This window comes from Xylaria bambusicola, assembly GCF_022495145.1.
Source record: "Xylaria bambusicola strain CBS 139988 unplaced genomic scaffold F5B22scaffold_10, whole genome shotgun sequence".
NCBI classification, from domain to species: domain Eukaryota; kingdom Fungi; phylum Ascomycota; class Sordariomycetes; order Xylariales; family Xylariaceae; genus Xylaria; species Xylaria bambusicola.
In genome coordinates this window covers 383,712-510,850 of record NW_025953563.1, presented here as the reverse complement: position 1 = coordinate 510,850, position 127,139 = coordinate 383,712, and the positions used below count along the sequence as shown (strand labels likewise).

At 46.5% G+C, this 127,139-nt stretch overlaps 32 protein-coding genes across 32 annotated transcripts; 16 read left to right on the top strand and 16 right to left on the bottom strand.

Moving 5' to 3' along the window:
• Positions 1 to 60: 60 nt before the first annotated feature.
• On the top strand, positions 61 to 724 carry F5B22DRAFT_38323 (uncharacterized protein). The gene has a single exon (XM_047971298.1). It carries the CDS (start codon positions 297 to 299, stop codon positions 633 to 635), a length of 339 nt encoding a protein of 112 aa, XP_047833104.1. The 5' UTR covers positions 61 to 296; the 3' UTR covers positions 636 to 724.
• Positions 725 to 2,793: 2,069 nt separating this feature from the next.
• F5B22DRAFT_644331 (Lipase, GDSL-like protein) lies at positions 2,794 to 4,375 on the top strand (the record flags this gene model as incomplete). The annotated part of the gene is made up of 4 exons (XM_047978409.1): positions 2,794 to 2,999; positions 3,070 to 3,602; positions 3,713 to 3,897; positions 4,028 to 4,375. The coding sequence occupies 4 exons, from the start codon at positions 2,794 to 2,796 to the stop codon at positions 4,373 to 4,375; spliced, it is 1,272 nt and encodes a 423-aa protein (XP_047833103.1).
• A 7,210-nt stretch (positions 4,376 to 11,585) lies between these two features.
• Positions 11,586 to 12,920, bottom strand: F5B22DRAFT_38193 (uncharacterized protein). The gene is made up of 3 exons (XM_047971288.1): positions 12,473 to 12,920; positions 12,027 to 12,418; positions 11,586 to 11,970 (listed from the first exon to the last, which is right to left on the bottom strand). The coding sequence occupies exons 1-3, from the start codon at positions 12,645 to 12,647 to the stop codon at positions 11,656 to 11,658; spliced, it is 882 nt and encodes a 293-aa protein (XP_047833102.1). The 5' UTR covers positions 12,648 to 12,920; the 3' UTR covers positions 11,586 to 11,655.
• Positions 12,921 to 26,686: 13,766 nt separating this feature from the next.
• F5B22DRAFT_597562 (fumarate hydratase) lies at positions 26,687 to 29,375 on the bottom strand. Its single transcript, XM_047974304.1, has 3 exons — positions 28,298 to 29,375; positions 27,179 to 28,202; positions 26,687 to 27,116 (listed from the first exon to the last, which is right to left on the bottom strand). Exons 1-3 carry the CDS (start codon positions 28,728 to 28,730, stop codon positions 26,927 to 26,929), a joined length of 1,647 nt encoding a protein of 548 aa, XP_047833101.1. The 5' UTR covers positions 28,731 to 29,375; the 3' UTR covers positions 26,687 to 26,926.
• A 135-nt stretch (positions 29,376 to 29,510) lies between these two features.
• On the top strand, positions 29,511 to 31,297 carry F5B22DRAFT_37919 (WD40-repeat-containing domain protein). The gene has a single exon (XM_047971260.1). The coding sequence runs from the start codon at positions 29,619 to 29,621 to the stop codon at positions 31,104 to 31,106; it is 1,488 nt and encodes a 495-aa protein (XP_047833100.1). The 5' UTR covers positions 29,511 to 29,618; the 3' UTR covers positions 31,107 to 31,297.
• On the bottom strand, positions 31,298 to 34,803 carry F5B22DRAFT_37940 (glycosyl hydrolases family 31-domain-containing protein). Its single transcript, XM_047971264.1, has 3 exons — positions 34,188 to 34,803; positions 33,887 to 34,132; positions 31,298 to 33,836 (listed from the first exon to the last, which is right to left on the bottom strand). Exons 2-3 carry the CDS (start codon positions 34,089 to 34,091, stop codon positions 31,489 to 31,491), a joined length of 2,553 nt encoding a protein of 850 aa, XP_047833099.1. The 5' UTR covers positions 34,092 to 34,132; positions 34,188 to 34,803; the 3' UTR covers positions 31,298 to 31,488.
• A 657-nt stretch (positions 34,804 to 35,460) lies between these two features.
• On the bottom strand, positions 35,461 to 36,261 carry F5B22DRAFT_634895 (uncharacterized protein; the record flags this gene model as incomplete). Its single annotated transcript, XM_047977058.1, has 2 exons — positions 35,461 to 36,044; positions 36,108 to 36,261. 2 exons carry the CDS (start codon positions 36,259 to 36,261, stop codon positions 35,461 to 35,463), a joined length of 738 nt encoding a protein of 245 aa, XP_047833098.1.
• Positions 36,262 to 37,681: 1,420 nt separating this feature from the next.
• On the bottom strand, positions 37,682 to 39,305 carry F5B22DRAFT_597558 (uncharacterized protein). The gene is made up of 3 exons (XM_047974303.1): positions 38,392 to 39,305; positions 38,168 to 38,259; positions 37,682 to 38,114 (listed from the first exon to the last, which is right to left on the bottom strand). The coding sequence occupies exons 1-3, from the start codon at positions 38,866 to 38,868 to the stop codon at positions 37,811 to 37,813; spliced, it is 873 nt and encodes a 290-aa protein (XP_047833097.1). The 5' UTR covers positions 38,869 to 39,305; the 3' UTR covers positions 37,682 to 37,810.
• Positions 39,306 to 40,790: 1,485 nt separating this feature from the next.
• F5B22DRAFT_37885 (cytochrome P450) lies at positions 40,791 to 42,766 on the bottom strand. Its single transcript, XM_047971253.1, has 3 exons — positions 42,401 to 42,766; positions 41,530 to 42,332; positions 40,791 to 41,449 (listed from the first exon to the last, which is right to left on the bottom strand). Exons 1-3 carry the CDS (start codon positions 42,632 to 42,634, stop codon positions 40,840 to 40,842), a joined length of 1,647 nt encoding a protein of 548 aa, XP_047833096.1. The 5' UTR covers positions 42,635 to 42,766; the 3' UTR covers positions 40,791 to 40,839.
• A 618-nt stretch (positions 42,767 to 43,384) lies between these two features.
• On the bottom strand, positions 43,385 to 46,309 carry F5B22DRAFT_653490 (uncharacterized protein). The gene is made up of 5 exons (XM_047979719.1): positions 45,860 to 46,309; positions 45,164 to 45,733; positions 44,971 to 45,105; positions 44,154 to 44,886; positions 43,385 to 44,013 (listed from the first exon to the last, which is right to left on the bottom strand). The coding sequence occupies exons 1-5, from the start codon at positions 45,917 to 45,919 to the stop codon at positions 43,856 to 43,858; spliced, it is 1,656 nt and encodes a 551-aa protein (XP_047833095.1). The 5' UTR covers positions 45,920 to 46,309; the 3' UTR covers positions 43,385 to 43,855.
• A 100-nt stretch (positions 46,310 to 46,409) lies between these two features.
• On the top strand, positions 46,410 to 47,936 carry F5B22DRAFT_37873 (NAD(P)-binding protein). Its single transcript, XM_047971249.1, has one exon. It carries the CDS (start codon positions 46,568 to 46,570, stop codon positions 47,654 to 47,656), a length of 1,089 nt encoding a protein of 362 aa, XP_047833094.1. The 5' UTR covers positions 46,410 to 46,567; the 3' UTR covers positions 47,657 to 47,936.
• Positions 47,937 to 48,444: 508 nt separating this feature from the next.
• On the top strand, positions 48,445 to 52,067 carry F5B22DRAFT_634890 (FAD/NAD(P)-binding domain-containing protein; the record flags this gene model as incomplete). Its single annotated transcript, XM_047977057.1, has 3 exons — positions 48,445 to 49,523; positions 50,424 to 50,613; positions 50,763 to 52,067. 3 exons carry the CDS (start codon positions 48,445 to 48,447, stop codon positions 52,065 to 52,067), a joined length of 2,574 nt encoding a protein of 857 aa, XP_047833093.1.
• A 681-nt stretch (positions 52,068 to 52,748) lies between these two features.
• On the top strand, positions 52,749 to 54,714 carry F5B22DRAFT_37800 (CRAL/TRIO domain-containing protein). Its single transcript, XM_047971237.1, has 4 exons — positions 52,749 to 52,790; positions 52,958 to 53,653; positions 53,812 to 53,913; positions 53,963 to 54,714. Exons 2-4 carry the CDS (start codon positions 53,020 to 53,022, stop codon positions 54,370 to 54,372), a joined length of 1,146 nt encoding a protein of 381 aa, XP_047833092.1. The 5' UTR covers positions 52,749 to 52,790; positions 52,958 to 53,019; the 3' UTR covers positions 54,373 to 54,714.
• Positions 54,715 to 54,792: 78 nt separating this feature from the next.
• Positions 54,793 to 57,254, bottom strand: F5B22DRAFT_634888 (cellobiose dehydrogenase; the record flags this gene model as incomplete). The annotated part of the gene is made up of 10 exons (XM_047977056.1): positions 54,793 to 55,047; positions 55,141 to 55,373; positions 55,430 to 55,508; positions 55,564 to 55,613; positions 55,671 to 55,764; positions 55,820 to 55,941; positions 55,997 to 56,272; positions 56,370 to 56,756; positions 56,896 to 57,105; positions 57,200 to 57,254. The coding sequence occupies 10 exons, from the start codon at positions 57,252 to 57,254 to the stop codon at positions 54,793 to 54,795; spliced, it is 1,761 nt and encodes a 586-aa protein (XP_047833091.1).
• Positions 57,255 to 57,518: 264 nt separating this feature from the next.
• Positions 57,519 to 59,312, bottom strand: F5B22DRAFT_653468 (sarcosine oxidase; the record flags this gene model as incomplete). The annotated part of the gene is made up of 4 exons (XM_047979718.1): positions 57,519 to 58,042; positions 58,134 to 58,362; positions 58,418 to 59,020; positions 59,105 to 59,312. The coding sequence occupies 4 exons, from the start codon at positions 59,310 to 59,312 to the stop codon at positions 57,784 to 57,786; spliced, it is 1,299 nt and encodes a 432-aa protein (XP_047833090.1). The 3' UTR covers positions 57,519 to 57,783.
• Positions 59,313 to 59,468: 156 nt separating this feature from the next.
• Positions 59,469 to 60,732, bottom strand: F5B22DRAFT_37743 (Rpp20 subunit of nuclear RNase MRP and P-domain-containing protein). The gene is made up of 3 exons (XM_047971232.1): positions 60,291 to 60,732; positions 59,643 to 60,231; positions 59,469 to 59,535 (listed from the first exon to the last, which is right to left on the bottom strand). Exons 1-2 carry the CDS (start codon positions 60,361 to 60,363, stop codon positions 59,732 to 59,734), a joined length of 573 nt encoding a protein of 190 aa, XP_047833089.1. The 5' UTR covers positions 60,364 to 60,732; the 3' UTR covers positions 59,469 to 59,535; positions 59,643 to 59,731.
• On the top strand, positions 60,590 to 62,412 carry F5B22DRAFT_37589 (RAVE subunit 2/Rogdi). Its single transcript, XM_047971212.1, has 2 exons — positions 60,590 to 61,003; positions 61,247 to 62,412. Exons 1-2 carry the CDS (start codon positions 60,938 to 60,940, stop codon positions 62,294 to 62,296), a joined length of 1,116 nt encoding a protein of 371 aa, XP_047833088.1. The 5' UTR covers positions 60,590 to 60,937; the 3' UTR covers positions 62,297 to 62,412.
• Positions 62,413 to 63,217: 805 nt separating this feature from the next.
• Positions 63,218 to 64,323, bottom strand: F5B22DRAFT_644313 (NIPSNAP family protein; the record flags this gene model as incomplete). The annotated part of the gene is made up of 3 exons (XM_047978408.1): positions 63,218 to 63,702; positions 63,760 to 64,062; positions 64,134 to 64,323. The coding sequence occupies 3 exons, from the start codon at positions 64,321 to 64,323 to the stop codon at positions 63,218 to 63,220; spliced, it is 978 nt and encodes a 325-aa protein (XP_047833087.1).
• Positions 64,324 to 65,165: 842 nt separating this feature from the next.
• Positions 65,166 to 66,277, top strand: F5B22DRAFT_37246 (putative mitochondrial F1F0 ATP synthase subunit Atp18). Its single transcript, XM_047971171.1, has 4 exons — positions 65,166 to 65,405; positions 65,467 to 65,496; positions 65,566 to 65,616; positions 65,683 to 66,277. Exons 1-4 carry the CDS (start codon positions 65,360 to 65,362, stop codon positions 65,736 to 65,738), a joined length of 183 nt encoding a protein of 60 aa, XP_047833086.1. The 5' UTR covers positions 65,166 to 65,359; the 3' UTR covers positions 65,739 to 66,277.
• Positions 66,278 to 66,684: 407 nt separating this feature from the next.
• F5B22DRAFT_634883 (serine hydrolase FSH) lies at positions 66,685 to 67,723 on the top strand (the record flags this gene model as incomplete). The annotated part of the gene is made up of 3 exons (XM_047977055.1): positions 66,685 to 66,796; positions 66,925 to 67,136; positions 67,202 to 67,723. 3 exons carry the CDS (start codon positions 66,685 to 66,687, stop codon positions 67,721 to 67,723), a joined length of 846 nt encoding a protein of 281 aa, XP_047833085.1.
• Positions 67,724 to 68,112: 389 nt separating this feature from the next.
• On the bottom strand, positions 68,113 to 69,780 carry F5B22DRAFT_634882 (PCI domain-containing protein; the record flags this gene model as incomplete). Its single annotated transcript, XM_047977054.1, has 4 exons — positions 68,113 to 68,742; positions 68,795 to 69,514; positions 69,578 to 69,634; positions 69,697 to 69,780. 4 exons carry the CDS (start codon positions 69,778 to 69,780, stop codon positions 68,113 to 68,115), a joined length of 1,491 nt encoding a protein of 496 aa, XP_047833084.1.
• A 1,209-nt stretch (positions 69,781 to 70,989) lies between these two features.
• F5B22DRAFT_644309 (uncharacterized protein) lies at positions 70,990 to 72,178 on the bottom strand (the record flags this gene model as incomplete). The annotated part of the gene is made up of 2 exons (XM_047978407.1): positions 70,990 to 71,003; positions 71,077 to 72,178. 2 exons carry the CDS (start codon positions 72,176 to 72,178, stop codon positions 70,990 to 70,992), a joined length of 1,116 nt encoding a protein of 371 aa, XP_047833083.1.
• A 12,596-nt stretch (positions 72,179 to 84,774) lies between these two features.
• On the top strand, positions 84,775 to 87,620 carry F5B22DRAFT_597516 (uncharacterized protein). The gene is made up of 2 exons (XM_047974302.1): positions 84,775 to 85,535; positions 85,606 to 87,620. Exons 1-2 carry the CDS (start codon positions 85,163 to 85,165, stop codon positions 87,417 to 87,419), a joined length of 2,187 nt encoding a protein of 728 aa, XP_047833082.1. The 5' UTR covers positions 84,775 to 85,162; the 3' UTR covers positions 87,420 to 87,620.
• Positions 87,621 to 88,636: 1,016 nt separating this feature from the next.
• On the top strand, positions 88,637 to 89,650 carry F5B22DRAFT_644305 (uncharacterized protein; the record flags this gene model as incomplete). Its single annotated transcript, XM_047978406.1, has 1 exon — positions 88,637 to 89,650. The coding sequence occupies one exon, from the start codon at positions 88,637 to 88,639 to the stop codon at positions 89,648 to 89,650; it is 1,014 nt and encodes a 337-aa protein (XP_047833081.1).
• A 5,955-nt stretch (positions 89,651 to 95,605) lies between these two features.
• Positions 95,606 to 97,027, bottom strand: F5B22DRAFT_634881 (YjeF N-terminal domain-containing protein; the record flags this gene model as incomplete). The annotated part of the gene is made up of 8 exons (XM_047977053.1): positions 95,606 to 95,711; positions 95,770 to 95,998; positions 96,053 to 96,149; positions 96,393 to 96,447; positions 96,601 to 96,640; positions 96,707 to 96,772; positions 96,844 to 96,952; positions 97,016 to 97,027. The coding sequence occupies 8 exons, from the start codon at positions 97,025 to 97,027 to the stop codon at positions 95,606 to 95,608; spliced, it is 714 nt and encodes a 237-aa protein (XP_047833080.1).
• Positions 97,028 to 97,373: 346 nt separating this feature from the next.
• F5B22DRAFT_36866 (ribosomal protein S16) lies at positions 97,374 to 98,069 on the top strand. The gene is made up of 3 exons (XM_047971140.1): positions 97,374 to 97,621; positions 97,686 to 97,866; positions 97,925 to 98,069. Exons 1-3 carry the CDS (start codon positions 97,545 to 97,547, stop codon positions 98,003 to 98,005), a joined length of 339 nt encoding a protein of 112 aa, XP_047833079.1. The 5' UTR covers positions 97,374 to 97,544; the 3' UTR covers positions 98,006 to 98,069.
• Positions 98,070 to 98,451: 382 nt separating this feature from the next.
• Positions 98,452 to 101,192, bottom strand: F5B22DRAFT_597466 (carbamoyl-phosphate synthase subunit L). Its single transcript, XM_047974301.1, has 3 exons — positions 98,941 to 101,192; positions 98,814 to 98,892; positions 98,452 to 98,765 (listed from the first exon to the last, which is right to left on the bottom strand). The coding sequence occupies exons 1-3, from the start codon at positions 100,938 to 100,940 to the stop codon at positions 98,706 to 98,708; spliced, it is 2,139 nt and encodes a 712-aa protein (XP_047833078.1). The 5' UTR covers positions 100,941 to 101,192; the 3' UTR covers positions 98,452 to 98,705.
• Positions 101,193 to 101,286: 94 nt separating this feature from the next.
• F5B22DRAFT_36532 (pyridoxamine 5'-phosphate oxidase) lies at positions 101,287 to 102,438 on the top strand. The gene is made up of 3 exons (XM_047971102.1): positions 101,287 to 101,582; positions 101,667 to 101,841; positions 101,908 to 102,438. The coding sequence occupies exons 1-3, from the start codon at positions 101,475 to 101,477 to the stop codon at positions 102,324 to 102,326; spliced, it is 702 nt and encodes a 233-aa protein (XP_047833077.1). The 5' UTR covers positions 101,287 to 101,474; the 3' UTR covers positions 102,327 to 102,438.
• A 678-nt stretch (positions 102,439 to 103,116) lies between these two features.
• Positions 103,117 to 106,600, top strand: F5B22DRAFT_644300 (uncharacterized protein; the record flags this gene model as incomplete). The annotated part of the gene is made up of 13 exons (XM_047978405.1): positions 103,117 to 103,137; positions 103,273 to 103,342; positions 103,489 to 103,688; positions 103,810 to 104,105; positions 104,173 to 104,365; positions 104,515 to 104,524; positions 104,613 to 104,806; positions 104,865 to 104,942; positions 105,024 to 105,102; positions 105,166 to 105,366; positions 105,499 to 105,668; positions 105,732 to 105,915; positions 105,999 to 106,600. The coding sequence occupies 13 exons, from the start codon at positions 103,117 to 103,119 to the stop codon at positions 106,598 to 106,600; spliced, it is 2,298 nt and encodes a 765-aa protein (XP_047833076.1).
• Positions 106,601 to 108,573: 1,973 nt separating this feature from the next.
• Positions 108,574 to 111,811, bottom strand: F5B22DRAFT_36630 (ankyrin repeat-containing domain protein). The gene is made up of 2 exons (XM_047971111.1): positions 109,596 to 111,811; positions 108,574 to 109,530 (listed from the first exon to the last, which is right to left on the bottom strand). Exons 1-2 carry the CDS (start codon positions 111,643 to 111,645, stop codon positions 108,809 to 108,811), a joined length of 2,772 nt encoding a protein of 923 aa, XP_047833075.1. The 5' UTR covers positions 111,646 to 111,811; the 3' UTR covers positions 108,574 to 108,808.
• Positions 111,812 to 118,158: 6,347 nt separating this feature from the next.
• On the top strand, positions 118,159 to 121,615 carry F5B22DRAFT_36429 (uncharacterized protein). Its single transcript, XM_047971100.1, has 7 exons — positions 118,159 to 118,528; positions 118,584 to 119,042; positions 119,122 to 119,682; positions 119,747 to 119,819; positions 119,888 to 120,348; positions 120,418 to 121,038; positions 121,107 to 121,615. Exons 1-7 carry the CDS (start codon positions 118,449 to 118,451, stop codon positions 121,348 to 121,350), a joined length of 2,499 nt encoding a protein of 832 aa, XP_047833074.1. The 5' UTR covers positions 118,159 to 118,448; the 3' UTR covers positions 121,351 to 121,615.
• Positions 121,616 to 124,005: 2,390 nt separating this feature from the next.
• On the top strand, positions 124,006 to 125,344 carry F5B22DRAFT_36460 (uncharacterized protein). The gene has a single exon (XM_047971101.1). It carries the CDS (start codon positions 124,291 to 124,293, stop codon positions 125,281 to 125,283), a length of 993 nt encoding a protein of 330 aa, XP_047833073.1. The 5' UTR covers positions 124,006 to 124,290; the 3' UTR covers positions 125,284 to 125,344.
• Positions 125,345 to 127,139: the final 1,795 nt, after the last annotated feature.

Genomic DNA, 127,139 nt, shown 5'->3' with positions numbered 1-127,139 from the left:
CCGCCCCGCCCCCGCCCCCGCCCCCCCCGCCCCCCCCCCCCCCCCCCCCCCCCCCCCCCCCCCCCCCCCCCCCCCCCCCCCAAGAGCGACAAGGACGGCAAGGGCTCGAAGAGGCAGCGAGACGAGAGCGTGGGTTTTGGAAAGGCAAGGCTAGCTTCGTTGGTGTAGTCGACGACGAGATTGGGCGAGAGAGGTTTGCGGGATATGATGGAATTGGTTGGTGATACAGAATAAGCCACCAGAGTGAGAATCAGGACACCACAAGTTTTTGGGGCGGTGGGCGGGTATTTCTGTGTATGGTATTTCTATTCCTCCAATCTCCAGACCAGGGGACGACGGCGGCGGCTCTCTTGGTGTTTCTGTCGTGCTTCTGTGTCTTCTCACATGCTCTGTTGGGCAATGGTCCCCTACCACGTCTGTCACATCTGCCACGCGGCACGGCTACAGTATATAGGCGGTATGTGTATATCCTATTCCTCGGTATGTTGGCTGGAGAGCGTGGTGTAGTCGGGGGTTGGTTGGCTGGCCGTGTCTGCCCGTGCTCGACGCCTCGACGCTCAGCAGTTCCAGGACAGGCCGGGTATCGAACAGATCAGGAAGCTGGATTTGCTGTGACTGGAGGTGACTGGATGTGAGGTGAGAGTGGTGTGATGAGTATGGCCACGGCCTGAAGAGCGGCCTGGAGAGCCCTGTGATAATATTACCGGTGTGTATCTAATTTACCTAGGTAGGTAGGTTTTGACTCTCTGCTGGTCCTCCTTGACGTCGACGGGGTGCAACACTCCACCCAACATCCCCGTCTACTATGGATGTACATAAATACCTACATAGTACCTGTAGTACATACTTACTTACTATGTAGTAGGTGGTATTGCCATGTACTTCCACCTAGGTAGCAGTGTAGCGTGTGCGCTAAACCAGCCTTTTGGGGCGTCCTGGGGCACTTTAGGGTGGGGGGATGCGCTTGACTACCTAACGTCGAATATACCTAGTTATGTCCATCTATCCTATACTTACTACCTATCTACTATTAATGGATTAACTATGTATGAATGCTCTCGTCTATATCAAGTCATCTATCTGGTGCATACTTGGACAATTAAGTACCGTTTGGCTCCACCAGCAGAAGCGAAGAAACTGCAGCAGAAGGCCGGAGTGGTGTTCGACGCATATTCCATACTATACCACCATGTATTCGCGCATGTGCGCAAAGAACAGACGCTGGGGAACCCTGCCGGGACGAGACAGGGGACATCCCATACTTACACTACCTATTATTACTTGGTAGTAAATACCTACTACTACACAGAGGCCGTCTCGGGCTTTCTCCAGGTCTTCGTCAAACTCTCCCAGCTTGCCAAGCACACGAGCTGAAGACATCAAGAACACGATCTCGGATCCATCCCGTCACGCACATAGAGCCTACTGTACTGTACATACTACGGCTATTTATTTTCCTCGACTATCTACTACCTACGCAAAGCTTATTCAAGTCGGGATGCCGATTGTCGAATGACGTTGTATGCAAGTGGGTAATTACTACATACATCCTATGTAAGTATGTACATAGGTAGGGCATTTTCATCCTCCTCGGACCAGATGTCAACCTACCTACAGGAGGTTAGCATATCTACAAGTATATCGCCGGCAATATTCCTAGCGCTGACAGGCTAACTCGCTGACCCGGGATCGGATCGGATCACATCGTATGTAGAGCCTCTGATATGACGGAGAGAGGGAGAGAGAGAGAGAGAGAGAACAAGACGCGCTCCCCTCACCTTGCAAGAGAATGTCTCATCATGCCTCCCCTCCCCCTTCGCACGTTCACAGCGTCAAAGCACAGACAGCTATGACCTCTGCTGCAAGCACGTTCATCGGATCGGCTGGCTGATCTGAACATGCCACGTGCGCTTTCCCGTCAGAAACCAAGCCGGCGAAGTGAAGCGTCGTATGTTTATCCTGTGGTTCCTCGGCGATCCAATGTCTCGCACTTACACGCATCATACGATTCATCATATCAACCCACTGTCGTGATCGACATCTTCTCGAAAACAGACACGGCCATGGACAGAGAAAACGAGCAAACGCGCCACTCCAGATACAACCGCGCCGGCTTTTGCATGATTTGCATCCATGCATTCCCTGGCTCAGCTCGACTGCCGTCGCGTGCTAAGTGCATGAGCGCCTACCTCCACATGCATCATCTTGCATTACAGTAGGTGCACACATACGGTACTGTACCTACCCTACCTACATGCATACCCAGTACATAACATACGGTACTATGTAAACATATATCCCTCCATGATCCCTCCGTCGTTTATCTTGTTTTGCTGCACCCAGCCTCCTCCATCCGGAACGGCTCCTCAGCCATCACCCTTCTCGCGTCTGCCAGGCGGCGGCGGCTGGCTGGCTGGCAATTCACAGTGATGATTGCAATGCGCAAGCATCATAATCGATATCTTGCAGGATGGTAGTCCATTACTTCCGCCGATTCGGCCACTCAACTCTCTAAAATCCAATTCGCATATGCATTCATTCTACTTCGTAGATCATCCCCTGCAAGCATGCATCCCAGATCCCTCTTTTCGGCCATTTCGGAAATACGCGCCGCCTACCCATTCTCGAAGAGGCGAATGCCCCTTCATTATGTCAGAATGCGGAGAAGTTCATTCGTTCTGATTACTTTTTGCTGATTCATAATGGAGCCGTTTTCGCGATATTGATTGAGTGCTATGCTATGCTTGAGTATCGTGCTTCCTCTCGCCTTAAAGCTCTGCTGGGTCTGTCATGATGCAACTAAAGACGTGGGCACTAGCCCTCACTCTGTGCGGCGTTGTTGAGGCCACGATCCTTCAGAACGGCCAAGTAAGGGAGTCTCACTTCCCCGACACCAGGATCAGTGACCTTTCTGTATATCATTTCAATACATACGATGCAGACGCTGCGGAAATATCGTATAAGGGCCGGTGGGATTCGAATAAGGTGTCATACTGGTCGTAAGTGAACATAGACATATTCTAATAACAAGCGTTAGTGGTTATGTGAGGCTATTCTGATTCTCGAAAGAGCTCCTGGACTCGTCTTTGGTTTCTCGGGAGACAAAGTCGCCATCACCTTTGGCGAAAATACCGTGAATGGGACCCTCGTCGGCTATCGGATCAGTGGAAGGGACTGGATTTTCACAAATGTCACTGGGGGAGGGACGCATTTGCTTGTCACCCCTGAGACGCCCGGAATTGACGAAGCATACCCTGTGAACCCCCAGCGATTTGAGATGCGCGTCTCAAACTGGGGCTACGGGATCCAGATTGACAAAGTTCACGTTGGAACTGGGGAGTCCTTGATCAAGATTCCACCCTACAACCGAACCATCGAGTTCATCGGAGACAGCCTATCAGCGGGAGACTTCCAGAGCTACGAAGGGTTGTCAAGCTTTGCGTATGGCGTTGGCGAGGGCCTGGGCGGAACCGAGTACTACGTGACTGCATTTCCTGGTATTTGCGTTACGGATCAGGAATGTTGGGGTAATCCACGGGGACAAGTGCACCAATGGTTCTACTCTTCGGATACTAGCTGGCGAGCTGCGGAAATCTGGGGTGGTATGTTATCTGTATTCATATGAAAGAGTGACATCTAGAGTGGGGGGGGGGGGGTTATACTCTCAACTCTCCTCAGGGGGTTTATTGCTCCGTCACTAATCATCGTCAAGATAACCCTGAACCCTGGGACTTCGAGAAGATGGAGACAATACCGGATATCGTTGTCATCAATCTCGGTACGAATGATAACAACGTAGCGAACAATGTCTCAGCTGAGGCATATGTGGACGCCTACAAGAAACTCATCCAAGGTGTCCACGGCAAATACCCAAACGCTCAAGTCGTTATCATGGTTGTACCCCTTTCTCTGGTCTAGCCCCCAAAGCCCATCTAATATCTATAATCTCCAAAAGTTTTGCATATTCGACAGCTGGTCTCTGCAAGATCGTTATCACAAGAGCTAACCCTGTGTCGTCGTTTGACAGGAACTCTGGCTCGGGTTCTACCAATACGGCAACAGCTACGCACAATACCAGGGATTCCAACATGAGCTTGAAGAAATAGTAGCGTACTTTAACTCGGACAGATACTTATCGGCGCCGAAGATATGGGATGGTGTGACAGAGACCATCGAGACACTCAACATGCCAAGTGAACCCTTTGTCCACTATTTCCGAACCAAGGGCATCCTCCAGCACAACGATATCGGCCCGCAGTATCACCCTACCGACGTCGGCGCGATCAAAGTCGCTAGTCATCTACTTCAGTACATCAAGTTGACTTTTGGCTGGGATTTAGCTGCCACAGGCCCCGAGTATGTCTTTCACACTTAGATCTAGATTCTTATTTCTTTAGGCGTGCTGAAGACGTGCCTCCATTTGCCTTATACCGAAATAAATGGAGGTGGCATAACTGACAGTGATAGGGTATTCCATGAGACACTGTACTGGAACGATCAGGGCAGCTACTGATTTTACTCAGCTTTGCTTATTGCGAGGAAATCGAAGGCGCGAGTTCAGATAACATAGTTTGATGGGTATATCGATCATATGTCAGATGATCCGCACATGCCCGGAAACACTTCTTGTATATCCAGTTGGACACTCTCAGTAGTGCGAAGATCTAGGGAGTTTCATATAGCTACTGTCGATTCAATCGTAGCTAGCTATGTAGTCTTACTAACACCATCGCACTGAGATTAGTGATTTGATTCTAATATGTTGCAACTGTTAACAAAGCCATTATCATGGCGTGATTGAAACCTCTCGTAAACCGTCACCTAGCATCTGATGGTGCCTTAGGCTACAAGGCTCACGTCGCTTTCTGTTTGTTGGTCACAATCTACTGTGTGTATTCATGAATACCTAAATTGAACCCTTCTGCCAGCAATTCCCTTCCAAGTCATATCTCTTCAACATTCACATAGCTATACAGTCAGCCGATGTTCTAGTGATACCCCTGAATTCCATTGATTACTAGAGAGACTCAATCATCGGGTGTGGTGGGAGGGGTGCATATTGGGTATACCCATGTGACACTCAATTCATGGTATTTACAGTGAATATATGATTAGTTCATTTGTGTCTTGAATTCGGGCGGTTTGTTCGAATACGCGCGCGGCATGCTATCCCTCACTCTATACCAGCAGTAGTATCAACTATAAGAGCTAAGAGGGTGAGAGAAACGCGAAGTTTGATGAGGATATCGGAACCGTTTAACCATCAGTCGGTCATGATAAAAGTATTCTTGAAGTATCTTATGAGAAATTACAACTATGGGGGGATTACTGTATGACATTTGTTGTTGCACGAATGTTTTGAAGCTTTCGTGGTTAGACTAGGGCTCAATGCAGCGAGTCTGTTGCTGTGTAGCCCTAGATCGTGACATATATTGAGCTTACAAAATCATCATGTACTTACATTGGACGTGATGTTGTTATTCATCTATTATCCTGGCGAAAGCTATATACAACGTACTCGCACCCTGAACAGATGCGACTGCTTCTATATGGGCAATCGAGGCCCAGCTATGTGTTATTAGTCGGCGATGCTCATATCAAGGTGCTCTTTTGTTCTACAGGGAGAAGGATCATAACACAAGGAAGCGATAGTCACACAGAGAGCCTTACCAAAGTCCGGCTTGTGACTACTTTACTACTTGTCTTTTTTGGATGCGAGATCCAACTGTAAAAGTGCGTTTCGACTCTTAGTCATTACTGCTGGAGTTGCTGTTTATTTCTGCTGGAGTTAGGCTGACAGCTTGTCTCGGAATACGCCGCGAGGCAGAGTGCGTGTATAACGCCAAACTACTCAGCAATGTCTCTGATGCCTATTGCCGATACATACTATGATACATACTATGACACAACGATGTGGTTCCAGAGCCCTGTGACACAAGATACTCACTTTAGTAGCCAAGAGCCGACTGCACCGTTGTTTGAAGTAGAGAGTTCATACTAGTCTCATAATCAACTTGAGGCTGTAAGCACCTGTAGTAGACACTAGAATACATGGAATCACACCACAAAGCAGGTGACTTCTCACTCTGTTGAAAACTATATATTGCCAGCCGAAGACTGCGTTATGTATGTCTAACTCTAATCCATGACACAAGCGGCGACACCACATGCACTTTGCTTATGAGAGCTAAGATGCCTGAACGCTGTACACTCTAGTGTACACCGGCAGTTGCTGTCTTGGCCACAAGACGCTGTTACTCCCGCCACTTCTATTATCGTCTCTCCAGTTGTACGAGTAGAACACGAACGAAACAGATACGCGGCAGGCTGGCCGAAGAAAGCCACCTGACTATGCAATTTTCGCCCTCCGGTGTTTTACCCCTTCGCGCCACGAGCCCAGAGGGTATTGAGACCTGGTTGGCGCTCGGCTCGTTCGGTGGGCGTTCCTGGTGTAGCGTTTGCGAAGTAAACTACGTGTTATAGAATCCCGCCTCTTCTCATCCCGTGTGGCCGTGCTATTAGACTACTCTTCCCCTTGTCACGTACTTTGCTTACAGTACATAACTGTGGCGTTCATAGCCTCAGCCTGGGAGACGTAGCTCGAGCTCGCTTAGATTTAGCGGTGTCAGTTGAAACAACGGCATTCACTCTCGCGCATCAGAGCGGCTGGATCACAAACTTTTTCTTTTTCCGCTCCTTCGGTTCAGTCCGGGAACTACCTACGATAGTCTAAGGATCTGTAAGTACACGAGGACGAATGATACGGAGCTCGTTTTAGATTAGCCATATGTGTTTGCTTCACTAAATCGGTCGGCCTGATCTCCGTTAGCCTTCAACAGGGCTCTCTATAGAGAGTCATTTATAACGCTAGAAAATCTGTTCATAAAGCCGAGATGGCCATTTTAGCAGCTCGCTTACGTATTTCAGATCATTAAAGAAGTGACGATGTTCTAGGTTCACAGGAGTCAAACAACGAATATCGTTGCTTCAAGGCTGAAGGCTGTCTAGTACCGGTATAGAGGATACACTAGTGACATCCACACACGTGCTAAATCCTTACGCACGGGGATGCCCCCTGGATGAACATGGGAAAATCGTAAGATAAACGGGGCGCTAAGGTCGCCGGTGTAAAAATACTCCCATTACCACTGGCTGACAAACGGGACCGAGGCTCTTAATTAAAACAAATTATGCTGATTTGGGCGGGGTCCGAAGGCTTAACGATAACAGGAGAGCAAGTGATCTACGTTTAGGACGAGGATGTGTCACAGGGATGTCATCCCTCCGAGGCCAGGCTAGTAGGGATAGCACACACCACTTTCTCACAGGGTACGGGGAACGTACAGTACCGCTCTCTTCCACTGAGGTGCTCGGGTAGCTTTCTGTGGCGCGCTAGAAACCATCTAAGGATCAATCGAGAAGTTCTAGTGCGCGTGCTATGCATGGCTAACACATGAAATCATCCGATTTCTCAGATTGCAGCGTCATCACAATGGCGCGCCACCTATAGCGGGTTCTAGTATACCTGGCACTTGGGTATTGCTATCTGTAAACTTGAGCGGCAAACAAAGGAAACAAGAAACTTGGATAGCTAGAGGGTAGTAGCGTACCACTTGATAGGGGGGGTGGGAGGGCTGATCAGGATGAAACCTCGCCGTCTCCTGCTCCGTTCCCTACTTAAGATGCTAGGGAATATTTTTTTGGCTATTGGCGTTTATTTCACATATTGTAAGTAAGTATACGAGGACCACTAGAAGCAGAGAGAATACGCCCCTTATGCACGGCTCGAATGCCTCGTCGATCGTGAACGAGAGTAAGCTTAGCTTGCCTTGTATTATCTATCTAGTTTGCGTACTGTACGTCAGCTGCAAGTTCATCACGGGAAGATCCGTTTGGGCAAATTCCAGCAGTGCGGACTATGGGGCCCTTTCGATACGAGCAGTGTAATTGTAGCGTGTAGCAAAAGGGCAATATACTCCAAGAATTATCTACACGTGCTAGGTTCGTATACTGCTATAACCTCTTCAAAGGATTCTCCCGGGAAAGCTGCAGTTTACCTTCCGGCGCGTGCTGTCGTGTAGGTATTGCTTTTACTTGCAGAGCTGGGGTGGGTGAGTTAGACGTGTGGGCGCAGGAGATCCCATGGACCCGTTCTACGATCAAGTATGGGAGCCGGGATTCGCACCACAATTGGCTAAGTCTCCGATGCAGGGCACCCTAAGCAATGACACAAAGGATCATCCCACCTTACCACACACTGCAGAACTCCTTACTTCTTCGTACATACTTCGTAGCACATCGTAGTGCGCACCGCCGGTTATGTACTGCTAGGCAATGTCGAAGGTTCCGTTGCTTGCAGCCGGGTGTATTGGGCTACGATATCGCACGCACGCGTTGCGTATCAACGGGACAAAAAAGCCGGGTCTTTTCTTCCTATAAGTAAGTCTCGGGCGAATATGGCCGGCAGATCGGACTAGTGTTCGGACGAGAGGTCCGTGAACATCTCGATCTTGAAGAGAAGCAGGTGTGTAGAGTAGAGGCCCCAGGTACGATACCAAAAGAGATATAGGTAGATGCTAGGCAGAGAATCTGCTACCTTGTTTTATCTTAGGTCGCGTATATAAAACAGTGTGCCTCACAACGCAGATGTGTCGATCCTCAGACACGGAATACGCTCGAGCGGCATCCGGTGACAGCGGCGCCTTAGCCGAACCAATGGATCCATGGTTCAGGACATCGAAATGAGGAAATCGCTGGAGAGTCGATCCAGAAGGGCGGGAACTTGGGAGACCTTGACGCCACTCATGGTAAACTTGGCGATTTGTTACACTCGCTTGCGCAGAGCATTCAGTCAGACTACGGTACCTAACTACTTACATACCTACCTACTCTATACACTAGGTACTAAACAGTATGTGTACAAATGGAGCGGCGCTAGGGAACTTTTCCCGCGTGCGCCTCTTGTGACTGTTTCTTATACCTATGTGTTATGAGACAGCGGCTTGGGTTGTCCTATACTTACTTGAACTTTGCCAGACGCCCTACAATGCACTCGATTACTCACTGGGAAACGACAGGACGAATCCTGGACTCAAGAAATGAAGTACTATGTAGATCTAGCCTTTCGTCTAATCGAGATGTTGTCCGCGTCGCAACAAGGCGCTTCCCTGAAGAGCCGATATGTTGCGGGGTTTATCGCGATCGCAACATGGAAGATCCATTGAAGACATGCGATTGACCAGCACCGCTTAGCTTTAGTCGACGAGTTGATGCTCACAAATTCCCAGAAAATGGGGCCGGAAGGGGGTTGCGCTAGGCTGCCTGCCAGAAGAGCTTTGTGGAGACTAACGATACAGCAGCCAATGTAGATGAAAATGGGCAAATCCCAAAACGTGGCTAACGGTCTACCAGAGTGGAACAGTGGAAAGGTCGCTTGGATCTCGGCGTGCGCTCACGAAATGCCAGGGGTGCGCTTCAACAATACAGTAGGATTGGACTTTGGCGATGGAAACGACAGAGCGCGGCCCTCCCTCCACCCTCCACCCCGCCGGCCGGGGCGGCCTAAAGCCTCAAGTGTGTCTACTTAGCAGAGCGAAGGTGCAAGGGTCTGGCAAGTCGTGACGTGGTGATTGTCTGCATGGCAGGATGATCATTGACTCGGTCAGGACCGTTCGGTGATCATGAGCACATGGAGCCTTGGCTGGTAATTTCTAGCATAGCGTCATGAAGCTCAACCACCTGAAATTCGCTTCTGCATGTACGCAGTGTGCTTAACATGATAGCTGAAAGACATTTGTTCTGTGCTCCTACGCTGACCCGACTGAGCGAGCGCACTTGAATCCCACACTGCACACTAGATAATTTATCCTCCGAGCTAGGGAAAGACGGCATGCGCATGTACTTTTAAGAATACCGGCTCCAGAGGCTAATGCCAGGTAAATCAGACCACTGGGATTTTATTATAATAGTAAGGAAGTTAGTATGAGGCCGTAGCTTAGTTTAGTGCGATCATAGGTTTAATGCAATTTCTTCTTGTGTTGGCCCTGCTCGTGTACGAGAGATGAGAACGGTTGAATACATGCTAGGAGAAATCGTCATTCAGACATAACCCAGAAGGCTACATGCAGAAATAGACATTATCAGCTGTATTTAACCCGGGTTACCCTTGCCAAGGGACTCGGGATGAGGGGCGACTGAGGTTTAGGGCTAGAATTGCGGATCATCTGGGTTGAGTGAATAAGTACTGTAAGTAAGTAGGCAGAGACCGCCGGCCGCAGCAGCCAGATACTGCATGCATGGGAAGTGTCGACGATCGACATAAGCCCTACTGGATGTATCAGTAGGCAGTAGGCGGCAACAAAACCTAAAGGCCGATAGCTGGGAATAACCTCGATAGGGCCTAGCACTATGCAATAGTTATTTATGAACGACGAAGACCAGGAGCTTGGTAATTTCCGAGCGCTAGCTTAATCCAGAATCAAGTCCTAGTGTCGTTGTCCTGCTTTTCTATTCTGCTAATTAGCCGTGCCGCCGACAAGGTTTTCGGTAAGGAACAGTATCTGTAGGCTGATGAAGTTCCCCCCGTGACGTTGCTTTTTGTGTTACCGTGATGATCATTTCTGAATCATATTGGTGTACTGTCATTCAACTATCTAGGAGATGTCCAGTCGTGAGGCGGGATGTTAATGGCAATGATGACTGTGCTGATACTACTCATGCTCGGTGCTATACACTACATATAGGTAGACCTTTATAGCCATCGGTTTATCTGTTTGACAATCGACAATCTCGATAATGTACTAAGTAACTTCGTATGTGCAGTATACACAGCAGAGCTATCTCACTGCTACGGTATTCCTACGCCTTCTTGACGCAGATCCTCCCTGGCCAGGAGGGCGAATCCCGATACGGGAACCTGTCATAGGCCGCCACATCCACACCCACTTTCCGAGGCTTATTCTGCCAGTTTGGGGTGCATTACACTAATAAGCCTAGCCACTGATTTCCTTCAGAGTGTGTGTTGTACGTTCCGTGTTTTGAGAGTCAATAAGCCGCTCCTAACCACATAGTATCTGGTACAGCCTACAAACCTGATTTCGTACAACACCACCAATAGGTGGTCTATTGGGCAGTCTCAGTGTTGACAGGATAGTAATAATCGTAGTAATCGGCTTTGTGACAATCAGATACACATACTTCTTATATCCCATTCCGCTATACACTTGCGGGTTATTGATACAACCACCATCTGTGTACTGTTATATACATTAAAAAATAAAGAGCCGACAAGGCTTAAATCAGTAGGCCTCTAATGCCCATTTCTTTTTGTCATCGCCGTCGACATAACGCCGTGCATAATGCTCCCGTAGATATCCATAAAAGATCCATCACGCCGTTATCATGCAAGGAAACACAGCTGTTCCGCCCACCCAGTTATCCCATATTTGCTCCTATCCGCCCGTGGTCGCAACAAAGTAGATTTGTGATAGTATTGGCAGCCGTAAACGTCGTTTGAATTTAAAGTTGGTATCATGGGAACCTTTCCTTTCCAGTCCATATCCTTCGCCAAAACGAGGCCGTAGCAATAAAGTAAAATAAGAAACATTCAGCCGGTATCGTGACAGAGATCGCTCGCCGGACCCGTTCGGGTTCTAATTAGCGCAAAGATGAGTTGCTGCTTTCGAAGCTGTGGCATCCGCGCTCATGGCGCTTCATATTACTCCGCACACTGAAAGCCTTGCCGCAACTAGCATGAGGGCATTTGAAAGGCTTCTCTCCCGTGTGAGAGTGGCTGTGGATGCGCAAGGAGCTTGGCCGTGAAAACGCCTTGTTACAGGTCTGACATATGTATCGATCCTGAGACTGCGGGAAGGATGCTGCAGATGATGGTGAGATGTAATGGTGATGTTGCCACGGATTTGCTCCCGACGAGGGTGTCAATGAGACAGTGACAGGCAAAGGAGGGAACGTCTGTAGCACAGTTAGCGCTCAAGCTCAAGAGCATTCAAGAGATCAGGTGGGCCAACCTGAGGCAATGGTCTCTGATAGAACAGTCCAGATATTTGAGACTGTGCTGTAGGTAGTTGTGGCGCATAATAAGTAGGCATAGCTGGTTGGTTTAGGTACGATGATGCGAAAGCCTGGGGCGAGTATGTCTGAGATTGCATTGGTAATCGTGAGACAATAGGATTCATTTGTTGGCGATGGACATCCTCAACTGGAGGAGTCGTCTCATAGTAGTAGTTGGCCGTTCCCGATATTACTGGCACTTGTGTGAGTGACTTCGTTGAAGGTGAATTGTATCCCTCAAACGAAGCATCCGTGCTCATGGGTGGAGTGGGAGGCAGAGCGGCACGGGAATGCCCACTGTTCGAATAATGAGAAGAGTTTGGTCGAGTCTCTGCCTTTGTTGATGATGCTATTCATATCTTTAGCACGTTGCTGTAGGTCAAGATTCAAGATAAAACCATACCTGACTGTGACTGAGGAGAGCTTTCAGATGTTGGCGACCCGGCATCGGCCATCACTAGCAGATTCGAGATGGAAGGGAGAGAGCATTTGGAAGCCTCATCCATTGGGGGCGAAGGTGGTGGTTGGGGATATCCGTAGTGAGCACCAGGCTGATTCGTATACATGGCCGTCGCCATTTCGTCTTCCAAAGTCAACAAATATCTAGCTCCCAGACTATCCACGGCGTGAGAATTGTAAGGCGGTTGCTGTTGCGGTTGGAGTTACTATGGGCGTGTGAGGTTGTCCTAGGAAGATTTGGTGTTATCATTAATAAATAATTTATATGTATTGTCGATATATCTGGATTCAAGAGAGGTTCATATGTGGACTCGGGTGAGGGAGTGTGGGTAGTTAAATATGGAGGGATGCAGTGGAAGCGAGGTGACGCTAGATGATGTATCCATCAGATCTCCCGGATGTGTGTATAAGATGAAGACGATCATGTGCCAATCTAATGTGAATCCCTGGAGAAAAGCTGTTACAAATTAGACGTGGGCCACGGCAGACCTGGGTGACCTGGGTGACCTGGGATGAAAGCGACAGTCGATCGTCAGTATCGAAAGTACTCCTGCATCAGCGGCAGGGGCGTTTTGTTTTTATAGCGCCTCCTTTTAATGGAGGAGGTGGACATGGGCTCTGACTCCTGGAGCAGACTGGAGCAATGACGGGGACGTTAAGCAGGGATGGAGGGTAGGTCAACTCGCCCGCATCGACGGCAGCCGAGATCTGATGGAATCAGAGTGTCCAGCATTCTCACCAAGGATGACCCGAGGTTAGACGGCCGCTTAGTGTGCCGTTGGTGTCTGTTGTGTAAGTACAGATGGGCTCTACACTATCTATTCTGTATGTGCGTACTTCCTGTCTATACTGTATATACGTATGTAAGTACGTACGTACACTACTACGACTACGCATCCTCATCAACAGCAAAGGCCAACGAAAGCCGCCTCTGTCTCTCGTCTCTCCTCTCCGTGTGGCCACGCCCACTCAATGGGTACTGCTTATTGAGTTAGTATCGCTGGTAGTTGGGAACCAAGTCCTTGTCATCTACCGCTACGAGTGTACCAGTACGCAGTAGATCAGAGCTAAGGCATGCGGGTGGCAGGCGTTCTCGGGCCACCATTACCTCTTAGGGAATATTATACCGTCCGGCTAGCCGGTCGCTGACCCCCTGGCTCGAGGCGTTTGAAGCCAGGGTCCTTGCCCAAACGACCTTAAGGCAGGGGACCGGCGGGGGGGATGGCTTGAGACGATATTCGACTCGCCTTTCTTGGGACTGATGACGGTTGACGCCGCAAAAGCCTCATCCCTGCTCTGCCCAGGCGTGGCCCGTCTCCTGCTGTGACCGGATTGTTAACGTATTCTTATGCCGTTCGTCCCCACGGGTCGAGACGTCACACACACCATGCACTCGTCAAACTTCGGATGATTGCTGCCTCTGTTGCAGCATGTTTCGATCTGTTCGTGCTCATGCTGGAGACGTTCTCTTGAGGGTTACAGTAGGATGAAGTCTCTATCTAGGTCCTAGAGCCCCGGGTTGGAATCGTCAGCTGCCAGAAATGCACAGCTGCGTCAGGGAGCCGTCGGTTCGGAAAGCTGCCGTGATCTACTACAGTACTGTATGCGCCTACATAGTACATTACCTAGTATGTATTCCCTACTTCTAAGAACCCGTCAACTCATTTGATGACGCTTCTCAAACACAATCATGCGTGGGTAAATTAGGCATATCTATATACATAGACTATGTACACTAGCTAGGACGATGTTCTCTAGCGCTCACCAGAATGAGATTGGTAAGATTGAACAATGAGAATATAGGAACCGGGGCTGACCGGGGGTTCAATACTATGTAAGCATACTCAGTGCCTAGCTCTACTTACACACGATATTTCCTCAGTATGCATATCACACAGTCTTTTGGACAATATTGCCCGTTACCCCTACTGTGAGCTTATCAAGGCGTATGTGTTGACTAAAATGATGTAGACGACCCAACACTAAGTCTGCGCTAGGAACAACAGCACATGGTTGATACTAGCATCATTCACGTTCCGTAACATACAGTAACCTGGTAATACAATAACCCAGTAGCAAAGTAAAGATATGTGTCGTACATACAATTCCAATACGGTCGGTATGGTGCAGCGTAACTAGTTATTTATAGGGCGGGCATACTAGGTACACATTGCGTGTACCTTCTTACAGGCCGGCTGTCGTCTGTGTGTACACCATAACACCTCATTCCTACTCGATACACGTAGATACTATGTCTACCGGATTGGTGCCTAAGGTTCGTGAAATATATACATATATATATATACATATAGATGTGCTGGATAGCGAGGGTAGTGAGGTGACGTAGAACTCGAGTAGATTTGCACCTAAGCAGTACTTATTTATTAATGATCATGAACTAGGTAGGCCAATCAACCATCAACTGTGGGCACAACCTGACTCAAGAAGCGTATGGAACTGAAGAGTCATATACGTGCCTTACTTGGCTATTAATTGCAATCAAATACTCGGTAGCCGCCGGTTATCAACATTCATGATATGCATGGAAGCGGAATCATTGCGCAAGGGGAAAACCTGGACTAGCATGCCTAACACGGCGTACATCTTGCATCCGCACCAGCTCTACTACCAATCCAGAGGTCAACCAAACAATCAAATAGAACGGAAATGACAAGAGGGCTTACACTAGCGGTATACGTAGGAAGATAGTAATTCTACCGGAGGATTTTCAGATTCCATGGACTTTGTTTCAAAACAGTTGAGTTCAAACGGCTAGTGGCATGCGTGCCCCGTGTTGTGTTGGTCCCGCCTCGGACGAGATTAATACTTACACAATACCCTTTGCGAGGTTTGCGGGCTGTTCAGGTTGTTATCCGGGGAATGCCGTTGCGGATTAAGCTTGAACCCCCGTAGATCGCGCTCATGGAGACAGTGATCGTCATTAGTGGAAGTCGCTTATACTCTGGCCAAGTCCATACAGTACATGACAATCCAGATACTTGGCTTCTTCAAGGCTAGTCTCTTTGATAGCCATAAAGCTCTTTCGTTGTCCGATATCCATCGGACAGGCAGATTCACCACAAAATCCAAAGCCGTTCAACTTTCAAGGTACCGTAGCACGCTCCCTCACACAGTCTGGAAGTTTCCAAGCTAGTAACTTCCGGTACGGATGACTGATGTCTAGCTCCCTAAAAGATAAGTATACTTGAGGAAGCCGGAAGGTACTTTGAATGTTATAGTCACTGGTTGGTGCCAAGGAAAAGCAATGCTTGCGAAAGGTCGATCCAACATTGTAGTGTAAGTACACTCTGGGGTATTCAGTGTATTATTTTCCGTAACCAACTACATAACTGCCGCACTCACAAGGGGACACTTTGCAGGGTTGAGCATTCTTCCTTGGTAACGACGGCGTATAGACGGCGTGTGCTCCCCCGAGGAGGAGACTGACAATCGCATCGTAATGTCGCTATTGTCTCTTCCATCAGTCTTTGTTCTAACTTGTAGTAAGTACAGCGTGACATAACCTAAGCCTCGAGCACTGTTTCGTAGATGGCGTCTGATGGGAGCCACGCCTAGCATCGGAAATATGGACATGCAAATTGTATGTGAGACGTGAGCTGCAGGACTTCGTTTGTCCGTCGGACGCCTGACCATAGCTCGGAAACCGAGATCTCATGAGCTTGCTATGGTGTAAATTGTGCTACTCTACCCTACTACGATCACCGCTGGGCAATATCGGGTGTTAAGCGATCTTGGGGATGCTACACTGTAACGATACAATACCAAATCGAGCCAAATAATGACAAGTCGAAGCGAAGAATGCAGCTGTACCTACATATTGAGTCGCTCGAGCCACCACGCGAATGGTGTCGTGCCGTGATAAGCTCTCCCAGCGTACTGGCACCGAGAAGGTGACATTAGTTGCTGCGCTGTCGACTAGAGCACGAAAATTATGCCAGCTGGAGTTGCCTCTACGAAGTACTGGTACACTACATAGCCAGACCTCTGCTCTGCTCTGCTCTGCTTCCCGTAGAGAATGCGAAGGCAGCCACAGTAGCCTTGTCACCAAATCATGCGGATTCACAAACACCCGCTTCTAGAAATAATATGCGAACGGTCTAGCTAGCATACATCACGATTTACATTGCTTGTGATGGATGGGACGCTACATATTCCATTTCGGGAGTAGATGATATCAACGGCGACTCAGGAGGATGACAGGACTTCTTCTTGCCTGTTCTATTACGCTATATAGGCTGCGGACTATCACTCTAGGTTCTGGAAACATAAGTACAGGTCATCTCCGGCGACCAACTTGCCTACAGGTTGTTATAGTAAAGCGGTACGTATAAGTATAACCGCGTGGATTGTTGGGTAAACTTGCCGACTCGTACTTACAGTACAGCACTGGATCTGGGGTTCTAGCCAAATGTGGAAATCTCTTCGTGAGTTTGGCGAGGCTTGACAGAAGATGACCGTTGAAGATTGGGGGCAGGGATCTCATCCCAACCCGTCCTTGTCCTGACAGGGCTACACCAGCTATGTAACAGTAGGTAGGATCTTCACCCGCTGTGGCGTTTCTTTTCCTGTGCTTCTCAGACCACCTTTCTTCCCCGTGGAGAGTCCAGCCTCAAGGCAAAATGAAGGACGCGGGGCTACCTCGGCGGCTTTGGCTGCCATCCTGGTCGCTGATCGATACAGACATGCCGCCAATCTACCTAATTATCCCAGCCATATATTGCCAAGGCCCCTTGTGCTGTGGCGGACTCTATACTACGAACGATTATTTTGGTATTTTGGTGAGACATATGTGTCTATCATTTTATCGTTTTCTAGGCTGAAACATATAGGAACGCTGTAGATATTTTGTCATGTGACTTAATGATGCTATCATGACAGTTGATTCGAAGCCAATACCTCGTGAAGTATTCCTAGCGTGTCCACTCACGCAGAGTGAGGCCATGTCCACATAGTAAGTAGTTACTATTTGGTATAGATCCCCAGTCTTCAGTTGTTAGCTGCTTACATGTACACATTGACCTCTCTCACCTCTCTCTATCCTGCCCAATCACGCTGAGTTGTGGACGCAACTGGGTTAATTAGGCAGATATTTGCAAGCGAGCAACGCTAATGCGACGCCACGCTGATCTTGTCCCACTAGATGCCGCTTGTTTCGTTGCCGATTCGTCGATCACGACTTTGCACTCAATACTGTTGGCCAAGCTTATCTCTCCCGTGCTTTTTTCGAGAACCAGGTCTGCCAGGTGGGATATCTAGCTGAACTCTTCACTTCGATAGAACTAGGACCAGAACACACATCCCAGTTACGATCATGACAGATGCCAATTCGTAAGGATCAATGTCATTGACGTTCCGGACCCCTTTGGAACTTGACCCTTGCGTGTGACGAAAGCAGGAGAAAATGAAGGACAGATTGGTTCATAGATCTTAGCTAGGATGATGATCTGCACACACAAGGGTGTTTAAAGCAGGGCATGTACAGGGCCATGCAAATACGCACAATACCAATATGTTGTTTTGGTACTGGTACACTCTTGGAGCAATCTCAGCATGCAAACTTCGTACAGTAGGCTCAGGTGGGCGAAAAAGTCAGCTTCACTACACTGAGTCCAGCCGTTCTTCACAACGGCGAAGACCAGGATTGGCCCTACGACGTTCTATTCACGACTGGGGCAGACAACCAGCGCATTTCCCCAACCAAACCGTGCGACTGAGGCTCACGAAAATTTCGCATGTGTGTGACAATGCCAATGTGATAATACTTCCGACCTTCAATTTATGAGTGATAATAGCAACCGTTTCGCCGCAGAATTACTTTAGTCTACGATACATTTCGTTACCTGTATAGAGCGCGTAGAGAATCTATCATGCTACGCGCCGCTTTGTCCCCATTCCCCAGCTCTTTTCACAATGATGGTAGCCAATACGAAACACATCACTGCTAGCTTTTATAATTATCAATAGCCTGATCATACAGTAGAGCCCACACCCTGGGCTGCGTTTTGGGGAACTCAATTAAAGGCATGCCCAGACTCCCAACTCCAAAACATGCCTGCAAGCAATAAATAAAGGCTGATCGGTGCAGGTATGCATGTGAGATGGGACATACACTAAGTCACAATCTTCCTTCTAGGAAGTATGTAGCTCCCTCTACGGCGGAAACAGGGAGCCATGTTCATACCCACCACCCTCTTTGCCTTCATGTAATGCGTTCCCAGTGACCTGGCTCTCATGCTGTACTGGACTTTCACCTCAAGGAATGTTCGCAAGTACAGCGGGACTCTCTGTCCACTCGGTACACTACACCATTGTGGCCCATGTAACATGCATCTGACCACATTACATACTGTGGTGTAGTAGCAAGCAAATCGGATCCGAGTCTTCATCTCGGCCCCACATGATTATCTAGGTAGATTAGTTGACCTTTCTTTCATTGTGGTCTGATGTGGCGGAATGTATGATACTAATCATGTACACACACACACCGGCTCATCTATCATGCCTCCTTACTTACTACATAGGTAGCTGGTACCGCATACGCTCTATGGATTTATAACACTCAGCAGGTCATAGGATATCATACTCCTATATCATCATCACTATAGACAGCTATACGGGACTATACGAGACAACGTCGTCAATTTCCATGGGCTTTGTTTGATGTGACGTCTGCAGTGGCGTTCCTACAGGAACTTTTTACGACATCATTAACTCCCATGAGAGGCTTGCTACACTCATGAAGACTTATATCCGGCTCCGACATGACAATTTCTTCATGTTACTGAGTCCGTCGCCCAAAAGCGCCCGTGATAGACAGCCGTCTACTAAGTAGAACCGGACACTGCAGAGCTGCAGTGCAACACACCGATGTCGCAAGCTCTTGAGCTACAACAAGCAAGTAACTCAGAATGTATGCCTATCCCAGATCATTTAGGCCTGCCAGTAAGCGTCAAGTCATTCATGCCCAATGTGGGAGCTACGCGCAAGGTCATGAACATAAATAACGTATTTCGCTGCATATAATCACTAGAGCTGGCGTTCATTATATACAGAGCCGCATTATGTCTAATGTGAGCTGCATACGCGGATCTCATTGCAATTAGTTCCACTTTGGAGCGCTGTTGGCCGTAGAGCTTGGCGACATAGAGATGACATGCTCATGTATGATACTTTTAAACAACCAGTTTGACTATCAGTAAGGCTGATCCCATACAGCTGAGGGCACACAGATCTTTGGCCGAATGGAGAGAGAGGAAAAAGCATATGTTCGCATTATCACCCCAATTGTGACCCAAGCGAACCCAGCTTGGGTCACTACTCCCCGTCAAATAACTTAATAATGATCTGAGAATCTGTGGCAGCCCATCTCGCCTGGATATTGTTGATCGCTCGCTGACTATAAGTTTCTACAGCCGTCTCAGGTCAAACCAACAGTCACAAGGGCGAGTTTCTGGGATGTAGGCCACCAATATCAGGTAAGGAGTAATCTCAAACTTCAACTCCGAAATACACTTGGGAATCATATTTAGAACGCAGAATATTCACAAGCGCCAGAACTCAACAGGGTATCATATAGTACAATACAGCACTCTCTTTTCCGCTAATCAAGTACACTACAGTCCCGTAGCACTGACTGTAGGGTTCCCTCCAGCGGCTACACTTGCCAAGACGTTCAACCCAGGCCGTTGGGCTGGGACTTCGGGAGCAAGGGTGGCGGATAAATGGGGATCGGTCCAGTGTCATAGCATCCCAGAAGACGTCGTTGGCTGGTACACTCAGCACACAGAAATAAATCGCTCGACCAAGTGTGGCCAATAAATTCCCCTTATTCAGCTCAGACTAAGCAGCGTTCACCGACACCCGACAGCATCATTGCTAGATACGGTAGAACTTCCGAATGAGAAATTGCCTGGCCGCTGCCCGAGGTATCCTCCATGGACGAAGGTCCTCATGACCATAGCCGCTGGGAAAAAGCTACCTATGTGTGCCATGCCCTGGGGGGAGGAATAGGCAATACTAGTAGGACGACCACCGTTTCCTGTTTCGCCACGATGCCGGCGGAAGTGTACACTACCTCCTCTCGCTCACCACCAGCAGAGCCCACGTCACCTACCGGCTCACTCTTCCAAAGAATTCACATCGAATGCGGACTCCCGACCTTCTGCACAGCAGTTCGAGCCAAGAGTAAGCGCGAGGACAACCGGCGGATTGGCGGCCCCGACGAGAGGTCAACGACATAGCTTTTGTAACCACACCTGCATATCATAGAGCCGAGTGATGGCATTCAACGTTTCTGCTAGGCGCATTACACCCCACTAGCTACACTAGTAGCTTTCCGAGAAGGCAAGTGCGCAACGCCCTCTCACGGGAGATGAGATGTGAGCGATGGTTCGCGCCATCCCGCAGTGTCAGACGAATTTCTGATGCTATCATCCCGGCAACTCTTGCCTGTCAATTTCCACGCCAGCCCACAGCGATGATGGCCGGGAAGTTGGAAGCGGCCCTTCCAACGAGTGTGTTGTATCGACAAATACAAAGTGGGCCAATGGCCCATCGGCAAACGAGGACCAGAGTCGACGAGATGACCACCGTCTCTGGTTGGTTACGGGACTGTGCGTACGTACGCTGCATGAACGCGTGACAGAGCATGTCCCACGCGCTCGCATTCACTGTCATGATAAATCCGTGCTCCGGTTTACGTTCACGTGGCTGACAGGTCGCAGCGTGTAGGGGGTTTGACTCTCTCTATCTCTGTCATCGTTTCCCCAGCCTTTACCAAGTAAGTACCTAGATCGATCTCTTGAGGTGGTTCAGCAAAAAAGCAATGAGCTGTAGCCCTAACGACCATTGCCGAAACATGGAGACCCTTGGCACGACCATCCTTGCGATCCACCTACCTACTACTGTAAGTATGTATGCTTTTAGCTGCTCTGGGGAAACTTCATCTACCGAGATGTTTCTTTTTTGCGATCAGCCTCGTTGCGGAGCCAAGCTTCCCTCATTCCGCAAACTGATCTGATATCAAGCTGCCTCATCAAACATGCTTCCATACTACGCTGCGAGTTTAGGAAGCTATGGTGGTTGAGCTGTTGTGATACACAACTTAACCGATATCTGGGATACTCTCACTCATTCCCTCAGTCAGAGTCACATCTACAGTAGCCCCATGCAGCTCGACGCATCCCCCCTCTGTTTGGCGCCGGAACCTACATATGATTTGTTCTCTGGATCAGGCACCAGGATCCAGCTGCCGTGATTCAATAGAATTTCCAGCCCCGCGCAAGGCGCAGGCCGCAGGCTTTGCTTTTACTGCATACAACATACATACAGGGGATACTGCCCAGTCTAGTGTATTGATGTGCCCGATCTCCATCTCGAAGCTGTCAGGAGGTTACGATACCATCTACCAGGATGACGGCCACACTACAATTTAGATGGCACACCTGAACATCATGCATTGTCATCAATCGACGCTGCGGGACGTGGGTCGTCACCATTGGACGATAACATCTCACTAATTAGAATAGATACAGAAGAATAAGCAAAATAAGCCGAAAATAAATGCTCTACTGTTGATGCAATAGGCTCTCTCTCATAATTTTCATTTATTTATAATTTTTTAAAGTTCATCGATACCAAGACTGCTTTCGAGTAGACGCAAAGTCATCAACGTACATATGCAATTGTCTAAGTAGGCTGACTTTTCACCTGAGCCAGATATTTCCGATACGATGAATTGAATCAGGGCCTTCAGTCAACATGCATCTTATTAGATGGACAATACCTACCTCAGCGCTGAGAGTAGGTATCAATCTAGCGACTGCCGGTGGAACAGGATGCAATTCTTTGCGCCCTTGCATCACATATAGTTCTCTGCATCATTTGGCTACAGTAAGTTTTCCGGAAAGGTCGAGCCAATAGAAATACGTAGATTTTGCTTCTTTCAGACATTCTAAGCGAATGATGGCCCATTTCTGGCAAACTTTTCTGTTCACCTGCTGCAAGTCCCTAGCGTAGAGACGTCCACATACGTAAGTAAGTCCGGCACCCGAACAAGTCAGAAGTTTGGGTGACACAATCCGTACCGCCCTGCTGTTAAGCACCAATGGTAACAGTATCCTGGAGGCGATCTGCAGGTATTGATGTAACCTGGTTAGGCATGGAATGTGTTACCGCGTATGCCTCCTTTCACAGTTTGCTCCGGGCCTTAATCTCCCAATGTTCGTGCAGCTTGGTGTGGTAAAATGACGCCATCCCTCCTCTCATGCTTAATATATAGCCATGTTGGCGTAGTACGGACACCGTGGGTGATGGCTCTTGATTGGCGGTTCCAGCAAATAGGATATTTAGGTGTATCTTACTCAGATTGACTTCATTTTTTTTTACGATCTCCTAGAACCCACTGGGATTACAATACGCCCGGGACGAATGGCGTTGCACTGCCGAATCTTGCCTTGAATGTATAGGCGTGGATGCTGCTCGACTCGGTGCTGGCGCTACAGTAGTGTAATCGTAAGCCCGATGATTGACTGCCACGGCATTTTCCGCGTTACATCGGAGCCCATGATCTATAAGGGATCGTCCCAGTTGTGGGAAGCGAGGCCACTCAGAGCTTACGGGAAGCGCACCAAGAAGCAGGACGGAAAAGATGTCAGCTCCATATGATGTACATGACTTTGGAGGGTGGTATCAGGCTTGGAGATAGTGCCCCAGTGAAGAGAGGTCGATTTACACTAATGGACGAATGGATGCATGCATTCATGGTCACGAGAAAGGTACCGTAGGTCTAGTCGATGTTTGCATTGATCCAAGTGATGGGTCAGAAGGACGTTCTGAAATTCCTTTGCAGGAAGACGATGAGATTTGCATTCGTCTTACCACCATGATTAGATTAATGGTCAAGCTCCAGCAGTCCAGTTAGAAGTTTCAGTCTCCCGGGCCAAGAGAGAATCTCCTCAAACCACCACAACATCTATTTTCAATATGTCGTTGGGAATAACACACACCGCCTGGTCCTCTTACTCATCAGTGCATAGTATTCAATTAGGATGGCTCCTGCTGCAGGCATCGTACGCAAAGGAGCGAGAGCTGACAATATTGATAGCTCTAGACATTCACTCGGGCCCGAAGCAGTTCAGGCGGCGTGGATTAATCCCGTTGCCGGCAATAGTCCAAGGTGGTTGATACTCAAGGTTCTTGTCAATAAGAAATGATCTGGATGCCCAGTGCTGTCCTCTGGGTATGCTACGTCTGGTTAAGGCTTTTCGAAACGTCAAATAAATGCGATTTGTCTCACTTCAGCGGCGTCAATGTCTCGTCTGCGCTGGAACGACCTGCAGAAGCCTTCTACTGAGTAAGCATCCAAGACACACGTCGTCCCTTTAAACATCTCCCGAGACCAGCCACGCTACCGAGCTGAGCAATGCAATGGAGAATCTAGTTTTTCGCAGCTAGATCACAGTCTCCGGTCGTAAGCAGTACGCTACGGGTGGAGTAGGAGTACTCGTTTGAGCTCATCGAAAGTCGCCTACTTGCAGCCAATCATATTATCGCTTGGTATGAATTTTGTGACTGGCCCGCCTGTGTGTTCGTTGCTGACGGTGAGATCTCATTCCGACGTACTACGTAAGCTGGCGTCCGCCTTCCTAGCGTTCACACTTGGTCCGAACAGCTGGCTGAAACAGAAGGCGTTTGCATAGAGAAATATCTGATGACTGGATGTTGCTAGTGCGCGGCCACGGTATGCGGGTTGAGATCGGATATTGTTCGTGAAGAAAGTAAGCAAACGTCGTGTTTTGTATAATGCCTTGGCACAGCGCAACGATGAGTTAGTTACCTTCCCCTAAGAATGACGAGAGGCAGGTAAACACCCAAGCATTCAAGTTCAACGTGACCTAAAACGTGGGCGCACCGAACCAAGCATATTACTATACTATACAATAGACAACCTGTAACCGGATTGGTTCGCTGCCCTCCCTTGCTTGGTCATGGGAACCCCTCAAAGATTCATCCGAATCATATTATACATGGTATGCTACTACTATATGAGATGTCAGGCAGGATCCTTGCTGGGATAGATTCGTTAAAAAGATCCGTACTAGGTATGGAATCATGGAGTAGGCCCGGGAAAGACTCACAGCCTACTTCAGATCATTGTGTAGGCGATCTCAAATGAGCGTCTCTATCCGTTTCTGAAAACTTGTATGGGTAGGATGTATTCAAATATCCGACATGAGCACATTAAATCCGATAACATAGGTAGCTCTTACGTTCAATTCAATTGGTATAACCACACCATTGAGTATGAGGTGTCTGGAAGCCGGTATCTGCGACGCACGCACCTTGACTGACAGGCCACCACATACTCTACCCCAGGAAATCCTGTTCGCAATTACTTGGTAATAACACAGAAAGTGACGACTAGAGAATTACAGAGATCTCTCCCTATCCCTGTCTCGTCCCAGGTTGTCAAGCCGACCTTGTGTTCTTCAAACTCCAAGCGTCTCAGCCCTGTAAAACATCCAACCCCCTTCAGATGAAGCCTGCGACCCACGCCATGGCATCTTCTCAAACCCAGGACCCTGCATCCCACATGGATTCATCCCAAGAGCAGTTCGCGTTTGGGACTTCCTCTCCTCTCCTACTCTTCTCCTCCGTCCTCCGCCATCCCGTACAGACGGTACGTAAAACCTTAAACAGAGGGTCCTGGACCCCTTTCCCTCCCTTCCTCCCCTGTGTCACATCAGTCTGCGCCGATTGTTTATCCTCACCTCGACCCTGGCGCTCCATGTTTCACGGTTTCACCTGGTGACCCTAACCCCCTGACACTGACGAGATCGTCCATGCCCCCAGGCTACTTAGTAGTCTACACTTCATGCTACTATAAGTAAGTACTTAAGTAAGTACATGGGCTGGTCTCCCTGTACGTGGGATCTGCAGCCATCTCGCGTCCGCGGCGATAGACGTCTCAGATGCGGCGGATCACAGCACATCCGGGAAACAAACCCAGGAATGGTAGCGGTGTGGTTTAAGACCTGACCTTGAGACTTGAAGAGCCTCACACTTTCAGTCCGACCTAACCTGCCTCTTGCATCGCGCGATTCTCGTTTTCTCTCTCTCCCCCTCTCTCGGAAACGATTCGCCGCGCAACATTTGGCGCACAGAGGCGTCGAGGTCGTGTGGTATTCGGGGTCCCTGTCGTCTCAAGTTATTATTATCCCGTTGTCATATTACCTCCGGACGGCGATCATTTTGATGATACGATGGACTCTGCCCCGCGAGATGACGTGGGGATATTCCCGAGTCGAGGGCCTGATAGCAGATGCTCATTGCGTATAGTCACCTGAGACACGCTTGGCGATATACCGAAGCTGATTGTATCGTAAATGGAGAGCCCAAGTTGTCGCATACCAGGCGGTGGTGTGGTTTATGGCTTCTGACTATCGCTACATGATTTTGGTGTTTTAGATTCTTTGCTTTTCGGCAATCTTCATACTTACATAACCCGTTGTATACTGGAGAAATATAAGCTAATTGTTACACTGTAGCCTTGAAGAAATAAAGCAAGTACTATGTACAGAGTATAGGCCTGTAAGATGTCCAGTTAGGGCCCCTGGCGCGACAAGAAAAGTCCATTACATCCCCATTGTCTCGAGGACTAGGCGTGAAGGGTTGACAATCTCCAGATCAACTCTGTATGAACCAAGCAGAATCCGTTCAGTTCTCAAGGCCACGCCTTGAACAAACCCCTAGTCTTTAAAATGGCATACATAGCGACTTCATAATAGCCGCGGTGCTGGAATATACACACGTGTTATATATATCGTGGCGTCGCCGGCCGTATGTAATATATCTCGATAAACATGGGATTTACTACTTAACAAACAAGTATTCGATGAGCTAGCTCACCTACATCTCTTAGTTAGAGGCAAAGTTATACATGTATATCTTCAAATAAGCTAAGCTTAAATTTCAGAAATGAACCGTGCCGCAACTGCATCTTTCATCGGCCATGATCCGCACACTGAAAATTTAGGCGATCAGTGCACATTACGCGTGTTGCCAATCAAATCTACTATGTGCTTTCAAGGTGACATGCAATGTCTTTAGTTTCGACCACGAATATCAACTAGATCAATTTTTTCGTGTATAGTCTGAGAGATTTTATTGTGTTTTTGTAGATTACATGACTATTTTTACACCTTATTTTCATGATGGAGGTTATGATGTGCAGATCTTAGCACCTTTTTCAACTATATCGTCCTGCCAGGTCACTACCAGCTTATAAAGCAGGAGATATGGTCACGGTATAGGTTAAGTGCTCCAGTGCTAACCAGCGTCGTCATGTCCCGGTCAGCGTAGGTGAACATGCTGTGACTTAGGACTTGTAAGGCTTGGGACCGATCATGAGCTCAGGCTTGACCAGAGTGTCAAATTCTTCCGATGTCAAGGCTTCGAGCTGCATAGCACTCTCCTTGAGGGTGAGGCCCTTCTTGTGCGCGTTCTTAGCAACCTTTGATGCCATATCATACCCAATCTTAGGGTTAAGGCAGGTAACAAGCATAAGCCTGCAGTACAGTTGTTAGCAAATTTGCATCACATATCGAACTGATGATAGAGTAGCACTTACGATTCCTTCATAATGCTAGCAATCTTCTCCTCGTTGGCTTGGAGACCCTCAACTAGGTTCTTTTCAAATGACCGCATACCGTCCGATAGTAGTCTGACGCTGTGAAGCAAGTTACGGATCATAAGGGGTTTGTAGACGTTAAGCTCGAATTGGCCGTTCATGCCACCAATCGTGGCAGCAACATGGTTGCCCATAACCTGGGCGCAGACCATTGTCAAAGCCTCGCACTGGGTTGGGTTGACCTTGCCAGGCATAATGCTAGATCCGGGCTCATTCTCTGGCAAAACAAGCTCGCCAAGGCCACAGCGAGGGCCACTGCCGAGGTAACGGATATCCTGGGCAATCTTGTTAAGCGATGCGGCCAAGGTGTTTAGAGAGCCCGAAGCTTGAACGATAGCATCGTGGGCAGCGAGAGACTCGAATTTGTTGGGCGCAGTCTTGAATTCTGTGCCAGTCATCTTGCTGACCTCCTCAGCAATCCCCTCAGCAAAGCCCTCGAACGTGTTGATACCCGTTCCCACAGCAGTGCCACCTTGTGCGAGGAGCCTCAAGTCAGGCAAGGAGCTCTCCACACGCTTAATGCCGAAGTCTAATTGAGCAACATAACCGGAGAATTCCTGACCAAGTGTCAAGGGTGTGGCGTCTTGAAGATGCGTCCGTCCAATCTTGATGATGTTTTTAGCATCAAACTCATCGACCTTCTTCTGAAGGGCGTCACGGAGGCTCTTAAGCGAAGGGAGCAGCGACTCCTCGATCTCGAGCACAGCAGCAATGTGCATGACAGTAGGGAAAGTGTCGTTGGATGAAGCAGACCGGTTCACGTGATCGTTGGGATGAACGGGCTTCTTGCTGCCCATGGTGCCACCAAGGATCTCAATAGCTCGGTTTGAAATGACCTCGTTGGCATTCATGTTGGACTGCGTGCCGGAGCCGGTCTGCCAAACCACAAGGGGGAAGTGGTCAATGAGTTTGAGATCGGCAACCTCAGCAGCGGCTTGCTGAATGGCTTTCCCGATTTTCTCGTCTGGGAGCGCAATTGTAAGCATGAGCGCCAATACTTTTGTGCCATGCCTATAATTGGAATCGCACTGGCGGGGAATCGAGCAGTCGCCTACATACCGAGTCCATATCGCATATTGACAGTAGCAGCAGCTCCCTTCAGAATACCAAAGGCCCTCACTATGGGAGGTGGCATCCGATCTTGGGGCTGGTTGATACGGAAGTTCTCGAGGGATCGCTCAGTCTGAGCGCCCCAGTACTTGTCGGCAGGGACTTGAATCTCGCCAAAGGCATCGCTCTCGGTTCTGGTGTTGGCGCTCATTCTGACGGACGTGGCGTGGAGACTCCTTTGAAAGCGGAGGGGATAGTTCGATTTGGAGGAAAAGCTGGCGGGCTTCACGGGAGAGGCCGCATATGATGACGAGGAGGGGGCAGCCGATGCGGCGGATGAGGAGACGTTGGAGTAACATGTGAAAAGGGCCCGTGGAGCGATCCTCGGCCCTACAAGGGACCGGCCAGCGGCGGCTGGAGCTCGTGGAAGTGATCGAAGCATGACGGCAGCAGAGTGCGACGTTGTGGGCGAGGTGCAGGGAGCGGCAGATTGAAACAAGAAAAAAAGAATGAAACAATTGGATATTTAGACGATCGGCCAACGAGTGTCGAGCCCGGATCTCAAGGTGCGCCGGTAGGGTCGGCTGGCGGTTGGATTTCGGATGATAAAAGGCGCAAAAAAATCAAGGCTCTTAACGGCTGTAATTTCGTCGACGAGCTTCACGTACCTACCCGTCCCGTCCAGCCGGCCGCTGCAGAATGATCCGGAAACCCCCGACCTTGGCGGCCCCTTGGTGAGCTGGGGAAGGTACCTAGGTACCGGTACTATATAATTGAGGCATAATCACTTTATAGCCGCTAAAGATGTAACCAGGCGATAAAAAGGGCATGATAAAATGATAGCTGATGTATGGTCATGGCCTAACTAGCAAATAACTAGTATATTACTAAGAATACAAGCGGTATTGGTTCAACAATGAAGACCCCGAAGGAGTCCTACATCCTCCCTAAGTAGGTACTTCGTAGGTACCTATACTGACCGATAGCTCTGGACAGAGCTCTGGATTTGAGAGAAGGTGCTGTTGCAGGCAGGCGAGACAGGCGAGGCAGGCACCGCGGGGTAGCACCAAGCAAACGCTCGGCAGCATGTTAACCCCACTACTAAGAACCGCCATGGCAACTAAAAAAAAAAAGCTGGTGATTATCAAGCAGCAGAGTCATCTTCGATAGAGATCCATGATCAACTTTACTCTGTTAAAAACCTGAATTTGTCTTATAAATAAGAGTTTCGAAGCGACTTCATCGACGGAGACCTATTCTACTCTGCCCTGTCTGTTTTCTATCTCTTCTCGCCATACGCACAAACGCCAAGCAACCGTCTTAGCCCGTCATGTCTGCCCCTCATCAAGACGACATGGACGATGCGCCCGAGATGCTCGACGTCGATGATGCGCTGGAAGAGGTCGAGGATGTAGAGGGCGATATTGCGATGGACTCTGACGACGACGAGCCCATAGAGATCAACATCCACAACGACAGCGTCGCATACTTCGACGCACACAAAGACTCTGTATTCGCCATTGCCCAGCACCCCACACAGCCGACCTTGATCGCAACCGGTGGAAGCGAGGGTGAAGGGGATGATGCCCCAGGGAAAGGCTATGTCTTCGACACGAGCCCCGTTGTTGGCCGACCCGTCCTGCCCCCGAGCTACAACGCCGACCCCAGTGCGCCACAGCAGAAGAGCATCGGGCTCCAGCCAACTTTCACCATCGAGGGCCACACCGATTCCATCAACGCACTAGCCTTTACGTTGCCTCGTGGCGAGTTCTTGGTATCGGGCGGGCTAGATGGTCGCTTGCGCGCTTATCAGCTGTCGATCGATGCGCGAAACAAAGCATCCTTCAAGTTCGTAGCCGAATCACAAGAGGTACCCGAGATCAACTGGCTCGCACCTTGTCCAGTGCCCCCCAACTCCGAGTTAGCCGTAGCAAACACGATTGCGCTAGGAGCTTCCGACGGCTCCGTATGGGTCTACACGATTGATCCCACCGATGCCTCAAACCCACTTCAGATTGTCCAGAGCTATTTTCTGCATACTGAGTCGTGTACTGCTGGTGCATGGTCGCCGGATGGCAAGTTTCTCGCCACAGTCTCCGAAGACAGCTCTCTTCAGGTTTGGGACGTCTGGGGCGAGGCCGCAGCCAAGGGTCTTACTAACGATAATGGGCAAACTGTTGTCTCGCTGAATAGCTCTGACCAGCGGTTTGCCGTTGAAGGTGGATTGTACTCCGTCGCCATCGACCCAAAAACATCTTTCGTCGCAGTTGGCGGCGCAGGAGGTGCCATTAAGATTATCGGTCTACCACGCTTAGGTGTCGATAGCAATCCAGCTTCTAGTAAGCAAAGCAAGCCGAAAGCGAAGGGTGCTGATGCGGGAGGCAGCCAAGGTGGTACAATTCTAGCAGACTTGCACACTCAAGGCGATGGTATTGAGACCCTCAGTTTCTCGCCTAGCAACCCACTACTTGCCGCCGGTAGCGTCGACGGTAGCATCGTCATCTATGATACATCACGCCGCTTTGCCGTGAGGAGACACATCAAAGATGCCCATGATGAATTCAGTGTTGTTAAAGTCGACTTTGTCACGGGTCTCGGTGACGGCTGGCTGCTAACAAGTTGTGGCATGGACGGTGTCGTCCGGCGATGGGATGTTCGCGGCGCAGCTGGTACCTCAACGGAGAGCATGGTGAAGGAATGGAAGGGTCATCGTGGCGATGGCGAAGGTGGCGGCGTATTAGGGTTTGTTCAGGGTAGCACAGGTGAACGGATAGTAACGGCAGGTGATGATGGTATCGTTCTGGTGTTTGAGGCCTAGGAAGTCTGAAATATCACTACGTTTTAATCATTCCCACACCTTTAATATTCAAAGCGCATTGGACAACAGGGGGATGCTGTGCGGTCCATCCTTATTGTGGATTGGCGTTATGTGATGGTATTATGCATGCCAATCATCCCGACATTTAACTCCTAGAATTGTTCTGGTGATCTCACGATATTACAGCTACACCCTGGCGATAAGATACTCTCAATTGTTTGATGGTTCTCCGCATCACAATTTATTCCTAATCACGACTCCATGAATACGAGTTGAATTACATTTCAGATTTTTGCCAAGCCAAGCGCATGGCAATTTGTACATGACGCCTACTTCACTACCTATGAAGGGTATTCATTCTGCTTAGAAATTGCGTGCTATATCAGCTCACAGTAACCTCAAAGGCCTCGTTAAGACTCCACGTTCCATTCTTCGTAACAGGCTGATCTCCACCAAGGATCTTCACACTCTCAACGACAACATCGGTGGCGTAACCGAAAGTCCCCTCCGCTTTCAACGTCTGCCCGTCCCAAGTGAAGCTAATCTCAGAGTACTCGCTCCCCACATCTACGCTGTCACCATCGTCTAGGTACAAGGAGCCGCTCGCCTTGCCATCGGCACCCGGCGCGACGACGAGGGTGAAGTCGTTCTGGCGCACGAGCGCAGTGGTATTCCCCGAGGCGCTGCGCAGCGGCAGGATCGTGCCTCCGCGGATATGCACCGGTATATCCGTGAGCGCCACATCGTCAACGGTGACTGTGGCACCTGTGCCCTTCACAGGCTGCAGCGTCCAAAAGTCGTAAAAGACGTCGTCGGGAAGATAAAACGTCACAGAGGTCGCGTCGTCATCCGTGACGGGGGAGACGAGCAGCGCGTCGCCGTAGAACCACTGTAAGTCAATGCCGAATGTCTCCGCGTCGTTCGGATAGATGAAGAACAGCGGGTTCACGATGGGCGCACCCGTGGAAGCGGCGCGGCGCATGGCCGTGTAGATGTAGTCGAGCAGTCTGTACCGCGCGTCGATGGCTTTCCGCGCGGCCTCGGTCACGGACTCCCAGAGATAGAACTCCTGGTTCGGCGCCGAGATGTCGGCGTGGTTGCGGTAGAACGGCTGGAACGCGCCGAGGAGCGCCCAGCGCGCGCACATCTTCTCCTGCGCATCGCCGTTGAAGCCGCATACGTCTGACCCGACCATAGGCATGGCGTGGACGGCGGCGAAGGAGAGCATCTGGCTGATGGTCGCCCTGTAGTCGTCCCAGCTGCTGTAGTTGTCGCCGAACCAGTGCGCTGCCTTTGTGCCCGAGCCGGCGAATGTTGAGCGCGTCAGGACGAACGGACGAGAGTTCGGGCGGCGCTTGAGGAGAGCATGACGCGTTGCAGTGACCATCATTAGCCCGTGGATGTTGTGCGTGTCGTATTGCACAGTCCCGTCTGCGTTCGAATTGTTGGTGTAAAGCGTCTTGTCGCTGAGATCACCCTGATGGTTGTTGATGCGATAAGCTGGGGTGAATAGTTCTCGATCCGGAAGCCCTTTCATGTCCCCCTCTGAATCCTGCCGAGAGCGCAGTGTCTTGTGTGATGCAGGAGGAGCCTGCCTCTTGTCGCTGGCAGCTGCTTGTGACGGGTCACAGTTGACATCGTCGCAGAAGTTGGACACTTCGTTCATGTCGTTCCATGCGCCATCGATATCGAGGCCGGTCTCCGGATCAAAGAACCGAAGAATCTCGTCTGTCCACCAGTCCTGTGTTTTGGGCGCGAACCAATCTGGCCAGACCACCTCCCCGGCCCATTGAGTTCCGCGATATAGAGACCCGTCGTCGGCTTTGATGAAAGCCTCGGCTTCAACACCCCTTGAGTATGTGGCGTAGTCATCCTTATAAGCAATGCCTGGATCCAGCATCATGATGTACTTCTGGCCCCGCCGGTGCATCTCGTCAACAAGTTCTCTCATCTTGTCGAGAGGATAATTCTCAGGGTCCGTGGTAAATACTCTGCGGCTTTTCATGTAGTCTATGTCAGCCCATAGTGCCTCTAGAGGGATGTTGGCGGCAGAATAGTTCGCAACGACACCTTCTTCGAACTCAATGTCGGGCCATCCATATTTACACTGTTGAAACCCGAAGGTCCAGTACGACATCATGGCTGGGGCACCTATGACCTCAGCGTACTGCTTGGAAACATCTGTGGGACTAGGGCCTGCAAGGAAGTAGAAGTCTAACACCCCACCGAGGATGTTGTACTCCAGATACTGGTCGCCCGAGTCGGTCTTGTTGATGTTAATGTCCATACCGTTGGCATTTAAGAGAGCGACACCGTGACTTCCCGCCTCGCCGCGGTGCTCCAAGTAGTTGGGATGGCTTCCATAAAGGTTACTGTTGCGAGGGATAAAAGGGGATTCGGCGTTCCAGAGCGTACGCTTGTAGTTGTCCGTCGACAGCCGGAAGGAATCCGAATGCTCTCCGAGCCCGTACAGGTTAGGATTCTGAGGCAGCGAAGTTCGCAGGTTGACATATTGAGACTCGAAAATTAGATTACTGCCATTGGTGCTGAACAAAACCTCGCCGGAACCAGTGCGCGAGATAGAAAATGAAACCGGATCCTCTGTCAGCTGGAATTGGATTGCAGCGTCTGACGCGAGAACTCCTTCGCCGGAGGGTCTTGGAAGCACAGATTCTTGAATTTGATATACTTGGAGTCCGGCATCGTAGATTTTGACGTGAAGCCGGGATTCTGCGGACGAGTGAGCGAGTATCCCATGTGCGCAGGGATTGAATTCGAACCTGTTTGGTATTCAACGAGCAATTTGAGATCAGTGAGATCGGTGCCGTAGATGTTGCATGCCGTGCCTGCAAGGCTCAGGTCTGCAGTGAGCTTCCCCTCACTCTCGACGACATTTGAGGCCGTATAACCGGGACAATCGTCAATTGAGGCGGCGAGAGCTAAGGAAGCCGAAGCCAACACCAAGGATGAAAGGAACTTCATCATAAATCAAGTTCTCATTGAGTAATGAGAAAAGTGCATTGTTCCTGAGGGTGTTGGTTACCCAAGTTGACCAGACATTAAGCTTGTATGTTTAAATACATCAATTTGTGTCACATGTTCCGCATGGTTGAAGGCCTTCCAGCAAGCTACCTGCTCAACCAGCCTCACTGGTCATCGTCATCGACGCAGAGGGATGTTGATGCACAGATCGTGTAATACATATACGTGCTGATGCAACCCATTACATTGCGGGGAAGGCGGGCAGAGCGCCGATCATCCCCCTCAGCGTGTACAAGACCGGGGAAACCAGATCCAGAAACAAGGATCTTGGGTTGATTCAACTCATCTAAACTATCGGTAGGGCTTATCGGTCCGTCTTTTGGTCTACCAGAGGACGATGGAGTAGTATCCTTACCTTATGTAGTTATATGTCAGATGCATGGTAATTATCGTCTGCCATGCCTACCCATCCAAGTAGGTAGTCAAATGGTATGTAAAGACACAAACGCTAGCCAAGTTTTGGAGAAATAGGAGATCTCCCGAGTGTTGCATCATAGGACTGGATGTATGTGTGCGTTATCCGTTGGAATGTTACATGTAGTCATGTCATGGGAACATCTTCAACGGTCATGGAAACGGGATATAGCATCAACTACCTATTGTCGCAACTCGCATAACGCGGTGTTGCACCCAATAGCTTGGTTTTGAATAGGAGTAGACTAAAGTATAGCTCGCCTTCAACCGTGTCGACTTGTTCATCTAGATAGTGTACCGCGATACGCCAGCTTAACCCCCGGTCTGGATTAACATACGATCCTGACTCTGGCACGATTGACTGTATGACCAGTACATCGGTTTCTCGCACTTTTCACCACCTTCCATATAGCTATTCAGGCTTAAGACACAGTTTACTATTCGTGTTCGATTCAGTATCTCGCAAGGTGATAGTAGGAAAGACAGAGCCTGTCGATCTCAGGGATTATCCGCGCTGTCCTGCGAGCACCACCCCTCTCTCTTTCTGAGAGCTTGCGAACTATCGAGTCCTATGGTCGCTAACCATAGCTCATAGTAGTCTCAAATACTCCAGTTCTGGAAATTATGTGTCTGAGAGCCGAGGTGAGGCGGATCGGCCGTATTGTTAGCTGTAGCTGTTAACTCGTGCCACGTTTCGCATGAGCCGACAGGGTCATAGTGACCTGTTTAATGCCACAAGAGACTCAAGCAAGCCATTCTCGTAACGTATAGCGACAAGGGGATCCGGTGTAGTTGGAGAGCAATACATTATAGTGTTGCATGAGTGAATCCAACCTCACCCAGATTTGCCGCCGGATCCTTCAGAATTTAGTCTGGCTTTTCACGTGCCTTATCCCTCTTACAGATCCCTTTGGTTAATCCAAGCTGCTGAGTCACAAATCACTTCGTCAGTGACAGCGAAACCCGCCGATATGTTGAGTGTCGTGTATCCGAAGCATTGTCCAGGAATCTGGTTGATGTTGTCCAGTTGCTCATTACTTCGCCAACATACGACATTGCAAGTTTGGTTATTCCCGGTAGAAATGGCCGTCTTATTCTTGTCGTTGTAATTGACGCATGCATTTATACAGTCATTCAAGCTCTGTGTTGGCTCGTTGACCACGTCGACGCCATTGAGAACATGGCGAAAGCCTGCAGTACAATACTTGCGAAACGTGAGCGGCTCTTCATCGCCGTATGATACACTGTATGTTGTGTCATTGGAAGAGGGACAGTCGCGGAGAAGGATAGTCGTAGGGAGGACTACAGTTGATATTGATATCGTCGGGGCCGAGGTGGTGGTAGGAGTAGGAGATGAGGAAGGCGACGAAGGCGGTGAGGCTGAAGACGTTGAAGATATGTCCATGTTGGCTTCTTTATTTGAAGAACTTGAAGAATAATTGGCTCTGCTGGCAAGGCCGCCCGCCACTCCTCCAGCAACGGCTCCTATTACGAGAAATGTAGAGATTCCACAAGCAATTCAAAAAGTCTTGCGCCGCAACCCACAAATGGTTCCCTGTTTCTCTGGAGCTGATACTTGTACGTTGTTGTCATTTTCCTTGTAGTAGTATGAGGGCACAACTTCAGGGCCATTATCGGGAACGAGTTCAGGAGCCCTGCCTGGAGCAACCTCTAGATCCGAATATGCGTTGTTTGACATTTCGACCTATAAACAATGACAACATGCCCCTACTACAGGCCACAAACAGCTCTATCAACTTAGTTTTCTGAATGGTTAGAAGAATACAAGGCGCGTCGCAAATGTCTCTGTACTCTTATCTTTGTCTAGAAAATGCGTAGTTAATTTATTTCCCGTCCCCACACTAATTAGCATACGCCGTTGGATGTAAGTGTGAGGCTCATGCATCTAGGAATATGAAATTTATCGAGCCAAAGTGGCTCCGTCTCCCCGTCTAGTTAGACTACCTACTTTAATAGGGAAGCTAGGCAGTCTCGTCTTTTAGCTGCGCCTCGCGGGATCAGTGCGGATAAGTAGTAAGTGTATCATGATATAAGCTGTGTCATGATAGTGTACTATGGAAATAGAGGGAAGCTTTTCTGTAAAAACGCGATTTGTTGTAGACTTGTCGGAGCCTGTCACACGAATAGGGCCACCAAGACCTCCCGGTCTCATGAAACTCATGCACCCCAGGTCAGACAGAATAAGGAAATCCTAGACTGTATGAAATCTAGAGAGCATAGACAGCTCATAGTTTCTCCCATTCAGGAGGCGTGAGACCCCTAGAGGATTACTAGTTGAACACACCTAATTTGAATTCTCTGGTCCACGCCATATAGCCCTTGCCATAGGACTCATTGAAAGTCCTCGGATGGAATACGAGTCGCGCAAAGACGTGTCTGTCCGACAATAATATTGTACATACTTGTAATTACAAATCAAATCTGAGATGAAAGGACTGCCTCATAGATGTAAGCCTTGGCTCAGATGTAGTCAGATCTTATGCACTCAAAACAGCTAATAACAGCTGTACGCCATTTGGGTACCACAACCTAGAAATTATCATAGGAAGGCGTGCAAAACCTCGACTTCTCAGTCGGGTTTCCACTGCACTTCTGAGGGCCATGAGCTTGCCATAGTAGTATAATAAACTTATTTTATGCAATTTCAATTAGTTATACCGTCATAGATTATTATTACTTCCGGGATCTTTTATATCGTAGCAATTTCGGTTAACTACAGGTCATTGAAAGCTCAAGTGAATGCTTAATAGCCACATTCGTCTCTGGCCTAGTTGAGATTGATAGAGTTGCTGCCAGTATCCTCGTTACTCCTATGTGAATGCAGAATATGACATATCGCTAGCATTGCAAATGAATTAGTATCAGTCAAAGTTCCGTTTACGTTAATTAATCTGCTGGTCAAACGGCACAGCCCATGCTTGCAACGAAAAACCATATGCCCATCAATATTCCACTTGCGTGGTCTCGAAGAGTTGCTACCAAGTAGTTACTATAGGGCCTTGACTCCAGTCAATGGGGTCACCGCTCACCATTTCTCCCTACCAAAACAGTCTTGTTAGCTTAACTCGGATGGCTAAGGTGAGATTCTAGTACTAGGTTATTCTGTTCTTATAGAACTCGCGTGAGCAATATGTATATGAAGGTGTAAACGTGTGACCCCTCTATTGAAGTTGGCTGTGGCTAAGCGCAAAATGGGCTACCATCTAGGTATCCGTATTTGAAGGTCATCATGCTTCAGGTTTCCTGCCCCAAGCTCTAATGAACACATAATTGACCTTACGATCTACAAAGTCCCTTTTAAAAGCTGCAACAAGCTCATCCATCTCCTCTTGCGTGGTCATGCCCTCGACACCACCTAGACTGATAATTCCCCGAAGCGATTGTTCAGCAAATGCTTTCACATGAAAATTAATTCGCGCGATCCAATCTTTCGCGTTGTGGGTGTACAATTGCGAATTTCCGGGGTATGCCTTGTCATCGCACTCAACACAGCCAGCTTCTTTGATATAGTATAGCATACCGATGGGCAGACTATTCTTCAGTCAGTAGGAAGCCTACCCAGTAAATCCGTGGTGATAACTGACTTTAGGTCTCTTCCTACTTTCTTAGCGAATTTCCAGTTTACTTCCTGAAATTGATGCCATGCCAAACTCGGCGGCTCAACAGACCCTACGAGCTGCGACCTGTAAGCATACTACCGGGCCTGAGATTCAACGGCCAAAGGATGCCACATTTCCATCATATTTGGAGAGCAACTCACTACATTAGAGTCAGCCTGAAATTCCAGATGAAGCACTTCATACGTACCTGGTCCAGTCTCAGCCCATACGATATAACCCCCGGGCTTAAGGAGGGTCATCAAGTTCCTCACTAGATCTGTCCCCTGTCCTTCCTTAAGGGCAAAGATGATCAATCGCACGTTTACGATGTCAAATTTCCCATGAAGGTCGCTAGGGAAGGGTTCGTACATATTGGCCTGTCTTAGCGTGATGTTGGAGGGCAGTGAGGCCGGGAATTTCGACGTGTCATAGTCCAAGCCAACAAGCTCTGCATCAGCAGGTAGCGTCTTAGCAATCTCTGTAAGCCAAATCGCCGTTCCGGTAGCGATTTCAACAATCTTTGGAGGCGTTGGCGAGTTCGAGAGTGCGGATGAGATGTGAGGGGGCAGGAGATCGTTTTGCATCATGTCGTCAAACAGACGATGCTGTCTATTCAACCTTTCGTGTTCGGACTCTGCGGCCCCAGCATTAAGAAAATAAACCGACTCGGATTCCACGTTAGGCATCTTGGATTTTCGTGCTGTTATTGCCTGTGTCTGATACTCGTGTACTACTAGAGGGAAGGGTGCGAATGTCCAGACTTTCAAATTGCAGTGAAAGTAGACTTATCAGCCGTTAGATAGTCAGCCAGCCGTAGTCAGAGTCTAAAATAATAATGAGTTAAGTCATAAGCATCCCGAATGTCTCGGGAAAGGCCCGTATGTATATATATGTCATCAAAGCCGAATAATCAAAGCCACCCTAAGGGGTTATGTGACTACAGACCCCAACAGAAACCTCGGGTCCTTGTATGCAGATGGCATTAACAAATCACAACGAGATACTCGTTACCGAATCTTCTTATACAAGGCCTTAGACCATGTCTGTGACGACTGCATCATACGTTTCCGGGCCATTTCTTCTGCGCGGGGTGATGGATCTGTATTGATGCAATCGCTAACCCTAGGACGGATGGATGTGGGATGGACATGCAACACTCAGCGCGGAGTAGTCTCATTACGGTGATTGCATAGTCTGTGCCCAGTAAAAGCAACGTGGGCCACATAGTATTGGTATGCTGCATACATATACATGCAGACTATGTATGTAAATCTAGTTACCATTTGCGTAACAGGCCCAATAGCTGGCTCAACAGAGTATCTGTGTCTATCAACTACTGAAACCAAAGACTGAAAATGTACCAACTAGGAAGCTACTATCCAAGGCCAGTGTTATCACCTTCGCCTCTATGCGTAGTTTAGTTTTCAGCTCCCCCACAATGCCGCTACTGCCGACTAGGCTATTCTTGGGCATGTAAACTTAATCTTGCCACGTATGTTGTGAGTATGTGGGGAGAGATTTTGGAGTTGTTAGTAGAATCTGGACGGCATGTTACTTCTCCCAGCTCGGTGCATTCGGCAGATGGATTAAGAGTCTGAAGGGGGACGATCTAGTAAACTGAACATGTAGGGACCTGATATTGTGAGCGAGCTAGTGCTCTACTTGGCCAGTTACTTAGTACTTATCTAATTTTAGGCCTATCTAAGGTGTCACGCTGCATATTATCGGCTTCTACGCGGTGGATCTTCTTAATCTGGAGAAGCTGAAAAGATGTAGAAGCCTGTGTGCCATTCGGGAGATCGGCTTGGTTCCGGCATCATGCAAACCGGTAATTAACAGACATATATTAACTTGTATGAGCAAATACTTTCTCGAGGATTGCAAGGATTCCAAAAGTGATATGTCAACTATAGGTAAATCAGTCCACATTCCAACGAATCAAAGGTTACCAGATCAGCAACCAAATACAGAGGAGTATTGAAACTTGAATATAATCGCTTTTTGCTTCTTTCTTCTTTTCCCTCTTTTCACTCTGCAACGAAAAGGTCAAGAACAGATCTCTTTGGCGATAGCGAGTTCTATCACCTAGTGTTTGAAATTTTCTTAACATGCTATCTAACTGTAAGTTAGATACGCAAGTCAATCTGGAGGCTTAGTTTACTAAATATTTTAAAGAGTAGATTCGCAATGCGAGGCCCAGGGAACTAGCAACTATTCTAATAATTAACATGTTCATTGGATCGGTGGCTAGGGCTAAACTCAGGTAGCCACAAGCGGTTGTTTGTATATGTGGCATAGGTACCTCAGCTGTTCATCAGTCCAAGCCACACTCTGCATTTCAGTCACAATACTTATATTCACGAGGATAGAGGAGCTAGGTAGTTGGAAGGAAGTTGTGTCTAAACGAAAAAGACATGTCTCATTTCGTGACCAAGATGGAGATTTCAAAGCTTCATCCCCTGCTCACCGACTTTACCTAAATGGGTATCTCAACGGTTGTCATTCAGCCCACCTGGCCGAAGCTGGCAGTCGTAGACATATAATTATACAGATCTCGTGAAAACGTAAACAAAATTATACCTTAGCATTCAAAGTCATTCAGACAACGCGATATTCCAAACCCCGAAAAAATACCGCCCCGATCATATACGGCAGTTTTATGCATATAACGGCTTAAGCTTGAGCAACAGGCCATTGTTCGGCTTGATAGTGATAGCGCCCTTTGGTAAGATTTTGCTCTCATCCATAGCAAGATCCCACGAGAAGGTACGGATCATGGAAGCAAGAAGACAGCGCATCTCTGCCTTTGCAAAATTCTGTCCAATGCAGCTTCGCGGGCCGTGGAGAAAAGTCGTAAACTCGTAGTTGCTGTCTGCGCCGCCGTTTGAGTTGGGTTTACCAGCGGTGATCCATCGCTCGGGTCTAAATTCGCCTGCATCTGGGCCCCAAAGTTCGGGGGAGCGGTTCATTTGCCACATTGAGAGAACGACTGTCACACCCTCAGGAATGGCCTGGGTTCCGAGATTCGTGTCACGGGCCGCTTGGCGCAGTGTCAGGGGTACAGTTGGGTATAAGCGGAGTGTCTCGTTCATGATGCCATTGAGTATTGGCAATGGCTCGAGGATTCCAGCCAAATCGGTAGTCTTGTCGATCTCCATGTGCTCTGGGAGAGCCTGCCGGATTTCTTCTCGAAGCTTCTCCTGCATGTCTTGATGCTTGGAGAGCAAGTAGCACGCCCAGCTCAGAGCGGACGATGTTGTCTCGTGCCTAATAAAAGAATTACAATTAGCATGATGCATATTATGGCCATTGAATAGCCAGCTCTGGCCCCTAAAAGGTTATCGTACCCTGCAGCCAGGAAGGTTAAAAGCTGATCTCTAAGCTGGGGGTCAGTAAAGTTCCCCGATTTAATAAGGAGCGACAAGATATCGAAGTGGTCATCCTTTGATTTGAGGATTGCATCCTTTTTCTCGTGTATCATGGGCATACAAAAGTCGCTGAGAGTAGTTGTCAAAGTTCTGAACAAGCTGTTCATCTTCCACGGAAGCAGCCTCACGAAGTTGAGACCGAATACAATAGAAGTCATAGCGAACAGAAGTTTCTCCGCCGCGGGCTCAAGAAGCTGTTCGTAGATGCCGAGAATTGGATCCTCGGCCTTCTTCAGCATATTGAACTCGCGACCCATACCCGCTACACCGATAATGTCGAGAGTGACCCGACTCGTCCAGTTAGCGAGATCGACAACGCCCGTATTTTTACCTTCTCCCGTCTCGAGAGCTTCGTCAAGCACTTCGCACATGAGAACAGACTTGTTCCACATCATAGGGTATAAGTCCTTGATGTGGCGACGGCCAAAAGCTGGCATGGAATTCTTTCGCAGAAACTTATGCTGGTCGCCCTCAACCATAATGAGTCCGTCGCCGAGGACGTGTCGTAGAAGCCCGCTGAGCTTTGGAGGCTTGATGAAATCATATGGCCTGTGGACAAGTAAATCAGGCAGAAGTCGTGGTGATGTGACTACTACTTGGTAATCAAAGGCGGTGAGATTGAGAATTTCTTCGTTTGGGTACTGCTTAACGAGTTCAAGAAACAGATCCCCGCCTGGCCTATCCTTCTCGATTAGAGTCCTGTGGGCAAGACTGATAAAGTTCTGTGCGGCTTGGTAAGTATTCATCACATCTGTCCTGGTAGCGAATATGCGGAATGTGGTGAGCTTACTCTTGGGCCCTTTAGACGTCTAAGGGGGCTAAGGAATCTAGGGTAAATGAAACCCCAAAATAACGCTGCAAACGCATAGTTCACGAGAAAGATCACAGCTACGATTTGTAGATGGGCGTTCAAATTGAAGAATCTGGAGAAGGATTCCACATAGAACTTGATTACAACCGAGGACTCGATTGTTGCGATGAGTGTGAGACTCGGGAGGCTCAAGATCTGAACTGCTGCACCCATGGCGAACGATGTGAATTCTGAGATAGATGGAGGGTTATCTATTATGTTGATAGCAACAAAGAAGCTATATCTGGAAGGAAGAGCGAAGCTAGGAAATATATGCCTTAGGTTGCGAAATTCAACAAAGCCCTTGTATAATTTCTTGTTCGACGTCTACGGGGCCCTCCCGCTAAAGCTATAAATGCTGTGGGATACCGCGCCACTAACGTATAATATGTGATGGAGAGGTGATGCTTAGGTGTCCAAATATCTCAGAGGCCGGGATATGAGGTTACTAAGTGATAAAAAGTCTCAAGCTATGGAAAATAGTGCGCTTGAAGACGCTCTAATGGGGTTCCAGGGACATCGGCCACGATGGCCGGGACGTCTTCTCGCCGCATTTCAGGGACATGTGGGCCAAGTTGAGATGCCAAAGACGACAAGATGCCCAGAATTGGGAATAGCAAGACCTGCCAAGAGCCGCGGCTTCGTACGATCGCCGCGTTCAAGCGCTAGGCAGAGGTACTTGTTCCTCATGTCCCTCTTATCCGTCCCAAGTATAGAGGCGTTGCATAGTGGCACTTGAACATGTCGAAGCTTTTGCGGAGATGTGGAGTGACCCCACGTGGAAGGCTTGGCCAAGATCTTGATCATCTTGGTCTGTCTTCCTAAATCTCTAACTTGACTTGAGCCATCATTGGGCCCTGCACATCGCAAGGTAAGCCGGTTCGGGTTTAGCCTGCGAGGCGTTTATATGTTGCCGCAACGCCAGTTTCTACGTAGGTTACTTAGATATGTCATATATACTCAATTCGCGAACATGGCTCGCGAGATAGGTCCCCTACCTAGTACATAACTTAGATGTATCGGTCCTTCATCTACCCTTGAATAATCTCTATTAATTATATTATATAATATTATCACATACTTTCCATTATCCTCTCGACGACACCCTGTTCGTGAACTGCCCGCACGACAAAGAGCTTCGCAAACTAGTACCAAAAGAACGTGATGTGGTATATGATTGTTCCTTAGGACATGAAGTGTCCTTCTGTAGCCCTTATCTCATGACAGTACACAAAATTCTCATGAGAGCTACTTAGTGTTGGGAGACTAGTTGACTCGGCGTCGTAGAAAATTTAAAATCTGGGCTGATTCCGCAAGGCTGATCACCGCGGATGAACAATTCAGGATTACGGCTTCCAGCAAAATATCCTAGTGCCTCGCCCGTGATGATCGCTACTAATGAGAGGACGGCGACACACTAGCTGATTCACGCATTGCTAACATTCCCATAGCACGGACCAAACTTTGAGTTCCGCGCCGTTGCGGTGCCGAAGAGCCCATGGCTGCTTGTTGCTCCCATGACATAGCGGCCCTAATTCCGATAGCGGATTTCACTAGAAAGCCTGACGTTAGTTATGACTATTCCTAGCATGACATGCGTGTATGGAAGACCGAGGCCTAGTAATTATTTTCAAGGGTACACATGCGTTCAGAAGGGTTGAGCTGAGGAGGCTATGACTCCAACGGTACTTACTGCGATTCAGAATATCTTGACTGGCCCGTCTCTGCTCAGTTGTTGCATAAGCGCAGTATGTGACCAGCCGTATCGGTTGGAGCACGACCAATGCAGCAGCCCCATCCTGGGGACCGGAGACGGGGCCTCCGTCAGGACCGCGGTCTCCCATGGCGAATGGCACGCAGTATAGCATATCGTCAATAGCTAAGCGAATGGTTGTCTCCAGCACAGGAATACAGTTCGCCCATGCCGTCTTATCACCAAGCCTCCAAGTCTCCGTCTCTCCACAAGACATGTTTATCACATCGTAATACTCCAGTATACTCAACAGAAGTATCAGACGAGCAGCACGAACCAATATTATGATGCATGCGGTTTTCGGGTCATAATAAGTCCCCCTTGTAGCAAGTTCGCCCAAGGCAGCCGGCATGATCCGGCCAGCAAAAATATTCTTCCAGTATGGCTCAGCCTCTATATCCCAGCTATCGAATTCTTCGAGAGCCTCAAAACAAGCACGTAGCGTGGACTGGTCCGCCTCTTCTGGGCCCTCTTGGCTTCCCGATGGCGATAACCCTCCCAACCCCTGATCTTTCTCAAATCTCGAAGCATATTCCAGTAGGTTGTGCCGCAAACATAGGGTCTTCGTCATCAAAGACATAGCGCGCATCATTGGGTCGAGGAGGCCGAGCAACGCCACTAAGCCTCCTGGGTCACTATACTTGTTGTCTTGATGTAGAAAAGTATATACTTGCTTTGGAATTCGTAAGCACCCATATTCCAATCGCGAGGCAAAAGAAGGCAGAGTGTTGGTAACGTAGTAGTGTAGTGGACTTACTAATCTCAAAAGTGCCAGGAGGAACAACTCAAATCCCCTGCTCGTGCAGAGTTGCTCTATACCTCTCTTTTCAAGAAGGTAGTATAAGCCGGAGACATGTTCGCTCGGGTCACCCCAGCTCTCTTCACCAATGTCCTGTTCAACAGTTAGAATCTACGGGGTTGGGGATTGGGGATTGGAATCGGTCTCTCACTTTGAACATGCACAACAGCAAGACCGCGGCAAGAACCCTATCATCAGTGACTTCTTCTTCGGTCTGTATAGTTTTCCGTAATGCTTGTAGGGCGCGTCCATAATTTTGGTACGACTGCAGCCGAAATTTGTCGCCGCGGAATTGATTATAGGCTGCCATCTGGGCAACGCTTAACGTGGCCAGTTCCAGAACTCCATGGCCGCTGTGGTTGAAGAGGCTTGGAAGGAAGCTCAAATGGCCCGGAAGGCTGTCATCATCATTCGGCGTCACGAAGCGACGAACGAAGTAGCACAATGATACGTCATCGTACGAGACCTCGGGTTGGGGTGTGATGCTAGGTGATCTTGGCCTACTGGCTACCCGTACCACAGCACGATTATTGTTGGTCTTATGATGTTGCGCCCGTGCCGTACCCGGCACAGAGGATTCTTCCGGGCTCTTCTCTGGCCGCGACGAACTCCCTTGCTTCGAGGAGGCCTTGTCGAAGCGGAAGTGAAACTGATCAGAGTAACCCGGGCACGGCTTCCCGTAGATGATGCAGCGCCGACATGATGGCCTACCCTCGTCGCACTAACCCAGAGAAAAGGTCGGGCGTTAGCCACATGTGAGCCTCTAACCTGTTGGAGCACCTGATAGGCGAGGTCGAGAGCAACCCCTCCTCACAAACCCCGACCGGTATGGGACTAACTAACTCACTTTGACCTTGCGCTGTCGACAGCGCTTACAGCCCGTGCTGAACCGACCAGGGAAAACCATATCGGCAGTGCTAAGACACAGGAAGCAATGGCCTGCAATGGCGAAGGAGCCGCGGATGTGGGAGCGGAAATATGGGGATGTGCGGGACAAGATACCCCTAATGATAAGGGAACTGAGATATAACCAGCGATGAGAATGCCGAGTGTTGAGTCGACGTGAGCCTGGGCGACACCTGAGGAGAACTAGAGCGCCCCTTGACTTGAACGCGCCCCTCCTTGCCCCATCTTGGTCCTCGACCCTCCACTGATCCCCGTGTTTTCATTCCTCCAAGTGGCTTAGATTCCGAATATCGCCGCCACGTCTTGGCAGGGTAGAGCAGGTCTCCGGAGCGGACCCTTCATCTACTAAGCTACCCGAGCTACCCTAGTATGCATGTAAGTACATGGACATATACGGAGATGCCTACGTAATATGCATCAAAATTGGCTGCTGAACTTGGCCGAGGTAGTCCGTCTGCTGGACACCCAGGTTGGGAAGTCGAATGGACGTTGAGCTGGATCATCGTAATTAAATAGTGGTTGCGTCAAGAGCGATGGTTTTGCCTACTCTCGCCGTCATGATGGAATGCCATCAATGCTGTGTGGATTCATCTCATCTCGAATATAGCTGAGTACTCGGAACCAGCTGTGAGAGCATCGCCAATTCACCATGCCGTCTTCCCTACTGTACTCACCTGTCCTTGACCTAGGACCAGCACTACGAGAGGTCTTCCTGTCACCGCTCTTGTCTGGGCCGCTTCTCCTGGCCGTCACATATGCGCCTGATGCTGTACGAGAATTGCTTTCGAATATAGCGATCAGACTGCCTGCTCTACAAGGGCTGCTATCCAATTTGGACCCATCTACCGCTGTCACAACTTTGCGCCTTCTCTTTGCTGTCAGCGGTGTACATTGGCTCAACCGGGCTCTTAACGAGATGGCTGCGAATTCGTGGCGTTTGACGGCGAGCAAAGGATGGGATTGGCCAAACGAAATCGCAGTTGTCACTGGGGGTTCGAGTGGCATCGGAAAGCTCACGGTTGAGAAACTCGCGGCCCATGGCCTGCGTGTTGCTGTTCTCGATATTCAAGACTTACCCAAATCTATGGAAACCAACACTCGTATTCGCTTCTTCAGATGTGATGTGACATCCTCTGAATCAGTGGCGGAGACCGCGGGCGCCGTCCGCCGGGAAATCGGACACCCATCCATCCTCATCAATAACGCCGGCATTACCAGCCCATGTACAATCCTAAAGATGTCGGAAGCCTATCTACGGAAGATATTCGGCGTTAATTCCATGTCGCATTGGTTTACAGTCCAGCAATTTCTCCCGCACATGATTCAGATGAACAAGGGCCACGTCATCACAATCGCCAGTCTTGCCTCTTTCGTGGCCTTGCCTACAGCTGCTGACTACTCGGCTTCGAAAGCAGCAGCTCTTTCTTTTCACGAGGCTTTAACATGCGAACTCAAGCACTGCTACGAGGCCCCTAATGTGATGACTACTGTTGTTCATCCCAACTACGTCCGAACCCCTCTCCTCGACAACGTTGCTGACCATCTCGAAAATTCTGGCGTCCGTATGCTTACGAGTGAGCAAGTAGCTGAGCCGATAGTCAGACAGATTTTGAGCCGCCGGGCTGCCCAGATAATCATTCCAACATCAATGACAATGGCCTCTGCTATTAGGGGTTGGCCGACCTGGTTACAGGAGTTGATCCGGGACACTTTAGGTCGTTCGTCTTTGAAGTCGTAAAATGTCGATGTACATATACAGCTGTGCAGTCAACAAGATGGGAAGGAACATGTTGAATATGTTTGAAATATGATTTAAATGATACTTGTATGATAGTAATTGTTTCTGCTTGTCACATAGCCCTACCACACGAGAAATGCGCACAGCTTTTCTGTATCGATTTGAAAGTTGATACGTTGACAATTACATATTCTCTATGAAGATTCACATGTGCATTTCTCTTGTATTCTGCTATGCCTGCTGTAGCTTCCCTGGCTCTGGTAATTTAACGGTAATAAGATAGGTCACGTAGTTACACTACCGACCTAATCTAGTATACCGGTAGTAACGAAATGTCTCACTCACCTTACCTACTTGCATCATCTACTTAAGTAGTTTGCATTTACTACTTATGTACACTACTGCAGTCTATAATGGCGGGTCGATATGCATACGCCATGAGGATACATCACAGTCTAAACCCCCACTTACTATAATGAGTCAAGTGATGACCAGGGTCTGAGACTCACAAGTAGAAGATCTAACAGATCCCTTATTAGGTAGGTACTGTAGACATGGAAAGAATGCCGAGGTAAGTGATGCCACGAGGTTAAGCACCTAGATGTGTGTACACGTCCTCTGTTTTGGAAAGGGAGCCTTGAAGTAAGCCCATTGACCGTTGGTCGAGTTCGGGATCCCACGAGCTCAGCGGTTTTCGTCCGTATTAATTTTCTCAAAAGTCTTCCTTGTCGTATACTAGGCTCCATTACCGTTCAGCCGTAATCTCTAATATTCCCTGCAAATTCGTCATGGCGGGTGTTATTTACATTCTTACCGCTACTCCTTTTTTGCTTGTTCATTACCTCCTTGACATTGTCCGCTTCGTCTCACCAAGGGGACGTCCCCTTAAAGAATGGACTTTCAACCAGGCTGTGCGTGTGCGCACAGTCCGATTACTTCTGGTTTATTGGGCTTTTGCCCTCGCCGGAGATCGGCTGACACTAAAGCCTGGCCGGGAGCGGAACAGGTTTGATGTTTTTCATCCGAAATCACAAATGTATAAAGGTCCTTTGAGCGCCACCAAAATACAACCCAAAGCAATCGGTGCTACATGGACACCAGCTCAACCCTCTTTAGCTGAAGTCAAGAGCCGGAAAGCCACGGTAGTCCTTCACTTCCACGGTGGTGCCTATGTCATCGGTGACGGGCGTGATCATGATACCGGGTATTTAGCCAAAACCCTCGTTCGGCACATGGGTTGCAAATATGTATGCACGCCACAGTACAGACTGTCTACGCACAGAGGCGGACACTTCCCGGCGGCGCTACAGGACGCTGTAACGTCTTATATCCACCTCGTTGAGGAGATGGATATTCCTGCCTCTCAAATTATATTATCAGGCGATTCAGCTGGGGGGAACATGGTGCTTGGTTTGTTGCGCTACATTGACGAGTACGGCCAGGACCTCGGGATTCCATCACCTGCTGCAGTTGCGCTTTGGTCTCCATGGACAGATGTGAGCGCGGCTTTAGATGTAACTCAGGATATCACAAAGTCGCCCTATTACATGTCCGACTACCTGAGTGCCGAGTTCGCACGCTGGGGAGGACGCGCGATCACAGCCTACGGATCAATTGACGCTTCAGGTCCCTATCTCTCGCCACTACACCATCCTTTTCAGATGACTACTAGGATCCCAATGTTTGTAAACGGAGGGGGCGGCGAGGTGCTGTGCGATGATATCAAGGCATTCTCCAAAACGTTTGAGAAACACGGCTGGCCTGTACATCTGGTTGTTTCAAAACACTGTCCACATGACATTCTTTTACTTGGACCAAGGTTAGGTTTTCACAGAGATGCTGAAGCAGCTGTCCGAGATGCGAAAGCGTTTTTCTCTAGCGCAACAACGCTATATCTAGATAGCTCCGATTAAGTACCGCTATTATCAAACTTAACCTAACTAGAATTACGGCATCACTCGGAATTGGCGGGAAAAATAGAAATAACATGAAATTCTTACTGTTGCCTACAACTCGTTTAGCTCCCAGAGAGGCAGCCGGCATCATTGCAGGGACCTTCAAGATTTGCCTGTAGCCTAGGTATTGGTGTGATTGTACGTCACAGATGTGTTGACCTTGGTGATCGACATCCAAGCGTAGAATCCACCATCCCATCGCAACAAGGGGCATCTCGGAAGCAGCCGGTGGTGGATTCTAAATGTCGCAGTGTAGTGCCAAGGGTACATCGGCGCGAAAACAGTTACTTGTTGTCAACGCTGTACATAATGTACCCTTTGATCGGACTCGGTTTCGTTTACACAGGTGGAAAAATAAGCGACTCATTAGTAAGCTAAAATTAGCTGCCCATGTGCACCATGCACGGAGATCATTCCTCCTTTGGGTGGAACTTTGCGAAAGAGCCTTCACAACATGTATCAAACACGCGGACGTATTCCTGCCCTTCATCTAGGCAGACGCAATTGCACCTTCTAGCATCCTATACCTCGACACGAATATCGCTCTTCTGTGAAATTCTGAATGTTGAGAGAGTCGTCATGGCAATCTTTCGAGACGTTCCGGGGTCCTGCGGATGCGTGTGGATATCTACTAGGGGTATCTTATGATTTTCAATCAGGTCTAACCTAGGTGGTCTAGTAGTTCCGTGACTAATTTCATCGTGAAGTTGTGATATTGATCGTCATCAAATACTTACTGTCTGCCTTATTCTTGAATGCAAAACCAAGTGTCTCTTCCGAACTTTTCGTTATACCGGCTTAGCGATTCCAAGCCATCAAATGGCTATCAAGCTTCAGTCTAATGAGCCGTCGCCGGCTACCACGCTCGTAACCATGGACTTTGACGTTATAATTGTCGGGGCAGGTATTTCTGGGATCAATACAGCCTATCGTCTTCAGGAACAAGGTCCACCTGGTATGAAATATGTTATCCTTGAGAGTCGCGATTCTATGGGAGGTACTGTAAGTCATTCCTTGAGCGATTGTCTCTTCTCTTTAGGCGATCAATTCGTGGAAGATTTTGAAGGCGGATTTGCGTTATGGAAATCTTAACTGCTCCTGAGACTATGGTATATCTAAAAAGATGTGATGACTAACCCCGAGAATTTCAGTGGGATCTGTTTCGGTATCCTGGCATCAGATCCGATTCTGATGTCTACACATTTGGCTTGCCTTGGAGTCCATGGAAGGGAACCAGTACCTTTGGCAGCGGAGACGAGATAAAGCATTATCTTATCCAGTCAGCCAAGTCTGTTGGTATCGATCAATATATCCGATATCAGCATAAAGTTGAGACCGCAGACTGGCACCCTGCGGAGCAAAGCTGGCACTTCCAGGTCAAGGTAGCAGGCAAGGAGAAGCCTGTCATCTTTCGATCACGCTTTTGCCTTCTCGGCACCGGCTACTATGATTACGAAACCCCCATGCAAACCATTATCCCGGGCATCGAGAACTTCAAGGGCAAAGTGATTCATCCCCAATTCTGGCCAAAAGACTACGACTATACAGGGAAGGACGTCGTGATCATAGGTAGTGGGGCTACTGCAATTACCATTCTTCCGTCTATTATCGACAAAGTCAAAAGTGCAACCATGTTACAGAGAAGCCCTGGATACATATTCTCTCGTCCCGCAAGCAATTTCTTGACAAGACTAATGTTTGCCATTCTACCGTTATCAATAGCACACAGACCGAACAGGATTATATGGGCTCTTAAGAGTTGGTTCACAACCTGGCTCTGCAAAAACTTCCCTGGGGCAGCGAAGAAGCGCATCAGGGATTTAACAATCCAACAACTGCCTTCTAGCATCAAGTGGGATCCCCATTTCAAACCACGTTACAACCCATGGGAACAGCGATTCTGTGCTTGTGTAGACGGGGATTTCTTTGCTGCTCTTCGCTCGGGCAAGGGAAACGTTGTGACCGACAAGATCAAAATGGTCACAGCAAACAGCATTGAACTAGAGTCTGGAGCGGCTTTACATCCCGACGTCATTCTAACGGCCACCGGTTTGAAGCTCAAGTTCGGTGGAGGTATTCAGTTCTCAATCGATGGCAAGGAATTCAAAATTGGCGATAAGTTTTCATGGAAGGCGGCCATGCTCGACGACGTGCCCAACCTCCTTTTCATGACAGGCTATGAGAACGCATCATGGACCCTTGGGGCGGATGTCAGCGCTCATCTTTTCATCCGTCTCCTTCATTTGATGGAACAGAAAAACGCCAAAGTCATCGTGCCTAGATCGTCCAAGCCCATGGAAGAGAAGCCTATGATGAACTTGTCCTCGACCTATATCAAGAAAGCAGGCAGGGAGTTTCCCATGGGAGGTTCCGAGCAATGGAGCCCCAAAACCAACTACTTCGCAGATATGGCAGGCGCTAAATACGGAAGCATTGAAGACCTGTATTTCTCGTAGCAGATGCATCAAAACATAGGACTACCAGGCAGAATACGATACTATCGATACCTAATTTATAGGAGCATAATAGACACATTTGCGCCATAGCTGCAACGATAGCTCTATACACATCAAGTGCATGATGCTATGTAAGCCGGACGATGATTAGAATCGAAGCTCATGCGTAGGTAGTCCTTGAATGACCTAATGATGTACGTACTGCATACATACACTATGTACATAGTCCAGCGCCGGGTGCCGCACATGACAGTACGAAAGAGGATGGCCACCAAAGATTACATCTGACGCTAAAGGGATTCGAAGCAGAACCCTACAAATCAGCAGCTCTCTCTCCCGTGATATCGATCCTGGGGAAAACTAGGCATGCCGAGTGTCTTACTCGGCATCATTCCTGGGGTAAACCGCAATCTGGGGCAGCCCGTGGGGGCGGCTCGCAAGCTCGTCCAGCGTTGGGTAAGGTGTGGGCCTCCAAGCCAGAGAGCCCAATGTAGCGTCAACGCCTCAGCTGTACGGTACCGACCTGCAGCCTCCCTCCAGCGTTGTGTTGCGACGAAAATTGCAGGTCTAGGCTGACTCGTGTTATATGGTATGCCTTGTCTCGGAGGCTTTCATCCCCAGGGTCGCAAAATATCCCCTCATCTTCCTCCCCCAGTCTGATATCCCATCTTGACTCAGTTCAAGATGGCAGCAAGCACTGTGGCTCTGCGCTAATGTAACTAAGTAAGTGAGTGCGCAGATGTCTTTGAACTGCGATGAATCAGACCCCGTGCTCCAGACTTGTATACATAAGAAACGGGACCCGGACCGTTCCTGGGTTTCTTTGAACAAATGTACGCAAAACTTGATCACGATCGATCTACTATCTACATCTAATCGGTCATTGCTAGTTCTTGTAATTAGCTGAGAAACGCGGCTGAGAAGCCTGTGTCGGCTCCTTCGGGCGTTCATCATGACTGTACGAGCCCCTCCTCCAGGTACACTGGGTAATCTCACCCCAGATGAACAAGAGAAGCTCCAACAGGCATGGATCCATCTCCTTCGCCTCTGCGGCAGCAAAAGTCTTGAAGGTGTCAGCTTTTCAGAACCAGTGCCAGATCTCACTCATGAGCTACGGCAACAAATGAGCGACAAGTCTCCAGACACTTTCCGCGAAGGTCTCTGGGGTTTCATATTATCCGAGCACCCAGACGCGCTTGTACTTCGATTCCTACGGGCGCGGAAATGGGACGTCGAGAAGGCCATGGTGATGCTTGTCTCGGCTGTCAACTGGCGTCTGGAGAGGGATCTAGCCGAGACCATCATCCACAAAGGTGAGAGCGTGGGTCTGAAAAAGGCGCCCTCGGCGGACGACCAGGGCTTCATCTCACAGTACCGCTCAGGAAAGAGTTTTGTTCACTCAGTAGATAAGGAGAGCCGCCTCGTCTACATAATCCGGGTTCGAGAACATGACCCTAACGCGCAATCTGGTGACTCCATGGAGACGTATATCCTGCACAATATCGAGAGTCTCAAAATGTTGATGAAGCCACCAGATGACAAATGCTGCCTCATATTTGACATGACTGGCTTTGGGCTGAAGAACAGTATGTTACCTCTAGAGTCACTTCCCCCTTATTTGAGACGCTCATGGAGGTAATAATCACCTGTTGTTGCCACAAGCATGTCGTGAAAGTATACTTGACTCCCGAGACCTAGTACCACGTAACCTTGAAGAGTTATTACTGACTCCAGCGAACTGTAGTGGACTTCCATGTCGTCAAATTCCTAGTTTCCGTCTTCGAGGCGCGATATCCCGAGACTCTCGGCGTGATACTTATTCACAATGCGCCATTCGTATTCTGGGGTTTGTAGCCTCAACTCTTAAACATACCAGCAAACTCACAGACATGCAGGACTATGGAATATGATCAAAGGATGGCTGGACCCGGTCATCGCCAGCAAGATTAACTTCACGCGTAAGAGCGCAGATCTACTACAGTTCGTCCCCGCAGAGAACCTGCAGACTAGCTACGGCGGCAAGGATTCGTTCGAGTACAAATACATCGAGCCTGTAGAGGGCGAGAATGCGAAGTTAGAAGAGGTAGAGAAGAGGGCAGAGATTCAGCATGAGCGGAACGAGCTCGTAGACGAGTTCGAGCTGCGGACGAGTGAGTGGGCGTCTCTGGCAGCTGATACCTCGGCCGAGAAAGAGAAGGCGTCGCGGCGGACTGAAACAGCAGAACATCTTAGTAAGAATTACTGGACGCTTGATCCGTACATTAGAGCGAGGACAGTCTTCCACCGTCTCGGTATGGTGGGATAACTAGGAGCCAGATAATGTTGCTCCACTTTGAACGTGCTTTTGTGTAGCGACATTTGGAATCATACGGATAGGTCATAGCAAATGTACTATTATAACCTCCTCGAAAGCTTCTCCATGGGTATACAATAACGCGATGATTCGGTTGGGACTATGGGATGGGCTCTGATCGAGACCACACGTAGAACAGCAGACTACAACCCGAGGAGCACAACGTACACGATGGAATCAAAATACGAGTTAAAATGAGGAGACGAAGGTAACTCTGGTCTATATCCCGTAATTTAAACAAAAAAACCACAGATATTGAATCTCAATGAGTGGCCTGGATTGTGTGACTCTCCAGAACTGGAGTATATCCAGATTGATTGAAGCTCAAACTCAGTGTTGCCCACCAACCCAATTGATCTTCACAAAAACAGTCTAAGACGCACTCGCCTTCAGAGCAAGGATACGATCCGCGGCATATTCAGACGCGCTTACGATCATAGCAGACGGATTACCCGTCATCATGCCAGGGAAGATAGACGCGTCGACAACGAACAGGTTGTCCATACCGTAGACCTTAGTATCAGTGTCGACCACCGCGGTGCCGTTGTTCTTGCGCCCATCATCCAGCCCTATCTTAGCCGTCCCGACCCAGTGGTTCGAGCAGCGGAACGCGGTGGTTGCAGGGATCTTTGATTGTCAGTCGATCCCCTTTCTCTCCACTAGGGGTCGCGTATAAATGGAATAAAGATAGTGACGGTAGAAATTAACGTGATAACTTACCGAGTTCACGAACGTCGTGGCATCTTGCTTCGGCCCGGGCCGGAGCCACGTCAAGTTCGGGATGGACGCGAAATATCGCTGCAAATTTTCTAAGCCCTTGATGACGGCTGCCTTGTCGCCGGCATCAATGAGGTACGGAGCGACGGCGACGCGGGTGTTCAGCGCAGCGGTGATAACCATGCGCCCGCGTGACTTCGCGCCCGTGCCAAGATATTGCGTGATGGTCATAGAGTCTATGCTTTTCGTTAGAAACATATTTGTTACTATTTCTTTGATGGAGGAGACCGACTTCGTGTTATGCCGTCGGCACGCGCCTGCCAGTGCAGATGCCTTTCAACACCATCTGCCCCCGGGATGATTTCCCAGAACTATTGTGTCGCATTAGTAAAGGTTAACAGAACATAATGCTTCAAGGCGACTTACGATGGGACCCAGATTGGGCGCAGCTTGTGTCAGGATGCCGGTGCGATTCGCTGAGAGAGCAGTCTTAGTATTATTACACAAGGTCATTCACACACAGTGACGATTACCTAGATATGCCTCTGCATCGCTGGCTACAGGCTTGACATAAGCGCCGTGCCAGTCATAGGTTACAACACTAGGGTGGGTAACTTCGATGTCAGTCTGAAATAGGAATCAGTCCGTATGTGTCTCGTTACTCGGAAATGCCTGTACTCACGCCGACATGGTCATCTAGATTGTACCCAACTGGGAGATTAATCCACGAGTCCGACGAGGTCATCGTGGGGCCGTCCTTGGAATTCTTAACGATGTTGAGCTGATCGGTTGGTCCAATCCCACCTTTATCACATTAGCTTGGCAACTTGGTAAAGCCTCTTCATAGGAAAGATCGTACTTCTGAAAAGTAATTTGGCCGTTCCAAAAGCACCAGCTGATAAGATCACGCGGCCAGTACCCGGGGTTACTGACACTACGCCAGCATGCCCATCTGCATTCGGGCTGCATTCGATTTCGACACCCGTGGCCCGACCACCTGTGCGCACTACTCGCTTTGCCGTAGTGTTCATCCACAGGGTAAATTCCTTACGTTTGCTAGCCGACACTAAGTAGGTTGCTAAGGGGCCGCCCCTTTCTCCATTCGAGAACATGTGAGTAGCATGGCCGTACGTAACTACGAGCAGTATTAGTACTTCCATTTTATTTTTGTTTGTATGGCCAGGGGCGTTTTCCAGATCTTGGTTGAGGTCTTGGGAAGCCAGAGTACGTACAATTCTTCTCATTGGGATGGTCGTTGGGGACGACATACTTCCAACCACTCGCATTCAGACCACTCGTCATCATATCAAACCCTTGTTGGAGATATAGTTTCCCATCCGTACTCGGGGTCGTCGTGCCGGGAATGCGTTCGAACACTCGGTCCGTAGGCGCGGCCAAATCCTCGCTTTTCCATCCTTGCGGCCAGAGATAGTCCCAATCGGCAGGATGCGGTTTCCACCACAATCCTGAATTCACCGCGACGCCGCCACCGAGAACGCACCCGGCCATCTGGTCTACATCCGTGCATACCACGCCCGTCGGGTTAAACCAGACCTCGTTCGCGAGGCCAGGCACATCGAAGCGTGTTAGCGAGGTCTGACTGAGCCATGCAGGTTTCACTATGGCATTTGAAATTAGTTTCCGCTGTTGGCTAAGTATGTCATGATGGTTATGGGATCATGAGACACCCCAGCCCATTGTTATAACAAACAGGGGCAGAAGGAAGCCATCGAACATGTCGACGGGTCATTCACTTACTGGTACCACCCCAGATACCAGTCGAGGGTGGTCCCTTTTCAATTAGGAGAACGGTGTGACCCGCGGCTGTGAGCCGATCTGCCAATGGAATCCCGCCAGCTCCAGAGCCTACAATGATGTAGTCGTATGCCTGGTTTGATGTCACGTTAGAGCAAACGGCAGCTGGAGCAGCCAGCTCGATGGTAGCACGTGCGATGCATGGCTGGAAGACTTCAGGACATTATGTTAGTGTACGAGTCTTCAGGAGAGTTGGAAAGATTGTGCCACATGTAGATCTTAACACAAATACCAGGCGAGACCTTACAGAGCAGGGCGGAGACTGCCGCAGAAGCGCGTGCGAGCCTTCGCTGGTGATACATATTGACTTGACAGAGAGCAAACAGCTGGTTACCAAGAGTTCAAGGCGGCCAAGCCATACCAGCCAGCAGAGGCAGTGCGCCCACATTATAAGAGCTGAAAACGCCTCACGTTGATACAAGCCCCATGATATCTCTAGCCTAGTATATTATTAGATGACTGAGAAATCTTGAATACAGCAACCGGGAAAGGCAAGCGGAGCTTGGGTCACCTCCGTGGAAAATCTCCGACTGGCCAAGGTCCCTAAATGTGAACTTCGGTTGATTAGACGGGTTATATCAGGCTCTGCCTAAATGGAACACATGGTACTTAGCCGAGAATGAAAAGTCTGGGGAAAATGCAACGACTTCAGACGTAGCTGAAATAAATTTCCTGTCTAAGTTAAGGTGACAAACCCAAACATTCAATTTCGTGCTAATTAGATATCGGACGAAGGGCATAGTGCCGCTCGTTGATATAATTGACGGATATTCAATCACGTCGTCATCCTTGACCTACCTCAGACACTCCCCGCCCACCGACACCTTGGCCTCAAGCTTGGACGCCATCGAGCAGATCTCTCAGGTCACGTCGAGGCCATTCCTTTCCTGGCTGATCTGGGAGCGGCCTGTCCCAGACCCATCTTTTTTCTAGGTCTGACTCAAGAGTACCATCCAGCAGCTGCACCACATACTGGCCGATTACTGGTAAGAATTTCCAGCCGTGGAAGGAACCACATGTCGCAATGAATAATCCTTTAGAGGCTGGGTGCTGTGAGATTATGAAGTCTTCGGTTGGTGTGACACAGTCCCTTCATGGTACTATTAGTCTTACTAGTCTTCGAGAAAAGAGGATAGTCGATCGTAAAATGACACGCCTAAGGATAGTATGAAGCCACTCACCAGCAGATCCGATGAGTATGTATTTTCCAATTACGCCTCCCGAAAGTGGCTTCACTTGATAGAGCAACATCCGCTTTCAAGGCTTCGGGTACTTCCCACTGATTGTATTCCTTGCCTGTAGGCGGTTGGGAGAAGCTAGGAGTCCCTTGAGAAAACTGGAAGATTGTTTGTCCCCAGAACTTGATTTGATTTCCACCAATAGTTGGTGGCAGAGTTCCGTTACTTGCCCCTTTTAGCGGTGATTAGCGAAGAGGACGAGTAACTTAAGAGAAGCACTAGTATACCTCTTTGAGTTGGGTTCTCTTGAATGCACACGGGCATATCTTTGAATATCTCGGCTGTTTCTTCATCGAGTGTCACCATACCTGTGGTTACACCTGCGGCAATCATTCGCTTTGAAGGACTGAGTGCATCGCAAGAGACGCTTTTGGCAGCCTTATCTAATAGGACAGGGGTATAGGCCCCAGTACATAGGATGGTTTGATCTGAGTTGACCGTTCTTCCGTCCTTGGTTCGAACACCGGTACAACAACGACAATTGTCAAACTGAAGACAATCGATTTCGGCAGTGACATACTTCACGCCTATGTCGATGGCCTTGTTGATTCCAGCCTTAAGAGCATCCTTCGCTGCCGCCCACCCACTAGTCTTGTTGATCAACACAGTATCAACGCCTTCGTAGTTTGCGCTATCGAAGATGTTGCTGTATAACTTACGAGCTTCTTGCACAGGAAGTGCATGTAGTTCAGCGTCGCGACCCAGCTTTTTGAAGTTGTCAAGCACTGCTTGAGCGAAACCGGTACGGCTTATCCAGTAAATGCCCGTCTCATGATAAAATCTACTCCATAGCGGATTACTCCGCCATGCATCCTGTGCTTCAAGAGCAACTAGAAGAACCAAGGTTACTACGTACGACTAAAGGAAGAGAACCCGAGCGGTGGCTGGGCTTGTAGTTGACTCGGATTGCTCACTTCGACAATATGTAATGTCACGATAATCGGCGCGAACCACTTTGTTCCAGTCCCAGGACGCAGCAGGGCGTGTGGAGGCATCCGGTTCGTGACGATCAATCAATGTAACATCAGCATCAGGATATCGGGATTTCAAATGTATCGCAGTAGACGTCCCGAAAACCCCCGCGCCAACGATGATGTATGATTGAGACTGCGGAGACGACATCTCGATCAAGAATACTCATCAATAGAAAGTGCAGAACCAAAAAAGATTGAGGATGTCTGATAGAAGAAGGCTATAGTATCAATGAATGAAGTTCGAAGTCCTAGGATTAGGCTTTGTATTGGGATTCTTATTTGCAAATTGAAGGACATGGGGTTATTAGCTGCGGGCGCTAACTGGTGTACAGATAGACCCCTCATGATCGATAGGTTCTTGGTTACAACATCTGGCCCTATCAGTTGCCCGGGCCCAGTTTTCAACTGAAGGATACCGTTTTTTAGGGACATCCTCTAGAGACAGATGGGAATAAAAGGAATCGCGATGATCGCTGACCTGATGCGAATCCCAGGAGAAGCTCATGGACGTACTTGGAGGTCCAGTAAACATGATACCGGAGGCATTGTATATTGTGAGGAAACGCATTATCGAAGTCTAATTAAAACTTCGAGTGAGCTCATCATCCTGCCCCTCTCAGTCACATCGCCTTCGAGACCGTCTTCTTCTTTGGAGAGAACCTCGTCGACAACAGCCACGCTCCCTGTACGCAATTGGACCACGCAATCCGGCTGTTTCTGGAAGAACAACGCAACTTCGGTGACTTTCTGAATTGCACGTCCAGTGCCTAGCACGATTACTTGACCAGAGTTCTCAAGCCCAAGCCCAAGACCGCCAGTAGAGGCATTCTGGGATTGGTCTTGGATACGACGCACACGTTCGCTTAGTGACGCGTTCTTTTTCTGAGATAGCTTGTTTGTAAAGGTACTCCGCGAGTCGGCCGATTGGCGCAGGTACCTGTCAAGCTGTTTGCGAACTCGAGTGGTCACGGATCGAAATGGTGTTTTCGCTGTTACGTGTATGCGGCGAGCTGAGTTTGTAGATGGTACGGGTCCGGAGGGAATTGGGCGTCTACGAACCGTGGCCCCTAGAATCATTTTCAGCCTAGAAGATAACGTGATCTACTTCCTCGAGTTGCAAACATACCCTTGGGGATAGGCGGCAGCTTTTCTATGGCAGCGCCAGGCAGCTGTGGAAGGGAGCCGTCATCGGTGTCCATCGTGTTAGTTGGCGCAAGGCGCAACGAGATAGAAGAGTCGGATCCTTGATTGATCTGCTACCTAAATCACCCTCCAGGCAGACGTATAAAGAGCTCCGAAAGTGGGCTTTCCGCCGTCATGTCCGTTGATCTGGCATGAGTGTGTGGAGGAGATATAAAATCCAAAGGACCCTTGAAAATTGTAGCCTTGACTTTTCGAGCTGGCAAAAGCCCCAATTGCTAGGTTGGGACCGGTAGCTGGACCGACCCGCTGTACCTACTTACTTACAGCAAGTGCTAGGTGGGGCGCATTAGGAATCTGGGACTCACTCAGATGCTGTAGCATGTATCGGTACTTCGGTTAACGCCATAGACTCGGGCTAAATCATGTAATGGATACCTCAAGGCTACCGGGTAGCGTAGAGTAACCCAAGGCACGGCTCTATCAGCTACCTAACATCTCATCATCCCATCATATCATCATTATCTTCTACTTCAGCAACAGCCTCTCTCATGAAACGGCCTGGTGAGAGAATGGTTGCCTGTTTGCACAAATCCTACGTGTAAACTAGTGGCACATATCACGGCCACGGCCATGTCTGTTGAGATCTGGCCTCCTATTGCGCCAGAACAGCTTAAATTCGAGGAAGATGCTACACAGGTATGGCTCTCTTACATGATGACCCGTCTCTCACCTCGGCCTTCCAATAGCTAGCAGCTCCCACTCGACGTAGTAAAATACCCAGCCATACCTATCACCATGCTTGTAGATGACGACTATGTCTTCGTACAACCATATTCCCAAGCTCCGCGGCCTTCCTCCTTACCCAAACTCTCTCAACAGACTCATCAGCCACTACCCCCAAGCCCTCCTGACTCTCCCTCACACTCACAACCAGCACAGGCCCGCGAGTTGACATGGCTGCTCGGCTCGTTTCATGGCACCCTCCTGTCTCTGAAGCATGGCCTGGAAGAATGCTACGCACTTCTCGCTCCCATCGACCCAGGGAGCACGCTCGTGCTCAGCACACCGCGAGCCGAGCTGGTGAAGGGCCACGTGACTAGAGTCGGCCCCCGGATAGTCAAGGGGACAATACATACCAAGCTACGGACGACTGCTCCCATGACCATCTCCATCAACCCGGCTCATCCCATTCATCTGGCGCCTCTGGTGACGCTGAACGCGCTACTGACGCAGGCCGTGGATCTAGCGTCTCTATGCTTGACCGAGGGAGAACGAAAGAGGCAGACTGACTGCCAGGGCGCAGCGGTATTTCTCTCTTCGCAATTACGCCTTCTAGCCCAGGGTATCGACGAGGCCGCCGCGATTCTCAAGGGATCACCAACAAATATCACCGAGTTCAAACGCCAGCAACGACCTGCTACGGCGAATACGAGTAGGCCTGGCACAGCTGTTATGGAGGCCAGCGTAGTCGGTACCAGCAGCAGCATCAACGAGAGTGGCTGGACGCAGTACTCAGCCGCCTCGAAATCCTTCAACCCTCCATTGAGCCAGGCGCTTTCTTTCCATGTGACTATACAAGACGCGTGCCTGGTGCTCCATCTCCGTGCTCTCGAGCCCGCCGATGCGCCCGTGAACCTAGGCATAAAGCTAGCGCTAGCGATCGGGACTGCGCGGCGTCTAGAGCACGACGAAGCGGAGAAGGTATTCACCTACCTGTATCATGAGTCAGATACCTCCATCGCGCAACCCGGGCTCGGCCAAAACCAATCATATCCAACGCGGGGATCGCGCAGCACGACTGGCAAGAGCGCAGGCGTAAGTAGTGAAGGCGGCGAGGTGAAAGAAGTTTATGTTCGCGAAAAGGTTCGCGTCGAGAGCGCGGATCCAAGCTTGTTGTCCATGTCGACGAAGCTGACTGCGCTCTCGAATACACTGGGTCTGGCTAGGCGGAATCTGGCTGCTGTAATGGGCGAAGAGTTTGAAGAGTAAACTGTGCCTGTCTAGGCGGTGGTGAAACACGCAAACGGCGACTCTAGTTCAATTTGAGGGTTGAGACTATTGACCATTTCAACCAACCACGATATACTTGCAATCCGTAATCCTCTACTATATAATCGTAGCTAAACACTACGAACCAACGATCTACTAAACCGTTCAATCTGGCTTGCTAGCGGTCACTCGTCCGCGTCGCTATTGATCATTAACATATATGTGCATGTCTCATACTACTCGTATTCTATAATGAAAACATGACATTGTATCACATACCACCTCTACACGAGCACTAGCGATGAGATCCCTGACTTCAATGACAAGCAGATACAGCAAGCATCTCTCGTCGTACGCCCAGATTGCCATGATAACCCCACACAAATGCATGTAGTCTAGATGGAATTCTATGCGTAGTAGAGGGTTTCTATTACAATGTACCAACTAGGTAGCTTAAGTGCAGAAAGTACTGGCTTGGGATGCTCAAAGTTTATACCCGGTGCAAGCTTCAATTTTCAATTCTTCCACCATCGGCCAAGTAAATGCCCTACATCTCCGATCATGTTGACACGAGATAAGTACAGATCAAATTTCCTTAACTAGTAAGAATGACATCCAATTCAGGATATTGCGCGGTGATGCTGGGACGTTTGGAGATGATGACTGGCAAATGATGACAACATCAATTGGATGTGGATTCAAGACTGCTTTTGCTTTTGAGCTATGTGATAAGGCAGCTATTCAAGCTGGACCACTGTGTGCAGGAAGACAAAGGCTGGCAAAAAGCTCAAGACAAGGATTTGCCCTTGGTATAATACACTCGTGTGGAATTCCAAGCATAATTTCAACTTTGCTACCAAAACGTTCAAGGATCTTTGTGCCAAACTACTAGTGAGCAGAGGTAGATAGGTATGGTGCACTTTAAGCAACTGGTGACCATGGCATCGGGATGAGAATCCTCGACTTCATGGTCTGGATGAGAGGAACAGTCTTGTGAACTGTCTCAGCCCATCCCTCCTGCTTCCAGCTCTGCTCTCGTCGGACTTTACGTTCCTCGAGGTCCGCGAACTGCCAGAGATGGTGGACGGTATTCAGGTCTCCTATCTGAACAAACCAAGCGCCTACACCCTCCATTACCTCGCGCCGGGCCTTCAGGCCACGTCGCCAATGGGTCTCCCACTCTAGTAAATTACCTGGATGGAGTGTGTATGATCGTAGCTCGAATACACCACCGAGTTTTCGGGGCGAAGTAGTAGGCCAGAAAGAGAATTCTTGCATCAACGAGGTCTGTTTGTGCTTAATAAGCGACTTCAGCTTGGTATTGAACTCGTCGAAACCTGGCTGCTTCGAGATGCTGTGCAGAGAGTCGTGGTAACCTTGATAGCGCTGGTATTCCCAGATATGGACTGTCACATGTTAGCCGCCATGTTCCAGCCCTTGACGAACACAGAAAAGTAACGCACCGAATGTATCGCAGTCACCAACTTCGGTGCGCCAGCTTCCAACCAGATTGACCTTATTCTCCGACTTGGAAGCCATCTTAGGGTACCAATCGCCCACAAGCTTAACATACTCGTCCACCTTATCGGGCTTGACCTCATGGAAGACAATCGAATGGACGTATTTCCCTCGAGCTAAGACAGCACTGAAGCTTGCCTCGAGCTGTGCGTCCAACTCACGGCCTTCTTTAGTGCCATAGATGACACGGGACAGTAATCCATCGTTCTTGTCGGACTCGGTTTTGGAGGCTATCTCGGCCCGTTGTTCTAAAGCATAGCACGTCAGCTTGGTTCAAGTCATGATATAATTGGGCCGGGTAGGAAAGTACCGGACCTACTGGCTTCTCTCTCCTGTTGAGCTTTCACCAGATTCTCCCTGAACTCCTTCTGCTTGGAGTTGAATGACGCGACGCCGGTGGAGGTTACATCGGCTAGCGACGGGGTTCGCTGCTGGGCAGCTGTCGAGCCGAATGCTCTCAGAGAGCGGGGAATTGGCGCAGCTGCGCGAGCAATACCTCGGGCAAACATATTGACAGGTCTTCTCGAGTGCACCGCTGCCAAAGAGCGGTTGATGGAGAAGAGATGAGGGGAGAATATGCAAGATAGAAGCTGTAGCGACGAGAAAGAAAGTGGCTTGAAGGGAATTTGAGAGTAGAGAACCTCCTGAGAGTTGAAGCACCGAGAGCACAGAGTTGTTGTGGCGACGGTTGTTGACCGGTACTAGCTACAGTTGTGTGTGGGAAGGACAAGGACGTGTAATAGTAATTGACTGAAATAGCAGATTCCCCGCACCGCAATCGAGTTCAAGTCTTCAAGAAGGTGTCCTGGTTTGGGGGAAGATCAGAGGAAGATGGCAGAGGAATTCGCCTAGGTTAGAAGCTTGGAAGCTGGAGGAGAAGCTTGCCGAGGGATTAATCAAGCCACTGACTGCACTGCTGTCTTGTTCGTCTGGGCAGTTTGGGAGTTTCAGCAGCATCGAGTGTCACGTCACCCGTGCTATCATAGTACCGTACCGGTATCATACGTAGAGGTACCTAAGTACTGCCGAGGGTGGAAAGTGGGAAAGCGGAGGTGGAGCAGTGGCTGGAGCTAGCATACAGCTCCCTGCAAGTGGTAAAGGCTCTAGAGCAGATCTGGGCGTCTGTTTAGAGGGGCTCGAGGGGCTCAGAGGGACTGAAAGCTGGAGTTGCTGGCGAGCTAGGCCCGGATGACATCCAGAATGACATCAGCCCCGGTGGACACCAGCCAGAACCCCCGCTAATCCAACTCTGGATAGCGTCAATCCCCGGGCCACACCTTGCTCAGCCACATCAGGGACTTCAATCCGTCAGCCACATATCTGACAAGCCACAGACTTCCAAACGTCCGCAGCCCGGCCAGCCCGGCTAGCTCCATCAAGCCACTGCAAGGCCGCCACTTTTTCGGTCTCGGCTAAGGGATCTCGCAGAGCTTGACCTTCGAAAACCGCTCGCCTACTTGCCGTGACATCTCAATCCGATTCCCCATCAGCCGCAACCTCAACGCCGTCAACCATCCCCATATTCTTCCTCTCACTACCGTCAAGATGTGGTTTGGAATCCACCCCCTGAAGAAGTTCCCGGCTCCTATCAGTACGTCAATGGATCAACAAAGCCCCTGCATCTGCGCCCGCTGTACTAATCCCTCTCATAGTGAAGCCATTGGCTCCCTTCTTTGCTGCCGGTACGACACGCGCTTCCTGAGCTACGATCTTTTCTCCATATATACTCGAAATACCTAACAGAAGCCTAGGCCTGATCATCGCTTACGGTGTCAACTCGGCGCAAAATGCCATGATGGCGTGTATGTTCCTCCCCATAATTGCAAAGATCCGGAGGAAGGGACCAAGATGCTGACATTGTACCACAGCCGACGAGTGGAAGAACGACCCCCGCAACCCCGACGCCAAAGCCGGCAGCCACTGAGTTGATTAAATGGGAAAGGACAAGATCAATCGTCACATCATTTTATGTCTTGCATGATAGACGGCCAAAGCGATCCGAAGCATGGGCGAGATAGGAGCACTACTGTATCATAGATCTAAAGCTCACGGCTAGTCGAGAGCCGTGTTCGACCAATACCACAATCCCTTTGTGCTACGATGTTGCCATAACCCGGTGAAGAAGATTCTCGTAGGGAACCGACATGGTGTGATACATGACTTGGCGACAATGTTGTTGGCCTGGTGCGCTGAATGAATCAATGAAAACCTTTGAAATTGGATTCATAACATATACTTTAATTTGATACTATGGTATTTGCGTCTCAGCGACACCGTTATGTCTAGGTACAATATCGGTAACGTTTTGGCAAATTCCCTTGACCAGTGATACAGCATCAATCCATGGGATCAATGGGGTTATATAACCCGTCATTGCAGGATCAGGATACAGGCGGCATAGACTCCCGTGGCACAAAATTGTTATCTCAGTTATTATATCGACCATATCGTAGGCCATGAACTGATAGACACATGCCTCTTAGCCAATGATAACAACAGATTTATCGTCATGAGAACTCACCTAGATGACCATACGACTGGAGTACACAATTTCTCAGTGCCTTTCAGAGGCATATGTTTATCGGTGTTGCCGCATCTCTATCATATATCTAACCGTAGTTATTCGGAGATCTGTCGTAGAAATGGAGCCAGAAAATAGTCCGATAAGCTTTAGAACCGCAACGCTTACCAATCAGGTTACAGCAACCTCACCTCTGCAATTTCAACATTAAATATATATCCATAGACAAGGATCTGGGTAAAGTTAAGAAAGAGTGGCTGTCATGAAATTCGAAAGACTGATTCTACACCGTTTCACGTCGCCTTTCATTCGGTCTTCTTTTCGTAGCGCGTCACGACATTACACACTCATGGCGAGCGCGGGACAGCCAGCGGCCACAGCGCCAGCAACGATGGAAGAGAAAAAGCCAACGTCGAGTATCCCCAAGGGCAAGACGGAGCTGAAGATTCTCATGCTTCACGGTATGTAGCTATCTAGATGAACAGTACCTGCAAACATGACCATGTTATGTCCACCTTGTACATTCGTTCACACACACACACACTCACATATCACTCATCTCATACAAAGTATGCTAATACCATCACAGGCTACACGCAATCAGGACCCCTCTTCTCAGCGAAGACAAAAGCCCTCAACAAGCTCCTCATAAAAGCTCTCTCCCCGGCACCGCTGAACCTCCACCCAACCCTAATCTTCCCATCAGGACCACACCGGCTGCGGCCCTCCGACATCCCAGGCTACGTGCCGTCGGAGGACCCGTCTCAGCGGCGCGATGACGACGACCTAGACAACTGGGCCGTAAGTATCTCTTCCCCACCACCCTCGCTCTCCATCCGTCGTTTTCATCCTGCTCACCATCAAAGTGGTTCCGCAAAGACGACGCAACCGGCTCCTACGCCGGTCTAGACGACGGCATGCACCGCGTCGCCACAGCGATCCGCGAGGCCGACGGCGTGGACGGGGTCCTAGGGTTCAGCCAAGGCGGGTGCATGGCGTCGCTCGTGGCCTCGGCCCTCGAGCAGCCGCACCGCGCACCTGTCGCAGAATCCCAGCCCTGGCTCCCGGAGCTGCGCGCCGCGAACGGCGGACGCCCGCTCAAGTTCTGCGTCGTCTACTCTGGCTTCCACGCGACGCCGTCGGATCTGCAATGGCTGTTCGAGCCCGCCCTCGCGACCCCGACGCTGCATTTCCTGGGCGGTCTGGACACCGTTGTCGAGGAGAAGCGCAGCATGGCGCTGGTTGAGCGGTGCCGGGATCCGATGGTGCTGACGCATCCGGGAGGGCATTATGTCCCTGTCGCGAGGGACTGGGTCATGCAGCTGGCGGGATGGTTACGGCAGCGCTGTGTGGAGGCTGCGGATGAGGGGACTAAGGAGTCGTTGTGAGCTGCCGAGGAGGGGGGCAATAATAGCTCTAACGTTTGGTGTGGAATGTATTGTCAAGCACAGCCCAAGCGGTACTAAGGCTGCGGTAGATTTTGAATAGCTGATTATCTCAAGATCTACCTAGGTGAGAAGCAAGTTGGCATTGTTGACCGAGGCAAGCATATAGACAAGATTATAGACAGGCACAAGATAGACATGTCAAGATCGTAAAGAGGACTCTTTCAAATGGTTCCAACAGGCCACAATTATCTCTTGGTCTATGTTCGTAGTATACATTCGCATGTGATATAATGCAAACCCGGTTTGTGCCCATTCATAAAGCTGAACCAACCAGCAAAGGTCCAGCTGAAACCTCCAAATGCAATTACTACTCAGTGGTGGGAAACCAATCAAGCCTTTTTCTTACTCTTCTTCTCTTTACCTGCCTTGCCCTCAGGCTGGACTCCAGGCTGGATGCGTGCCATCATTTCCTCCTTGGTAATAAGATGGTCAACGCGCTCCAGTAACCCAAGTAGGCTCTTCATGTTATGACTCCATTCGTTGAGAACATCATCGACGTCTCTCGGCTTGGCAAAGCTAACAATTCGTGCAGGTCGGTCGATACGAGCAAAGACGGTCTTGGAGCAGACCAACTCGCTAATATACTTCTCCGTCTCGTCTTCCGTCAAGTCGAGAAGCTGTGTTAGGCGTTTCATACCGATACGGGTGTAGTATTTCGCTATGACACGGACATTGTGCTCGATAACTCGTTTGCGCAAGTCCTGCCACCGCTGGTATGCTTTTTCGTCTTTAGATTGATTAGGTTGGTTGTCAAATATATCGGTGCCACATAGATGAGGACCAAACTCCTTGGATACTTCAGGCCAGCGCATGAGTTCGTGCACTGTGAAAAGTTTGAGAAGCTCGGCATCTTCAGACACCTGAGTATTCCGAGTATCGCGATAGACACGTTGTAACAAATCGTGTTGTTCGTTATCATGGGGGGCAAGGATAACGAAGTAGATAATGCGCTGGAGGACCTGAAGGTGTGTTAATGGTGCAAGGGCGGAGTCAAAAGTGAATATAACATACAGGCTGGAGTTTCGAAGGATCTTCCTCAACCGCTTCGGTGTCAAGGACTTGTCTGTAGTGTTTGCAAACATCCAGATATTTGTCGTCATGTTTGGCTAGTAAGATTTGCTGCTCGTAGTACCTCAATTTGAGATCAGTAGTGTCATCGTCTACTTCCGGGGGCACCTCTTCGCCTCGCTTCTCCTTCTCTTCGCGAGCTTTCTTCTCCTTCTCTATTTGCTCCGACGTCTTCTTTGGCTTGCGTGCGAGGTACCGTGTGCTGATCTTGCGACTGAGGATGCCTGCCTGTGTCCAGTCGTTGTTTTCTATACATAACGCGACTTGGGCCAGAATGAACTCGGTCTTTTCTCGTCTATCCATCGATCCGAAAGTCTCAACTTGTAGCTCACACAGGATATCCATGGCAGACTTCAAATCGCCCTGTTGCTTCTTGATATCTGAAAGAATCTTGGTGACACGGGCGCGTTCCACCTCAACGAATATCTTGCCTTCCGTAACAGTTCGCAGGGTTTCGATTACTGATAACTTCGTCTCGAGATTGGGGGTGGCGTCGAGAAAGTTCATGACAGTCTGGACCATCTTGGTGATGGCCTGCTTGAGCTGGCCATGCTTCTTGGATAGGACAAGAACCTGGTCGTTCAGTAGGTTCCAGTTGCCGGCATCCTTGCAAATTGTACATATTGCAATCAAGGTCCGGGATGTTGATGCCAAATCCGAGGCCTAGAGACATGCCAATGTTAGCACCAGTCAGAGGCAATGGTATAGCTAGCAAGAAGCGCTGACCTGTCGGGTTTGTTTTTCGAAGACGGTAAGCTTCTCAATAGCAGCCTGAATATCGGTCTATTAAGTGTGTTGTTAGTGATGGCTCAGGTACGGAATTGTATAACAGAATAGACGCAGACCTTGGCCAGCTTCTCTGCCTCGGGAATCTGCTGATCAGCCTCCTTGCTGAAGTCCTTCTCGGGCTTCAGGCTCGGGTCCGCCATGATGTTGCGTTGTGGAAACGAGGGGATTGATCTGATTGTATATTGCACTCCTCAAGAAAAAACTGGCAATGATAGTATGTGACAACACAGCGCAAGTACAGCGCTGCGGATACACGGCGGGTAGGGCGGTAGGTATTGGTTCGGTGAGGCTAGACAAGTGAGGGATGATGATGATGCGAGCTAGGAACTGCGCAGGGCTACGAAGCTCCCAGGTGCCTACAGTCAGTGAGTGTAGCGCTGAAAAAAATGGGTCTGATTGCCGATGGCCAAAAGGCGTGGGGTACAGTATGATTTCCACTGTGCGAACATATGACTTTGACTGTATGAGGTTCATGCCTTTCAATTATCACGTGCTGACACGAGCTCGCTGCATCATGATCAACAACCACCTTCCCAGGGAATCAATCTGAAGAGTCCTCAAGTTCTGGAGATTATGCTCCTTTCGACACCAAATTTTCCTTTGGAGAAGCTATGAAATCAGCCGCGATTCCAAAGCAACAATGCTGTAAGCGCCAACACTACGCCCGCCGTGCTGCTGTGTATTGGTATGTGATGTACCGGATTGTCGACCAAAGAAGTTACTTAGATCGCTTTCAGCAAGGCGCGAGTAATGGAGGCAAGTTGGGTAGAATTGGAGGGTCAAGTCACATCCTTTCATAAAAGCGACGTCTCAGCAGGACAGCGAGTGTAACGTCAACTTACGCATTCATCTACTGCGAGTTAGAACACAGTGGATGCAGACGACCATCATGACAGTATTCTGGAAACAGTAGTGAACTCAATTAACTGAAGGTCTAGCCAACATCTCCCATCAATATCCTTGACATTCTTCCTTACCAGACGATCGGCGCCGGATGCTCATATCTCTCATCCCTAACATGCTCATACCTAACGCCCATTAATAATAACATGTAGATAAAGCAATGCCAAATAACCAAGCTCCTTCGCAACGCAGATACCGAATTATATGTCGTTACACAGAGAGCCAGTCAGCAATATCCTGGAATATTATCTCATAGCGACAAACATCGTCGAAGACAGCTTAATGACAATGGACTCGAATCTCTAGCATCAGACTAGAAGGACATAATACACTAGGTTGAGTCGAAAAGCCCTAAATCCCTAGTCGAAACATGATAGGTGCTTCAGATCCCGTTCTCTGAGATCTATCGTTTCTGAAAGAGCAGAAGTAGACGAGCCATTGCTCCTTCAAATATGGGCGTCTGTTACACAACTCAATATTGTCAGCTACCCCCGCTACTTGTTTTCATAACAATATCAGCAGAGGACACTTACCTGGTTGAGGTGCACATGGGTCGACACCAAAGTTGACTGTTACGCACTGCCATAAGAAATGTTCCCATGTCCCTTCTTCTTGCACTCTCTTGACTCGGTCAATAAGGTGCCGAGCTGACTCTGCCTGGCAACGGTAGCTTCCGAATCTCCACTCCAGCCGCGTGAAGTCCGTACTGCCCGCCAACTGGACAACGACTTCGTCCTGCCAAATGATGTCATCGGATCGAAATAGCATCGCCAGGTACTCCCGATTGACGATGGAACTAGGCCCCTCAATGTGCAGGACGCGGCTGACGGGACTGGGAGGTCTCGCCCTAGTTCTTATTCTGTTGTGGACGACGCGTGGCATGTAGCCGTTGACCACAAATGTGCCGTCATGGTATTGTCTAAGTAGGCTCTGAGCACCAGCCACGTCGAAGAAGACAATCTTGCTGGCGGACGTCATATGACCTTGCTCCGGTGGGTTGACGACGGCAGCGTAGACCTTTCCGCAGTTACGGACACTACCTAGAAGCATCCTGTGGTCGAGGTTGGGTGGCAGGTTCGTGATCCAGACCGACGTGTTGAGATCATCTGGGATGTTAGCCGGCTGGTTGGCACTTAGAGTTGGATCCCCCTGGTAGTTGGGCGAGACACGATAAACTAGACTCTGGATCTGTGCACGCATAGCGGCCTGCACTGGATTCTGGGTGGGAATAGCGTTGTCGGGCACTCTAAAGCGCGGCATCGGGGTATAAGGAGGTGCAACAACATTAAGCCCAGGCTGACCGTATAATGGACGTCGCTGCACCTGAGTCGGTTGGGCAAAGGGTGAATAACTCTCTGTTGTAGGCACATTCTGAATAGTTGTTCCTCTTCCCAAGTGGATACTGGAGGTGTTGCTGGCGTCGTCAACAAAGTTGTTTTGAAGGTTCTCATTCGTGTTGTTGTAGTTGGGGATGATAGGAGAGTAGAAGGGATTTGGAGGATCTCGATTAATGATGGGATAGTCGAGGAAATGCGTGTCTCTACGAGGTCCTCTTTGAAAGATGAGGTGATATCCTTCAGCCTGTGGAGGGTCTGCGTTGACAGCGCCTTGATGAGTGAACGCTACGTTGTTCATGATGCGATAATCATTCATAGCTTAGAGTAGAACTTGGTGTATCGAGGACCTCGCTGGAGCGTAAAGGCCAATTTTTTTTAGGTAATTAACGAAGAGCAGCAATGTCGTTAGTGTTCGGGCGTAGAGGCGGCAAGCTGGTTGGAAGACACGTGGTGATGGTGGAGGTACATTCAAAGCAAGATATAGAGAGCACGGGCAGGAGGCAGCAACACAGCAACCGCCCGTACATTTTTGAGCCTGGGGCAACTCGGCCCGGCAACAGTCAGAAAGGCATCGTCACGCTAGGTTAGAACCATTGTCACCTATTGATAAAGGGGACTATGTACGGCTTTTATCGATTCAACGCGTCAGGTCTGTACTGAGTAATTGGTTTCTAGAAGTATCAAGAGCGCTTCGACAACTATGATTAGTTGCCTGATTGCTTTGTCCATGAGTTGAGGAGGCTTCTGGATCTCACGTTATTTTGGGCGTGAACACAACGGGGTAAAGGAGTGTTCCACCATTCTGATTCACTAGTAATATCTTTGAGCAAGAATCACAATATGAAAAGAAACAACATGAGGAATCAAACTTGACGTAATTAAGAATGATTTCCACAGTTTCTTTCTTAGGATTATTCTCCCCTGTTCCGAAGTGGGCCGAGTGCTACTCGATTATAAAGGACCTTTAGACATACTCATGTGTTATATGAAGGGGTAACGTCAAGCAGTATGTCACGAAACAAGCAGAAAGGGACGAATGAGGAGAACAACCATAACACCTTTTCGGGAACATTAGCTAGCCGGAATTGAGTATGAGTGTCATAAACATCTTCCTTTTCGCCCCCAAGTCTCTACTGCAGGCAAGCATACTTTCCTATCTTAACAAAGGGCGTGGAAACAGATTTCGGCAGCGCCATGGCGGTAATAACCCAAGGCACCTTCTGGGGCTCCCTCGCGACCTCGCAGGATAATCACCGCCAATATGAAATCCATCGCCTGCAGACGGCGGCAGCCGCATTGAAATACTTGCTGCCCCGGCCGTGCTTCCAGCCTTATGCTAACTTGTATATTCCTAGATCCCACTACGTATTCTTGCGTGGACCCTTACGAAGCGAATTGATTGTATCCCATTCGTCCTATGCGTCGCAAAATCAGTTGAAACTTTCGATAGCAATGACTTGATTCATCTCAATTTACCTGTGTAAGCTCTCTCGGAAGCTCTACAACAAAAGCATCCTCTCCCATCTATAATTATTAGAAAACACTCCTCAAAAGACCGGGGCATATTTGATGTTGAAACGTAGCGGCCAGAACGAAGAAGCGTACTTACGTCAATTTTGATCACTTGATTAGGAAACACACCTTTTAAGAATGTCTCAAGGGTATCTTGTCGTAGCCAACGGGTTCGAATAATTTGTACCGGCATTTCGTCGTCTGATTGCTGCCCATATACGCAAGGCTTGGGTTTCGGCGTTGATGGTGCTATTGCCAATACTAATGTAGTCGTGCTGACGAGTTAGTTACGGTGACCACCTACGTGAGGCACACATCCTCGATTACTTCGCCCCCACGACCTATTTATATCAGGAGATCCCTTAAGAGGGCTCGGGCCGACAAGCATAGGGAGGCACAGATGGCTTGTATGTCAAACTCAAGGCGGCTTTCAATTGGCCGAGTCAATCACGTGGCACATATTTGTTTGCCTCGACACAAAGTCGCCTGTGGTCCGTCATACCGCCACGTTTGATATCATGGCCAGTTGTCAGGAACAAAATATGGCTGTCCAGTTCACTATGTTGCTCGTGTCCCATGATAGCAGGTATTGCTCTCTCTCTCTCTCAGAGGTGTGTCCACATATCTGTTGGCCCTCTAACTTGATGGCACGATTGCCTTCAATCGGTGAGCGTACCCTAGTATGAGCTCGCAGGGAGGAGGAGAAATTTGCACAGTGGTAGCCGATTGTGTTAAGCTGCTATGTTTCCAGGCGTCCCGGGACTCATCCAGGAACGCATTTTAATAGGAGACCATATGCTAGATTATAAAGCCGCGTGAAAATTTCCTCTGCCAAAGGTAGTTGAGATCAACGAGCATACAGAGTATGGGTGGTATAATATAATATGTATCCACCTGCTCCATTCTAATAGCCTGAGAACCCCCGTGACGTCCAATTTCATTAAATATCTCTATACCACTGCCAAGCATGAATCACACCTGATTAGGGGTAACGCCACTTGAAGAGGTCTTAGCATTTGAAGTTAGTGAAATGCTACTTACCTAAGGTATACGAGCGTTACATTCATCAGTTCTACGCTGGTAAGAGAGGTGCGAAGACCGTCTTATTTGCATGGGCAATGCCTTCGTGTCCCTTCGTGCCACTTGTCAACGCACGGTAAGCAAAAACCCTGCCTCACGACCACCCCCTATCACGACCACCCCCCCTGCCTACTAATTACCCAACTTCTGAAGCGATTTTCTCAAAGAATACGTTGTTCGCGATGCTTTTTTTGGTGTTTTCAATTAGATCTATTATTTCTAACCTTAATAACCTCTTCTATATTAATATCTTCGCGTTTTAAAATATATTAATTAATAGCTTCGTTAATATATATTAAATAATTACGTAATTTATATTTTACCTTTTATATATATATTATATAAATAAAATTATTATTAAAACCTATTTTAATTATTTTTTATTTAACCTTAATATTTTTTTAAAGTTTAACTTTTAACATTTTAATCTTTATTTATAAAAATGTAATAATTTTAACCTTTTTATTAAAGGCCTTATTAACCTTTATAAAAAATAGCCTTTATAATAAATTATTAAACGAAAGGAAGGTTTAAGTTAATTTTTATATATTAACCTATAATTATTAACTTTTAAAAGGTATTTTAATTATAATTTTCGAAGCTATTTTTAATAAATTAAATATAATAGGTTATTCTTTAATTATAAATATTAATATTATTACTTTTATAATATCTTTATTTTTAAATATTATATATTTTAAAAATAATAATATTTATTAATTTTTTAAATATATTCTAACTATTTTTTATACTTTTTTTAATATATTTAACTTTATTATATTTTTATATATAGCTTTATATATTATTAATATATATTTTTTTAAAGGCTTTATATTTAAATAACTTATAAATATTTTTTATAGTTTATTTTTTAACTTTTTTTTTAATAAATTAAAGATTTTAATATTTAATAATTATAATATATAATTATAATAAGGTTTATAAAATAAAAGTTAAATTTTATTTAAAAGGTAAATTTAAAAAAAACTTATTATTAATATATAATTTATAATTATTATATATTAATATATATTATATATTATTATAATAGCTTTAAATATAAAGTATAAAAAGGTTTTATAATTATTTTAATATTATAAAATTATTAATTTATTTATTAAATAAATATTTAAAGTATTAATTTTTAAATAAGTTTTAATTTTAATTTAAAAATTATTAACTTTATATTTATATATCCTTTTAAATTATTAATAATAATAAAGTATTATTAATAATATTAATAGTTTTAAAAATAATAATTTATTTACTTTTTTTAATAGCTTTTTTAAAAGTTTAATATAAAATAAAGTTAATAATTATTTAATAATTATTATTAATGCTTTAATTTATATTTATTTTATTAATATTATAAAAATAGTTAAAAAGAATATTTATAATTTTTAAAGTTTTAAAATAATTAAAAAAAAGGTTATATTATATTATAGTATTTTAAGGCTTTTGGAATATATATACTTTATATATATTATATACCCTTCCTATATATATTTTAAAGGAGATTTTTCCCTTTTTTAAACTTTAATCTTATTAAATACCTATTATAAAATTAAAAAGACTTATAACATTATACTTAACCTTTAAGATTTAACCTACCTATAATAATTTTAAAGCTTCCCCTTTAAGGTTATTTATAACGTTATTAATTACGATATGCTTACGTATAAATAGATAATTAAAGTTAGCGCTTTTTTAGGAAATTTAGATTAAGGAAAGTCTTTAATAATAGTTTAAGGACGAAGCTAGTATAATTTATTTCCGGGAAAATAATAAACTTAAAATTAATTATTAAAATTTCCTAATAACCCTAATCCGATAAATAAAGCTAACGCTTAATTATTATAATAAATAAATGCTTAACTTTTAATTAAAATTGTAAAGCTAAAGAAATAACTTTTTAAAGAAAAGAAGGTTGCCCAAAGTTTGAAGGCAACCTATACCCCTTCCAAATTATATTCGAATAAAAGAGGAAAAAACTTAAAAACATTAAGTTTAAATAAATTAGAATATTGCTTTAACCTTAATAATTTATAAATTCCTAGTAATTAATAATATTATCGGAATTAAAAAAAGGGTAATCCTAATAATAATAACCCTTTATTATTTAGCTTTAATATAAAGTATAGTTAGAATAGTTATATATATTAATTATATTTGAATTATATATATTATTATAAATGCTATTCCTTTAAGGAAGTTAATTTAAATTAGCTTTTTAAATTTAATTATAACCTTCTTAATATAGAATTTATTTATTTAAAATAGTTGGAATAAATAAAGGAATTAAAAACTATATTCCATAAGGTTAATTATAAGTTTAAAACTAATACCTTTAAAATTCTTTATATATATAATAAAATAGATAGGGATTATAAGAATATATATTAAATTATAAAGAAAAAGTTTAAATATATAAAAAAAAAGTAAATAAAATTTAATTAGGATACGTTTTTAAATTAGATTAAAATTTTACTATATTAATTATCCTTCCTATAGGTTAGCATTAGTATATAATTTAAAAGGGCTATATAATATATTAATTAAAACCTAAAACTTTTTAACTAATATTTAATTAATATTAAGAGTTAAAATTTAAAACGAAATACAGGTAAAAGAGCTTTATTATACTATTAAAAACTAAATAAACCTTTATAAAAGGAATTAATAAATTTTTATAACCCTTTATTAAAGATTAGGATTAAAATAGTTAATATAGTATAATAATATTAGGAATTAATAAGTAAGGATTAATAAGCTAATTATAAAAGAAAGAAGTTTAAATTAAAGAATATTTAAATTAATAGTAGATTACTTATAAATATAAGCTAAAGTAAAAATAATAGCTAAGCTATTAATAATAATTATAAAAATAGATATAAAGGATATAATGGTAATAGTTATAATAATAGTTTTAACTATAGCTATATTAATAGTTATAAAAGTAATAGTAATAATAATAATTATTAAAGTAATAATAATAGTTATAGTTATTAAAGAAATAATAGTAATAGCTATTATTAATGTTTTTAAAGTTTTAACTATTAGGAAAACTATTAATTTAATAACTTTATTTTAAAAAGTTAACCCCCTTTTAAAGCTCCTTCGAATTATTTATAAAGTAATAATAAAAATGGACTAAACTAAAGAAACTATAGAAAAGTAATTTGTTTTAATTATAGGTAATTAGGCTATATTGCCCTAAACTGTATTTAACCTAAATAAAACCGGAACTTTAATTACATAAGCTATATAATATAAAAGTGGACCATTTAAAAAGTTTAAATAAATGAAAAGTAGAATAAGGCTAAAGATAAATAATAATTACTATATTATTTTTATATTTCCCTTTTATTAAAATGCTATAATTTTTTAAAATATAATAAATAATTAGGAAATGGACTGGAAGCTTAATATCTTTTAAGCTAATAAAAGGCATTAGGCTAAATCTATCCCTTTATATATTTATTATATATTATTTTTATACCCCTTATATAATTTATATATTTAGCTTAAAGAAATTACCTTTATAAACTTATATTAACCTAGATTTTTATATTAAATATAATTATATTAGCCTTATTTTTACATTTTATTATAAGTTGGAAAAAGCTTCTTTTTAAACCCCTTTATTATAATATATTGCAGGCGGTAGTTTTCCGTTATATAGGGCCTATTAAGTTACTTACGAATTAATTAACAATTATAGTATTATTTATAAGTTTAAACGTATATATATAGCTATTAACCATAATTATTGCTTAAAAGGTAGCTTTATTTTATTATTCCAAACTACCTTAAAGGATTAAAGAATTATATTAAATTTAGATATAAATTATTAGTTCTTTAGATTTAAAGCTTATTACTTTAAAATATTTATCTTATATTAGTTTATAAAAGCTTATAAAAATAAACCATATTATTAAACAATTATCCAATTATTAAAATTAATTTAGTTAAAAGAGTTGGAATTATATATATTTTATATAGGATTTAATAATATTTTATAAGAGTTTTATAACCTTATTAATTTTTTTAATATAAATAAAGTTAATATATTTCTTTATTTAAAAAGAGGCAATTTAGCTATTAAACTTAAAGAAAATATTATAGTTCCTTATTATCCTATATACCTTTTAATATAAAATAAATTTAAAAAGCTATAAAGGTAATTAAATAAGATATTAAAGGTTAAAAAATTAGAAAATTAATTAGCTTAATTAAAGTACCTATCCTTTTTATTTTTAAAAAAAATAAAGGCTTACGTTTATATATAAACTATAAGGAACTTAATTATATTTTATATAAAAATTACTATACTTTACCTTTTATTTTAAAACTATTAGATAAAATCTTTTAAGTAAAGATATTTATAAAAATTGACTTAAAGGATGCCTATTATTATATTTATATTTAAAAGAAAAATAAATAGAAAATAACTTTTTATATTTATTATAGCTATTATAAATTTTTAATTATACTTATAGGTCTGTTAAACGCTTCTACTACCTTTTAAAATTATATATAAAAGGTATTTAATAATATTTTAAATATTTTTTATATTATTTATTTAAATAATATCTTTATATTTTTTATAAATAAGGAATTATATATAAAATATATCCGGGCTATTATTAAAAGATTATAAAAAGTAAACCTTTATATTAAGCCCTTTAAATATTAGTTTTATTAAAAGAAGATTAAATTTTTAAACTATATTATCTTTAGCTAAAGTATTAAAATAAATCCTTTAAGGATTAATATAATTAATTAATAACCTATCCTAAGTTCCTATAAAGAATTATAATAATTTTTAGGGTTTTATAACTTTTATTGCTGCTTTATAAATAGGTTTTTTTAAATTATATTACCGTTAATGCGTTATTTAAAGAAAGGTACATTTAAAATAAAAAAGGGTTAAATTTTATTAAATATAACTATAGTAAAAGTATTTAAAGATCTTTAAGCTATATTTAAGGAGGTTATTTTCCTTATATATTTTAACTTTAAAAAGTAAATATTATTAAAGACTAATTCCTTTAAAGTAGCGTTTATAGGTAACCTATTTTAATAGGATAATTAAGGTATATTTAAACTAATTACATTTTATTCCCGTAAGTTTTTTAAATAGGAAATGCAATATAATATTTCTAATTAAAAAATGCTTATAATAGTAAATTGCTTTAAATATTAATAGTATTACCTTTAAAGAAGTTATTTATTAATTAAAATATTAATTAATTATAATAATCTTTAAATATTTATAAAAACTTTAAAGTTAAATAGGAAATAAGCTTATTAATATATATATTTAACTCCTTTTAACTTTATTATTAAATATAGGGCAGGTAAAAAAAACAAGGCTAATTTACCCTTACGCCGCCTTAATTTTATAGCTATTTCGCCTATTAATATAAATATTCTTCCTATATTAAAAAGGAAAATTACTATAATATAGCAATTTAAAGTCCTTAATCCATACCTTAAAGTATTAGCTAATAAGTTATATATTATACGTATACCTATTAAACGAACTATTCTCATATAGGTAATCACATATAAACAAACGCGAATAGCTATAAGTATTAAAAAAAGTAAAAACCTAGAGCTATTTAAAGATTTAGGTAACTTAATTTTAAAGGTTTAATGGAAAGATCTTAAATATTAGGCAATTTTACGTTAACTTAAAGCTAGAAAGGCTACGGACCCTTAATAATTAATAAAAAAAAACCTAATTTACTATAAAAAAAAGGTTTATATTTCCTTTAAAAAGTTCTTCTATTTTTAATTTATTAAATTATATTATAATTAACCTATTATTAATTATTTTAATTAAATTTATACTTTAAAACTTTTACATTATAAATTCTTTTAAAAAGATATATAAAATAATATTTAAAAATATATAAAATCCTATATAATCTACTTTAGGATAAAGGTAAAATACTATTAAGAATATAGTAAATTAAATACTTTATTAATTCTTAATTAACCTATATAGGAACTTTTTATAAACTTTATTATAGGTTTGTTTAAAACCTTTTATAAAGGAAAACTAATTAATTTTATATTAATTATTATTAATAGATTTATTAAATTTATATACCTATTTTTAATTAATATTATTATTACTTTAATAAAACTAGCTATCCTTTTTTATAATAAAATTAAATATTTATATAATAGTTTATAGGGTATAATTTTAAACAAAGGTACTATTTTTATAAGTTAATTTTAGTTTAACCTTTATTATTACTTTAAAATAAAACGATACCTTTTAATTATATTTTACCTTAAAATTAATAATTAAACGGAATAAATAAATTAAATAATTAAAGGTTATTTATAATATTTTATTAATAAAGAATAAATTAATTAGCTTTAACTTTTTTTATAAGTTTTTTTTGCTATAAATTTAATAATTAATTTAATAATTGGAAAGTTACCTTTTAAAGCTTTATATAGCTATATTTTTAAATTTAAATTATTTATTAAGGATAACTTTATATTAAAGGGAATCCTAACTATATAAGAATAATTTAATAAGTTAAAAATAATTAAAAATAAAATAATAAAGCAATAATAAATTATATTAAAATAATATACGGAACATTATAATAATAAATATAAATTAATAACGTTTAAGGTTAAAAACTTAATTATATTATTAATAAAAAATATAAGGTTTTATTATAAAAAGTTAATACTTAAATATATAGGACCTTTTAAAATTATAGGTAAAGTTAATTTATAAATATATTATATTAATCTTTTATTATAATACGTTTATCTTTACCCTATTTTTCCAATTTAATTAATTAAGCTTTAAATTATTAAATATAAATATAGTTTACCTATATTAAACCTTAAAAATAATTTAAAAAAATAAAAGGTTAAAAATATAATAGGTAAAATAATATATAATAACGATTAATACTATAAGGTTAAATAAAAAGGCTAGCCTTTTAAATATAATTAATAGGTATTATAATTTAATATTTTAATATTAAAGGTAATTAAAAATTTTAAAAAACATTAAAGTTAAAAATAAAAGAAGAAAATTAAAAATAATAAATTAGGTATAAATTAAAACTATATTTAATATTATTAATATAAAATATAAAATAAGCTTAATAGGATTTTAAAAATCCTAAATTAATTATAAAAAAATAAAAACTAATTATTTTAATATAAAAAGAATTAAACCTTTACCTTTAAAATTAAAAAACTATTACATTTTATTATTAAACTATATATAAAATAAAATCAAATTTAATAATTATTAAAATTAATAATATTATAAAGCTTTATTTAATTATAAATATTGCTCTATTAAGTATTATTATATTATTTAATTATAAAAGTTTTTACTTTTACTATAAATAATAAAATAAAGGTATACTATATAGTTAAATTAAGATCCTATAAATATATATATATAAAAATTACTTAAAAGTAGCTTTAACGTTAAGCTATATTTTATTTAAATTAAAAATATATATAAAAAAAATATAAAGTAAAATTATTTATAACGTTAATTAGGATAAATATAATTATATTATAAGTAATAAATTATTATTTAATAATAATATAATTATAATTAAACAAATGCTTTTATTTAAATATAAATATAATATTATTATAATATATAATAAGTTTAAAATAGGTATAAAATAACTTTATACCTTTTTATTAATTTAATTATTAATTATATTAAAATAATTTTAATAAATTAAAAGAAGGTATAAATATAATTTAATAAAGTAATATTAAATAGCTATAATATTAATATAAAATTTAAATAGGCCGGATTAAAATTCTATTCCATTATTATTAATAGCTTATATATTATTAATAATTATTTTAAATATAAATGTTTATTAACTTTATTTAAAAAGTTTAATAAAGTAAATAATTTTAAAAGTTATTATAAACGGAAGTTAAATTTAAATAAATAATAATTTATATATAATATAAATATAAAAATATTAATAGGCTTATATATTTAATATACTTTAATATATTTATAATAATTAATGGAGCTAAATTTATTAAATAAATAATTAAGTTTAAACGGAAAATTAAAGTTAAATTAATATATATATTTAATATGCCTAATATAACTATAATATATTAATATAGGTAATATAGCTATAAGGTTAATATATTTATTATAATATTAATTCTTTATCTTTACGGATTATTTATATTTCTTTTGGGGGTTTTTGCCCTTAACATCCGAATTACCCCTATAGTTCGAATAATTATTGGGCGGAGGGCCAGCGGATCCGCCGTAATCCTGGCCCAAACCGCCCTTTCCGTTATTATCGTCGTTATCGTCGCCGCTTGGTGGCGGTACTGGTGGTGCTGGCAGTAGCGGCATAGGCGTTTCGTCGTCGGTACGTTCCTCGTTCGCATCCTCATCATGCTCGGATGGCGGTAATAATGGTAGCGCTTTACCCTTACCGCTACAGGTAATACAATCGCTTTTCAGGGCTAAAGCTTTACCCTTTCCCTTTTTACCCTTAGGAGGTATAATTTAAACGATAATAATAATAATACAAATATAATAAAAAAAGAAAGGGAAACGAGGTAAAGACGGAGATAATATAATAGTTTTTAGCTAAGATTAATTTTTAAAATTAATAATAATTAAAGAAAAAAGAAAAAAAGAAGAAAAAAAGTTAATAAATAATTAATAGGAATATATATATAAATTTTATTATAAAGGTAATATATAGCATATATAATTTATAATATAAATATAAGCTTAATACCTATATACCTTTATTATAATAAAGTTTTATATAAATAAACTATATTAATATATTTATTATAATACTTTATATTATATACTTATATAATTGGACTTTTTATTTTATACTTAATTAATAGATTAATTATATATTAAATTAAGGATAACCTAATTAAAAAGAAAGGAATAATTATTATATTATAATATTTTAAGGCCTTTGGAATATATATACTTTATATATATTACGTACCCTTTTTATATATGCTTTAAAGGAGATTCTTCCCTTTTTTAAGCTTTAATTTTATTAAATACCTATTATAAAACTAAAGAGATTTATAACATTATACCTAACCTTTAAGATTTAACCTACCTATAACAGGTTAATATTAATTATTATTATATTATTAATATATATATAATTAATAAATTATAATTTAATTAATTTAACTTTATTATTTTAAATTAAAAAATATATATATTACTTTTTTTTAAAGCTTTTATTATTATTTAAAATAATTAATATATATTTAGCTATAAATTTAAATTTAAAAAATAAAGGTATAAAGTTTAATTTAACTTATCCTATTATTTAATTTATTAATTAATATTTATAATAGGTTAATAAAGCTTAAAGATTAATATAGGTTTATTTTTTAATAGGAATACCTTAAAGCTAATAATATAGGTATAATTTATTAATATTTTAAATATATATTATTATTTAAATTAAGGTTTTAAATTAAATTATATAAATAATAGCTATAATATAATAATTTTTAAAATTAAAAGATATAATAATAAAAAGGAATTAATTTTAAATAAAATAAAGATAAAAAGTTATTATAAAACTTAAACGCAGTTATATTATTAAGTAATATTTAATTAGGTAGTTGGGAATCAAAGCGCATTTTAGGGTACCTAGGGCCCTGGTCGTGACGGGGGGTGGTCGTGAGGCAGGGTTTTTGCTTACCCTATACTTTAAATATAAGTAAGGGAGGGAGATAACACGCCCTGTTCTGAGACTTACATGTACCACATTCAACCTCCCTGATTGCTCTCCTCAGATTGCTCTAAGTACGGTGATGGGTATTTTAGACCTCGACCTCCATATTATAAGTATAATTAATAATTTATAAAGGTTCCTTTTAAATCAAGGTAAAAATAGCTTCATTAATCTATAAAAATCTCTCTTTGCATCCATTATAGGACTCTAGCATCGGTCATACCGTCTCCGATCGCGGGCCTCTACTCAGTCTACTCATGCCTTAGGCCAATTGCAATATAAGACTCAATTACCTCTCTAAACCATTGATAATCTCCCGCTCAGTTAAAAGGACTGTAATGTTATGTCAGTCAATTTTGCGTCCCAGTAATTCATGCATAGAAAAACAATGAACTCACTCTTTAGATCAATCAATATGAGAGCACAGTACCGATAAATATTTGTTGCAGAGAAGGCCCCAAAATCTAGCATGAGAGATGTCTCCTTTCACGTAAAAGAACGCTGCTTTCGCGCGGTAAAACATGGCGTTGCATCCCATGTATTGCGATTGGTTGGTTGTGCCGCACTGCAACCACATATTGTTGATAATAGTGAGGGGAAATCCAAGCCGCGCGGGTATCAGAAACATGCCGTTGAGCATGACTCACCATCGATATAGCGCACACAAAGCTTCGGAGGCATCTCTTTATCGTTTCTTCGCTACATCATGTGATTTGTCCTATTATAGCCATCTCTATACGCAATATTACATAAGTTGAGGTCGTACTCAGATGCAGTGAGACTGCATGTACCCGCGATCTCAAGTGGTGGCATCAACCCCGCAAGGCTCGACGACTCCCTCGTCCATCGATGACTGATAATTGTACAATATGCGTTTGTGTTAGAACTTCGGTCAAATCCCCTTTACCGCTGAAAGCAAGATGCCACCTAAAGCCAAACCACATATTGCTACCAAATGTACGGAAAGCATAGCGGCCCTACATCTACTTCACTACGTCCCAGCTCAACCATCCTCGAACTCGGTGACAAGTATCCAATCCAGGGAAGCCGGGTATTCTATCCCTTTTGAGGACGAGCGTCGATTAGCCAGCACTCTTGCTTTCCTGTCATGTATAGAAAATGATCCGGACCATATTCCTGCAGTGTGCATACACAGCACACGGAATGAAAAGTTCTTGAAGGTTCTACTTGCCGTGAATAGGAAAGGAGGGCTTGCTGAAGGATGGAAACAGTATGCGTCGGATGTAAAAAGGGGGTTCGACCGAATCGCAGCTATTCTCAAGCACGCCAATGGTAGGGTTCCTGCCCACTTATGTCGTTGTTATCATGTCTTAATTCTTATTATGCTGATATACTCTTCTAGATCTTTCTCGAGACACTGAACAGAAAGTATTCACCGAAATCATCCAACTCTGCAAGAGTCGCATCCTTGACCGGCTTCGTTTTCAAAGGAAGAAGAAAGGTCGTCAGAAAAGCAAGGAGGGAACGACCATTGCGGGCGGTCTCAAGCCAGTAGTGGATTACCTCCACAATAGCCCATCTAAGAATGAGAAGCTTTTCTTGGAGCGGGCAAGACAAGTCCTGAGACTTGCTAGTTCCTGGACGAAACACTCGACTGATCAAGAATTGGAAAACCTGGTTGATGCTATAAACTCCCTTAGACAAACCGAAGAATTTGAGGCTATACTGGAAGCAGCCTTTCGTCGTGAACCAAACTTGCAAGTACGGTTCTATCTGTCGAACATGATCCGGAAAGTTTCAAGATATCGCGAAGCTGCTAGAATTCTACGTCGGCTAGCACGCAAAAGTTCCCAAGTGCGACAAATGCAGATTGTTATAGTTGAATTACCAACTGAGGCATTCAAACGTCCCACAACCGACAGCAACTACCGCGCAAGCATCCAATCTACAATATCTAGAGTTCAGAACCTGAAGGGCAGGCTGAAAGATGTTAATCAAATCTGTAAACTGCTCCAACTATCAAGAGTGGAAGCAAATGGCCAGTTTGATGATAAGTTCAAAGACATCTCGAAGAACTCGAAAGTGCATGCTGAAATCCAGCTTCTCTATTACTGCGAAACCACATTACAAGGAAAGCCCTTACCCCGAGTAATCTGCTCAAGCAAGAGTGCATGTTGGCTCTGTAACGATTTCATACTTATGCATGGCAAAATACATACCCCACGGTCTCACGGAAGACTATACCCAGGATGGCGGCTACCTAATATTATTCAAAGCGAGTGGTGCAGTGATATCGCAGCAAGATTTAATCAACGTCTTGAAAACAAGATAGCAGAAAGTCTAAAAACTTTGCATGCAAGGAAAAAGCAAACCAATTACCCTGAACCCATAGAGAGCGAGTTAAGTGTAGTAACTTGGCTATCTTTACCGATACAACCAAAGGGCCGCCTACTTTCAAACAATGTCACCGGAGGCAAGAAGACAAAACAACTCGAAACCGTCTCCCTGCACGATTCCCCCAAACAGTCTGTGCTAGTGACTGTGGTAGAAAAATCTAAAGCCCCTTCGGAGGAGAGATCATCAATTGATGATGCAGAACTCGAAACTCTCGCAGGTAACGAAAACACTTCTCCCATAGTGCTCGCGGCAGTCGTGTCTATATCTTCGGGCTCTCCGGTCGATGTCTGCACAGCATCAGCAGACACGAGCCCAATACCTCAGGAGTCTCCGATCGCTACGCAGGGCTCTTCAGCGACAACATCCACCGAGACAAAAACTCCTAACGAACCATCGCCTCGTCGTAGCGCATCCCCCGTATCCCCAGACGCCGAGCCATCCACGGGCTTCGCACGGAATACTTCAACGGCATCATCAGCCCCTCCTGAGAGCGCGACCCAACAGCAAGCCAGGACGTACAGTGTAGCACGAGGCGAAATCTCATCAGTGTACAAATCAGGTCCTTTGAAGCTCCAGTTCGAGTATGCCGGCAAACGCAATCATCAAATACAGGGTGAAGGCTCCTCCTGTAAACAGCTCTCCTGTACAGCGGAATGGCTTTCATCTGGAGACATTGAACAGCTTAAGACGCGAGGTGTTATTGCTATTAATCTCGACACTGTGACTGCAGAGGAAATTGCTTACAAGACAGACGACGAGAACAATATGTATCTGAGGCATGAAGAAGGGGTCCTTAGGTTGAAGATGCGGCCAGCTTGATGTCTTCTTTGAAGATTTGCTTTGAATGTGCACCGTGTTTCTCATATCTGTTCAGAGGTGCTTGATATGGTTTTTTTCAGCCACAGTGAGCTGACTATCACTCTAGTGATTAATATTTAGCCCAACATTTAAATAATTTTGGCCATATAGAATAATAGTTTATCCATACCTAGTCAGTTATTTAAGAGGTCATGAATGCGTAGTAAAAGTTTATCTAATTGTTTACGGGGGGTTTTTTTTTTTCACTTGAAAATAGTACCAACAGTTGCTCGGCAACATATTGCCATAAGTACCTAGAGAGTAGATGCCAGCTAGATACTTTGCATGCAGTGTTGGCACTTGTTCGATACCTACACATGCAGACACCCAGGTACTTATTTATGTACACAGTTCATAATAGGGTATGTACAAGTGCGGGTCGACATTCGCACTGTGAAATGCTCCCCCCTTTTCAGACCACAGGGGACAGGAAGCCCCCGGTACTTCAACGTTATCATTCTTCATACCAGCTTCGCTCTCCAATCCATCGCGTTACATATGTGTGGCCAGCGGGATGACGGTTTACAATAGCTCAAGTAGGCGAGTGGCAAGTAACTCCAAAGTTTGCGCTGGGGGTGCTCAGGTAATGGTGGAAGCAACCACATCGGTGCTGCGGTACTGTGAATTAAAGTTGAACCACCACACACAAAGCTTCAATGCGAATCTGGGAGAGCAGGCTTATCAAGGTTCATGGTCGCGTATGAACTGCATTCCCCCAAGCAACGAGATGTTTACTTTACTTTCCAGTTAGCCTTTACTTCTTTTCCTGTTGTTGCTGGCTCCAGTCGCATTTCTTCCTCCTCCACAATCCATTTCACACAAGCTACTTCCTCTTCACTACCTCATCTTTTTGCGCCTGCCTTCAACATCAGACATAACACTTCGCGAACTCGCAATTTACACTGCAGAAGTTGCGCTTCGACTTACAGCCTATTCACGCTGTCTGCAACTCTCCAAGGAAACAGCTCTTCGAATTTCCACTCTCCAACAGTCTTACGCCCAAGATGTGCGTAATTATTTACGACATTTGCCCGGGGTGCTACTTCGGGCGACCGGTGTTCACTGAACGATGCGAGCACTTTCACCCACCACTTTCACATTGTCCAAAAGGAACACCATTCAAGTTTCGTGTAGATCATGAATGTTGGCGGTGTCAACAAAAAAGATCACCCTCGCATATGGTGTATCACAACTGCCCCGAATATCCCTATCCTCAATTTCACGCTTTCCCTTGGCCTTCTCAGGCCCCTCCAGCCCTGCGCCGTTTACAAGAACTCGCAAACCCGTCGGCGCAATATTCAGGCCCGAATCACCAACAGCAATGTGTAGCTCAATTTCCCTCGTTTTATGACAGCCACGGCCAGATGCTCCCGAGGCATATGCGCAGCAAAAGCGCCGGCGTTCCTCAGCATAACGGACACAGTCCGGATGTGAACTGGAGACCGCCCTGCATCCCTGCAGGTACTGGCTTGGAGAATGCTACCAACAACGGATCAAAGTCAAGAGAAGAGCGACTTCGCGAGAACTTGGAACAACTGCGCCGTTCTAATGAAGCTGCGTATTATATTCGCCCTCCCGCCGACGCTATCGAAAGCTCTTCCAGTCATGAGGATGAACACACCACGACAGAAGCTGGAGCTTCACCTGTCGACAGCCCTCAGCTCATATTCCCGAATCCAGAGGACGCGTATCCTGCCTATAGGAAAGGCAGCAGGTCCGCACCTCAATCCCTCGCAGATCTGGATGACACACCTAGGCAATGTAAGAGTTGTCTAGGGCGGCCCAATTGGGTCTGCGAGCACACATTAATTTTAGCTCAGGAATTAGAAGCTCTTGAAATTTCTGCCGAGGCCAAGAAAGGCAGCGCCGCAGCCTCGCCTGTACCAGCAAGTCAGCCGACCCAGAATCCCAATCCTACCCTCCCGGAGACACCGACACAGCCCACAGAGACAGCTCAGACCTCGCAGTCTACGCCAACAGCGCCCGTGTCAACAACGACAACAAGAGCTACAAGGGCCCCCGTACAGCGCACCTGGAGTCAAGTGTTATTCGCGCAACCGGGGCGCCCGGCGAGCCTTCCAAGCGCGAAGCCCAAATCCGAGAGCAGCGCTATCGACGAGACGGATTGGCCGTCTCTCGGGTACTCTGCCAGTCATTTAAAGAATGCGCGCAAGCGGAATCCCTCGTCATAATCGAAATCAGTACTCGAGAATTCATAACGACGGACAATCGTGATTCGGATCACGACGTTTTCGATTTCAATCTTTGAGTTCGGTTGAGGAACATAGGATAATATGCCGATCTTTGGCTTGGGGATTGGGATACCTTGTGTATCATGGAATCGATATTCATTTTGTTTTCGCGTTTATCTACGCTAGATCTTTTTTCTTCTTTTTTTAAAAAGGGAAATATGTCACAGAGTCATGTGGAATGATTGAATGGATGGAGGAAATGAATGAATGAATGAATGGGAAATGATAGCTACCCCAGATTGTTAGAGTGGCTCAGGATATCAACGTTGTCTTTTAAAGGGATGAACATCAAGAAAAGCGGTGGAGCGACACAGAAAGGAAATCGAGTCTGTTGTCGACAGGAAGTACTCATAGGCCCTAACCAGTCATTACCCCAAAAATAAAAAATAAAAAGTCCAAAAACAAGACAGAAAGGAATTCACGTTCCATTTCAATGAACTTATGGCAGTGATCTACTCCTCTATGCAAATTTCCGTGCCTTGCCATAATTACAGTAGACTCCTAAACAGTTTAGATAATAATACAGACATAACACCTGGTTGGTTCGTTATGATGACTAATCAATAGCTCCCAAGGTGTGAGTCGCAATTGCACAGACGTGACTGTTTATATCGGGATACTAGGACGGAAGTCAAGAGGTGGAAACACTCATATACGAGTGATCAGCCCCCTTTATCGCCATGCATCATTTTAACACTCTCCATTAATACCTTGGATAGGTAGCCAGGGGCGGCAGTGAGCGTCGCGATCTATTCCTCCCGCAGTTTCTACTTCATTTGATTTTCTCCTTTTAGATCTACCCCATCCACTTTCCAACTGCTACAATGGGGGTTGCTGCGTGACATTCGTTGTTAGCGCAAAGATTTACGAGCCTTCGTGGCTAAGCTAGGGTTATGTACAGCGAGACTCTTGGTCTGGAGTCTTAGAATGGTGACGGGTTGCGTGGTATAATCTATCTTGATTATGCGATTATATCTAGAGAAATTTGAGATCTCTCTTCGAGGCAATACATTAAACATACAGTTTAAAATACTATATGATCATCTGGCGATCCTAAACGCGCAGCGCACTGCTGTTGAACATGAGCAGAACCTTCGCGATACGAAGGTCTATTCAACCCGATATGCCCTGAAGGCCGGCGAACTGAACATCTTGTCAACAAGATCGAAACTGTCCCTAAGAAATTATCCATCTCTCACTAGTTGGGCAGTCTTGCTACCTGTCTTCCGTCAATGAAACTTCTAAGTACGAACCTAGAACCCCAGCCTTGTCCGAGTTGGCCACATAAAGTCAACACTTGGCAGCGTATGATTCATCGTGACCGCAAAATATCAAAAGTTCGTACATGCATACTCCGTTTATCGTACCACAGCCATGAAATTACAGGCCTGCTTATCCCAATGAAAGGACGAATACAACAGTAAAGAGGCGATTGATTCAGTGCTCGAAATAACCGAAGAATATAACTCTTATCCCAAGACGCAATGAATAATTACTTTAAATCAAATATCTAACACTGCGCCAATGAAGCCTCTCAGGCTTCACTGCGGCGCATATCGTAAACTGAACAAGCTGTTTAGTGGGTAGGTAGCAATGCAATACTTCGCTTGAACAGCTCAAGTAAGTAATATCTCCGCTAAATGAAATACTGTATTCCAAGCCAAAATCCAGGAGAAGAAGAAATGGAACAACTCACATCGATCGATGCTAATGTGGATCTAATGTACTAGGTATACCTAATCTCACGCCCGGAGCAGTTACTCCGCTGAAAGCTACCTGGGTAAGTATGACCATGGGGAAGTGGATATACAGGCTGCAAACACTAAAGAACCACTTTCAAAGAAAGACTTTGATAGTAAGCCTAGTACTCTCGAGATGAGACGATTTATGGTTAACTCCAACAGTTTGTTGAAAACTCAATGCTTACCGATATAAGAAATTCCATCCCCGTTTTTTATGTGGAGACTCGGCATCTACCGACTCGCTAATTCAAAGGCCATGTGCACATGAAGACTGGCGCGTAAATAAAGCCGAAAATGTACTAAATTCTATCACGGAGTTTTCTCCGGCTAGGGCCCCGGCGCAGTCTGAAATGTCTAACCCGAGAAGACAAGAGTTAGGGGATGCCGAAGAAATCAAGAACGTGGCGAATACGTACACACATAACTATTTCTCGTTATTTGCGATTGCTCAGGCTGGAAAAAACGAGAGCTTTTTAACTAGGAGATAACTCTGTCAGACCTCCAACGCTGCAGATGACAGAGGTTAATCGTTAAAAGTATGCTTGGAGCCCCAAAACCTCGAATATTATAGAAATACGTTCGATTTCAGAGCGATCTGGAAGATGTAATGCTAATAACCTTGAACGACTTGGGCAGCGAGGCAGCGTAACTCTAGAAGGGGCCCATGTTACTCAGCCAGCGTTAGAAAAAGCCCCTTTTTGCTGAGGGGTTAACGTGATACCTTTCCGTTCACATAGTAAAATGTTTGAAGTTCGAGCGGGGGTTCAGAATTTGCCACGCTGGAGTCTCTGAGTCGGCCCTAAGCGGGCATTAATGTAGAACCGGTCGCAGATAGCAAACGCGATCTAGGAAACCGCAATTGTAGTGAGCGGCCACCAAAGTAGTACTGTGAAACGCTCACACAACCCTGTTCGGCGACAGCGAGAGTCGAGGAGCAAATCAAATTGCTCGATGGGTCTCGGGGAAGTAGTGAAATTTCCGACATAGTACCAGAAGTCACTTGAGAACGGGCACCCTGCGAGATGTACAGTATCACGCTCCTTGACAGATGAAGGACTGATGGTTGTTGCGCCCATTGGTTGTCGGATTTCTTTCGACGGCTTTTTACATGATAGTCAAATGAGAGAGATGATGTCTAAAATTGAGTTGTTCCGATAGGATGCGGTGAGAGATTATATTATCACATGATCGGTTATACGACAAATGTCTGGTGTGATGAGAGGGCCAATTAAAGCAGACTGTTGAAATAGGCACAGGACACCACTGAAGCTCCAACATGCCAAAACGGAGAGCAGTAGGGCAAGTCAGACAAGACAATCCCTTATTGCTATCCCTTCGAATCGGGTTGTGTTAGCTCAGTCTCTCGTCTCATTTGATATCGTCATTCTATCTTCTCCCAGTAACTGATTTGGCCCCATTCGGACGCGTAGGATAAATCATGCCGCAATTGCTTGATTGGTAATATGCCCGGTGTTGTTTCTCGGGATTTATGAGTTGCAGGAATAAATCTAAAGAAAGCAGCGAGTCTGGCCCACAGGAAACCAGGACTATCATTGCTATTGGAGCAGATCTTGCGTTCGTCCAGGCGCTGTCCAGTTCACATGTTGAGCCGTATGACGTTGAGATGCTTCCGTCGGCGGCCTCTCGTTTGTAAGTACCGTACTCGGTTTGTAACGTAGCGGAATCAACTTCACATGTTTTGCGCTGAATTATTAGGATGTAACTAAAGTTGACTCGAATGTCGTCGAAAAACGCCACAGGGATATCGAGTGGGCTCGCCAAACGCCACATTGGTGCCAAATGGAGTAAATGAAGTGGAATGTTGGCAGCCAATCAAATCTTGTTGCAGGGATATAAGAAGAGGATGGTGTGGCAAATGCGGCACATGCGGCACAACCCTCCACAATGCTCAGGTGCACATACCTAATACGATCTGGCCGTTACCGACGTGCCAATCAACTTGTGGCTTGTAAATATAACTGGGTGATGTACGAGGGTTTGAGGCTGGCCAACTCCAAACCATGTTTGCCCGGACAAGGGAAAAGTATCGTCAGTCTTACAGTTAGTTTGCGACGTAAGCTGTCATACTAGCTCGGTTGCCACCCGGTGCATTCGTCACCTACCGACTAGGTAACGCGCCACAACACAGTCCCGCCCTGGCGGTTCGGCCCCATTGTGGCCAATAAATCGTCGGCTCAACACCGAGTCGGGGGACGGCGAACTAAGTCTCTGCAAGCAAAGCAATCCCTCAATCATCAACGAGAGTACATGTGTTTGCTACAATAAAAATTTGTCCTTCTCCACTTGCCTTTTGACTCGGCAGTTGTACGCGACCACACCGAACCTGCAGTATCCATGTTAGCGTGGCTGAGTGCGACCAGGAAGTGGCGCGCTCGGATGCTCAAGCAAGCTGTTGCTCATGAGGAATGGAATGGCTCATGATAACAGTGTCACGCGAACGCCCTCGGTGTACTCTTGAGCTTCCAATCGAGTCTTTCCGCGACTGGCTACTGGGTGCGCACTCGCCACGCAACTGCCAATGTGGGTTCACTGATCGACCTATCTCGGCCACTATCGTGATTAGATTTGCAGCCTTACCATCAGCTCTCCGGTTCGTCGTGTAACCTCGAGTTTACGCCAAGACCGAAGGCGGGGTCGCGCTGTTACCAGTACCTTCTAGAAATCGTAGAACCAGAGATGGAGTGAAAACAACATGCTGGTATGAATGATGTTCATGTGTAGAACTTGGCTCATACTGACTGGACGAAGACGCAAGAAGCCCTTAATTGTTTTGTTGACGTTCGGGGCTCAGAACCCCAAGCCAATCAGAGATAACCGGATCTATCAACGGCGGGGATGGGAACCCTAGATCTGACACTTTATCAGAGTAGAATTACACCGGTCAGACCCGGTGATCCTAATCGACGTTTCTATCGCGGTTCTGAACAAACAAGCAGACTTGAACCAAAGCGATCGGTGCAGAGCACTAAATGAAATATTATACAGGAATACAATAAGTATGTAGATCATCCGAGATATACAGACTGAGATGCAGGGCTGTTATGGTGTTTTGGCAAATTAGTCTCTGTAGGTGAGCATGCAAGTAATAGTCGGACGCTAAGCCGGATGCGCTAGCACTGCCTAATGTGCCTGTAAATCGTATTCATTGACGAGGGTCTGATGAGGACTTCTTCCGCGTGACCCGCATTTACCGGAGTGTTGGGCGTTTCTGCAGACTGACAGCGCTGGCTCGTTCGCCTACTGTTGAGGTGCTCGCGTATGGAGACATTGGACCGATTTGAAGGGTTCGACGCAGGATAGAGGATCGGCGGGGAGAGGCGATCCAGAAGCAGCGTAACGAGACGGCCTCGACGGCCCCAGACAGTACCCAGGCACCCAGGGACGAAAGCAGTAGCAGCTAAAATGGGGAGCTGCTGCAGCCTATCAACTACATGCAGGAGCTTTTGCTCCGGCCTCACTACCTACTTAGTACATGCTTTGCGATTACACAAGATATATAAAAAAATGTAGTATTGATGAAGGATCACTGAATGTCGCTTGTTTGGTCGTCTTGACAATGAGGGAGGTTGTTTGCGCCGTTTGATTTGCGCCCTGACTGCAGGTTGTCATTTGTGAATGTGCGTCGGTTGCCACAGTCAGTTGCTCGTCATCACTCGTCACATCGGATGCGCGTGTTGGTCTTCGGTGGCGATCGTTTGGAATATGCGCGATAGTACTTGTCCTATGATATCTCCAAGAGTCTGCCCATGTACGAAGGACGTATCCTGTCAGGTTTTAGCCATAGATTGACGGATGTTACGCCAATTCACCACGCTTCCATACTCGCCGCGACGATAGGGCTCTTCGCTACACCAAACGGCCTTGTAGTTGCGACGCTCATTCTACGGTTTTAATGTGCACTGAGCACGTCTCGGAGTGCCCTGTCTGTGGGAAAGAATATCTCGTTTTCATCGAGTTCTGTCGGCACTTTCACCCGCCCTTGCTGCGCTGCCCCGTGGGTATCACCCAGGAAGATGAAGACATGCAGGAGGGCCGTTGTCCGAGTCCAGTCTGCCCTTATAGCCGCACAGGAGGCTGTAATGTCAGCTGAGCTTGCGGGAAGGGATAATAATTCCGCCAAATCTGAAAGCATTTATAATTTTCGAACGCTCCCACCACCCACTTCGGCAAATTGGTCTATTCCTTGGTAGCTCGGAACCTCGAATTCATACTTCTTTGCAATGGCTGGAGTGACAAAGCTGTTGGTTCCGTTATCAGCTATGACCATCACAGGGACTTGATAGTGAGAATACGCACCGCCCCCCAATAAAATGCCGACCTTTGAAGTGTTGAGCCAGAGGCTTAGGAGCTGTAAGGCTGACCAGGTATGTAGGGCTAAATTTACTTCCTAAGCCGGCTTGTGGAGGGCCATTCTCGATATCCCAGGAAGATGGCGCATCAATGGAGGTTACTGGGAGTTTTGTTTCTTCAAGCGCTTGGATGACTGCGGGGAAAGGCTCGCGAACCTCACCGGAAAAGCTGAAGCCTTGTATGGATGAGCATTTACGACACCATGATTAGACAAACACGACGCCCTTACCAAAAACGGCATCGACGACATGATCTGTTGATTTCATAGCCGAAATGAAGTCATCCACGAATGCGACTTCAAGATCTTCTAATTGCTTCGCCAGTCGCTAAGCTAATCTTAGCGTGGCGTTCAATCTAGCTGGAGAGATTATGAAGAAAGCGTGAAATGAGACACGTAAACGATGAAAATGGTCAGAAGAACAAGAGAAAATAGAGGGGATTGAGCCTCATGGCGGACTAGAGTAAAATGGCAGAGCATAGCCTGTGATAGTATAATAGACTTCCACAACGAGCTCAATATCCAAGAGACTATCGAGCCCTCAAGAAATACGACCGAGAATCCTACGTACCTGGTAAAGGTCATTTTTACTGCGCTTTGGATAGTAGACTGAGGGTTGGTATCCACTGCCAGCCTTGGAGTCAGTCAATTGAATGTGACGGGCCATGTCAAAGCCGTCTGGCACTTGATCAGATCCTTCATGCCACCACGGATTGCGGCGCACGCTTTGATCAGAGTTGCGAAAACCAAAGGGGCCGTTGGATCTTAGCATCACGTACTAATGGCGAAGATGACGGGCAGCTACCAAGCCGTCGCCGCCTGGGTTGGTTAGTTAGTCGATGGTCATCCCGCATTGTATGGACGGCATGGGCCACGAGTCCCTACCATTGTTCCCAGGGCCACAAGCAACAAGTATTCTGTTGCCTTTGCTGGGTGGGTGCACATGATGAACTATGAAGACTATGTAAACAACGACCTCGGACCGATCAAGCGTTACAGTGCCACGAGTTGCAAGCACATACCGACCTGCGAGACCGACAGTCCAGCAAGCTCCATGAGCTGGTCAATGGAGAAAGCACCGGTGCTCATGAGTTCCTGGTCTAGGGCCGCAGCAGCTTTAGCTGAAAGTGTCTGCGGGCATGTATGTGTAAGTCGGGAAGCCAAGTCTCGGCAGGGTGCTCCCGGCAAACTCACCTTGAAGGCCATTGTCGGCGCAATTGGAAACGATCCACGGCACCGAGATGATCAATGGCTATGTGTGATGAAGGTAGGTAGGGGGATTATGTTGGGGATTACGTTGGGGACTATGTTGAGGCACGTTTGGAGGGGCGAAAGTGCAGAGGGTGTTAGGGGCACCTGGGTCGGTATAAGTAAGTGGTAGCTAGGTAGGCACGACCACTGACATCAACAACATTGGAAACGGAACTTGCTCCGGGCGCTCTGTGATTGGCTTTTGCTGGCCTGAAGTGTGCACTGAAGCGTGCGCTGAAGTGTGCATTATGTCATTGCTGGGGGACGCTGGGCACTGCAAGTGCTGATTGGCTGCAGCGGATCAACCCACCCCCGGCTCCGCAGCGCTTATCGATTGCAAATTGCGGCTGACGGGGGTCCACGACGGAGGGCCCAAGACCGGGACATAGGTATCACCACGGAAAGAAGTTTACTGCTCCGGGCCGCCGTAACAGTCAATCCCGATCGTTCACTGTCTGTCGCTACAGCCGTCATGGTCGTCAAAATCAGGTTGGCGCGCTTCGGCCGCAGGAACTCTCCCTTCTACAACATAGTCGTTGCCCATGCGAGGTACGGTCCACCGCCTCGGCATCCTTACGCGACAACAAACTGACCCTTTCCCCTGAAATTACAGGACAGCGCGAAATAGTCGGCCTCTGGAGGTCATCGGCACATATGACCCCATTCCTAAGGCAGATCCCTACGATGATTCTGGACGATTGCATAAGGACATCAAGTTGGATGCTATAAGGGCACGGTATTGGATTGGTGTAGGCGCCCAGCCGTCGGATACTGTCTGGCGATTACTGTCCATGGTAAGAGATGATACGCTTGGCGGCTTCATGGAGTGGATGTTGACATGTTGCCTTGTAGCTTGGGATCATGGAACCAAAGTACCGCAATACGGAACCACGTACACCGCCTGCTCTTCCACGCGAAGCACTACCCCAATAAAACCCTCCCTGAAGTATTAGTTCCGGAGGTGAATGTGTCCGCCACCAGATCACCGCAGATTGGGGTCAGGTCGTTATCTCTTACGATCAATGTCTGGTCGAGGGAAGAGATGAGTATATTGATTACATTATGTATAAAGCATTAAGAAGGCGTTGGCGAACATACCCATTGGCATGTACGATAAAGACCTGGAAGGGCTACGAGGACGAACAAACAGGCTCAAATTGATTGCGAGAATTCGACGGGCCGACAGAAACCAAAGAGGGCTCAAAGAGTCTTGAGGTTTGACGTCAATCATTGGGTCTGCATATAACAAACCTACACACAACCTCTTGATAACTAGCGACGAGGTGTGCCGGCTTAGATAGGCCAGTGTTCTACACAGTACACCAGATGGGAATATCATCTCAAAACTTGTAGCAATCAGAAGCGAAAGAAAACATAGAGTCTCAGCTTTGTCTACATGGTCTTTTATTCGTTAATAATTCGGGATCATCAAGATGCTGTGATAATTTAGGTACAATACGTATTAGGCACTGTGGGCTTGAACCGAGTTGTGTTCACCCCGCGCAAGGAGGAGGGCTCTGCCTGGCCTCTCATTGCGCCTTTCCACATCAAACTGATATACAAGGGCAATTCACCCAACTTGCCTTGAACATGGCTAAAACTTTATTCCACGATTTTGATAACAGTTTGGCCTTTAATCAGCGGTACCATCCTCTTCGAAGACGACAAGTACCGTTCCAGCCTTGCATTTATCCTTAACAAACATCAGTTGTATTCATTACCCGGATTCGGAGATACTTACGCCCTCTTTATGAGCCAACCGTTTGATGACGCCGTCCTGCGGGGATCGAATAACGGTCTCCATCTTCATAGACTCGATTCTAGCCATTGTCAGCGATCATTCTAGCATGTCGACGAAATATGCTTACACGACAAGAGGAGCACCCTTAACCACTCGATCGCCCTCCTTCACCTCATTCTTCAGGATCTTGCACGGCATTGGTGCTGCTACTGATGCGGTGGCCTCTTTTAAGCCAAGCGCCTTCTCGTACCATGTCGGTGATACGAGAGATAATTCAGTCTTTCTGCCATACTGGAAAACGGTAATCTTGTTGTCGTTATTCGCATCTTGCACAACAGTCGTGTCGATCCTGGTGTCTGGAAATAAAGTTGATAGTGTCGTCTTGCCGGTAACTGAAGTTGGAGAGGATACGATATCCGCAATGAATTGTGCCTCCTTACCTTTGCGGGTAATCTTGGCATCAAAAAGCTGGTTGTCTTTCTGGGTTATGCTAACTTCCACCATTTCTCCTTCTGTCTCACTCAGCGCGTCTAAGGATTTAAAGAAAAAGGTTCTCTCCACATTATTGTGGCCGAACCCAAGAGACCCTCCATGTGGTAACTCGATTGCTGCGGGACTCATTGCTAGGATACCCAGTGCAGCTTGCACATAAACTTCGGGATTGACTGCCACGGGGTCGAAAAGCTCTGCCTTCCACTTCTCAATGAAACCAGTCTCCACGTCACCTTCAACGAAGGCAGGAGACTTGCATAGGCGTTTCAAGAATTCTATATTGGTGCTCAAGCCAACGACTTCGTAATTCCGCAAAGCGAGCTCCATCTTCCGGATCGCTGTCTCCCGATCGTCGCCGCGGACAATCAACTTCGCAATCATCCCATCGTAGGCTTCCGTAACCGTGTCACCTTCGACGAAGCCTGCATCTATCCGAACATCATCATCAGTCTTGGGTGTAGTCAGGTGGACAAGCTTTCCCGAATCTGGTAAGAATCCCCTTTCAGGATTCTCAGCGTATATCCTAGCCTCGATCGCTGCGCCGCGCTTTTGTATTCTCCCCATTATTTCTTTTTGGGTCAAGGGAAGCTTCTCGCCAGCAGCAACTCGGAATTGCCATTCTACTAAGTCAGTCCCTGTGACCATTTCGCTCACTGGGTGCTCGACCTGGAGACGAGTGTTCATCTCCATGAAATAGAACTCGCCGGAATCCTTGTCAAGAATGAACTCGACTGTTCCGGCCCCAACGTAGCCCACGGCCAGTGCCGCGGTTCGAGCCTTTTCCCATAGGTCAAGTCTCGTGACGTCGTCGAGGTTCGGGGCCGGTGATTCTTCCAAAATCTTCTGATGCCTCCTCTGGACACTGCAATCTCTTTCACCGAGCGCCACGCAATTGCCATGTTTGTCAGCGAAGACTTGTACTTCTACATGTCTTGGTCGTATGATATACTTCTCCACCAACATAACCTCACCACCTTCACCGAATGAGGCTTTAGCCTCCGCCCGGGCGCTTTTCAATTGCTGGATAAACTCTCCCTCTTCCATCACAATACGCATACCCTTCCCGCCGCCACCCTTGACGCTCTTCAACAAAACGGGGAACTTGATATTCTTGGCGTGATTCAGTAATTCCATCTCTCCCTGGTCTGACCCGTGGTAACCGGGAACGCAGGGCACCCCGGCCTTGTTCATGATCTCTTTGCTTCGCGCCTTGTCTCCCATGTCGGCCATGGCCTGGGCGGGCGGGCCAACGAAGACAATGCCCTCTTCCTCGCATCTTCTCGCAAAGACGGAGTTTTCGGACAGGAAACCGTAGCCCGGATGCAATGCTTGGATCCCGTGTTTCTTTGCTAGTCTCACTATCCGCTCGCCGTCCAAATAGCCATTGGCGGCGCCGAGGCCTATAGAATGTGGTGAGCAGGCAGCGTGCTGTGATGAGGCATCAGGGTCGGTATATAGTGTGGTAGTCCGAATGCCCAGACGGTTTGCTGTCTTGTTGATGCGCAGAGCAATCTCTCCGCGATTTGCTATCAAAAGAGAGGTGATGGGCGTAATCTGGGGTTGAGCCGTGACGGTCGTGGTGATATGGCGGGGGAATGCCCGTCGACGAAGATGTCGAGGTTTAATTGACCGCATAATGGATGGTGACACGCTCGGGAAGACAGTTATTTGGCAAGGTCAATGCACCAATTTGGTTTGAGTAGGCTATAGTCTTAAATTGAGTACGCAACGAGGTGGTAGAAGGACCAAGGTCATTGAAAGATTGTTGAAGGTCAGCTGCTGCATTCCTCGGTGATGAGCGATGGTGTAAATCAAGATGCCGCGACTAAGCGACGAGTGAGGCCGGCTGAAGCCGCAGCGCCGGGGCTCCCCACACTTGAATTCCCCAGGATCTAGATTGCGGGCAGTCGCGCGGCTACTTAGGTACATGAAGCAGCATCCTGGCGTGCCATCGCTGTCGTCACCATGCTAGACAGGTACCTAAATACCCTTGTTCGGCGCCTGGTACCCGCTGGACCAGGTTACCCTCCCCACTGTAGCCCATTGTACTTAGTGAAGGGTACCCCTCCAAACCTCCATGACGAGACCAGTAAAACCAGCAAAACCATCAAAGATACTGACTTGCCTATATCATAAGACATCCATACAACCTGACCACGCTCACCAGCTATGGAACAGGTGTCGCTCAATTACGAGGCCTCTGCCGGCGACACGCATAAGCAGACTGTCAGCGAGCTGCCGCTTGACGTCGTGCAATGTCTTGAAAATGCTCGATTCGTAAGACCAAGCCCCCGGGACTTGCTCGTCACTGGTCAATTCACTGCCTACCCCTTCGCTAACCAGCCTTGTTCTCGTCCATAGCTTCACCTCGCCACGTGTGTCGATAATCAGCCTCACGTCTCTCTGATGAACTACACCTATCTCCCATCGTCGCCGTATTCCACCGTTCCAGCCATCGTCATGACCACAAACCCCTCGTCCAAAAAGACCAACAACCTGCTCGTCAATCCAAACGTGTCCCTCCTAGTCCACGACTGTATAACGCTCCTATCCTTAGAAGCCAACAACGGCCTAGCGACTCCTTACTGACGCCATGTGCTAGGGGTATCTCACCGCCCACCGACTCAAGGTCGCCGAGCCTCCGGCGGCTCGCCTGGGCCCGAACACCGATCTAGCCTCGCGTCTATGCTTTTCAACATGAACACGAGTGCCATGTCAAGTATCAGTGCCACCATAAATGGCACCGCTCGTCTAGTTACTCCCGGCTCTGATGAGGAAAAGTACTACCGGGAACAGCATTTAGAGAACAATACATTTGATTCAGAGGGCGTGTTGTCCTTCAACAGACAACCACAAAGTCCTGTGGAAGACGGCGGCCGCGAATGCTTCATCGCGGGTGAGGAAGTGCGCGTGATACTCGTACATATCAAAGATATACGAACAAGCGATTGGAAAGGCGGTGTCCGCGACTGGGTTTTAGCATCAGATGAGAACAGTGCGGCCGTGAATGGCGGCAGCTAATCCAGCTTCGCTCGCGGCGTGGCAATATATGAATCTACAAAAACACATAGGTAACTCTCAGCGGGGGCATTAATAGCATAATCAAACCTTCACCACAGAGACCACGAAGCTGCCTCCCTAAATTTTCAAAATGAACGCTACACAATGCATCCGGCCCTTCGATTTGCCAACATGCAGCGTAGCAGCGAGACAAAGAGCGATCATATTGTCTCGAGGTCAATCAGATGTTGTTTGATCTCGAATACCAAAAATTGATCGAAATCTGTTGTTGTCTTATAATTCTCCATATAGCATTGTTAGCACGTCAATACGATGCTTTAGGTCCGATTTTGATTATTTCCATCGGTGAAATAAAGTATGTATTGATTATCTACAACTGCGACGGATTCGAGATCACCTCAGCTCTGAATGCTCAATTGGCATCGCACACTCATCTTGGATAATGAAGCCACATTTGAGTGTTGGAATATTAATACGACGAGAGCTTCGAGAGTTTTGCTTGAAAGTGATATCAGGGTAGATCAAGCCTTTGTTCCTTACCTTCAACTCGACGCATGCAGAACAAAGCACTACAGCCCTTGTTGTCCTATTGATACTGTCTATTTACACCAACAAAGCTACCTAGGTATAGTTCATACTTTTTTTGTGAGACATAACTGTCCCTGATTGACCTCGCTGCTGGCATCAGAGGCGATATTCATTTCATGTTATACCGATGTTATGACTTAGTTGTGTCTAACCTGCCTAATCGCAATACAACAGACTGCCCTCGAGGCGAAGTAGTCCAAAGATGACTGGACGATACTCACCAGTACGTGACCCGCTCGGATTCCCTTATTTCCTTAAGCATATACCACGCATCATGTATCCCGTGATGGGATGTTTCCATTTATCGTGGATTCCCTCGATCTAAATCTGAAGAAATATATTAACACTTATCTTGCAGTGGGCGGAGCGATTCAAGGGGGTAGGGGGTGGTGCGCCGCAGCGACACGTACTTCTAACCGACAATGATGGTAATGGCTATTTTCTTCGATATATATCGCAATAAATTCCACCCTATATTCACACGGAGATTCCAGGCGGCACACTTTTCTAGACACCATTTAAGCGAGATCTTGCTTAAGTAATATAAGATGAATGCTAAATTCTTTCTCGAAAGGCACCACACATTCGGGGATAGCTATCCAATATCCGTCAAAACACCCCAAATTCTATTGCGATCCTACTCCTATATTTGACCCACACGACAAGCCCCGTACCGGTGCTGAATATCACAGGTTCTTCCAGAGTGTACATTTGCAGGGAAGGCTCTTTTCGAAGGGGCAAACGACGAAACTAGCTTCACTGAATCGTTACCTTGTGTGTTAAGTTAATCTCAGAATTCGAAGCCTTAATTTCCAGGCATTCTTGTATTCCAGGATCCCTTTAGGCCCACATAACACACACTCAAGAGAGTCCGTCCTAATTCTAAGCCCTATAGTACGCTTCAAATCAATTTGGGATATATTCAGGTGGCCACCGATCGGCAGACGACCCTAATGAGTTCTTTGAAGCATTTGGCTTGAGGAGATTCTCGGTCAATCAGGACGCATGGTACGACTTCCTCCAGAAACACCGCTGGTACGACCTCCACTCAATTTCAGGTGGACCGTTCAAGGACGGGCTGTCCAACGGGCCATGGAGTGTGGACAACCCACCCATTTGGCAAAACCTGCTAGGCTCTCTCGAATTAACTGACCGACTTATAAGAGCACTAATAGAAGATCACCACAGTGGGTAAGTAGCCAGCACATAGAGCCACAAAAGTTTGGAAAAGCCGTCATCTAAATGTCATATTTGTTAGGTTTGAGGCAATGTTGTTTGGAAGGATTGTGCCCTGGGATTCGGTTAAGTATATGCCCGTTAGAAGCCCCTTCGAGGGCGCTTCTGTGCTCCTCACGCAAGAGATGGAATACAAAATAGCTGCCATGAGCCAAAGTCCGCCTGAGAAGAGTCCAATTCACGACCTTTCAGGCAAAAGGAGGATAGTTGCGATGGTTAGTAGACGTGATCATATACTTATTGTGCTTTGATGGTGGCTTCGAGTGAGCAGTTTCTTCAGCATGGAGATTTCATGTTTCTGAGCTGCGGAGCTTTCGACACGCATGATTACATAGATCGCATACTAACCTTCTATTTTGAATAGGAAGACAGGTGTAGGTGATATCTGGAATCAGCTTTCTCTTCCCTTCCCCTGCCCTTGGATGTGTAAAATATGACTCTATTTTAACGACGGCGTGATAGTGGAAAACATACTGAGGAGACACACTTGGTCTTTCTCGCCCACTGTTAACGCTTTGGGCTTCACAACGAAAGCGCAGGCACGGTATAACCATACCACTCTCACTGCCTTGAACACAACAACCATAAAATTTCTCGTCACTGAAGATATTACACTGGCGGAAAGATTTATGCTACAGTTCGAAATAGCGGCCCTGGTATGAAACAGCTTGGTGCCCCGCGGAACGCACGGTAACCTGCTAAACGCCTTATTAGATGATACACGAGATTATGCATGCCATTATAACTCACCGGTATCATGAAGAAGGGCTGGATTGTAAGCATCCTGAGCCTGTAGGTTGTTATACTTCTTTGTGGCATATAGTCGTGTGATTTGCGTTTTATCAGGTACTAAAGCCCCTATTCTCTTATTAGTTCATGGACTTCGATCCGATAGCCGAAATGGGTGAGGCAATGGAGCGTCGAATATTTGGCGGCAGGTATAACCCAGTTCGTAAGTATTTGCATCCTAACCTTCGGGGCATCATGCTTTTCGGCTGACGTGATACTGATACAGCGCTTTCTTGCGTGCCTCTGGCTTCCGTGTTATACAACTGGCCAAGGAACTCAACGGGAGGGCAGAAAAACCCTCACGACCCTATTTGGCAAACCGACATTCCATCGACAGCCAAGCCATTCCCTCCCTTGTTTATCTCAAAATTATTTTCAGCTGAGTTCTGGGACAATCCTTACCTACCAAAGAAAAGTGATAAGAGATGTAAGTGATCAGATATACCACCCCAACCCTTCGATTCCTAAACCTAGATTTTGCTCTGATGACTCTGTCGAGAATATTCATCCAAACTGTAGAATTGTTAATTACCTAGCTAACTAGCCTGGCTTATTTCAGTCTGGTCATGTGACCTGTTTAAGAATTGGCAACTGGACAAGACGCAAGAAAAATACTGGGATCGGTTTGAGAGTGCGATAGCGGGGTATTGGCAGAATTCGGTATATGAGGAATTCATGTACCGCAAGGGTTGGTTCACGGAATCATTGAGACATTGGATCTGCTCACCCGTAAGGGCCCTTGACCTACCTTTTACATGAGGGCATACTCGTGCTAATCAAAACCTGTGATAGTGGGGGTCTAATTGGGATTTCCTGGCTATATTCGTCGCAGGTTTTCAAAGCAGGGATGAAATCGCGTGCTGCCAAGCCGCCGATAGAGCGCGGTTGGCCATGCCCTGGGAGAACAGGGACAATTTTTTCGCATCTATGCCGCACCCTAGCGAAATTCGCAAAAATTGGATATACTTCGCCATTAGTATGTACACATAGCCCACATCGAGACCTACAAACATATAAATGACGGCACTTTGTCCCACTGACAGATTTGCGTTCTATCAGGGCTACTCATGTATGCTGCGATGCCCGTTAGGGAAACGGAGTATTCGGTCCCTAGTATTACCCGGCTTCAAGACGCTCGATACGTCACTTTCAAGCCAGGCATGGACTGTGAAGCCGAACGGAAGCATAATAAATGGTGGAATGTGCCTGAGAAAATAGAGTCCGTGAATTATGGCATCCACGATGCTGCTGACCACAAGCGCGAGGCGAATGTTCTCTATAATCCGTTTGAATTAGATCCTCTGGATGCTGGTTCAGCTGTCGTTAGACCAGACCCTTCAGTCACGCAGATGAAGTATCTGGCTCTCGTGCACAAGATGCTAATATACATAAAAGAAGAGGGGGCAACCGTTTCAAAACCTTGGTATTTGGAAATCGAGCGGTGTACCAGAGATCTTGAATCCCAGCGACAGGAACTTATCGCTGAACGTTCAGCGACCCCAACAAGCCACCTTACCCTTTGGGCAAAGAACTGGCCATTCAAATCGCCCGAATATGACCCTTTCGACTCGACTTTGGCAAAGTGGGACCGTGTTCGTCGTGAGTGGCAGCCAGTCGATTCCACTTGCCCTGACGAGCTCCCCCGCGACAAATTCTGGTAGTTCCAGTAGTGAATTTTAAACCAGTGTCCTTACGCCATTGGCTATTATATTGCAAACATTTGTGATAGGGAAACTCTAGCGTTAGTTCATAAATCTATGAAGTCCTAATGGCTCTAGCTTCTTGGGTAAATAGGTCATGAAATTCATTGGCTTGTCGTCGATCGGCATCTCCAATTGCCGGCTCCGGCCGTGTCACTTTCCATCGGCTCCTTTAGACCGGCATGTTTTATAGTGTACTATTTATATCGCTCAATAGGAGGCTGAAAAGTCTATAGGGACTTAGCTTGTTTGAAGGATTTGGGGCAAGTATTGCCGGTTGGGCAAATACTTCTACATGGACTTAATGGCTTCCAATCACACAGATCTGTAACATAGAAATGTCCACTCATTGCGACTAATCCACAATGACTACAAATTAGGTAGACAAGAGGTATGGTTAGTCACGTGTTTGTCTGTCTGAGCTCCCACATAAGTCTGATACTGTCAGGTATGCTGCAAACCCTGGCAGGGTTCCTGAAACGTATGAAAAGAAGCTATTGTGCCATCTCCCGCATTCCACTGGATTTCTGTTTTCGGGTTCCTCTCCCACCCGGGACTCTAGGAGGGCGATCAGCACAAGAGAAGTGTTAGACGACAGCCTATAGGTGGTCTCGCCTCGCCGGGGCTTTTGCTGAATGCTCCCACACGCCGCAATATCAGGCTTAGGGCCTCGGACAGACAGGTTTTCATACAGACAGCCTGTCCTGATTTCAGGTATGATATGCTCCAAATCCCGGGTTCATTCTTGATATGATTTTTCTATTTGACTACACTTCGTCCATTGAACGGTTCTCACTCGACACCATCTTATAAACTCCTTGATTTGGAGATGGGCAGTCTGCAGCCGAAACATCGACAACGTAACCTGAGAGCCATCTATATGAAGCAGAAACACGGGTGAGTGCCCCATAGCCACATGAACCACCAGGTATCATCGGATCCGATTTTCTCGGCTGCGTCCTCGCCTTCGAATTTGAATGGGCCTCGAACCCTGGATTGATTCCCAGTGCTTTCTCAGCTTTGCAATGCTCGCTGATTAGCACCTGGGAACCAACTGACGTTGCAATGCCGCACGGAGCATGCTAGGATCCGGGTATCTAAGCGTGCATATACTAAGGGTGTGCGCATACCGTAGTTGTATTTTTCGCGCCTAATGCTCTTCTTGCATTGGGCAATTACCCTAGATAGCAATATGCCGTCCTCTTCCTCGATCATCAGTAACCTGTCGATCTCTGTCGGCGTCTCTCCCCGCAGCTGGCTACCCGATCCCTGATATTAACAGGCGATGCAGTCTATAGTAGTATAGATATCATGATACCTTCGCCGCCACATCACCATCCACTTGCCTCTGCACTAATTCCGCACGATATGGTCATATGAAAGACGTCCCCGCGACCCCACGATCGGAAAAATGGCCCCCAAGCCCTGCGCCCTGTCAAATCCCGACCGTCATAGCGTCTGCAGCGCATAGACTCGATCAACATCTCGACTGCAGGCATGATCCCTGTTCCAATTCTAAGGCTACGCTGCAGTATGTACTGAGTATACCTACTTCGTCAGTAGTGTGGTGTCTGAGTGAGCGTTTGATTGCCCCTAACTTTGGTTGGGTTGATGTCCGCCAAGCTAGGCCAAGCCAAGAATCCTTCCTTCATCCGTGTCGAGGTAGCTTTTCCGCAACAAGCAGGCAGGCAACAAAGTGAGAGCTAAGGATCGCGATCCGGCACGCAATTAGCGAGCCGCTCCGAGGCTTACGGGCAACGGCCGTTTCACGATTATCTCATCGACGAACCCTTTTGAGAAGGAAGATGGTATTTAAAAGGTATCGTAACTTTGTATTTACAAAGAGGGGAATAAACATATTGTTGAATCATAAAGAGTAGTAGTAAAATGACAGCGCTAGTTCGTGACATAGGAAAGAAGGCGGTGCGTTGTGTGCGCGTAAGCTATCGTAATCGACCATCCCCCCATTTTGCCCCCGATCATTAATAACATAGGAAAATAGGGAGCAGTGGAGTAGTAAGTAGCTAAAGCAAGTAGGTATCAACGAAATCTCGCCAGGAGAAACTCATATACTTCTCAGACGTGGAGTGGTTCCTGGATGGTCCAGAACCCGTCCTTGATCTCTAATACTTCCTTCACTGGGCCCGCCCATGCCGGTCTTGTAGATAGTCACACGGCCTTCTTGCCCCTGATTAAGATATCCTTTCCTTCCTCCCACCCGCGCATCTCCGCTATTTCAATCGGCGTGCGTCCGGTGTCGTCTATGGCGTCTAGGTCGACGCCCCATTTCTCGATCAGTAGGCGTAGGATGAAGGGGTCGCCCATCTCGACCGCCTGGATGATGGCGCTGTGGCCACGGTACACCTTGTTCGGGTCCGCGCCTTTTCGTAATAACATCTCGATGATCTCCGTGTCGGGGGGTTCGTAGCGACGTAGCGCTTTGACGATAGGGAGATGCTCGCCAGGAGAGTTCGGGTCCGCACCGGCTTCATCTAGAAGGTAGGCTACAATATCCTTGTGACGCTCGCGAATTGCTGTCGTCAAAGGACTGAACACACCGCCGTTGCGGTCTTCAACGTTGACACCCGCCGCTAGTAATAACTTGACTGACTCTAGTTTATTCGCTGATACAGCCATTTCCACAACACCCTTGAATGCGCGGGGCTGTGCAAGGGCAGGTAACAAACGCTTCAGGATGACTGGGTATTTAACGGCCATGCAGACGGGCCAATCTTGGCCACGGATGTTGGGGTTCGCCCCTCGTGCCAAGAGGACCTCGACGAAATCAGGTTTATTCAGGCCAATTGCTGTTGTTAGAGGCGTTGCCCTTGTGTCAGGTGCCTGATCGTTTGGCGATACTCCATTATCCAAAAGCCATAGTAGTGCTTCCACTGTGAAATTGTTAGCCTATGTCTCTATTGCGTATAATAGGTAGTCGTGTGTTTGATTGACTTACTATTATCAAACTGTACCGCCGTCTCCGCGATGCCTTTGGGTGCATTAAGATTGCCACCCGCCGCTACGAGGTGCGGTAAGAACTGTAATCGATTATGGGTCACACATTTGAAGCAGGGGTACTCGGAGGCCGGGACGTTGGGGTCGCCGCCGTTGGCGAGGAGAAGGTGGAATATGTCTGCGCGATTGTCGCGAATCGCAGAGCATAATGGCGTGTAGACCCCGTCCTTCTTGGAGTTGGGATCAACACCTGCGTTAAGCAGAACACTCACTGAGTCAATCTTGTTGATAGACGTAGCGAGCTCCATAATACCCGGTGTCTTCTTGTGGTCTGCCCCGCGGTTAAGTAATACCTGGAGGCACTTCGGCTGATATGCGGCCGGCCAGAGCATATGCTTCGGTCCCGGTAGATTCGGATTCGCATGATGGTCAAGAAGTGATACGACGATGTCCACGCGGCCAGCAGTTATCGCCCTAAATAGCGCTGTCTCGCCCTCCTTGCTCTTGCCATCGGCATCGGCACCGTAGTTAAGAATCATGTCGACTAGAGATCTATTGCATTTGGCGCCGATGATTTTCGTCAGAACTGTCTCGCCGTCGGCCGTTATCTGGTTTGTGTCTGCGCCGTACATCAAGAAGAGACGTATAAAGTGGGTGTCACCCTTTATGACAGCGAGGGCAAAGGGTGAGTCGTGATCAATCGCTGGGGGGAGATTGGAGTCAGCTCCATACTTGAGGAGAAGAGAGGCAGCGTCCAAGAAGCCTTCCTCGACAGTTGCGATGAGTGGCGATGCGCCTGAGTGTCCTGCTAAATTAGGATCTGCGCCAAATAGCATCAACAAGCGCACAATTTCGAGATCATGTTGACGAATGGCCTCGTTCAGGGCATGATAGTCTGGGCCAACATTTGCGGGGACCCCGCGATCGAGCAGCTGCTCGACCGCCTTGCTGTTTCGATCTCGAATTGCGGTTATAAGGTTGAGTTTCAATGAGGGGGTATCAGCGCCTATAGAGTTTCGAGGCACCCAGCGTGGCATCTTCGAAGGGTTCACGGGTAGGCGAATGACCTTAGTTGGCTTCATGTCGCTGATATACTCATGATCCGACAAGCCCAATTGTTCAAGTTCGGCCAGTCCGCCAGATCTGAGGTCCTCTGGCGGGTCCGAAGGGGGTGTCGTTCGACTGTGGGCGCTGCGCGTCGAAACCGTGTCTGTATGATGTGAAGGCGTTCGTCTGCGTGCTCCATTAGACAAGTCGAGCTGGCCCAAGCCATTCCAGTTTGGCTCCGTTGGCAAATCTGGAACTCGGTGTGGGTGATCATCCCGAAGTGAGAACTGCATTGGCGGGCCAGATGTCGACGACCGAACCGTATTCGCGCGTGGCAGCGTAAGTGTGTGGGTTGGAGATATATGATCATCCAAAGCAATTTCGACGACCTGGCTTTGATCATGGCTGTGACTCGTATATGAAGCGTCCATGCCTGGACTAGGTTTCGATATGCTCCCTTTGCTCGAGCTTCCTTTCTCAAGTCGATCTAGAGCTGCAGAGAGAGCAGTGTATCCAATACCAAGGGACTCGTCGATTTTGGCCTCCCCGATGGACCACTGGAACATGAGTGCGCTCATCCTTAAGGACTCTCGCGTCTTGCCGAGAGCCTGTCTCATCTTTGGTATCTCATTCCCCGAGAAAATTCTCCGCCAGCCCCTTGATAGCTTCTTCCCCGGACCCCCGCGTTCCTCGCTCAGGGAGCGACTGAGCCAATGATCGACGCCCTGGAAATCGACATGGGCGGTGTTGAACTTGCGATCGAGCTCCTGTGTCATCTCTACTGGCAACGATTGGCCAGTCCGCGTATACTCTACCAAGCCTGCTTCTATAGACCACATGATCCGGCAAACGTCGAGAAAATCATGGGCCAGCTCGTGAAGGCCGTCATGGTGGCTCGAGGCGGCCGTGATGTACTCGAGCATATGAATGGCGATTATATTGCCCAAGACGGTGGCCTTGTGGCAGTGGCTCAAGGCCGCTGCCTGATACTTGTCAGCGGTCATCACGTCCACCTCGCTGGCGGTGACTGGGTAAAGGGGTTGCTATGATTAGTCTGCCTTGTATGCTACTAACATCGGTGGATGAAACAGAGAGACGAGGGCATGCGGGTCGGCATACCCTCTGCCTATTAGTAGTCTTGCGAGCTAGGACCACACAACACTCGAAACATATCCCGAGACACATCGAATACACTACTGGTAGCTAGGCAATTTACCAAGGATCTAGGTCCAATATTCCTGACTACCTATTTGAGAACCACAGGTCCGAGCGTGGATACTAGACTGTGTGAGGACACATGAAGTCTGCCCCTGCAGGATCATTACATTAGTGTCTATCAGCTTAGTTTCCTAATAGTGTAGGTTCCCAAGGTTCGGCGTAGCCCATAGCAAGCCAGTAGTGCAGCAGTTTGTTTCTGGCCTATACGCCTTGATGTTGGCATCTTGTTTGACTCGGTTGTTTGCTCATGCTGTTGTCGCGGTGTTGACCGGCGGGTATTTTCGCCATAATCGGAAGGGATGAAACCAGCTGCTGCATACCATCTGCTGCCGGTACTGTCCATCGGCCGTCCATCGGTTATCCCGGAAATGCGATAGGCTAGCAGGGTCCGTTCACCCTGTTACCCCGGCCTCTATCGACATTAGCTTGACCTAGGAGAGCTTGGATACGGTTCTAGATCAGCCACCTGCCTACCCGGTTTTAAACAATGCCTCCGGTAGCCCCGGCCGCCATCGTCTGCAAGGATTAATTAGCCTGCAAGAGTTGCCTTCCCAAGACCAAGAAAACCGCCAAGGCCTGAGGCATGCGTCCGCAGACAGCCCACCGCCAAGCACGCCAACACATCGTCAGGATATAGCGGGAAAGGTCTCATTGGCCATGGAAATTGAGCGACCTTTTCGAACCAAGATCTTTTTTCTTCAGTTACCCCCCAACCGACGTGGTTGAGCTTCGATGTGACCCCAGCTTCGCCTGTCAGAAGAAAACTAGGTAGGTTGTCGTGGGGCGACCGCAGCACTCTGGTCAAGCTTTGGCGGGATTTCTTTTTCCTCAAAGCTCGCAGGGTCGTTCATTTACCATGTAACTCCATGACGGAACCCATGACTTCGCTTGCAATTGCTCTCCATACTAGTACAACGTCACGGACGATCGTTGAACAAACCCGCGTGGTTTGTATTAGCTCTTGAGCTGTGAGCCTGTAATAGTTGAATTCTCGAAACGAAACCTTATCGTGGTTACTAATAATCAGCTACACCCAGATCAAGACTAATGACTCGTGGCGAGCTGCTAAAGCTTTGGTAACCATATTATCAGAGCTATGTAATATCACACAGAGTCAATGGGTGCCTACAATGGCGGCCAGACAATCCCGTCTCATATGAGTTTATGCACCGAGGTTTCCATAATGTAATCGCATTTATGCAATCGACACCCAAGCGCTCAGTTATTCCGGTTCACAATAGCACCGAAGATTATGGGATAAAACTGTAGCAGCCCGCTTCGACACCTTCAGTTTCAGATATTCGATGTTCATTAGGTATCATTCAACATTGAGCAGATACAACCTACATAGACCCTCGGCGTGCTGTGGCTTCCCCGTTGGTTTAGGCCCTCTGTTACCCCATATCATTAAGAAGTGCTACAAGCAGGCAACCTGCAAGAGATATTCAAGGGTCAGGGTAGAAGTTTGAGCTGAGGTAAGTTTCGTCCTCGCTCCACCACTACCCAGCGCAAGGACTGGCCCGATCAAGTAGCTAAGCCCACACTATTCTTTTCAACCGCAGAGCTGGGAATACATCTACATATTGTTCAGACGATCCGCTCTTGACACTAGGTCATGCATTAGTTCTTGGATCGATCTATTAGATCTCCTGTCTCAGTCATACTTGCCGAGTTTGTTCAGCTCAGCAGAGCCTGAGATCTCGAAGAAACGTCAGAGGGACAATGCGTAATCCGAGGGGAGAATTGGGTTGGAGGGGGTGAATCGATCAATTCCATGTGTCTAACCTTTGTGTACGCTTTGAACCACCTTACTCACCATACACCGATAGATGCCTCCTCCCGCAGCCTCCTACCCTGCCCTGCCACACATCTCAGGCTCACGAACATGACGCTGAGACTCCAGGGGAAGGAGTCAATCGAAACAAGACTAGACCTGTTTGCTAAACTACCTACCTGCCAAACAAGTCCTGATTGCCGACCCGGGTCCTGCTTCCCCTCCAGCTTTACTTATCGTGGATGGGGCTGCTCTTACACCCAGTCTCCCGGGTTCATGGGACCGTGCATCCTCTTCCCCGGTTCACTTTATCGATGTGGCCCCTCACCATTTGATGAAATCGCTAGTTTGCGAGAAGCTTGGAATAGGGGCAGAGCCCCTTCAGGCTAATCATACAAGCTTCGGTCATACTTGAAGTACTCGCTCGAGCCGGCGAGGTGATGTCTTGACTGTTTAGCAGCCGCTTCAGCGATTATAGATCCCTCACAACAGTTAGCTCTCAAACTACCTACATGTATGCAATCTAATACCCCACAAGTTCAACAATGCGAGAGAACTCACAGACGAGCTGAGGCTGATAAGGCCGCCTCTAGCCTCTAGGTCAAGGCGACCCTACCGCCCGGGCCAGAATACTAGAACGACCATTCTTCACATGTATTCATTGATAAGCGATATAGGTATTTCTTTTGTGGCTGACGGGCTAGCAATAGCAGTGGCCATAGCTCCAAGAGCTATCCTTAGATATGACTTCTACACGTAAGCTGACATGGTAGCGGACTCGTTTGTGTGAATATGTGGAGGGAACTAGTACGCAGCCCATGTTATTCGAATAGTCATGGGTCACAGAGTAGAAACTCTTCTCTTTCCCCTCGATATGCTGGGACCATACATTACACCACTTGCTCGGTTTCTCTGTGGGCAATTTTATTGAGAAGCATTTGCTTATCTGTAAACCAGCCCAGGCAGCTCGTGTTCCCCGTATTCCCATTCCCATTACCAGGTAGGCATTCCGCCGAACCCACAGAGCCGTTCGCTGGAACCAATGGGAACTGCTGTCGGTTACCAAGAAAGGTAGTGCGGGTTTTTACATGCACCGTCAGCAACCTACTTGTGAGATAGGTATCTGTGCGATCCCTGTCTGTGTCTGCAAGCCGAAAGTGCTGTAGTGTGTACTATCGAGATACTATGTAAACTTAATCTTTCCCGCCCCAGCCCGGACAATAATTTACCAGGTGGACAGGTTGGACAGAGATCGCCCGACCGCTAATCCTGCTCATCAAGTTGCAGTACATTGACCTTCGTCCACCCTCCCTCGGCTCTGGTTTGACGTTGCACAAAGAAAACGGGTTTGACGTGCAATTACACTCAGATCCCATGATCTCCCATGATGGGGTAAGTCAGATATTGACAGCCAGACCCCCCTGGACCCCTTTGCAACCCTCTGCAACACGGATCGCTCCAGGGAGATCCCGGCTGCTGCTAACGATGCACGCGTCAAATTCAGCTTTAGTAAACACACGCCGCCATAGGAATAGTCTCCATTCATAGTGTAGAGAGGGGTGGTTGGCTTTTGGGGTGCGGGGTTTCAAGCCACGGTCGGAAATACCTACCGGTTTCTTGATAATCTCACAGCAACAGCACATTGGCCGTGAGGCCGAAACCCATCTGTGTGTGCCCTTTACCTGCAAACAAATCAGAAAATTTTGAGCGGGTGACGTGTCAATTAGCGAACCCGCAAACAGCAAAAAGTCCTGGCGATCGCCCATCGTCGTGTACATATGTAGCTAAGCCAGTGTGCACCACATGTACATGCGTGCTGCGCAGCATTGCATTAAAGCGACTGTAGCAGGTCGTAGGACGGCGATGCTGTTTCGTCTCTTACATACACACTTTCTCTCTCTCTCTCTCTACATGTACTGCGCCGCCACCACCGAGGATGCAGACACACAGAGGAGGCGGTGATGAACTGGTTGATTGATCTGACTAGCAATTACTTGACTAATTACCCTCCCTGCTCTTCGTCCGCCGCCGCCGCCGCCTCTTCGAGTATCAGCTTCAGGCCAAGGTCGGCGACAACGGATGCGCGCATTGCCGCATAGCGCGCTACATCTCGCTGGCCTCTGTATTCTCCTTCTAAAAAAGGAATAGATTTATGAAGAAAGAGCGAGGAGAAAAAGAAAGGGGAAGAAGAAAAACCTGCTGAAAGCTTCACTACTTTACCCGCTGCTGAGTTTGGTAAGTATGCATTCGAAGTTGGTGCTGCTTTGCTATTGGAGCCTTCAGCAGGTTTGACATCAAGGAAGCGAGCGGTCCTCGAAGAGAAACAGAAGGATCTAATGCACAGCTTGGAGTCTGAACCCACCAGGACAGAATGCTACCATGGGTAGACTGCATACATGTCACGTAGCTAAGGACTCCGGCCATTTGAGTTGCTCATGTTATATAATAGTAGTGTCCACGTGCTATAAAATAGAAATTCATTCATATCACATAGACGTACCAGCATTCTTCAAAAGTCAACGGCTGGCCCCCCTTAACCTGAGCTACGGTACAATCCAGCCAGCTCTAGACTACCTTAGGGGCAACTAGTTTGGTGCGCCTCAAGAACTCCTTATCTTCTCGAGGCTCTCTAACACGTGCTCGGGCTATCCCGTTAGGCCATGATCTAGAATTATCGTCAACGGTAGCTAGTTTCATTTTAGCGGCATCACCAAGGACCATCATTTATAGCCAGACCATTGAGTTATACTAGAGAGTATCTAGAATGCTCCATTCAAGACGAAGTTCTCTCGTTTCCATCCAAACCACTACTTGTTCATCCTTGTTCGCATAATTTGTAGGTCTACGGACCGGATTTATTAAGATCCCGTCATGCCTTCTATCTCATGAATCTGCGGGTCCGCCTTTGTATCAAGCGATGAAACCGATGTCCCTTATTGCCTGTTAAGTACGTAATGAAAGTCTAAAACGCAATATCCGTTTCGAATATGCGTCGGCTATTGCTCCTACGTACGGCTTAGTCTGCGCCGCATATAAGCGACATTGTATTGTAACCGCCATAGATGGTCCATGAATACACTAATGAATTCATTTATCAGAGACCTGACAATATGTAAAGCAAGAGTAGGAGGTGAGGAAGAGCTAGGTAAAGGTATGGCGACGAAATCCCAACACCATCCGCATGGTGAAAGTTATTCCTTCATCAACACCACTCAGAACCTGTGCCATCAAAACAAGAGGCATTTTCATCAAGTAAGTATAAACTTTGAAAAAATCTTAAAAAAAGACTTTAAAGGGGGTTTTAAATAGAAGCTGTTAGCGTTTAAGTGCTGATTATAAGTTGATTTTAAGCAAGCCATCATGTAGCTTATTTCTGTCTTAAACCTGGTGATAACTAAACCCACGTTTTTCATCTTCCTTGGTGAGATTTCGGGAAAAGTCCAGGAAGGTTTGTAGATTCTTATACATATAGATCTTACAAAAAGTCGTAGTCGTGCTTATATCTCGATAACTTCGTCACATGGCCTTTGCTGGCACACTATAGATAGTTCTTGCTTTTCCCCTTAAGACTCACTAAGCTATTATGTTCTTCTCATTCTATAACTTGCTGTTACCGATGGCTACAGATTATGTTCACAAGCGCCACGCACTATATCGATTATACAAAACTATGTGCAGAATCCAAGTAGTGATACATGATCAGGGATCCCTTTACTACAAAAGCTAGTATGAGACTTACTCAGGCTGGCTTGGATCGTGCGTACCATGGCGTGGAGATGTATCGCAAAAAATAAAACGAACTGTTGTGGATTCTTCAAGAATATACCACTTGAGGGTTGATCCCAGTGTAGCCAACAAATGACGCACAATGGGGATATTAGACATATGCTGGAATGGGCTATTTTTGAGTACCCTGCTATGTTCTCAGTGACGGTTTGGTCGTGACACACTAGGTCCTCCGCAGGTTGGTACGTTTTCGGTTTTAACCGTAAATGAGTCCAGGTAGGGTTTAACGCACATCTGTTACGGAGTAGTGGGATATTCGCTGTCTCAAGACCATTAATTCCTTATGCGTCAACGGCGTCGTTTTCCCCGTGACAATATCCCATGCCACGAGCTACAGACAATTAAATTCAAGGCCAGCTGCTCTGTCATCGGCTGTTTTGCTCTGCCTTGTATGTCTTAATCGACGATTGTATACCACTCCTAATTTGCATCAACTCCGTTTCTTCTGACTCTATGCGAGTAAGTGGCATAGCGGCACTAACACATGTTGGCCGTTTGTTGGTGGTATCTATACATCCTTGGCACTGGCATTAATATTATTATGTCGTATTTTACTTTTTAAAGCTGGCATCGTGCTCTGAAGTTATAAACGGCCTCAAATATTGCTACGACCGAGTGCACCAATGCATATCCAGCTTTACAAATTCACAATTCAGAAGAATAAATGGATATCAAGGCACATGGAGCTCTAGCGACCGATTCTCTGGTGCTGGTCGAGAATCCCGACCCCAACAGCCACAATGGGTACACTATGGATAAATCCGGCTACTCCAAGCGTTGGGACTTATGACAAGAGCGAACCTGACGACTCATCTGAAAGTATAACCGTTGAGGATATGGCAGGCGCACTTGTTTGTATTGGCTAATTGACGGCGTGCAGATATATATGAGTGAGCGTTCCGATGCTGGCATGAGATGCCCTCGCAACTGTAATACATATAATGAATGTCCTGTATTATGTTGCCTTTAGCTGTGTAACCGCGCCACCTTATGTGAAGACCTAGGCGTTCTCGGCCAGGTGTGGTAGAGATGATCATGATGGCAATGGCATATCTCTCTTTCCTGTTAGCCCTATGGGCCACGACGGCATCCTGCGAAAATAAGACTCAGTATGGGGCGCTTTCATTCCCCTGTGTTGGCCTAAATAATAACGTGGGCGTGCAGGTCCATACTCAATGACATCGGTTTGCCGCCTGTGAGCGCGTGGCCCAACCTTGTTCCAAAGATCATGGCGCAGCCGACTCTTTCGGTAACCAGTAGTACACCCAATTCGCGAGTGGCATCCATTCCAAACCCATGTGATTTTGGAGAAGACTTTTTGCCTCCGGTCTACGAGATCACCAACATTGAATTCGAAATATATTATCCAGGATATATCAAATTTCCCGAATATGATATGAATGTTACCGCTCGAGATACCAAGAACGGATATACCATGATTTGCAAGCTAGAACGCACGGCGTCTGGACGATGTCATGTGGAAGGTAGTAACATTGACCCATACACTACTCGTTTTGGCGTGTTGCAACGCGATAACGACACCAACATGAACAATGGGCTTGCGAGTATTATCACCCTATCACAGATTTGGATATGTGATAGAGAAAGCCCTGGTGCTTACCCGTAAGTCATTTGTTTCTCTTTCTTCTGTGCCGAAACAGACAAAAACATTTGGTACTTTGGTCTGATGACCGGATTCTAGCTATATCTACGAGGCATATGGACAAACAATGGTTCAGACAGATTGTGTCCCGAGTAGAGATCCAAAAGAGGAACAACGAGACCCATGCAATGCTACCACCGGGTTGCCTATAGTAATAGAGCCCAAATGGCGCACTCCATATAACGATACGCGGCTCATCCCTCATCCAACCTCCGGGCACGAGGCGACAGCACCACCAGCCCGTCCCGGTCGTACTAAGGACTGCACAGCGAATGCTTTCTCTAACCCAGACATTATCGTAGAAGACTTCCATTTCGTACCGCCGCCTACGAACAAAGAAGCAACAAGCAATTCACTCAACTTTACTTTGACGAGTGTCGTCACCGGAGTCCGGGCTTTCTGTGTCCCAACTGCTGAACAAGACGACCGATATCCTACCCGTCTCATCAACACCTACTGTATAAATGAAGATCAAGATCAAGACGAGGGTGATCCATTTCAGAGTCAGACTGAGTTCTATGACGTGGATTTCTGGTGGGGAGAGCATGAAATTGACTTCAAGCAAAGGTTCATATGTGGTGACCCCGAGGGAAAGCGCGAGTACGAAATTGCTCCCCTTAGGTTTTTCTCAAAAGAACATTGGTCCAGCTAACGGAAATGTTAGAACCAAATTTGATATCTCAGCTGGGGGCTTTTTACCATATGTTTGCCCCAGCGTGAACAGCTCGGGTACAGAAGTAGGTGCAACCTTTCTCGATATACCTATGCACTCGAGGCAGAAACTCATCAAGATATGTTCCTCCAGTGTACGTCTAGCCGAACCAAGTTCGAAGGGACCATACATGAACCAGTTCGGTATTTGGCCCCTGCACCGATTCCGCCTCCCCCTGATAAGTCTGTGCCAGGATGCACGCAAAGATCACTCCAGTTCTCCAGGTTCATAGCGCAAAAAATATTTTACTATCACTTATGGTTCACAGCGAATCCCGACGATGACCATCACTACATCAATAATGGTGCCTATGAAGAGCGCTCACTTGCTGTTGAGATTCTAAACGAGGCCAACAATCACATAGCGACATGCGTATTCCAGAACTCAGGCCCAGGTGATTGGGCTAACGGGCAGTGGTTTCCCTGTTTCGAGCCTACCGCACGACATACTTTTCCCAAATACTCCCTCGAGACCTGGGTGCAATTTGATTCGACAACAAATAAGCTGGCTCTGAATCAGACATGGTATTGTGACGATACACAGGAAGCCACACCGTGAGTCAAAGCCATTGAGACGTGAAGAGATGAGTGGTTACATAACTGACGGGTTGCCCGCAATCTAAGGATGAAGTTTGTTGCTCAAGGCGAGACGCATCTCAGTGGATCTCAATGTGGTTGGATGAACATCACCCAGGATGAGGTTATTTGCTACGGGGTCGCAAGTCCCATTACACCTCCAGCACATTGCAAGCCGGAGTATGATGTTCGGTGGTGCAATCTAACAAATCATAGACCTTCCTTTTCGATCATCGACGCATCGCTATTACAGCAGATCGAGCTACCGCGAAATGCTTTCAATAACCCGGACCCAGAGCCTTACCCTGATGTCTACAGCTGCACGGTGACATCTCTGAGCCAGCCGGTTGAGATAGTGCTGAGCGACTTCGTCACGCGGACCCGGTTCACCGGTGGGGATAACCATCCAAATCAGACGTCGACGGATGTGAAGTTCCGCCTGGACAACTCGGCGCTGATTCGTCGGCCTGGTGGCGGTTCGATCGATGTGTTCACCGGCAGCTACGCGATGAGCCCGTACTTTGAATCATTCAACCCTATTCAAACTTTTGCTCCCTACAAAAGAAATTTTCTAAATGATTTGGGCTGGACTCTGCGTCTCGACCTCGCCAGACAGTACTTAGAGCTCAATCAGAGTTGGTATTGCGAAGATAAGGATCCTCAGCACCCGTAGGCCGCTCCCTTTCCTTCTCAAACACTACCATTCTTAATATTTTCCACTAACAAAACATTTGCAGCATCTTATTCAATGCCACATGGAATGGATACCTCCCCTTTTCGTGCACCCACCAGAGACCTGAGAAAAATGTCGACGAAGCTATCGTGTGTTCCTTGGAGGGCGACAAACCGGTCGCAACGCTGATTCCATTAGTGAATTCCAATGTTCAGTATAAGCCCATTTCCGATCCTACGTGTTCCAATAACGAGGTGTGTTTATACCCGAGGGACCCCGACAACCCTGGCGGGGTTATTCTTTCTTAGGCAATCGTGTCGTTTTCACAAACACTAGTATGCCTATTTATTAGTGAGCAGGGTATTGTACATAGGTGGTAATGCCCAAATAAACAGAATAAACAGGCAGTAATCAATCGTGAAGCTAAGTTACGATGAGTTAGAAGGTGAATTTTGATCCATGGTAGAGAACGGAACACTGGTGGCTAGAAACACGAGGCAAACAAGTGGGATCCCCGCAACCGCCGCGATGAGTCAGCAGAGGGGGATCGTCCCGAGCTATTGGAATTGCGAGCATTGTCCATTGCACGTGATATCAACTTCCTTTAAACGCCTGTCTACCAGATGCTTCTTGAAACTGAGTTTGACGCTGATATGATTCGGGGGCCGGCCTCTACTGTTCCTTCTACGTTGGGGGCGATAGGTATGCTGGGCATGCTTTCCGTACCTATATTGACATGGGATGGCGCCCCGAATGACTGAGAGAATAATTGAAAATATCACGTTACAGTGTACAAGGCGATTCAGTCTTGTGACCAGATGCCCAAATCATATCGATTTTAAATGTAAAGATGAGCAACGTAGCTTGAGAACGTTCGGCTAGGTGTAGCTGGGGCCGAACTTGGCGGTCTGGGTATTTCATCTGTGGAATCGGAGGCGTTCATTTTGTCGATTGCCACAGCGCTTCTATACCGTGTAATACGGTATAACATCTCAATCATATGTTCCTCAATTCATGTAAGCATAAGCGTGGACCCTGTCACTTGTACGACAGCCCCTGGTGCCTAGATCATATCATCGTCAGTGTGGCGGTGATGACCTGCCAATGAGCGCGAATTACTTAGCTCGTGAGCGGACAGAGGCTTCAAATAATGAAAATCCGTGAATACCCTTGATAGTAACAATCATAATTGGTTGCCCCGGTCTTCACCTCGTATCGTCACGTATGGGCATGATCGCAAGAGCCTACATCCCCTCCAAAGGGGCGACTTCACCGCTGCTTTATTCTAGATGCCGGTAGTCGTAACACTAGCTTCTCGATTTCATGCATAACGATATGTAATATTCTAATCCTTAGGCGAAGCGAATGATATGCGTGATCTGATTGATGAGGGCATTACAATATTTTTTTTAGAGTGCTCCAATTCGTACGCTGATGATGAAGACATGGGTCTTCAGCTATCTGGCTCGCATCCAACTGCTGTGCTATTGGCAAATAAGGCCTCTGAATATCAACACGAGTTACCCTCAATTACCTGTTAGCATTGCTTTTGTTGGCGCTTGATTGACCCGCCCAAGCCGAAATGTCTCACGTTGTAGAGGTACATCGTTAGACTTTCTCAATAGCAGAAAAGTACCGGTACTTGGTATTGACTTCTCGTGCGATATTCGCCGTATCCTCCCGGGACTACTCTTTCTGGTGAGAATACCGAACAAAAGTTCCCGGGCCGATTGAAGATGAGAGCAAGAGGACATCGCCACCGTTGAGACGGGCATAAGCGGCAGTTGCACTTTCATCTACAGCTGAGGTCGGCGATCCAGAAGCTGGGAAGTTGTTTGCGAGGAATCAGGTTAGAAAGAAGCAAGAATGAATCTTACGATTCGCGAATGAAACAACCTGTTAGTTCTCGAACCATCATCTTGCCACCACTGATAAGAAAGCGCTACCAGTTATATCCGCTACTGCACCATACGGGATGAGTACACGGCGGAGCCTGTTGTACCGAACGCTCCGGCAAGAGGTGAGGTCAAACAGCTGAGTAAGAGGCAAGGGGGGAAAGGGGGGTAACACGAAAGGAGGTACCGTGGTCATGGGACCGGCAGAACAACCACGCCTCTGGACCGTCCGGCATTGGGAAGGAACTTTGTGTTTCCACCGACTCCCTAAACGGGAGGGTGGAAGATGACGGCTCGAAAGAAGGTTCGCTTCGGTCCCAGAATCGCCCCCATGCAGCTTACTCGCTTGGGGTGGCTACACGTACCAACCAAGCAGAATCTCACCGATAATTCACGAAAATCCGACGGCGCGGGATGCTGCTTTGGGCTAAGGCGGTGAGAAAACAGTTCTCGTCAGTCACATGTAGGCACATACGTGTGGCTGGACTTGGTCATGTGCTCGCTTCCACATGCGACGAGGGCAAGCGGTGATGCCGGTGACGATGTTTCCCGGCTCCGATCATTGCCGTGTCAAACGCCACCCAGCAGGATTTGGAGAAAAGTACCCGGCATTGCGTCGCGTCGCGTTGCGGCTGATGCCATGCTTTATTGTTTCCAACGGCTAGAACCTGCGTGAGACGAGATGATTTTATTGCTTTTGGCCGCCAATGGTAGGACCCGACACCTCTCACGAGGGATATGTCCGTCTTTCAACCAAGGCTTTCCCATCGTTTACTGGATGTACCGTACGATGTCAGGACAGAAGAGATGTCGTTGTTATTGCAGAGCTTGCTCTGGCGAGAGCGTGATCTCACCATCGCCAATACGTGCCCCCCCGGACTATCAACGGTGAAATGCAACTTCGGCACACCATTGGTAGGCTAGTATTATTAGCATGTCAGCAAAAGTTGGGGAACCTCATGGCACAGTCGATCTCGTGTGACGACGACTCGGAACTTATTCAGTACAAATTAATTTAGGTCACTTACTCAGAGGCAGGTACCGTATCCAAGGAGTCAGAAATGACTTACCCATTTTGGTAACCACTAATCACCGAAAACCTGCCGCTAACGCCGTCTTCACCGAAATTCACCGAAAAGCTCCGACCGTTGCCTCATCACTCTTTGTCTCACTTCGAGGTTCTCTGAGAACTTGGGAGCTAGGTGAAATCCATCCACGTATCCACGTGCCTTAGCATTCTACATTATCGTTTTTTTTTTTTACGTGTAGGAAGCTTTGGTATCACGCGGGACCCCATGCCTCGCGGCCCAGCCAATTCCTGATCCGATCCTAGATCCTACCGCCCTTTCTCCAATGGCCACCCTCCGATACCTAACCCTGCCGTCCAACCCAAGCGCCGTCCTCCCCCAATTCCCTAGCTACGCTTTCGCGTCGCGTATGCAGACGGCGCTGCAAAAGGAATTCCTAGCCTGGAAGGCCCAGCCGTTAAAGACACGCGGCCCAACACCACCGCCGAGTATCCTCTGCTTCACACCGACGCCGACGTATACTCTCGGCCGCCGACAGACGGAGCCGTTATCCGAGAGCGAGGTCGCTCGTTTGCGATCACCTCTATTTATGCCGAACCCGAGTGAGAGCGAGGAATGGATCGCGAATAATGGTGGAAATGACAGGCGCGGAAAAGCGGCCTTCTTCTTGCCAAACATCACCCATGCGCCTCGTGGCGGTCTGACGACGTACCATGGCCCCGGTCAGCTCGTCATTTGGCCCGTTATCGATCTGCATTCCCCCTGGCACGCACACCTGTCCGTGCGTGACTACGCCTGCTTGCTCGAGAAGACGACGATCGCAACTCTTGAGCGACTGTGGGGGCTCGCCGGGTTCACAACGGAGAACCCAGGCGTCTGGGTGCGGTCTGGGGGTGCTCGGGGGTTAGATGCGGGAGGGGATGAGCGGAAGATTGCGGCCCTCGGCGTCCATCTTCGCCGTCACGTTACAGGCCTTGGCGTTGCCATCAACTACAGCACGCCAGTATCGGGCCCCTCGGAGACTAACCCGTGGGACCGCATCGTGGCTTGTGGTCTCGGAGACCGTGGCGTCACAAGTGTTCAAGCAGAACTCGGCATCGGCAACGGCACCAGTCAGGAGGACAACAATACCGCACTGGCGACCTTAGGGGAGACTTGGCGCTCCGAATTCCAAAAACGACTGAAGCTGCGCGACGATGTCACCGATGGGGCGACCGAGCTCGACCTTGTCCAGCGCATGAAAAGCTTCAGCGCCCTAATTGAAGACTGGGATGGCCTTGGGGTTCACGCTCGCCCCATCAGTGACCTCGATAAATAACGTGAGTGTATTAATATTGCTTGCATCCTTAGGCGATGCGTGGGCCTTCTGGAAATCTCTGTTCCCTAGTGCCGGCGTATCATACGGGGTCTCAACCTCAGCTTCTTCTAGTCGTCAAACATACTACGCACTTGGCTTTCCTGCGACTCGTGCCCTGCGATAGGCTGCTCGGCCGCCGGTGAGGGACCGTGCCTGTTTGATGACGTCGGCTCCTCTCTTGGGAGGGCGGGCTGACGGACTGAGGCCTCGATGGACATAGTACATACTCACTCTCACTAACCAATGAACCCCAGCCTCTGTCGGGGTCTGCTCCATTCGCCGCACGCGAATAGGGATGAGCGCGCTATATGTGTATACAGCGCCGGATTTAATGCATTCCCATCCTCGTCATCACAATTTTTGTGTTCCCAGCCCAAGCCTTTCTCCAGGATTGGAACCCACCCGACATCACATTTATGCAACGTGAAACCTGAGAAGGCATATGACCAGGACGATACGCAGTGAGGTTAGGTGTCTATGACTACAATCGAGGCCTACTCTTGTCCTGGCTTCTAGACGAAGGGGCTTCATGGACATCCTATTCGCAGAAACCAAGCCAATCCACAGCGCCCATATCTCCCAGACATGACATCCCATTAGCAGAAGGAACACATGCCGACTGGGTATTTTAGTCATAATCTGAAATCTCACACTACCTAGCCCTTTTTTGCCTTGGATATACTATACAGTACACCACGCAATGGAGAATACCTGTACCTACTAGGTACGCTACTCACCTACACAGAGATCAGTGGAGAGACCTATTTAGTACGAGTAGCCACATTAGTATACACTAAACCAGCGGGTATTCCCGAACAACACAGCCGCCACGTCGGAAACCTGATCTCCGCAATTTCTCGGAGTCTCGCTGATGAAGAGAAATCTGTCAGTGTACTATAGTAGACAAAACTCTCGACCGCAAGCAGGCCCCTTTTGAGCCTAGTGTAGCGCGTTTGGATGCGTTTGGATGAAGGTTTTCCTGGGGCTTGCTGCATTGGACTACTAGGTAGCCAGTTAGGTCGATAAGTAGTAGGTAGGTATGCATGTAGCTAGGTAGGTAGGTGGCAGTCTCATGTAGCCATCCCTTGTCGACATTCACTCATGACATATCTGGGCTGGACATGTATGTATCCATAGATGTGTGCGAGCGGTGCGTGCGGTGCGGTGCGGTACGTGCGCCGCGCCGCGCCGCGCCGTCTTAACCAACCCATCTAACGACGAGTTTTGCTGCGACTCTGACTCCTCGTGGCGGATCTTGATTCGTACTAGTGCTGGCCGGTGGTGTGCGTGCGCGAGCGTGATAGTAATTACATAGCCTGCAGTTGGTATCTGTCAGTGGAGTTCCCAACGAGGACAGGACAATATATTACACTTACATATTACTTAGTAGGCCGCCACCATCCTTCGAGCATGCATGGCATGGCATGGCGTTGTACGGTCGGTACTGTATGATGATACAGTATAGGTATATGACAACGGTTTATACATACATACATACCTACATACCTACCTACATACGTAACGGACCGACTTATAGACGGACGGAACAGATGAGTACTTACAGACATACCATACCTACCTACGTGCTTAATCAAGTTGCTTACTCGATGGGCTAAGTACATATATACGTGCCTACTAACTTGCTGTCTGCCGCACACATGTAATGCAACAATAACATGTAAATGTATGTGTATGTATGCAGTTACCCTACTACATATCACGTTCGGCTGCTATTCTTAGTTTAGGGTTGATAGCATGATTGACAGAACGGATCGTGCCATGTTTATCTCCATTCCTTTTTCCAGGTGAGACAGTTT

What these genes read in the sequence shown, in the direction of transcription:
- F5B22DRAFT_38323 (XM_047971298.1), top strand. Translation starts at nt 297, where the DNA reads ATGGTATTTCTATTCCTCCAATCTCCAGACCAGGGGACGACGGCGGCG.
- F5B22DRAFT_38193 (XM_047971288.1), bottom strand. Translation starts at nt 12,647, where the DNA reads ATGGCGACGGCCATGTATACGAATCAGCCTGGTGCTCACTACGGATAT. An exon ending in CTCTCCTCAGTCACAGTCAG is followed by an intron (nt 12,419 to 12,472) that starts GTATGGTTTTAT and finishes AGATATGAATAG; the next exon opens with CATCATCAACAAAGGCAGAG. An exon ending in ATCAGAGACCATTGCCTCAG is followed by an intron (nt 11,971 to 12,026) that starts GTTGGCCCACCT and finishes ACTGTGCTACAG; the next exon opens with ACGTTCCCTCCTTTGCCTGT.
- F5B22DRAFT_597562 (XM_047974304.1), bottom strand. Translation starts at nt 28,730, where the DNA reads ATGCTTCGATCACTTCCACGAGCTCCAGCCGCCGCTGGCCGGTCCCTT. An exon ending in CAATATGCGATATGGACTCG is followed by an intron (nt 28,203 to 28,297) that starts GTATGTAGGCGA and finishes TTGCGCTCCCAG; the next exon opens with ACGAGAAAATCGGGAAAGCC. An exon ending in GCTAGCATTATGAAGGAATC is followed by an intron (nt 27,117 to 27,178) that starts GTAAGTGCTACT and finishes ACTGTACTGCAG; the next exon opens with GCTTATGCTTGTTACCTGCC.
- F5B22DRAFT_37919 (XM_047971260.1), top strand. Translation starts at nt 29,619, where the DNA reads ATGTCTGCCCCTCATCAAGACGACATGGACGATGCGCCCGAGATGCTC.
- F5B22DRAFT_37940 (XM_047971264.1), bottom strand. Translation starts at nt 34,091, where the DNA reads ATGATGAAGTTCCTTTCATCCTTGGTGTTGGCTTCGGCTTCCTTAGCT. An exon ending in GCTCGTTGAATACCAAACAG is followed by an intron (nt 33,837 to 33,886) that starts GTTCGAATTCAA and finishes ACTCGTCCGCAG; the next exon opens with AATCCCGGCTTCACGTCAAA.
- F5B22DRAFT_597558 (XM_047974303.1), bottom strand. Translation starts at nt 38,868, where the DNA reads ATGCCTAACGTGGAATCCGAGTCGGTTTATTTTCTTAATGCTGGGGCC. An exon ending in TATGGGCTGAGACTGGACCA is followed by an intron (nt 38,260 to 38,391) that starts GGTACGTATGAA and finishes TACAGGTCGCAG; the next exon opens with CTCGTAGGGTCTGTTGAGCC. An exon ending in AAAGTAGGAAGAGACCTAAA is followed by an intron (nt 38,115 to 38,167) that starts GTCAGTTATCAC and finishes ACTGAAGAATAG; the next exon opens with TCTGCCCATCGGTATGCTAT.
- F5B22DRAFT_37885 (XM_047971253.1), bottom strand. Translation starts at nt 42,634, where the DNA reads ATGGGTGCAGCAGTTCAGATCTTGAGCCTCCCGAGTCTCACACTCATC. An exon ending in GACGTCTAAAGGGCCCAAGA is followed by an intron (nt 42,333 to 42,400) that starts GTAAGCTCACCA and finishes CAAGCCGCACAG; the next exon opens with AACTTTATCAGTCTTGCCCA. An exon ending in TTAACCTTCCTGGCTGCAGG is followed by an intron (nt 41,450 to 41,529) that starts GTACGATAACCT and finishes TTCTTTTATTAG; the next exon opens with GCACGAGACAACATCGTCCG.
- F5B22DRAFT_653490 (XM_047979719.1), bottom strand. Translation starts at nt 45,919, where the DNA reads ATGGTTTTCCCTGGTCGGTTCAGCACGGGCTGTAAGCGCTGTCGACAG. An exon ending in TGCTGTTGTGCATGTTCAAA is followed by an intron (nt 45,106 to 45,163) that starts GTGAGAGACCGA and finishes ACTGTTGAACAG; the next exon opens with GACATTGGTGAAGAGAGCTG. An exon ending in TCAAGATATTCTGAATCGCA is followed by an intron (nt 44,014 to 44,153) that starts GTAAGTACCGTT and finishes CAGGCTTTCTAG; the next exon opens with TGAAATCCGCTATCGGAATT.
- F5B22DRAFT_37873 (XM_047971249.1), top strand. Translation starts at nt 46,568, where the DNA reads ATGCCGTCTTCCCTACTGTACTCACCTGTCCTTGACCTAGGACCAGCA.
- F5B22DRAFT_37800 (XM_047971237.1), top strand. Translation starts at nt 53,020, where the DNA reads ATGACTGTACGAGCCCCTCCTCCAGGTACACTGGGTAATCTCACCCCA. An exon ending in TGGCTTTGGGCTGAAGAACA is followed by an intron (nt 53,654 to 53,811) that starts GTATGTTACCTC and finishes AGCGAACTGTAG; the next exon opens with TGGACTTCCATGTCGTCAAA. An exon ending in TGCGCCATTCGTATTCTGGG is followed by an intron (nt 53,914 to 53,962) that starts GTTTGTAGCCTC and finishes ACAGACATGCAG; the next exon opens with GACTATGGAATATGATCAAA.
- F5B22DRAFT_37743 (XM_047971232.1), bottom strand. Translation starts at nt 60,363, where the DNA reads ATGGACACCGATGACGGCTCCCTTCCACAGCTGCCTGGCGCTGCCATA. An exon ending in GCTGCCGCCTATCCCCAAGG is followed by an intron (nt 60,232 to 60,290) that starts GTATGTTTGCAA and finishes AAATGATTCTAG; the next exon opens with GGGCCACGGTTCGTAGACGC.
- F5B22DRAFT_37589 (XM_047971212.1), top strand. Translation starts at nt 60,938, where the DNA reads ATGTCTGTTGAGATCTGGCCTCCTATTGCGCCAGAACAGCTTAAATTC. An exon ending in TCGAGGAAGATGCTACACAG is followed by an intron (nt 61,004 to 61,246) that starts GTATGGCTCTCT and finishes CAACCAGCACAG; the next exon opens with GCCCGCGAGTTGACATGGCT.
- F5B22DRAFT_37246 (XM_047971171.1), top strand. Translation starts at nt 65,360, where the DNA reads ATGTGGTTTGGAATCCACCCCCTGAAGAAGTTCCCGGCTCCTATCA. An exon ending in GGCTCCCTTCTTTGCTGCCG is followed by an intron (nt 65,497 to 65,565) that starts GTACGACACGCG and finishes ACAGAAGCCTAG; the next exon opens with GCCTGATCATCGCTTACGGT. An exon ending in GCAAAATGCCATGATGGCGT is followed by an intron (nt 65,617 to 65,682) that starts GTATGTTCCTCC and finishes ATTGTACCACAG; the next exon opens with CCGACGAGTGGAAGAACGAC.
- F5B22DRAFT_597516 (XM_047974302.1), top strand. Translation starts at nt 85,163, where the DNA reads ATGCCACCTAAAGCCAAACCACATATTGCTACCAAATGTACGGAAAGC. An exon ending in TATTCTCAAGCACGCCAATG is followed by an intron (nt 85,536 to 85,605) that starts GTAGGGTTCCTG and finishes ATACTCTTCTAG; the next exon opens with ATCTTTCTCGAGACACTGAA.
- F5B22DRAFT_36866 (XM_047971140.1), top strand. Translation starts at nt 97,545, where the DNA reads ATGGTCGTCAAAATCAGGTTGGCGCGCTTCGGCCGCAGGAACTCTCCC. An exon ending in ATAGTCGTTGCCCATGCGAG is followed by an intron (nt 97,622 to 97,685) that starts GTACGGTCCACC and finishes CTGAAATTACAG; the next exon opens with GACAGCGCGAAATAGTCGGC. An exon ending in TCTGGCGATTACTGTCCATG is followed by an intron (nt 97,867 to 97,924) that starts GTAAGAGATGAT and finishes GTTGCCTTGTAG; the next exon opens with CTTGGGATCATGGAACCAAA.
- F5B22DRAFT_597466 (XM_047974301.1), bottom strand. Translation starts at nt 100,940, where the DNA reads ATGCGGTCAATTAAACCTCGACATCTTCGTCGACGGGCATTCCCCCGC. An exon ending in AAGGGTGCTCCTCTTGTCGT is followed by an intron (nt 98,893 to 98,940) that starts GTAAGCATATTT and finishes GACAATGGCTAG; the next exon opens with AATCGAGTCTATGAAGATGG. An exon ending in GGTTGGCTCATAAAGAGGGC is followed by an intron (nt 98,766 to 98,813) that starts GTAAGTATCTCC and finishes ATGTTTGTTAAG; the next exon opens with GATAAATGCAAGGCTGGAAC.
- F5B22DRAFT_36532 (XM_047971102.1), top strand. Translation starts at nt 101,475, where the DNA reads ATGGAACAGGTGTCGCTCAATTACGAGGCCTCTGCCGGCGACACGCAT. An exon ending in GTCTTGAAAATGCTCGATTC is followed by an intron (nt 101,583 to 101,666) that starts GTAAGACCAAGC and finishes TCTCGTCCATAG; the next exon opens with CTTCACCTCGCCACGTGTGT. An exon ending in GTCCCTCCTAGTCCACGACT is followed by an intron (nt 101,842 to 101,907) that starts GTATAACGCTCC and finishes GCCATGTGCTAG; the next exon opens with GGGTATCTCACCGCCCACCG.
- F5B22DRAFT_36630 (XM_047971111.1), bottom strand. Translation starts at nt 111,645, where the DNA reads ATGACCGCTGACAAGTATCAGGCAGCGGCCTTGAGCCACTGCCACAAG. An exon ending in GGCGGTACAGTTTGATAATA is followed by an intron (nt 109,531 to 109,595) that starts GTAAGTCAATCA and finishes ACAATTTCACAG; the next exon opens with TGGAAGCACTACTATGGCTT.
- F5B22DRAFT_36429 (XM_047971100.1), top strand. Translation starts at nt 118,449, where the DNA reads ATGATCATGATGGCAATGGCATATCTCTCTTTCCTGTTAGCCCTATGG. An exon ending in GAAAGCCCTGGTGCTTACCC is followed by an intron (nt 119,043 to 119,121) that starts GTAAGTCATTTG and finishes ACCGGATTCTAG; the next exon opens with CTATATCTACGAGGCATATG. An exon ending in GATAAGGATCCTCAGCACCC is followed by an intron (nt 121,039 to 121,106) that starts GTAGGCCGCTCC and finishes AAACATTTGCAG; the next exon opens with CATCTTATTCAATGCCACAT.
- F5B22DRAFT_36460 (XM_047971101.1), top strand. Translation starts at nt 124,291, where the DNA reads ATGGCCACCCTCCGATACCTAACCCTGCCGTCCAACCCAAGCGCCGTC.